This window comes from Octopus sinensis, linkage group LG9, assembly GCF_006345805.1.
Source record: "Octopus sinensis linkage group LG9, ASM634580v1, whole genome shotgun sequence".
Classification (NCBI taxonomy): Eukaryota; Metazoa; Mollusca; class Cephalopoda; order Octopoda; family Octopodidae; genus Octopus; species Octopus sinensis.
In genome coordinates this window covers 3,710,044-3,854,222 of record NC_043005.1, presented here as the reverse complement: position 1 = coordinate 3,854,222, position 144,179 = coordinate 3,710,044, and the positions used below count along the sequence as shown (strand labels likewise).

Genomic DNA, 144,179 nt, shown 5'->3' with positions numbered 1-144,179 from the left:
AGTTAATCTTCCTGCAGGAAACAGATATCAGTTGGAAGCTACAAACATAGTTTGGTGTTTGGAATAAATTTTGAACTACTAACACAGTCCAGTGAGGGTTATTCATGCTATAAATATAGATAGATAGATAGATAGATAGATAGATACACACATACATACATACAAATACAGAAAGAGAAAGAGAGAGATACACATGCCCATGTGTATGTGCATGTATATGTATATAATAACTATATAAGTGCATCTATTATATTGGCAGTGCCACATTAAAAGTGTTCATGCTGGTGGCATGTTAAAAGCACCCAATACACACTCTCGGAGTGGTTGGTGTTAGGAAGGGCACCCAGCCATGGAAACCAAACCAAATCAGACTGGAACATGGGGCAGCTCTCTGGCTCTAGTCAAACCGTCCAACCCATATCAGCATGTAAAACAGACGTTAAAGGATCGTGATTATGATCATGACAATATATATATATATATATATATATATATATATATATATATATATATATATTCTGTTTCCATCCATCAAATCTCTTCACAAGGCTTTGCCCAAGGTGCCATACAATGGAATTGAGCCCCGAACCAAGTGGTTGGTAAGCAAACTTCTTACCATAATATATGTGAGTACGTATATATATATATGAGTGTGTATATGTACATACACACACACACACACACACACATAAAATAATGAATTGGATTACAATTTTTACTGAGTATAGGCTGTTTCATGCATTTTCAAAATTGTGTAATGCACTCATTGGGCCATTCTGGGGCTCAAAAAGAAAACAAACAAACAAAAAAAAAATAAACTAAAAACCTTAGTCTTTTGTACAAGGAAGTGGTGACCCCCTGCTCCCCATGGCAATTATTAGATGATGCAGGAAACAGTTTGAATCCAATTAGAATTGTAATTTAACAGATGATTATATTACATAATTAAGCTCAACCAATCTGTTTTAGGGTGCTCTCATTCTGTGTAGATATAGCACGCTCATAACTGTTATCACAGATACACATACACATATATGTGTGTCTGTACACGCATACATAGATATATGCATATATCTATCTATCTATATATATATATATAATATATATATATATATATATATATATTATATATATATATATATATTATATATAATATAATATATATATAATATTTATATATATCATATTTATATATGCATATGCATACATATGTATATAAATACGTATGTATATAAATACGTATGTATATGTATAAATGTGTGTGTATATATATATATATATATATATATATATATATATATATATATATAATATATATATATACATACATGCATACATATTTATACATACGTGCATACACACATACATACATGTATATAGACATATATATTTATATTCATACATACACACACACACACACACACACACAAACAAAGGCATCTAGTTTTTATTCTCATTAATCTCTGCAGTCATCATCATCATTATCATCATCATCATCATCTTCACCATCACATTGATAACAATCGCTCCCACACCACCACCACCACCACACTCTTTCCAAAACATCTCCGCTCTCACAAACAGCAACCACACCTTGGGTACTTCTACAAGATCACTTGACTCGCTAAAAACAGCAGCCTTATATCTCCCTCAAATCATACTCATAAGAATAGGATAATGCAGTCTCCCTGGATACATTGTACTTAAAAACTGACTGGAAGGTCATAGTTGGGATTCCTTTGATCATATGGTTGCTCAATCAGGATTGGCCTGGGGTTAAATAGTTACAGCAATAACTGCTACCCCTACTATCAGTACCAACATCATCATAACTACCAACCTTGCCACCATCACCACACTACTACTACTACTACTACTACTACTACTACTACTACCACTACCACCACCACCACCTCTACTACTACTACTAATAATACTACTACTACGACTACTACTACTACTACTACTACTGCCGCCGCCGCCAACAACATCACCACAATTCCGCTAGTGTCAACACTGTAGTAACTACTTGTACCACCACCACCACCACCACCACTTCTGCTACTACTACTACTACTTCCAACACAACTACCACTCCCACTACTATCCCTACTACCACCTATACTGCTACTATCTCCACCACCACCACCACCCCACCGCCACCATTACTATCAATTCTTGACTCTCTGCCTACTCCAATCCTTCCCCCCCCCCAAAAAAAACACCCTCCCCTCTTCTTTTGCTAATGTTTCAAACCTTAGCACATCAGATAAACAGTTTCCTTATCTACCACAGACATGCGCTCACACCTCCTCCCCTCCTTTCCTATCATCTCATCTCTTTTTCAGACTCTTCTGCCTCGCTTTCCAGCTTGTCCTCCTCCCCCTCACATCTCATCTCTCATGTTCTCCCTTCCTCTTTCTACCTATCTTTCTACATGTCTATCTATTTACTCCATTCCCCCTCCCCACTGTCTCTCTATATATGTGTGTGTGTGTGTGTTGTCTGTATGTCTATATATATATATATATATATATATTATATATATATATATATATATCATATCAGGTAGATAGAGATATGCCTAGTGTTATCTATATACCTATACACACACACACAATCACTCGCACACATATTACCTACCTATCCATCTGTCTGTCTGTCTGTCTCTCTGTCCATCCTTCCATCCATCCATGTTACTGTCGGTCTGTCTGGCTGTCTGCCTGTCTTTACCTTCCACAGTTTTCTACTTCCCCTCCTCTTCTAAATCTCACCAATATTCTTCTCCTTTCATCTCAAGTGATTGTTTATATTTTCTAAATCTCCATTCATCTTGCACCATATTCTCTGTTGCTCCTTCACTCTTCTTCCTCTTTCCTTCTCTCTCTCTCTCTCTCTCTCTCTCTCTCTCTCTTCTCTGCATGCCCCCCTCCTCCACCCAACACAAGCGTATTCTTGTTTACATTCACACCCATTGTTTAAGTGTGAGCTACATATATATATATATATATATGTATGTATGTATGTATGTATGTATGTATACACACACATACACATATATGGAGAGAGAGAGAGAGAGAGAGAGGGAGGGAAAAACAGATACACATGCTTACATATGCATGTGTGTGGTTATATATGCATATGTACATGTGTGTATATATATACATACACACACACACACACACACACAAGCATATATGTATCATCATCATCATCATTTAGCGTCCGCTTTCCATGTTAGCATGGGTTGGACGGTTCAACTGGGGTCTGGGAAGCTAGAAGGCTGCACCAAGCCCAGTCTGATCTGGCAGTGTTTCTACGGCTGGATGCCCTTCCTAACGCCAACCACTCCGTGAGTGTAGTGGGTGCTTTTTACGTGCCACCGGCACAGGTGCCAGACGGGGCTGGCAAACGGCCACGGTCAGATGGTGCTTTTTACGTGCCACCAGCATGGGGGCCAGGCAAGGTTGGCAACAGCCGCAATCGGATGGTGCTTTTAATGTGCCACCAGCATGGGGGCCAGGCAAGGTTGGCAACGGCCACAATCGGATGGTGCTTTTAACGTGCCACCGGCACAGATGCCCGTCGGGGTGGTGCTGGCAACAGCCACGTTCGGATGGTTCTCTTACGTGCCACCGGCACTGGTATCACAGCTACAATTTCCATTGATGTTGATCGATTTTGATTTTGATTCTGATTCGCACTTGCCTCAACAGGTCTTCACAAGTAGAGTTTTGTGTCCCAAGAAGGAAAAGTATGCATAAGTGGACTAGCTACATCCCAGGTAGAGGCCATGGGTTATGGCCTCACTTGTCCTGCCGGGTCTTCTCACGCACAGCATACATCCATAGGTCTCGGTCTCTAGTCATTTCCTCAGCGAGACCTAAAGTTCAAAGGTCATGCTTCACCACCTCGCCCCAAGTTTTCCTGGGTCTGCCTCTTCCACAGGTTCCCTCAACCGCTAGGGTGTGGCACTTTTTCACACAACTATCCACATCCATTCTCGTCACATGACCATACCAGCGCAAACGTCTCTCTTGCACACCACAACTGATGCTTCTTAGGTCCAACTTTTCTCTCAAGGTACTTACACTCTGTCAAGTACTGACATTACACATCCATCAGAGCATACTGGCTTCATTTCTTGCGAGCTTACGCATATCCTCAGCAGTCATGGCCCATGTTTCATCACCATGTAGCATGGCTGTTCGTACACATGCGTCATGCAGTCTGCCTTTTACTCTCAGCGAGAGGCCTTTTGTCACCAGCGGGGGGTAAGAGCTCTCTGAACTTTGTCCAGGCTATTCTTACTCTAGCAGTTACACTTTCAGCACACCCGCCCCCGCTACTGACTTGGTCACCTATGTAACGGAAGCTATCAACCATTTCTAGTTTTTCTCCCTGGAATGTGTTTATTGCTCCTGAGCATCTGCCACATACAAAAACCATCTTCCTAGTTAGCCTTCCTTTGACATTGCTGCACCTCTTATGTGTCCATAGCTTACACTTGGTGCATCTTATAGAGTTTCTACCTACGCCTTTTCTACAGATCGAGTAGGGCCATCTACCTGAAGGCATTTGTGATTTGTCTACCTTCCTACTGATTACGACTTTGGTTTTAGCTAGGTTGACTCTAAGGCCCTTCGATTCTAATCCTTGCTTCCACACCTGAAACCTCTCCTCCAGTTCTGATAGTGACTCAGCAATTAGAGCAAGGTCATCAGCATATAGGAGCTCCCAGGGGCATCCTGTCTTGTATTCCTCCGTTATTGCCTGGAGGACTATGATAAATAGGAGGGGGCTGAGGACTGAATCTTGGTGGACCCCAACCTCTACCTGGAATTCTTCACTGTACTCATTGCCAACCCTCACCTTACTAGCAGTGTCCCTGTACATGGCTCGCACAGCTCTCACTAACCATTCATCTATCCCTAGTTTCTTCATTGACCACCAGATGAGGGATCGGGGGACCCTGTCGAAGGCTTTCTCCATGTCAACAAAAGCCAGGTTCAGGGGCTTATCTTTGGCTAGGTATTTCTCCTGCAGCTGCCTTACCAGGAATATAGCATCAGTGGTACTTTTCCCTGGCACGAACCCAAACTGCATCTCATCTAAACTAACTCTCTCTCTAATTAGTTGGCTTATGACCCTCTCTGTAACCTTCATCACCTGATCCAACAGCTTGATACCCCTGTAATTATTTGTATCTAGGGTGTCACCTTTACCTTTGTAGCAGTTGACTATTATGCTGCTACACCAGTCATTTGGAATGACTCCTTCGTGTATCACCTGGTTAACTATACAGGTGACTAGGCTATAGCCGATACTACCAGATATTTTGAGCATCTCTGCAGTGATTCCTGATGGGCCTGGGGCTTTACCTGTCTTCATGCTTCTAATTGCCTTAACTACCAAGGAACAGTCAACTCGGATAGCTGGTCCCTCTGCTGGGTCAACATTCGGCAGACTCTCTTTATCCCATTCATTTTCTTTATTCAGCAACCTTTCATAGTGGCATCTCCAAACCTCTCTCTTTGCATCCTCATTTAGCGCAAGTGAACCATCATCCATGCGAACACATTTCTCTCCTACCACATCATGATTCTCTCTCACACACTGTCTTGCAACACGAAATACCTCAAGTCTTTCATCTTCACGGCGAAGAACATTGGCAAATTTTTTCTTATCTGCTTCCCCTCTGGCTAAATACACCTGCCTCCTAGCTTCCCTTCTGGCAGTCTGATACACTTCCCTGCTACCACCGTTCTTCCAGTCCTTCCAAGCTTGTTTCTTTTGTCTAATAGCCCTGTCAACAATATTGTTCCACCATCATGTTATTTTGGGTCTTGAGGGGACTTTGCACGAACCACAGATCTGGTCAGTGGTTCTCAGCAGGTTGTCCCTTAGAGACCTCCAGTTGTCTTCTGTATGTATGTGTATATACAGAGGATGAATCTCTCCTAACTTTGTCATCCATTCATGTCAATATTAATTTACATTGGAAATTGTAGAATTGCATCCATCCACAATTTACTCCATGGCACTATTCTTCACCATAGGCCCAAAATCTAAACAGAAGCACAATCTCCAAAATCACTTGCAGTCTTCGTTCCAACCCTTTTTATTTCAACAGCAGATCTGTAGGTAGATTAAACTCAGCATAGCCTTAGAGGATGGATTAGTCCACAGATAGAGGGGTTTTCACTTCATGTCGTTAACAACATTTCCTCCTAAGAAGTGTTGAATGGTGTTTGGAAACTTTAAAAGCTTGGTGATGATTTTTCTAGGTGTGGCTGTGTGGTAAGAAGTTTGTTTGCCAACCACATGGTTCTAGGTTCAGTCCAACTGTGTGGTACTTTGGGCAAGTGTGTTGGGCAGACCAAAACTTTATTAGTGTATTTGTTAGGCGAAAACTGAAAGAAACCCCTCGTGTGTGTGTGTGTGTGTGTCCTTGTAACTTTGCAGTTCAGCAAAAGAGACTAATAAAATAAGTATCAGACTTTCAAAAAAAAAAGAAGTACTGGGGTTGATTTGCTCAACTAAAGACCCTTCAAGGTGGTGCCCCAGCATGGCCACAGTCCAGTGACTGAAACAAGTGAAAGATGAAAGAATTAAATTCCCAGAAAGCATCTGATTTCAGAAAAGCCCAGTTCCATCAACATTACAAGGGGATGCTGAAAAGTTCCCAGTTTTGGGATTAAAAAAAATCCAGGAGGATCGGTTAATTATGATTCTATTCAACACATTCCCCTCTCAGATTGGAGTGGTCCTTCAGTTTTTCTAATCCCTGAAAAAGAACTCAGAAGGATGGGCCTCCAGCCAGGCCTTTGTAGTGACGCCAGGTTTTAGATGCCATTTTGGGATATCCATCTGCGCATGTGCAATGTTTGGTGTCTTCCGGTAGGCCACCAGAAGTCCCCTGATGTGCATGAGCAGTAATCAGGAGCAGTTAGCCTTTCCCGCTATTCCAAGCCTCTTGACTCTTGGCAGTCGATGAATTAAGACGTGTCCCGACAAGGCTCCAAGTGAAGGGGCGAACCAGACTTGAAGGGCGAACCAAACTCTCCGCGGGTGGTGAAGACAGTTTTAACCATGGTGATTTAATCCCTACTCTGCTGCTTTTCCTAACCCAGGCATTCATGCTACCGATGACCAGCGATGAAGTATCTCCTTCTGTGAAATAATAAACCATTATTGTTATTTGTTCAGCGATTCGTGTTCCTGCTGTTTTATTCCTTTCTACAACATTGTAGGGAAAACGTATGAAGCACCCTACAAGTGCAGAGATCACACAGAGACAGATAACCCCAAATCCTACACCCTTTGCAGCAACCTTAAAGCCAGGAACTTTTCAGCACCCTCTTGTAAGTGTCATTGAGCATTATTAAATAAAATAATTATATATGTCAGTCAATTGATTAAAACCAGTAAAAACAAACCTGTGAACACTTAACATGTAAATCTGAAATTTCTGATGGCTCAACTGTCAGTTAAATTATGCATTCACTCTAACCGTATTAACATCACAAATATTTAACGTTTACTAAAAGTTGGTCAGGTCAAAATTCATTGAAATACATTGACAGCCTTTCAGAAATTTCAGATTTTTATATGTTTAAATGTCGGTTAATGAATTATTTTCGCAAGCTCAATGATTATACGTGCCAAAGACATGACACTCGAATATTCACATACGTTTGAGCACACAGACATACACCCGAGCATACAGATACACACACACACACATGCACCCGAGCATACAAAGATACATACACATACATACACACATACATGCACCCGAGCATACAGACACACACACACACACCCAAGCATACAAACATACATACACACACACATGCACCCGAGCATACAGACACACACACACACACACACACACACACACCCAAGCATACAAAGATACATACACATACATACACACGCACATGCACCCGAGCATACAGACACACACACACACACACACACCCAAGCATACAAACACACACACATACACACATTGAGGCACATACACAAACATATACAAATATACACACATACACAGTTACATAAATAAACATAGAAGCACATATGACCCCCTCCTCCCTCAAACACGCACACACTCAACCACACATAACAGACACATACACGCATACACTCACACTTGAGCATACAAACATACACACACACACCGGAACAATGTTGCAAATAATTCACAATGCAAAAACAACAACCACTGCCACCACCATCACCACCACCAACTTCACCACCACCACCACCACCATCACCACCACCACCATCACCACCACCACCACCAACAACAACTTCCAGCAGCAACAACTGCTAATTTTATTTAACTCATTAAAGATGCTGTGAAGATAGAATTGTGAATTGGTCATTAATTTCAACTTTGTGACTTTAGGGTGAACTTTCCCACGATTAGCGTTGTTGGGGTCTGGGAAACATTAGGGAAATTATTCACCATTCCAAAATACTTCAGCATATCCCGGCTCACTGCCCCCACCCCACCTTAACAGATCCTAATGTTGTTGTTGTTGTTGTTGTTGTTTAATACCAGGCTAGCCCCGATCGAGCAGACCTATGATCAAAGATGTTCCAGCTACGACCATCCTGTTTTAGTATTCTTTTAGATATAGGTGCAGGCAAGGCTGTGTGGTAAGAAGCTTACTTCCCAACCACATGGTTCTGGGTTCAATCCCACTGTTTATCACCTTGAGCAAGTGTCATCTACTATAGCCTCAGACCAACCAAAGCCTTGAGCATGGATTTGGTAGGTGGAAACTAAAAGAAGCTTGTTGTATGTATATATTACACTCTCGGAGTGGTTGGCATTAGGAAGGGCATCCAGCTGTAGAAACACTGCCAGATCAGATTGGAGCCTGGTACAGCCTTCTGACTTGCCAGCTCTCAGTCCAACTGTCCAACCCATGCCAGCATGGAAAGTGGACGTTAAATGATGATGATGATGATATATGTGTGTGTCTTTGTGTCTATGTTTGTCATTCACCACTGCTTGACAACTGGTGTTGGTTTGTTTATATTCCTGTAACTTAGGTGACTGGTAAATTCCACCACAGTATATTCCACCACTATGGTAAATTTCACCATAGGTGAAATTATCATCATCATCATCATCATCATCATCATCATCATTATGTGGGTTATGATATTATGAAAGTAAAAAAGAATGCATAAAAAATAATATTAATATGAATGAATACAAAAAAAAATAGGAGGGAGGAAAAATAATTAAGGAACAACCAGACGAAGAAACCGACGGGGAATACAAAGTTAACAGCTGAATGGGGATGAAGCAGGATGAGAAAGAGACTCATTGAAACTTGTTAAACAAAGCAAAAACTCAAAGAGAGATAAGAATGTTTTACAGTATTTACAAGACAGAAACAACTTCATTCAACAACAAGAAAAGGACCTATCAAATTATTGATGCATGACTGAAGAAGCCAGTTCAGGAATATCAAAATGAAAATCCTCTGCAATTTTGAAGAAGTGTTGCACACAATTTGTCTTAAGAAATTTTTTCAAAAACAAATCAAAACTTTCTTATCCTAACTCTGCTTCACAATGTCCTCACTGTTATAATAAAATGTGTGCTTAAATTTTGAAATTTTGTAGCAAGTCTTTTCATAAATTCTTGCTCAGTGTGAGCACATCGAAGCGATCCCATCTCAGTTCAAGTAGATTATAATGATTATTTTCTCTCTCTCTCTCTCTTCTTAAGACTTGAGAGACAGACAGATTAAATAACATAGGTATTGACCCACTGTCTAAAGAAACTGACCACGGTGATTATTAACAGGAGCAGCTTATATTGGAAGTCTGTCCATGAGTGGAATTTACCATGGTGGAATATACCATAGTGAAATTTACTTCTGGTGAAATTTACCTGGTGGAATTTACCTAGAACCATAACTTAGTAGTTCAGCAAAAGATACTGATAGAATAAGTGGCCACTTGGACTATGGTCATTCTGGCTTGAAGGCATTAGTTGAACAAATCATCCCCAGTACTTAAATTTTGTTTTAAGTTTAGTGCTGGTCTCCTTTGCTAAACCACTAAGTTACGGGGATGTAAACAAACCAACACCATATGTCTTTAGATAGACTCATTGAGGGTCTATTGCCCTTGATATTTAAGTGAATACTTGTGCAAGTAATATCTTGTGTTGCCCATACTTATATACTTTGGTATATAAGTCTGTTATTGACACTTGGATTTTGGCACTACTTTGGTCAAGCAATATCCATTATGTGGGCAGTTACTGGAGTCTATGGAAATACATTTAGGTTATCATTCATTTTCATTGGATTCAGAAAGTCTTTTCCTAATATGGTTTTCCAATGAGGTAAACTACTCATAACAAGGGTAGCTAACCTTTACAGTGCTTCTGTTGAATGTCCTCTCATCGTTGTGCAGCTGAGAAAATTCTTAAATACTAAGTGTAAGAATTCGCTAACTGCATTGTCTTTATATTTATACTGAATGTAAACATTGAAGTGCAGAAGTGAAATGGAGTCAGTTGTCACATCAATATGGTAGTGTTTGATCAAAACCAGATTAATTCAATATTTTCAACCAATCAAATCACTTGTTACCATTCACTTCTGAAATAATGTGATTGAAGTGAAAGTAATGTGGAAGACGGGATACAAAGTCAAAAAGAGAATTAATCTAAACTAATAACAGTGCTATCAACTGTAACGAGAAGATTAAGAGACAAACAAAAGCAAAAACAAACAAATCTGTGCCAAATGTTTGAAGATAAAAAATATGGGAATGTACGTATACTTATTGGAATGATAAATGTGTGTGTGTGTGATGTATGTGTGTGCATGTATGTGGATGATGTATATGTGTGATGTGTGTTTGTGCATGTGTATGTGTGTGTGTGTTTATCAAAAAACCTCTGATTTCATATTTCATTTATTTCAATGAGAAAAGAAACGACAAAGACACATGCTTCTCTTCTCATAATCGTATCCTCCACCCTGGCTAAAAAGACTTCTCATAATCGTATCCTCCACCCTGGCTGAAAAAGACCTTCACATCACAATAAGGAAATGGCTTCTAGTTTGCGATTATTTCACTCAGTTATTTTTATGGTTTTTAACGCTTCTGCACAATGCAGGATGACCCACATCTCTCTCTCTCTCTCTCTTCCTCTCTCTCTCTTTCTCTCTCTCCTCTCTCTCTTTCTCCTCTCTCTCTCTCTCTCTTTCTCTCTTTTTTCTCTCTCTTTCTCCCCCCTCTCTCGAAGGTTTATAAGTTCAGCTCAATCTATTCATGTACAGTTCAATTTTAAAAAGAAAAATTTATGAATACAAACAAGCACACACACACACACACACACATACACTCACACATGCATGCACACACACACACACACACACATACACACATACACATACACACACACTCACTCATACACACACACACTCACACACATATGCACACACAAATGCACAACATTCGGTCAACAAAAGAGTTTTGGAAGTGAACAGAGTTAGAAAAGCTTTTGTCAAAAGTTCTAGCTGCAAAGGAATTAGCAGCAAGAAAATAAAAGATCTTTTTTTTTACCACAAAATTGGGAAAAATGCTTGGAAATGAACAAAAGGGATCATGTTCCTCCTTCACAACCTACCCCCACCCACACATGCTTTCAATACCACATAAAAAAAGCACCTGTGTTGCAACCACATAAAAGGCGCACGTGCTGGTGTCACGTAAGAAGTACCCATGCAGGCGCCTCATAAAAAGCACGTGCCGGCACCACACAAAACGTGCCTCCGCCGACACCACATAAAAGCACCCAGTACACTTTGTAAAGGGTTTGATTGTTAAGAAGGGCATCCAGTGGTGGAAACCATGCCAAAACAGATGACCTGGTATCCAGTGCAGCTCTCTGGCTTGTCAGCTCCTGTGAAACCATCCAACCCATGCCAGCATGTTGTACGGAGGTTAACTGATGATGGTGATGGTGGTGTTAATGATGATGATGATGATGTTGATATTTTCTGCCAGAGATATGATAACAGAAACAATGTAAATATTTTGCGTTCCCTTATTGATGTGAATATGGCAAAGCATTGGTTTTTATCCCTTGTGTTTGAAGCCCATGCGGTCATCTGATGAGAACAGTTTCTTTCAAATGATGTAAAGGTTTTCATTAATCAATTAAAGGAATTGCTTGAAACGGCCGTAATGAATTGACACCTGTACGTCTTTGTAACTCATATCTTATTCACCTACCTTGGAATCTGCACTTTGGAAATTCTATAAAATATATGTTTTATATAAAGTACATGTGTGAACTACCGAGAGTGGATCTCTTCACTCAGCTGGGTTGCATTGTCTGCACACACGGCAGCAATATCAGGTGCAAACACCTGATATTCCACAAAGCCAGTGAACAGAAATGATGACATCGGTTTGATGAAAAGAGAGGAAGACAGTAAAAGAATGAAATAGAGAGTATAACTAAGAGGGACAGTTTTACAGTAATAAGTAATTGGTAATATGAATTTCATTTTTGAGATAATATGAAGTGGTTTTGCAATATGTGCCAACATGCTATCTTAAAGGTAGCATGTTAGTGCTAGCATGGTGTTGAAGAATTTATGTGAATTAAACAATAAGAATGCTCAGTACAGATGTAAAGAAAAGTGGGTGGGTGGGCGTGTGTGTGTTTGTGTCTGTTTGTCTGCCACCACCACTTGACAACTAGTGTTGATGTGTTTATGTCCCCCGTAGCTTAGCAGTTCAGCAAAAGGAACCTGGAACTTTGTGGTTGGGAAGAACACTTCTTACAGCACAGCCATGCTTGCACATAAATATATATGTATGTATATACATATATATATATTTACATACATACATAAATATATACATACATACACACACACACATATCTATATACATATATATGCGCACAAATAAATATATATTTATATACAATCAATAGAAGGGCAAACAATTCATGAGAAAAATAATTCTCAAAAAATTAATTTGCTAAGATATCATTAATTTTGTTATCATCTGGAATGACTATTCTAAAAAATGATAGCAGAATCAATAATATAGGCGATTGCAGACCCCAAAATAAGCATTAAATAGCTGAAGGATTAAAATTAATCAAAGGACATATTAAGCATGTCTACCTGCTAGAAATAACAACCAAAGCTCTTATTTAAATTGCCAAAATACATTGATGATAGCTACAGAAATCAACCAAAGGCAGATCAGGTTAATAAAATCTCCTAACGTACATTTAAATATTTGGACTCACGTGGACCAGTTTCTGCACTAAAAATATATATTTATATGTGTGGTGGGAGTGGGGGGATTATACATGTGTATATATACACAAATATACATAATATATGTATGTATATAGACCCACGCACGTACATGAAGAAATCAATATACTTCTCTATGCACATCAAGAGATTTCTCCTTAAGCGTGACCCACAGCATTCATTCTAAATCCATTCTACAATGGTTCCAACCTGATTGCCATTCGGAGTCACCTAATGGTGAAGAAGTTTAGTGCCATGACGTCATTTTGGAAGAAGTTTCCTTTGAAGTCTGTTCGCTCTTCAATGCCTGCCTCTTGGCAATAACTGAGTTATTGAGCAGCAAGTGGTGATGATGGTGATGATGGTGATGATGGTGATGGTAATGATAATGTTGGTGGTGGTGGTGGTGGTGGTGATATATACACACACTAATGCAGTGTATGTTTATTTCCGTGGGAACTTACACATAGATACATGCATACATAATATGCAAATATGAGCATCCATTCACATGTGCACACATACAGGCATTACACAACATTACTTACATACACAAATACACACGCGCATAAATAGACATACATTCGTACATGCATACACATATATGCATGCATGCATACACATACATAAATACATACACACATAGCTAAGTACATACATATATACAAAAATACATACACACACACATTTGTACACATTTATGTATAAATACATACTTACAGACAGACAGACTTACCTACATACAGACATACCTACTTACATACACACACACACACATTCATACACATATATGCATAAATACGTACATACAGACAGACAGACATCATCATACATACATACAGACAGACATACCTACATAATATATATATACACACATACCTACCTACCTACCTACATACATACATACATACAGACATCATCATACATACATACATCATCATGCATATATACATCATCATACATACATATGTACGTACGTACATACATACATACATACAGACATACATAGGAACCCTATATCTTTGTTGGAAACCAACTCCCTCCTCAGTGGAAGATTTATAATAATTAAAAAATAGAAGAGACCACACACTCACAGATAAACTGTAACCCTTATATCCATTTATATCCAAGCTATAATTTTTCCTTTGTTCCCATTATCATAGTTGGTACTGAACTATGTAACAGCAAATCTGCATAAAAACCTAGAAATCTGGGGTTTCTCCAAGAAAAACACAACAGACTGATTCACATTCGGCAAATACAATCAGTTACGATACAGAAGACAGTCTTTGTAAAACATTCCAGGGATTCTCCCTCTGGGGTTCCTGGTTTGAATGCAGGGCACACACTCACATGTACATATGGCCAGAAACAATCATCATCATCATCGTTTAACGTCCGTTCTCCATGCTAGCATGGGTTGGACGGTTCGACCGGGGATCTGGGAAGCCAGGAGGCTGCACCAGGCTCCAGTCTTATCTGGCAGTGTTTCTACAGCTGGATGCCCTTCCTAACACCAATAACGAAGCACGTATATTTGTCTTCTGATGTGACCCACTCCAGGAGCATATGTTTATCCACTGCATGCACACATAAACACAATACACACATATTTGCGTATACATTAACCATTCCAGGTACCCAAAAACCCAAAGAATTGTCTTGAGGTAAACAAAAGAACCTGGCCAATCTATTCATGACCAGCTTTGAATTCTAAAATGACAAAATCCCAAAGACACATACACACACACACACAACAGCATATATATGTACATACACATACAACTACATATACACACATGCTTACACATATATGCATAAATGCATACATTTGTACATACATACATACACCTGTCTGCATACTATCTACCTACATACATATATTCATCAATACATACTTTCATTCATGCATACATACATACATGCATACACACACACATACATACATAAGATACACATTTTGTACGAACTTTGAATATTGTTGGTAATATATCGGCTCTCTCTCTCTCTCTCTCTCTCTCTCTCTCTCTCTCTCTATTTTCCCTCTCTGTTTCTGTCTTTCTTTCTCAACCCCCTCCTCACCTCTTTTTTTTTCTGTTCTTCGAAGGGAGATAAATCTCCTTGCATTTACTTCCCTTGTTCAGTCTCTACCAATGATAGCATTGTCATATGATAATGCTGGTGATTGAGTTCAATTTCCGCCGAGGTCGACTTTGCCTTTCATCCTTTCGGGATCGATAAATTAAGTACCAGTTGCGTACTGGGATCGATCTAATCGACTGGTCGCTTGCCCAGAAATTTCGTGTCTTGTGCCTACAGTAGAAAAGAATATACTTTTACCAGTGTTAGAAGTATCAGGTAAAAATACACCTGTAATTAACTGTTAAACTTCACTCCTATCATTATTATTATTATTGATAACGTGTGTGTATATGCGCGCGCGCGCACTCACACACACACTTCATGATACAGTACAAGCCAAGATTCCAAATAAATTTAAATATTAGAAAGCCTAGCTGTGGCAGAATTATGAAAATGTAAGCATAGCTCTCCTATCTACACATGCTTATATATTTAACATTCTGAGTGTTTTTCTTGGTCACATCTTAAGCACAAGAGAATATTTTTCATATTCCTATTTCATCTACAGCTGTGATTTGTAATACTTAAATTTATTTAAACCTTACTGGTGTTTGCTGTGCATGCAATAAATATTGGTTAATTAATGATGTGCTATCAAAAGCACAAAAATACAAATTAAACTATCCACTACAGTGATAGTCTAATTTATGGTTGCTTTAAATAGGAGCAGAAGGTTCTATGTTATTGATTGCAAAAGAAAACTGTGAGGAGCTGTTAAGGAACTATAAAATAGTCTGCCATGAGACTCCCCCCCCCCCACTCTTTGTTTCTGCATAAGCATAGAAAGAATGTATTTACATTTTTTTTGTTTCTCTCACAGCTAGGCTTGCTAATATTTAAAAATATTCATTGCAAATATAATACAAATAATAGTGAAAGGGAGGAGTGAAGGGGAGGTAGTAAGTGAGTGAATCTATACGTGATGTATGCATTCATACATTTGAAGTTAAATATTTGTATGCATTCATACATTTGAAGTTAAATATTTCCATGCCTCAAGAATATTAGTCTATATGTAAATACACACACACACACACACAGCTTAGCCCCCCCGCCACAAAATAGTGAAAGTAAATTGTTCTTAAGAAAATGAAAGTATATTGCACTTGATGCCAGAAGTGATGACACTGACATCCTGTAATTTCCTGTTGTCTCATGGTTCTGGGTTCAGTCCCACTGCATGGCACCTTGGCCAAGTGTCTTCTACTATAGCCTCAGGCCGACCAAAGCCTTGTGAGTGGATTTGGTAGATGGAAACTGAAAGAGCACATCGTATATATCTATATATATACATACATACATATATGTATGTATGTATGTATGTGTGTGTCCCCCCCCCCAATATCGCTTGACAGCCGATGCTGGTGTGTTTATGTCCCCATATGTTAGCAGTTCAGCAAAACAGACCGATAAAATAAGTACTAGGCTTACAAAGAATAAATCCTGGGGTTGGTTTGTTTGAGTAAAAGCAGTGCTCCAACATGGCCACAGTCAAATGGCTGAAATGAATAAAAGAAAAAAAGAATAAAAGAAATGCCTCATAAGTCTAGAAGTATCTGAGACCCACGAAGGAAACCCACCCATTGAATATCAGCCAAAGGTTTTTCTAGGAAATTATGGTGTGTCACTGTTGTCACTTTCAGTTTCTATTGCAATGTACTTTCATTTTATAAAACCAATCAATTTATTTTTCCATGGTAACTGACGCACACACACACACACACACACACTCACACACAGCTTCTGGTTACAACTGAAAGTGAAAATACTGTTTTAATGTTCAGTTTTTTTTTTCTAAGCTTATTGGAACCGGTTTTTCTATGATTGATGCTTCTTGGAAGGTCCTGCCAATAATATTTCATTTTAGGAGGCACTTGCACATACACACACATGCATGCACGCACACACATTCATGCATGCACACACATTCATGCATGCACACACACACACACACACACACACAACATATATATATAGAGAGAGAGACATGTAGATAGACTGGTAAATAGAGAGAGAGACAGACAGACAGACAGATATTATCGGTTGCCCATAAGTCTCAACAGAGTTAACATGCAGCTTAGCATTGTAGAAAAAAGTAAAAGTAAATTGTTCCAAAAGATGGAAATAAATTATGATATAAACCAGAAATGAGACAGTGATATACCAAAATTTCATAAAAGATATCTGATATCAGATGTGTGGTTTTCCTCTGAGGGTCTTGGCAACCACATCTGTAATCATAGACTGGCCATATCTACTTTTATCTATTTGTCTACCTGTCTGTCTCTCTGTATATATATATACATATATATATATATATATATATATTATATATATATCATCATCATCATCATCATCACCATCATCATCATATATATATATATATGTATAGGTTATGAGAGGTAATGATGTCAAGAAGACCCAAAGGTATCAAGTAATGCTGAGTAAGTGCTATGGACAGACCATAGTTAAGCTCCAGGTGTGGTGATTATTTATGTGAATGAGGAGTCCAACGTTGGTCATATATCAGCATGTGTATATATAGAAAAACTAACAAAATGAGATAAAAATCCAAGGCTGTGAAAGATTTCAGAACATTTATAAATAGGTCTTACAGCTGTTTCTGGGATATTTTATATGTCCCTTCATCGGAGACGGTGTGGGAAAATGGTTAAGCAATAGATATTCTAGATATGAAATAGAGAGTGGAGGAATGAAAATAGATGTGGGATATGCAGGGATATTGTATCTTCAGTTCCATTATTTAGGCAGAATGGTATACATATAAGATTCCTGTAAGATTTTTCATTCCTCCACTTCACTCTCTGTTTCATATCTAGAATAACTATTGCTTAACCATTTTCTCACACCGTCTCTGATGAAGGGATATATAAAATATCCCGGAAACAGCTGTAAGACCTTCTATTTATAAATGTTCTGAAATCTTTCAGAGCCTTGGATTTTAATTCATTCTGTTAATTCTTATATATATATATCATCATATATATATATATATATATATATATATATATATATTATATATATATATATATATATATATATTGTGTGTGTGTGTGTGTGTGTGTGTGTGTTTGAATTACACAGTGCATATTCGGAGACATGTCTTTTAATAAACCAGAATGAGGAAGAAAGCCCATTCATTATTCATTATTCATTATTCATTCCTCAAAAGCATAAATGAGTGTCATTTTGAGTAATGACCAAGTTCAAAACAAGTCAAATGACTCATAGAAAAGGCGGGATTTTGAGTGTGGCTGTTTTTAAGTGTGGGAAATGATTTAACTGGGACAGTCTTCTCACATCACTCTTCACCGACTTTTGACCTTCTCCTCTAACTCCACCTCTTTTGTCTCTCCACTGACGTTCTCTCTCTCTCTCTCTCTCTTTCTCTCTTGCCCTAAATAAATGTGAATGCATACATACTCACACAAACACACATATATGTATACATGTACATTTTGTGTGTGTGTAATCATTGTTCCATGCTGGCATGAGATAGACACACACACACACACACACACACACACAGAGTTTTGGCACTGACAGAAGAAGCACCTCATGTGAGAGACTGCACAGCTTTCATCCTCTCTACTGGTCATCTCAGATAGGTTGATTCTTTTACTCTTTCCCTCTCACTTCTTCCATCCATTCTCTTAACAGTCAACAAAAGATGATCTGAACAACCTACAGAATGGATTACAGAATGGATTAGAGAATGGCAAATAATCTGTGTACAACAACTCAAAGAAATTTATAATCTTACTTCGTAATGATAAAAATAGAACCATTTCAGTTAATAATAATTTTCTCTTGTCATTTACTTTTTGCATAAAATCATGATGCAGGTCAGCTGATGCTGACCTGCATCAAAACATGTGTATATAATCGTTGTGGACATGGCCTGCCCACCTGTTGTGGTGTTCGATGCTGAAGGCCTCAATTCTGTTGACTTTAACCCTGTCAAGGACTTTTTTGACATAGTCCTCCCATTTGACGCTCATAATTAATCAGTGTTCATAATTAATCCAAGCCATTCAAGTTGGCAGATGTCCCAACAAGTGCACATGTCACAACCGTAGAGTAAAGTAGAAACAACTTCAGCCTGGTTCGCCGTGGGTGTATTTTGTAGTTTCAGGATCTTGTTTCCAAAAACACGATGAAAGAGTTTTCCAAAAGCGACACATGCAGCTTGGATCCTCTTTTAGTCATCTTTCCCGGAGTAGAGTTACACAGTATGGAGAGGATGGTTCCAAGGTATGAGAACTGGTTTACTTGTTCCAATGGTGTGTCAGAGATAGCAATGTTGAAATCTGGAAGGATTAAGTTTGGAGCAGGTTGTGCAAGTGTTTTGGTCTTCTAGATGTTGATTGTCAGGCCAAAGTGATCTCATGCATTTTTGAAGTAGTTGACCAACTCTTGCATTTTGGGGGGTGAATGAGCTGACAAAGCATCATCATCGGCAAACTGCAGTTGTGTGACACAAACGCCATTGGTTGGTCTTTGTGATTGAAGTCTAGAATGATTGTAGAGTCCATCATCAAAATGGTACTTGATCCTTCCACTGGGGTTGTTGGGTAGAATTTCATAGAGCCATGGCTACAATGTACAGGGAGAACAAAGCTGTGGTTAGTACATGTCCCTGCTTTAAGCTGTTGGTGATCAAGAAATCTGACATTTTGTTTTGATATGTTACCTGTGATGCTATGCTATTGTTGAGTACCCAGAGGAATGCCTGGAAGAGCGTTACAAAATGATCAGGGCAACTGAACCACTTCAGGATCATCCACATAGTTGGACCTTATACAATGTCATAAACCATCTTGAGATCATAGAAAACCAACAAAAGAGAATTTTGTTGTTCTTTGTACTCTTCCAGGAGCTGTTTTGCACAGAATTCAATGTCAACCGTTCCCCTGAAAGCTTGAAATTCATATTGAGATTCCAGCAACATTTTCTCCAAGATAACTAGAAGATGGTCAAGCAGTATTCTGACAAAGATTTTTCCTAAGATGTAGAGAGGAGACATGCCATGGTAGTTTTCACAATTGCTGCAGACTCCTTTCTTAAAGAGTGAACAATGAAGGCATTCTTTAGATTTGGGTCTCCCACATTTCTAAAACAAGGTTGAAAAGACTGACCACCATTTGTGATGAGTTCTAGAGGAATATTATCTGGACCAGGGAACATCCTTCATTTCATCTTTTTGACAGCATCTCTGAATTCATGGAAAGATGAGAGTTTTGGCATGCAAGATTAACGAGGATATTGAGGCACTGTTCTAAGAAAACTTTCCATTAGTTCAGGAAATTTGGGTTGTCAATGTTAGCATGGCAGGCAGTCTTCAAATTACATGTTGACTCTCATATTGAGCCATATCATTCTGTAGTACGTATTTAGGAATTCCTAAAGTTTCTGGAGTTTTATATCGTTGAAGCTCAACAGCCTTTTCTGTCCAGTAGTTATTTTGACATACCTGCTTGAGATCTTGAAAGCAAGTATTTCAAATTTGGAGGAGAAAGATTCGACACAACTGAGGAAGAGAAAATAGAGAGGGCTGTGAAGTTTCAATGATGTACAGACAACCCTTTAGAAATACAGGAATACATACATACAGTACACTTTCATCCAGTTTTTCTCTAAAACTAAATATAAAAACAGTATATATACATAAATACATATATATTATATATATACATACATATTATATATATATATATATCTGACTGATCTCTCTCTCTCTCTCTCTCTATATATATATATTATATATATATATAGATATATATATATATATATATATATATACATACACACACACACACACACATAAATTTAAGTTAAGGAGAAAATGGAAAAATCTTTATCAACAACAATTGACTACCATCGATTATTGTTTCTTTTTAGATATCATCTGAAAAAGGTAATTAAAATGCTTTAAAATGACAGATCTATCGGACTTTCAAAGAGGTCAAATTGTTGGTGCTTGTATGGCAGGTGCTAGCATAACGAAAACAGCTGAAATGTTTGAAGAAGTACTGTCTTAAAAGTAATGAGAGCCTTTGAGAAAGAGGGAAAAACCTCCTCGTCGAAACAAAACTCTGGAAGAAAACCAAAACTTTCGGATAGGGACCATTGGACTCTAATGCGAATTGTTAGAAATTAACACAAAAGTACAGCTTCTAAAATTACTGCAGAGCTTAATGACCACCTTGAGAACCCAGTTTCCGCAAAAACTGTTCGCCGGGAGTTGCACAAAACCAGATTTTGTGGGAGGGCTGCAATCAGAAAATTAGTACTTTCAAAAACAAATGTTACAAAGTGTTTTGACTGGAGTAAAAACCTACAGAATTGGTCCCTAGAGCAGTGGAAGAATGTTTTTTTCTCGGACGTGTCATCCTTTATCCTATTTTCGACCACTGGTCGAGAATACGTGTGGATACAGCCAAAAGAAGCATTTGACCCAGACTACCTTCTTCCAACTGTTAAACATGGAAGAGGATCTGTGATGATCGGGTGGGGGGGCTATATCTTGGAAATCCGCCGGCCCAATGGTTTCCCTTCATGACAGAGTTAATAGTCAAGACTATTTAAGCATTTTATCTGATCAAATTCGTTCTATGGTTGTGGAACTGTTTCCGGAGGGAAACGCAATCTTTCAGGATGGTAATGCACCAATTCACAAAGCTAAAGTTGTTACTGAATGGCACGTGGAACATTCTCTTGAAGTTGAACATCTTATCTGGCCAATACAGTCCCCAGATTTCAATGTTTATGGTGCATTTTAGAAAAACAAATAAGGAGCGATATCCTCCACCATCATCACTACAAGAACTGGAGACTAGCTGAAGAATGGATAAAAATTCCTTTGGAAACAAGTCAAACTTTGTACGAGTCCATACCTCATAGAATTCAAGCTGTAATTACTGCCGAAGGCAGTTCTACCACATATTAAAATAGATTTTAAGGTGTTTTCATTATTTTGTCCAACCTCGTGCCAGTGGCACGTAAAAAGCACCATGCGAGCATGGTTATTGCCAGCGTCGCCTTACTGGCACATGTGCTGGTGGCACGTGAAAGGAACATTTAAGTGTGGTCATTGCCAGTGCTGCTGGACTGGTTCCTGTGCAGGTGGCACATAAAAACCACCTTTGAGCATGGTTGTTGCCAGTAATGCCTAACTGGCCCTTGTGCTGGTGGTTTGTAAAAGCACCCACTACACTCTCGGAGTTGTTGGCATTAAGAAGGGTATCCAGCTGTAGAAAGTTTGCCAGATCAGATTGGAGCCCGATGCAGCCTTCTGCCTTGCCAGTCCCCAGTCAAACCGTCCAACCCATGCCAGCATGGAAAGCGGACGTTAAATGACGACGACGACGATGATGATGATATATACACACACACACGTATATACATATATATATACATATATATACTCTTTACTCTTTTACTTGTTTCAGTCATTTGACTGCGGCCATGCTGGAGCACCGCCTTTAGTCGAGCAAATCGACCCTGGGACTTATTTTTTGTAAGCCCAGAACTTATTTTATCGGTCTCTTTTGCCGAACCGCTAGGTGACGGGGACATAAACACACCAGCATCGGTTGTCAAGCAATGCTTGGGGGACAAACACAGACACACAAACATACACATACACATACATATACATATATATATATATACATATATACGACTGGCTTCTTTCAGTTTCCGTCTACCAAATCCACTCACAAGGCATTGGTCGGCCCGGGGATATAGCAGAAGACACTTGCCCAAGGTGCCACGCAGTGGGACTGAACCTGGAACTATGTGGTTGGTTAGCAAGCTACTTACCACACAGCCACTCCTACGCCTATATTTATATATGGTTCAAAATGTACAAAAAAAACAAAAAGACAGAGACAGGTGAGGGAAGAGTAAACAAAAAGGTATTTTAGTTTGATGCTCTGGAAAAACTGAAGACTGGATGTCCGTGTCCTCATCAATGGGAAGGAAATAGTCTGGTGTACACACACACAAAACTAGAATGCTGAGTTGATGGTCCAGGGGAGTTAACTCTGTTATTCCCGATTGTCTATTGAAACGTTAGAACGCACCTCTTCCACCTTCTTTCACAAAATTCTTGTTTTCTGTTTATTTATTTGTTTATTTGCCAACATTGACCGTTACTGGTTTCATTCGTTCAGAATTCTAGGGAAATCTGTGTTGCCATTGATAGGGAAAAGTGTAGGAATTTTAATGTAGACCAATACCTGAAGGTTATTTCTTTTGGATTGTATCTTGAAGGATAAAACAGACTAAATCACTCTGACTCGAAATTTGGACTCAGACTGTAAATACACCTATCAACAATAGGGGCCAGGGGAGTGGCTGTGTGGTAAGAAGCTTGCTTCCCAACCACATGGTTCCAGGTTCAGTCCCACTGCGTGGCACTTTGGGCAAGTGTCATAGCCTTGGGCCGACCAAAGCCTTCTGAGTGGATTTGGTAGACAAATACTCAAAGAAGCTTGTCGTATGTATATATATATATATATAAACGAGTGTAGAAAATATTTTTGTTATACACAAAGAGGAGAATATTGACAGGACTCCTTACCTGCAAAAAAGGGCAGTTAAAACCTAAACTACGAAAAATGAGAATTCATGAGGTATGCCAATTATAACACTAGAATGAATATAAAAAATGAATTAGTCAATATATGTATATATATATATATAATATATATATATATATATATATATATATACACATTTGTGTGTCGGTGTTTGTCTCCCACACACCCACCCACTCACCATCGCTTGACAACCAATGTTGGTGTGTAACTTAGCAGTTTGGGAAAAGAACCTGATAGAATAAGTACTAGATTTACAAAGAATAAATCCTGAGGTCAATTTGTTCAACTAAAGGGGGTGCTCCAACATGGCTGCAGTCGAGGTGGTGAAGCATGACCTTTGCATGTTGGGCCTCAGAGAGGCAATTACAAAAGACAGAGACCCCTGGGGGTGTGCTGTGACTGAGAAGACCTGGCAAATAAAGTGAGATCACAGCTGTAACCTACACCATGTGTCGCATAACCAGCCCACTCAAAAGTACCTTGGATCGTAGGGCGAGAGGCTGCGCTTGAGGAGACTTATTGAGTCAAGTCCAACAACATCAGCAATATCAAAATCAAATCAAATGGAAATTGTAGTTGTGAGCCCCGTGCTGGTAGCACATAAAAAGCACCATCCGAACGTGGCCGATGCCAGTGCCTCTTTGACTGGCTTCTGTGCTGGTAGCACATAAAAAGCACCATCCGAACGTGGCCGATGCCAGTGCCGCCTTGACTGGCTTCCATGCCAGTGGCACATAAAAAGCACCATCCGATCGTGGTCGATTCCAGCTCCTGTGCCTGTGGCACGTAAAAAGCACCCACAACACTCTCGGTGTGGTTGGCGTTAGGAAGGGCATCCAGCTGTAGAAACACTGCCAGATCAGATTGGGGCCTGGTACAGCCTCCTGGCTTCTCAGATCTCAGTTGAACTGTCCAGCCGATGCCAGCATGGAAAATGGACGTTAAACGGTGATGATGATGATATATATGTATGTATATATATATATATATATATATATATATATATATATATAAACTTACTTGGAAATGGATGTGTGGCATTCACTGAAATAATAATAATCTTCATCATCATCATCATCATCGTTTAACATTCGTTTTTCATGCTAGCATGGGTTGGATGGTTCGACCGAGGTCTGGAAAGCCAGGAGGCTGCACCAGTCTGATCTGGCAGTGTTTCTACAGCTTGATGCCCCTCCTAACGCCAACCACTCCATAAGTGTAGTGAGTGCCTTTTACGTCCCACTGACACAGGGGAGGCTGGCAACGGCCATGATCGGTTGGTGCTTTTTACATGTCACTGGCACAGACGCCAGTTAAGGCAGTACTGGTATTGGCCACGTTCAGATGGAGCTTTTTATGTGTCACTGGCACAGGTATCACAACTACAATTTCCATTTGATTTTTATTTTGATGTTGATGTACTTAACTCAAGCACAGCAGGTCACCCTATATATATATATATATATATATATATATATATAAAAGGTATTGGTAGAAACTCTATAAGGTGCACCAAGTGTAAGTCAGTGGCGGGGGTGGGTGTGCTGAAAGTGTAACTGCTAGAGTAAGAATAGCCTAGGCAAAGTTTAGAGAGCTCTTACCTCTGCTGGTGTCAAAAGGCCTCTCGCTTAGAGTAAAAGGCAGACTGTATGATGCATGTGTACGTACAGCCATGCTACATGGTAGTGAAACATGGGCTGTGACTGCTGAGGATATGCGTAAGCTCGCAAGAAATGAAGCCAGTATGCTCCGATGGATGTGTAATGTCAGTGTTCATAATCGACAGAGTGTAAGTACCTTGAGAGAAAAGTTGGACCTAAGAAACATCAGTTGTGGTGTGCAAGAGAGACGTTTGCGCTGGTATGGTCATGTGACGAGAATGGCTGAAGATAGTTGTGTGCAAAAGTGCCACACACTAGCAGTCGAGGGAACCTGTGGAAGAAGTAGACCCAGGAAAACCTGGGACGAGGTGGTGAAGCATGACCTTTGAACTTTAGGTCTCACCAAGGAAATGACTAGAGACCGAGACCTATGGAAGTATGCTGTGTGTGAGAAGACCCGGCAAGACTAGTGAGACCATAACTCGTGGCCTCTACCTGGTATGTAGCGAGTCGACTTATACATACCTTACCTTCTTGGGACACAAAACTCCACTTGTGAAGACCCGTTGAGGCAAGTGAAAATCAAAATCAAAATCAAACCAAATCAAATCAGATATCAGAAAGCAGAACCAAAATCGAAGTCGATCAACATCAATGGAAATTGCAGCTGTGATACCAGTGCCGGTGACAAGTAAGCGAACCATCCGATCGTGGCCGTTGACAGCGCCGCCCCGACTGGCCTCCGTGCCGGTGGCACGTAAAAAGCACCATCCGTCCGTGGCCGTTTGCCAGCTCCGTCTGGCACCTGTGCGGGTGGCACGTAAAAAGCACCCACTACACTCACGGAGTGGTTGATGCAGCCTTTTGGTGGCACAGACCCCAGTTGAACCGTCCAACCCATGCTAGCATGGAAAGCGGACGCTAAATGATGATGATGATGATGATGATGATATATATATATATATATCTATATATATATATATAGAGAGAGAGAGAGACAGAGATGATAGATATAGAGATAGATAGATAGATAGATAGATAGATAGATAGATAGATAGATAGATAGATAGATAGATAGATAGATAGATAGATAGATATGTACATATGCATATATGGGTACAGGGCGTCATCAACAGTAAACATGAAATACGAAAACAAAAGAGTTCAATATGCAAACAACGAGAGAAACAAATGGAAAAGTAACATAAAGAACGACCCTTCATCAGTTGTCGGCCGTTTATCTATTCCTCATTTCGAGCACTGAACGAGAATATGAGTCTTTGGATTTATGGAAGGTCAAAGTTGGATTTATGGAGGGTCAAAGTTGGGAACAAAATCAGGACAGTGGAGATATACAAGGAAACCGAACGAAAACAAACATCAAGGGTCGCTAGGCGAGAACGAGGGTCAAATAGCGAGAAAATCTTTCTTTTCCTTCAGGACTATCCTAACGACTGGACGTATTTTAGCTCTCTCTTCTATCTTTTCTCTGTTCAAATATTGAAATGCCGATCTATTTTATGCAGATTCGGAATCCCCGCAGTCGAAACGGTGGGTTTCTGTAGAAAAAAGACAAAACAAATAACCGAAACGGGGTGCAGTCCATGTCCTTTACCAGCTGACGGAGAATCCGCCTGGGGTTAAACTAGTAGTAACATTCATCTGGCACTTTGATGTGGTTACTCGCTTTGCTATTTAGTATACGTTACTACTCTATCTCTTCTCGAGATTTTATAACCAACTGCCAAAACTTCTTTCGGTATTCGGATCGAAAACACTGACTAACCATTTAAAAGGAAAAGCAAGAGTTTTTCCCCTTGAACTAGTTACCTGTCAAGAGTAGCTTCCCTTTATATTTTTCTCCTTATTTTTTTTCCAATTTCTGTATAATTTCGATTCTTAAACTTTGTGTGGAGGTTCTTCTCTTCGCTTCTGTCTTCTCCTCATCTCGTTTATATTTCTTTTTTCAAATCAGTAGATTCTCTCATTAAGTAGTTGTGAATTTTTAGTATTTTTTCTACGTTTTACTTTCCGTTCACTGTCAGGATTTCGCTTATGTGTACAAATATTCGGACAAGAATTGAACTCACAAACTTTCTCTGTGTCAGAGTGGATGAAAGTGTTAGAATTCTACTTGAAAAAGTGATTCGTAAATTCACTCCTCCATCAAATACGCAAACAGGAGCCTTATTGTTCGGCATACTTTTCCATTCACGTTTCAAGGGTTTTATAGAAATAACAAAACCCGGAGGAATGAAGGTTAAGCCCCCCTCAACGATATTTGAAGTCAGGCAAGGCATTTTGTCCGGGGATTCACCGAATTTGGCAATCCATTGCTTTCTGTGTTGGGATTAAAATATTTTCACTGTACCCACGCTTCTGCCCTAATCACTTACGGGCATACGTTCGTATGCATGTATTACGCACGTATGTATGTATGTGCACATGTATGTATACCTGTACCCCCCCCCCCCCACACACACATGGATCAAACTGCTTTGATTCATACATGTAACTCCCAATAAATTAGTTGAGTGCCCTTCTTTAGTTCGTCCACTCACACACATGTGTGTGTGTGTGTGCGTGTGCAGCATGTTCTCTGTCTTATCTCCTTACCTTCGTGGAGTTTTAGGTAAAATTATACTAATGTGTCCATCTGTTCTAATTTAATTAAATTCTATGTCTTTATGCAGCTGAGGATTGCTCTGCATTTAAATTGATGTAATGATTGCATTGTTCAATTAAATGGAGTTGCTTGAAACGACTGTACTGCATTATCTCTGGATATCCTTGTTGCTTATTTTGATTTTAATCACCTTATTTTGAAACTGTATGGATAATACCATACTAAATTCTGGTGCCTCAACTCAAGTACCATATTCATCTGAATCTAAATTTTTGCTGAACACATCTACCATATCTATATAAATGTACATAATAATAATGAAGGTGAAAAATCATTAATGATTTTTTACCAGGTGGTCAATGCAGAAATCAAAACCTCACAGGTAAATTTTACAACTATTTTATATTTCAATCACCTGAAGATTGACTGTAACCATAACTCGAATTATTACGAATTGGACAGCCATGAAACGATCGTAGTGTTTTACTCATTATCTTTTATTAAACTTTTAATAATTTTGATATATATTTATAATAATATAAATGAATTAATTTTATGTATTGGCTTAAGTTTTTCATTGTTTGATTTGCCTAATAGTGGTTTTATCTCTAATTTAATATAATATATGTATATTTTTATATATATATATAGTTGCAGTGGTAGACTGGCCAGGTTGCCAGCTTGCCCGATGGTAAGTGGGCCCCTGCGCCATTAGAATCCATATATGGGGGCCCATGTTAGTCTCTAAGGAGCCCATCCTCTCAAGTTTGAGAATTTTTAATTCACTCCTGGAAGAATGCATTAATTATTTCAGCCTGGCTGTGTTTGTAGACAGGTGAAAAGAATGCTTTTAATGAAGGAAAAAAAAAAAATAATAAATGATAGCATTGTAGTTGCAGGTGGGCCCCCTTAGTCTCCTGGCAACCAATATTTTAAGACCCAGTCTATGACTGTGTGTGTATATATATATGTATATATATATATATATATATATATATATATATATATATATATATATATATTATATATATATATATATATATATATATATATATATATACATATATATATGTTGCAACATACATATATGTTGCAACAGCAGCAACAACAAAATCAACCACAACTAGAGCAGCAGCAGCAGCAACAACAACAACAGCAGCAACAACAAAATCAACCACAACCAGAGCAGCAGCAACAACAACAGCAACAACAAAATCAACCACAACCAGAGCAGCAGCAGCAACAACAACAACACCAATTGACCAGTGCGGTTCTTGCAGAACTGCAACAATCGATCTGTGCTTTAAGAGGGGAAGTAGCAGGAATAAAAGCAACCATTCAGGTTGGACTCCACAATGAGGGGTCTTATCGGAATGCTCTGCTAAAGAACCTCCCTGTACCTGTACCTCTTGTCGCATTTAAGACCGCGGATTCTGCTACCCATGAAGTCATTGCCATTGGGGTGCCAGAAGACATGGCTGATCTTCAGGCATTTGCTGCCAACTCAGCCAAAGACCTAGGCTGCGTTCCCCCAATGGGTGCTATCCGCCTTGGACGACCTGGCCCAAAACCTAGGCTCATCAAGCTATCTTTTTCGGACCACACTGAGGCAACCTCTTACCATCTGGCCTCAGTTAAAGCTGGGCGTGAAAATCGGACCACCTTCCGAACACGCCCAGGCTTACCGTCCGAAGCTGCGTGTAGCGGCTTCCCTGAATAGGAACTCAGCTCTACAGGAAAGCTTCAGTCTTCGGGAAGATGGACAAATCTGGAGATTTGTCAAGACTGCTGAAACGTGGAAGAGAGATACCAGCTGGTCTGAGTGCTCTCTACCCACAATAACTAAAAAGACTACAGCAACTCAGGGAAACTAAGCCAGAACAACCTGCCATCCTCTACACACCATCATAAACTACGAGCAGGGTACAAATTGTTGTCCTTAAATGCTTGCAGTTTATGCAACAAAATACATTTGTTCAACGCCTACGTCAGAAGCATTGACCCTGACTTCATCACTGTCACGGAAACATGGGCGCATTCCTTACTCTGTGATGGGGTTTTCAACATTACGGGGTACAACCTCTTCCGTAAGGACCGCACTAACCGCCGTGGTGGTGGTGTGATGGTCTACGTTCGTTCAAATTTTTTGGTAATTCCTTGTGCCGATTTGAACGAATCACAAGAAGAAGTTTTTTTCTGTGACGTACGTATGACCATGTCAACACTCCTGCTTGGCGTTGTTTATCATCCCCCAAATTACCATCAGGACACACAGCTTTGCGATATCCTCCGAGCTGCTGCCAGGAAAACAGCCACTTATGTGTTTATTGCAGGCGATTTCAATCATCCTGAGATCGATTGGGAAACCTTCCATTGGCCACAGTGTGCAAACGATTTTGTTGAGCTTGTGCTGGACTCAAACTGGTCACAAGTAGTCACCTCTCCAACAAGAGGCGACAACACCTTGGACCTGCTCTTCACCACAACTCCTGAAGCGGTTATCAATTGCACTACGGAGGAACCTCTAGGTGACTCTGATCATGCTATGATCATCGCCAATCTGGCTCTTGCGGGCAACAAAAACCTGAACCATCTCAATCTGCTTCCTTCGATTGGAAGAGAGCAGATTGGAACCTGTACCACACTGAACTACAGCACCCAAACTGGCGTGAATTCTACAACTCTGGAGATGTGAATACTATACTCCAGAGTATCCTGGACTCAATATGGGCAGCATGTGCAGCATCAGTGCCACGTAAACAAAAAAAGAAGAACCGCCCCAAAAGGGCAATTTGGGAAACTTCAGCAGTCTGACTTGCCAGGAAGGAACGTCGGACTGCTGAACGGGAATACAAGTTGCATAAATCAGACACCAACAGGAAGAAGCGGAATAAATCCTCCAACCATCTCAAGCAAGTGACAAAAAAAGCAGTGCTTGAATTTGAACAGTGCATAGCAGCCAATCCTGACAGCAAGGTTTTCTGGAAATATGTGCATTCAAAGCAGAGACCTCACTCTCCAGTGGGCCCTCTTCGCAACCCTCACACAAACCAGATCACTGACGACCCCAAGGAATGCGCAGAACTCATTGCTGAGTGCTATGCAAACATATTCACTGTTGAAAGTCAAAATGTACCATCTTCACCATCACTAACAGCAAATTCCATAACAACTATGGAATTTACACCTGCAATGCTGCAACGTCACCTTCAAAATAAGTGCAACTATGCCTCCCCTGGTCTCGATGGAGTTACATACCTGCTTCTCAAACGTGGCAGGCACTTCCTTTTACACCAGCTTTCTATTTTCTTCCAGTACTGTCTCAACAATGGTGCTACTCCAGAGCAGTGGAAAACTGCCAGTGTCATTCCTCTGTTCAAAAAGGGCGACCGCACATCACCTGTCAACTATCGCCCAGTCAGTCTCACTAGCTGTATTGCAAAACTGATGGAATCGTGTGTCAGAGAAACACTCTGGAACTTCTGGAGCTCTCACAGTCTCATCCGACCCTCACAATATGGATTTGTCTCTAACTCCAGCTGCAGTGACCAGCTTGTCGAGTTCCTTGAGGACATTACTCAGATCACTGACAGTGGCTCATGGGTGGATGTTGTCTACCTTGACTTTGCTAAGGCTTTCAACTCTGTGCCACACAAAAGGCTTATGGTGAAACTCTCTGCAATGGGTGTGGGGGATGACCTTTTTAACTGGTTGAAATCCTTCATCCTCAGCCGAAAGGAGGTAGTCACAGTTCTAGGACAGCACTCTACACCATATGAGATGTCATCGGGTGTACCACAGGGATCTGTCCTTGGTCCCCTCTTGTTTGTGGCATACATTAATGACATAGATGCCAATTTAAAGAATGCCACAGTATTGAAATATGCAGACGAAATCAAGCTGTACCTTGAAATCAAGAGGACAGATCCTGATGTCTACAACTCTTTCCTGCATTCAGACCTAGACACAATGCAGCAATGGATCACAGACTGGCAACTGAAACTGGCTGTGGACAAGTGTACCACCATGCATTTTGGGAGAAAAAACCCTGCGTCCACATACTCCCTCCACAACACTGATATCAAGAAATCCTCTTGCGAGCGTGACCTAGGCATCACTGTCAGCAGTGATTTGCGTTGGACAAAGCATATCTCTAAAATTGTCAAGAAGGCCGAGGGTGTCTTGGCATCACTCAGCAAGACTTTTGTTAGCCGCTCTCCAGCCATCTATTTAAAACTGTATACAGCTATGGTACGACCACACTTGGAATTCGCATCATCAGTTTGGAACCCCTATCTTGCTCAGAACATTGACCTCCTGGAATCTGTCCAGAGACGTGCAACCAAACGCATACCCTCCATCAGACACCTACCATATTCTGAGCGCCTTGTTTCCCTGGGCATGGATTCACTGAAGCTCCGGCGTCTGGCGACGGACTTGGTAAACACCCACAAGGTTATCAACCACCTCACCAACAACAACACTGAACACCTTTTTGATCTCCATGTGTCTAACACACGTGGACATGCCTACAAAGTCAGAAAACAGCACAGCTCCCATGACTTTCGGAAACATTTTTTCACGCTCAGAGTTGCTGAAGCATGGAATAAACTGCCTGCGTCAGTTGTTGACTGCCATGACACTGCATCCTTTAAGGCCCTCATGCTTTCCGAAATCCACCGAAACTACACCTGATTATATATACACTTTAGATGAGTTGTAGTGCACCTGAGCACTGTACACAATTATTATTATTATTATTATTATATATTTGCCTACATAAGTGCTACTAGCAAATGTACTTAGGCATGTATATTCTGTGTGTAATACACACACACACACACACACATGATGGGCTTCTTCGCAGGTATTGTATATCAAATTCACTCCCAAGGGGTATCTTAACAACAACAACAACAAGCAAGTGGTTCAAGAACTTTATTGTGGACAAATAAAGAAAATATCAACATTTGTATCAAGACATCTTTCATGATATCAATTCTTAAAGTTTACATTTTCTTACAAAATTCAGACGATGCTGGCAGTTCATTTCCTTCTAATGGTTGTTGGTAATGATTGCCGTTGACATCATCATCATCATCATCATCATTGTAGCAGCAACAGCAGCTGTAGTAGTAGTAGTAGTAGTAGTAGTAGTAGTAGTAGTAGTAGTAGTAGTAGTAGTAGTAGTGGTGGTGGTGGTGGTGGTGGTGGTAGTAGTGTCAGTGGTAGTTGTCTTTTGTTCCTTACTAGAAACGTTGATATTGGTTTCCAATTTTGGTACAAGGCCAGCAATTTCAGGTAAGGGGCTAAATCAGTTACTTTGACCCCAAGCACTCATTTGGTACCTATTTTTATTGTCCCTGAAAGGAATGAAAAGCAAAGTCAACCTTGGTGACATTTGAACTCAGAACCTAAACTCAAAAGAAATGCCACAAAGCATTGACAATTCGGTACTTTTTGGTTATCTCAGCCCCATTAAAATATTGGGTTATTTCCCTGCATTTTATGACAAATATCAGTACTTTTGGTTATCTCCCTCAACTAAAGAAATTGTTTAACCCTTAGTAAAACAAAAAAACAGAAAAAAGAAAGAAGTGAAACCATGGAACCTTATACTGAATCTGATGATATTTTTATAAGAAATCATAGAAAACTGAAAAAATGAATAAAAAATGAAAATGGAAAAAATTTAAACATCTTATTGCATCTCTTACTCTTTTACTTGTTTTAGTCATTTGACTGCAGCCATGCTGGAGCACTGCCTTTAGTCGAGCAAATCGACCCCAGGACTTATTCTATGTAAGCCTAGTACTTATTCTATCAGTCTCTTTTGCTGAATCGCTAAGTTACGGAGATGTAAACACACCACCATCGGTTGTCAAGTGATGTTGGGGGGACAAACACAGACACGCAAACACACACACACATATATATATATGTATATCATCATCATCATCATCATCATTTGGCGTCCGCTTTCCATGCTAGCATGGGTTGGACGGATCAACTGGGGTCTGGGAAGCCAGAAGGCTGCACCAGGCCCAGTCTGATCAGGCAGTGTTTCTACAGCTAGATGCCCTTCCTAACGCCAACCACTCTGTGAGTGTAGTGGGTGCTTTTTACATGCCACCAGCACAGATACATATATATGACGGGCTTCTTTCAGTTTCCATCTACCAAATCTACTCACAAGGCTTTGGTCAGCTCGAGGCTATAGTAGAAGACACTTGCCCAAGATGCCATGCAGTGGGACTGAACCTGGAACCATGTGGTTAGTAAGCAAGCTACTTACCACACAGCCACTCCTGTGCCTAATAACATTTTTATAACAAATCATACCATTCCTATTGAGGAGGCCAAAAGTCAAAAATGTGTTGAAGTATTGAATGAAAAGGACCTAAACCCTTTTAATTTAATCTGTTTTTGCCACATTAACTTGATTTTTTAGTGGGGAGATAACCCTGTTTTTTAATGGCAATTTTTTAGCCAGCTTCCCTGCCCCGACTGGCCCCTGTGCCAGTGGCACATAAAAAGCATCATCCGAACATGGTCGGTGCCAGTGCCACCTGACTGGTTCCCATGCTGGTGGCACTTAAAAAGTACCCACTACACTCTCGGAGTGGTTGGCATTAGGAAGGGCATCCAGCCGTAGAAACATTGCCAGATCAGATTGGAGCCTGGTGAGGCCTCCTGGCTTGCCAGTCCCCAGTCAAACCGTCCAACCCATGCCGGCATGGAAAGCAGACATTAAACGATGATGGTGATGGTGATGGTGAGATAACCAAAAAGGACAGACAATTCTGCCAGCGCTGCTGCCTCTAGAAATGTTAATGTGAAGAAGTGACCCCTAGTGGTAGGGGTTGTAGACACGATTGGGACCATAGCAGTTGCGATGGTATCAGTCTCACTTGTAAAAATGGCATTGGCAGGAGGAGGAGGAGAACTGGCAGTGGAAATGGTAAAAGGGAGAGGTGGGGTAGGGGAGGTTTGTTCCTTTCCTTCAGTGGTTATAGTGGCAGCAGTGTAGATGGTAGTGGTAGTAGTAGTAGTAGTAGTAGTAGTAGCAGCAGCAGCAGCAGCAGCAGCAACAACAACAACAGCAGTATTATTATTATTATTATTTGGTAGTAACAGCAGCAGTAGCAGTAGCAGTAGTAGTAGTAGTAGTGGCAGCAGTAATAAGTTTCCATAGTTGTCATTGATTCTCTCCTGGTCGAAAAGCGGTCAGCATGAGTGTGAGGCTGTTGTTTGTGTGCTTCTGGCAACCTGTGTGACCCAGTACAACCTGTCCTATGGCCAGTTCATTAGGCACAAAACCAGCAACCCCCACCAGAGGTGGGGGCAGGGATTATTGGACAACCTGTGGGGGTGAAAACAAACAAAACTCCACAAAGGGCAGAGGAAGTGAGAAGAGTCAATGGCCATTGAAAAAAGGGAAGGACAAAAAGGGTGACTCCCTTTTATGGGGAGAGATCAATGGAATGAAAGGAAGTTACACAGGTGAGATGGGGACTCACCCGAATGGAGGTCCTGGGAGTCACGTTTTGGTATTCGGCAATCAGAAGGATGAACAGTTCAACCGAATCAAGCTTCGGAGTTAAGATTTGTGGGTGTTGGTTATACTGGGAATCCCAACTGGTTGGGGTTGGTTGTTCAACCATGTCGAAAGACATTGATGATAATGATGATGGTGGTGGTGGAATATAAGGGAAAATGCATTTACACACAAGTGTGTACATATTTGCCTCTCACTTCTTGATAACCAGTGTTGGTTTGTTTATAGTCATTGTAACTGAGCAGTTCAGCAAAAAGAGATAAACAGAATATATAGCCAATTTTCAAAATAAGTATCGGGGTCATTTTGCATCAAAGCAGTGCCCCAGTATGGCCACAGTCCAATGACTGACATCAGATAAAGAGTCGAAGAATAAGTTTTTTTGCTACTAAATGTTTGTTTTGTGTGTATGTGTGTGTGTTTTCTTTCGGCTGTCAGTCCCCCCTCCTCACCCCACATGAATCCAGTATCTACTTTACATAAGTTGAACGAAGTCATTAGAAACACTTACATCGTCCAAGGTTATTTAACATTGTTTGTAACAAGAATTGAACTTGTGACCTTTAGATAAGTAATACAACACTGTAACTAGTACTAAGCCAAAACTTCAATAATGGTACATTATTTTCATCTTCATCTTTCATGACCCAGTTTCAGTTGATTTTACTACTACCCACAAGGGGCGTGACCCAGTTTCAGTTGTTGGCTGCAGTTTTTCCACATATTTTAGAGACAAGAACATTCTGTTATAATATTTTGCCTCTTTAGAAATTCATTTGGTTCTTTTGTTATTACTCTCGTTTTGTTTTTGTTTTTCTTTTTATGCCAGCATGGGTTAGATGAATAGATTACTGAAGCATTATTTTACTGATAGATGCTCTTCTTGCCACTGACCCTTAACTGCTTCAAAAGTACAAACCCACAAACCCACCAGTGGGTTTGTACAAAGGAGAAGTCACAATAACACGACTCCTTGTAATTCAGTGGGTTTCAGAGAAGCACAAATGTAAACATACACAATTTTTCTCTCAGTCCATTGGTACTTTGTCATACATGGTACTTTGTCATGGTACTTTGTCCATTGGTACTTTGTCATACATGGTACTTTGTCATGGTACTTTGTCCATTGGTACTTTGTCATACATGGTACTTTGTCATGGTACTTTGTCCATTGGTACTTTGTCATACATGGTACTTTGTCATGGTACTTTGTCCATTGGTACTTTGTCATACATGGTACTTTGTCATGGTACTTTGTCCATTGGTACTTTGTCATACATGCACACTAACAATACACATCCATCAGAGCATATTTGATATATATACATATGGATGATGTATGTATATAGGTTTCTATATATGGATGATGTATCAGGCTGAGCAAAAAGCAAACAACGTTTTGAAACACGAAATTCATAACAATATATTTCAACAATGTGGAAATTTTATTCATCAAAGTAAAGACCATTACAATTAACACATTTTTGCCAACGAGTTACAAGTTTGTTTATTTCGGTAACATAAAAATCTGGAGTTCTGGAGCTGATGAACTCTTTGAACGCACTTTCAGCATCGGTTTCATTTTTGAACTCCTTCTGTCGCAGGAAACCATCAAGGTGCTTGAAAAAGTGGTAGTTGGTAGGAGAAAGGTCTGGGGAATAAGCTGGGTGGGGAAGAGCTTCGTAGCCAAATTCCTTCAACTTCTAGAGTGTCATTAGTGAAACGTGTGCTCGAGTATTGCTATGAAAAATGATTGATCTTCTTCTGTTGAGCGCTCTAGGGTGGAGAAGGCTCTACTTCAACGTATGCCAGCTTAATTTAATTCATCCTTAGTCGAAAGACAGCTGTTGTTAATGTCCTGTTATTTGTTTTTCTGTACCATTTCTCCATTTTTTTCCGTCCTTGTTTTCGTATACATTTGCTGCTTTCTTCCAAGGAATCTAGTGCTCTTAGCTTAGTTTTTCCTTGGGGATGGCCAGATTGGAGCAATCTCGAGTATGACCAGCCGAAATTGCAAAGATAATCTGGAACTCGACTGAGGAAAGAAAACTCTGAATGACCTGTCCTTGTTTTCTTTGTATTGTCTGTCTGGATTTTCATATTTTATACATACATACATATATGTGTGTGTGTGTGTGTATGTGTATGTATGTATGTATATATATATATATATATATATATATATATATATATATATATATATATATATATACAAAATAAGAAAATGGAGAAATACATCCAAATCAAAAATCAACTACCAGATAATACCCAATCACATACTTTGGTTTAATAAAGTATGTGATTGGGTATTATCTGGTAGTTGATATTTGATTTGGATGTATTTCTCCATTTTCTTATTTTGTATTATGAATTTGTGGTAAAACACTTTACCTTTGCCCATATAATATAGTAAATGAATTAATTGCATTGCAATTCTTAACATTTATGTATTAACTTTGTTGGGTACTTCACTAGCAGTATATTGGATATACGTTATCCCATAGAGGGTTGCATTTACAACCCCTATCTCAATTTGTACATATATATATATATCTTATAGTCGTGATTCATATTGAGCCCTTCTGGGTATTAGTGCGCGTCTACGATGAGTCTACGATTTTAAAAAAATTTACCATCATTTTTTTCCATTTTAATGCATTTTTTCGCTATTATATAAGGGAAGTAACTCTCTAAAAATGTCTACGATGAGTCAACGATTAAAAAAAAAATTTACCATCATTTTTTTTCCATTTTTAATACATTTTTTTGCTATTTTTTTGCTATTTTTTTGGCTATAACTCTCTAAAAATGCTTATATAGTTATTTCCCTTACAAACCCGAGCAACGCCGGGCAATACTGCTAGTATATATATATGTGTGTCCCTCTCTACCCAACATATGTCAAGTACTTATTTGAACTATGGGACCCCTTCCCCCGTTCCTATTATAGTACTATCACATGCACATATATGTGTGTGTGTGTGTATTTATATATCATTTAATATACACAGTGTTTACATATGAGCTGCTGATAATGTCATGCTATGGAAAGACAATAATTCAACTAGCACGCCGGGCGAGATGCTTAGCAGTATTTCATCTGTCTTTACGTTCTGAGTTCAAATTCCGCTGAGGTCGACTTTGCCTTTCATCCTTTGGGGGTCGATAAATTAAGTACCAGTTACGCACTGGGGTTGATGTAATCAACTTAATCACTATGTCTGTCCTTGTTTGTCCCCTCTGTGTTTAGCCCCTCGTGGGCAGTAAAGAAATAAGATTTATGTAACAGGCCTTGTGTCTCCAAGCAGTCCTTTAGGCCCAAATACTCATGGCCAGTCTATTTGAGACTGAACAATTGCTCTCAGACACAGACCATGTTATATAAGTCTGTTGAATTACTGAGTTTCTGTATATTAAATGATATTTATCTTTCACTGGATGGAGTACTTTTTTGCTGATCCTACCAATAACAGAACAGTAAACCACACACGCATGCATGTGTGCATGCGCACACACAGAGTTTGTTCAAAATAGCCTCCCTCAGCTTGACCCATGGCCAAGAGGTCTCCAGAACCTGGTGCCTGCGTTTCTCACTGTGTCCCTGAGAAGATCTTCAAACAACTCTTTGATCTTGGCTACCAGATTGGCCTTGGATGCTGCAGGCAGAGTGGTTGGTATCTTTGTCAACTGCACCTCACAGATAATAATCCATGGGATTATAATCGGGGAAATTAAGAAGCCAGAAGTTGGGGGCTGGTGAAGTCATAGGAATTCTCCAGCAACCACTTCTGACTCTTTCTGGCAGCCAAATCCTGCTGCCACACATATTGGTTGGCTTGATGTCACCTTCACTGGAGACACAACCCAAAAGCTATCACAGTTTGGGAGAACTTGGTTTGCATGATGCCCATGTCACATTTTACAACCTTTATAGAGTTTGCAGAGCATTGAGCAGCTGTCATCATGTCAGCACTTGGATATCCAGCATGAATGATTATGATACAAACAACTCATTTCCAATATTCAGAAGACTTCCAATCCTCCATGTCAGCTCACCTTTTCTCAACTATAACTGCAGTCTTTATGCTTGCCAATGCTGTGGACTGCTTATCAATAGACCAAGGCTGTTCCCGAAGAAAGAATACATAAAAAACATCAAATTTAGCTTGAACACCTTGTACAAACCTTACTGCAAGCCATGGACCAAATTTATGGATGAAGCAAAATTTCAGCTGGATGAAAGATGACATGGTAACAGAATGGTAGATTAGATAGAGTCACAAAAGGTAAAGGACAGAGTTGGAAATACAAGAAGAAAAGGGGAAGCAAGGAACAATATCAAGTTGCTAGAAGAGATGCTAGATGTGGTTTGGAGAAACACTGGAAATAAGAGGTTTGCAAATACTCTGTGATGCAAGGACCAGAGAGATAAGTTATACAGATTGCAAGGTAGAGGACAGGTGTGAATGGAACGATAGCAGTTGAGTTTCTGTCACTGAACTCAAGAAGAAAACAGCATGGAAAGGTTCCTAAAAGGAAGAGAGAGTGTCTTCCTTTCATGGACCCAACAGAAGGGCCAGTTATTGGAGATTACAACCATAAGACTAAAAGTGCAATTTAAGGTATGATAGTTAGCAAAACATTCTTTTCTACTCTAGGCACAAATCCCTAAATTTTGGGGTAGGGGGCAGTCGATTAGATCGACCCCAGTATGCAACTGGTACTTAATTTATCAACCCCAAAAGAATGAAAGGCAAAGTCGACTTTGGTGGAATTTGAACTCAGAATGTAAAGACAGATGAAATACTGCTAAGTATTTTGCCCCGTGTGCTAATGTTTCTGCCAGCTCACTGCCAAGTGGTAGGTTAAACATTGAGACCATCTGGGATAGTCATTCAGGTGCTAAAAATATCCTGCAATACAAGCATGAGTTCTATTTTGGTCAAAGTAGGACGTGCTATAGTTATTAGCATAATCAATCAAGTATTACAGAGGGGTGTCACACCTAATGGCTGGTGTAGTGGTGTCATCATTAACTATGACAAGGATGATCTAGAAAGGGGCCATCAAACTGGTGGATGTAACAGAAAGTATTATAATACAATAGATTAAGAAGAAAATGGAATTTAGCTTAATCCTTAATAATAAAGGTATATGAGGATTACTATGGATTAATTAAAATAATTGCTTGCTATGAAAGGAAATTGATATTAAAAACAAAAAAGATACTTAGAAAAACATAATGTTTATGGAATAATAAAATTTCTCGGGAAGGCATTTGATGACAAGAAATAGGGAAAGGAATTGTTTCTGACAGGACTAAGATGAAGGGACAAGAAAGAATAAATTACGAGAGAATATAAGTTAAAAGAATAAAGAAGGTCAGCATTTGAAAATTTAAGGGGTCTGTATGAAGATATATTTAAATCTGTTATTTATGTGGAAATGCACTGGTTTTGGAAAATAACAAAGAATTTAACGAGATAGCTTTGTCATTATTAAGCTGAGGTTTGGAACCTAAATTAACATGAAATTTTGATGGGAGGTTTTAATTTGAATCACTCTAAGCAGGAAGTTTGTATCTTAGAACCAAAAGGCAGTTTCCAGATGGTTGGTATCACTTTAAAACAAGAAGTTTGCCTCATGAGACCAGAGATTGTCTTAGATGCTTTGTCTCAAGCATTAAGCACTTTGCCCTTTTATTTCCATAGTTTTCTGTTGAAACACACTATTTTTGTTCCAGTTGATTTTGAATATAACTAAGAATTTAATAAAGCAAGTTTATCATTGTTAAGTTGGTGTTTGGAGTATAAATTAATACAAAATTTTGATGGCAGGTTTTAATTTAGATCTCTTTAAAGTTTGTATCAAAGAACCAGGCAGAGTTTCAGGCAGGTTGGTATCAAAAGGGTCAAAAATGTATTTTGTTCAGGTGTCCACTCAAAGATGTTGGTGATTTTTAAAATAAATTAATTTCTTTTACCCACAGAGTTTGTTGATCATTCAAACTGAAATTCAATTTAGCTGATGCACAATAATGACACATTTTAATTATATACACTTCAGTGCAGATGCAATGGCCCAGTGATTAGGGTAGAGGACTTGCAGTCATAGGATCACAATTTCAATTCCCAGGCCGGGTGTTGTGAGTGTTTATCGAGTGAAAACACCTAAAGTTCCACGAGGCTCCGGCAGGGGGTGGTGGAAAACCCTGCTGTATTCTTTCACCACAACTTTCTCTCACTCTTTTTACCTGTTTCTGTTGTACCTGTATTTCAAAGGGCCAGCCTTGACACACTCTGCGTCATGCTGAATTTCCTTGAGAACTACATTAAGGGTACACATGTCTGTGGAGTGCTCAGCCACTTGCACATTAATTTCACAAGCAGGCTGTTCCATTGATTGGATCAACTGGAACCCTCATCATTGTAACCAATGGAGTGCCATGGTAAAGAATTTGCTATCAATACTTACAATTCCTTATAGAACAACTTAAAATAGTTGAGCAGTATGTCACTGCTTACGTCATATAACTGGACAGAATGTTATTGCCACTTTTGTGACATTGGTAAAATTGGCTTCAAATTCTGACACAAGGCCAGCAACTTCAGGGGAGGGGTAAGCTAATTATGTTGATCCCAGAGTTCAGATGGTATTTATTCCATCAACCGCAAAAGGATGAAAATAAAAGCTGACCTAGGCAGATATTGAACTCAGAACATAAAGATGGACAAAATGTCCCTAAGAATTTTGTTCAGCTTGCTAACAATTCTGCCAGCTTGCTGCCTTAGACCCTTGTTAATATTGGTGACTCTTCAGACATGTTGACCAGAAGGAAAATATATTGGGTTGTCCGGAAAGTTTGTGCTTATTTTTAAAGGAAAGAAAAAGGTCAATAAATATTTGCCATTATCCAATCTTTACCAGGTGCTCATGAATGACGGATTTTGATAGGTTGAGGCTTTCTGCCAATTCTCGGGTTCTGCAATGTGGGTTATTCTCATTTAATGACTTGATTTGGTCATCATCTGTAGTGGATGGTCTGCCTGATCACTCTTTATCAATAAGGCTACAATCTCCAGCTTGGAACCTTGTGAACCACTTCCATACAGTTCTTTCGGATAAAGAAACATCGCCATAAACTGCGCATTTTTCTTTGGTTGCTTGTGAGGCATTTTTCCCTTTATGGAAAAAGAAAAGCATCAAGTGCCAAAAATGAACTTTCTTATCTTCCATTTTAAAGGGTTACAGAATTAACACAGGTTATAGGAACATAAACTAGCATGGAAAACAGACGTTAAGTGACGTAGTGTCTTATGGAAGCTGAAAAGCCTCACAAATTGTTACACAGGGTTTCATGTAACCAACATCATCTGGCAGAAGTTTCTTTTGTTCGCTTAATTTTACTTGAATACTTAGTATTCGTGTGTTGTTTTCCTTGCCTTGTTTTACACCTATGTACTCACATGTGTGTGAGTAGATTCCATCACATGCCAGGGGGAGAAACTAGAAGTAGTTGATAGCTTCCACTACCTAGGTGACCAAGTCTGTAGTGGGAGTGGATGCTCAGAGAGTGTTACCACTAGAATAAGAATAGCCTGGGAAAAGTTCAGAAAGCTTCTACTCCTACTGGTGACAAAGGGCCTCTCGCTCAGAGTGAAAGGTAGATTGTATGATGCATGTGTGTGAACTGCTATGCTTCATGGCTTTGAAACATGGGCCATGACTGTGGAGGACATGTGTAGGCTCGAAAGAAATGAAGCCAGCATGATCCGCTGGATGTGTAATGTCTGTACATACATGACAGAGTGTAAGTGCCGTGAGAGAAAAATTGGGCATAAGAAGCATCAGATGCAGCGTGCAGGAGAGATTTTTGCATTGGTATGGTGATGTACTATGGATGGATGAGGAGAGATGTGTGAAGAAGTGCCACTCCCAATCAGCGGAAGGAATCTGGGGTAGAGGGAGATCCAGGAAGACATGGGATAAGGCGGTCAAGCATGACCTTTGAACATTGGGCCTCACAGAGGCAATGTCAAGAGACCGAGACCTCTGGAGATATGCTGTGACTGAGAAGACCCGGCAAATAAAGTGAGATCACAGCTGTAACCTACACCAGTGTCACATAACCAGCCCACTCAAAAGTACCTTGGATCGTAGGGTGACCTGCTGTGCTTGAGGAGACTTATTGAGTCAAGTACATCAACATCAATATCAAATTCAAATCAAATTAAATTACAATCAAATGGAAATTGTAGTTGTGACCCCTGTACTGGTGGCACATAAAAAGCCCCATCTGATCATGGTCAATGCCAGCTCCTCTGGCCCCTGTGCCAGTGGCATGTAAAAAGCACCCACTACACTCTTGGAGTGGTTGACATTAGGATGGATGTCCCCTGCCAGATCAGATTGGGGCCTGGTGCAGCTTCCTGGCTTCCCAGACCCCAGTCAAACCATCCAACCCATTTCAGCATGGAAAACGGATGCTAAATGATGATGATCATCATCATGGACTCTCCCATCGTTTGACACTGTATGAGGTTTTGGCAATTTCTTTAAGGTGGCAAGCTGGCAGAAACGTTAGCATGCTGGGCGAAATGCTTAATGGTATTTCGTCATTTTGTCTGTCTTTAATGTTCTGAGTTCAAATTCTGCAGATGTCAATTTTGCCTTTCATCCTTTCAGGGTCAATAAAGTACCTGTTGTGTACTGAGGTCGATCTAATCGATTGCCCTCCTCCTCCCCAAAAATTTTGGACCTTGCGCCTAGAATAGAAAAGAATTTCTTGCTGAACAACCACACAGATGATTTGTTTATAGTGATCGAATGTTTGTCTTCACATAAGCTCACTCCCTCCATCAAATCAACATTACCTGCACAGGTACAATGGTTGCCGCATGTCAGCTGTTGAAATGATCACAGAGCAACATGAAATGAAGGTGTTTTGCTCAAGAACACAACACAATGCCTGGTCTGAGAATCGAACCCACAATCTCGCAATCACGAGTGCAACGCCCTAACAACTAAGCCATGTGCCTTCATGTATGTATAATAAAGATGGGATGGCCACATCTATAGCAGCTGACGTTGGCTGTTCAAGTGCGTATCATTAAATGGGAAAACAGTTAGTATGAATGACCAATCATAGCATTTTTGTGTATAAATATATTGTTTATTCTGTGTTCACCTTTTGAGGTGGAAGCATGTAGCATGATATAAAAACGTGTGTTTACATACAAAGAAAGTTTTGATTTTTGCTTTTGTTCTGTAAGACGTCACATGTAATATTTGTATTAACACTGTGTATAATGAGAACAGTCGTTTTGAGAATGTGTGTGTGACAAAATATCTTCGTTTATGAACCAGATATCTTGTGCTGAGGTGAATAGACATGTGAGTTGTACATGGGAGATTGCTTGTGGAGCTGCAGAGAAGACATGTGTCTTTGACCGAAGCCTGGCAGGAACTGAGAGTTTCTAATGTGTAGCTCAGAACAAGGCTAGTGTCTGAGAATGAGGCTACTGAACCAAAGCAAGGCTAGTGTATCAAAGTGAGGCTAGATATGCCTCATCGATATATTCGTCTGCTCTGCAGGTCGACTCACAGATTACTATGTAATATGTAGCTCTGCTACACATCTGAATAAATACAACCTGAACATAAGTATGCTAGAACAGGGCCAACCGATTTTTGCTTCCATTGACATGGTCTAAATTATTGTTTCTCAACATTTGGCAACCCACTTCTCCCTTTCATTGAACTGGCAAATGACTTCCTTCATGTTCTGCAAAAAAAAAAAAAAAAAAAAAGATTTCATTTAAACCTGTAGTTCTCAACAGGGGTCCACATAAGATTTTGTCATTTAAGTTCATTTGCAATAAACTGGTTATACTTCTACAATACACAAAACATTTTCACAATTTTTTTTCTACAATTCCTAATAATATTTCCTTACAAAAATATAAAAGGATTTTTTAAAACATCGCATAATTATGGGGGTCCAGTAGAGTAAAGTCGGAATAAAGGGACCCATAAACAAATATGGTCGACAACTTCTGATTTAAACAAGTTAATTACGTACAGTGATTTCTCATCATTATTTCCTTATATTATCCCATCCAACATGTGTCTCCTTTTCCATATTTCCATGGACAAATGCCATCAATGTTAGATATTTATAGAAATTAGAGGAGAAGGTGAGGACTTTTATAATGAAATTATGTTGGAACTTGACTCATCGTTAATTATGTTTCTATTCACAGATTACACAATATCCTTTCAATATTTTAACCTGGACAAAGGTAGCAAGATGGCGGAATCATTAGCATGCTGGGCAAAATGCCTAGTGGTGATTCATCCAGCTTTACTTTCTGACTTTAAATTCTGCCGGGGTCAACTTGACCTTTCATTCTTTGGGGATTAAGTACCAGTTGAACACTGGGAATCAATGTAATCAACTTAATCCTTCCCCCCAAATTGCTGGACTTGCGCCAAAATTTGAAACCAGTATTTTAATCCTTACAAAGGTCTTTTCTTTTTCTTTTTTTCTTCTTTTCGATGTATGTTTAAAACATGAGTATTTTATCTGGTTTAAATATTATATTTCAAAGCCCAGTCACGACCTCTCTGCCTTTACTCCAGTGCCCCACCCTGCCTCATACACTCAGACTGGGTCGTTATATTGGCTGTCTCCATGTGAGCTCATAACTTTCCCAAAACTGCACCACCACCCACGTTTAAACCCATTAAAGTATTGATCTATGGAGCATCTTTGTCAGGCTTTCCTAAGATCAATGACAACATCATGATTTATTAATATTTGACCTGGAACTAAAAATAGCATCATCATCATCATAATAATTATCATCAACATCGTCGTTGTCGTCATTGTTTTAACGTCCCCTTTTCCATGCTCACTTGGGTCAGGTAGAATTCCTTGTGGCAGAGTTTCTGTGGCCAGGTACTCTTCTTGTGACCCACTTTCACCTGTTTCTAAGTAAGGTAATATTTCCCTATGACCAGACATGTTTTTCACAGTTGATTGGAAATGAACAACACTGCTTGTGTGTTGGTGATGCTCGTTTACAACTATCATGCGACATGAAAAGAAGGAGACACACACAAAAGCACACAGAAACACTCACACAAGTGTGTGTGTGTGTGTGAATGTGTATCTACATGTATATATGTGGCTGTGTGGTAAGAAGTTTGCTTCCCAACCACATGGCTTCCGGGTTCAGTCCCACTTTGTGGCACCTTGGGCAAGTGTCTTCTACTGTAGCCTCAGGCCTCCCAAAACCTGTGAGTGGATTTGGTAGATGGAAACTGAAAGAAGCCCATCATATGTTTGTGTGTATCTTTGGCAGAATATATATATACACACTAGCAGCTAAGCCCGGTTTCATCCGGTCGGTTTGGATGATGTGGCTATAAAACCTGCTCTGTGTAAGCATTCGACTCGTTTGGGCACACTTATGTTGGAAAACAATTTTAGAATGACTTTTTTCTGTCAAAACGCTAAGAATAACTGACCAACAACAACAAAAAAAAACCAACCAAGATTCAACCAAATCAAAAAATAAATCCAAATACTAAGTGAACAAAGACGAACCCTCCCACTTCCATTGCATGCGCGCACACAAACACACACACATTCACATACACACACATATATTCACATAAAGTTGAAACGCTGTTTGATTTAATTTTTTCAGCATACAATTTAGGAAGAATTCACAAAAACAAAAGACAAAGACAGGTGGTGTTAATAACAAACAGATGTATTAATATAATGCTCAGGAAGTGAAAAAGTCTTTTACGTTTCGAGCCTAGGCTCTTCCACAGAAAGGGACACAGAAAGAAACAAGGAGAGAAAATAAAGAATGTGTAGTGGCTATATATATATATACACACACACACACACACACAAATATATATATATATATTTGTGTGTGTGTGTGTGTGTACGTGTGTGCATGCACATGCATGTGTATGTGTGAACATTTATGATGGGTTTCTTTCTGTTTGTGTCGATCAAATCCACTCACAAGGTTTTTCTCAGCCTAAGGCTATAGTAGAAGACATTTGTCCAAGGTGTCACGCAGTGGGACTGAACCCAGAAGCACGTGATTGGGAAGCAAACATTTTAACCATACAGCCAAGACAACAAATTTTATTTTATTCAACTTCTGCTCTCAAAAACACAAGACACCAATGAATTGAAAGGTGGGTCTGGCTGTGGTTTTGCACTAAGCTTCATTAATTCACTAAAATTGCTTGACAAAACAGTCATAGACCGATGTCATCTTTCTTTACTTAAATGGGGGAATGGAGGTCTGTTGTGAATTTGACATTCATTCGTGAAATTAAATCTGTCTCGGAGGAGGAGGGTATGGGATTACGAATGACCCAAAAAATGATCTAAGGTATTTAAAGTCAGACTCTGTGTGTGTGTGTGTGTGTGTGTGTGTGTGTGTGTGTGTGTGTGTGTGCGTGTGTATATGTGTACATACATAAGAGATAGATAGATATATACACAGAGAGAAGAGGGATGGGTAGATAAAGATCTACAGATATATACACATGATTATGAGGTGAAGAAATTTGGTTTACAACCATGTCGTGTGTGTGTGTGTGTACACATATATATATATATGAGAGAGCGAGAGAGTTAGAAAAATGAGGAGATAAGAGAAAGGAAGTTAGCAAAGGAGAATAGGAGAGAGGGAGAGTCAATGTCAACAGGACTCACCTGTTACAAATAAGAAAAAAAAGGTGAGAAAACAAAAATGTATTTTTGTCAGTCAAAGGCATATCAGCTGCTAAGAACAATTAAAGAAAGTTCTTTCCAATAAAATTACTTGTACTCTTAAGAAAGGCATGAATCTCACAACATTTCATAGTCCCGTTTGATAATATATATTGTGTAGGAAAAGTAAAATAAATAATAGAAAACAAAACTTTAATAAATTTCTGTCTCGGAAAAAAAGCTTATCACAGCAAAACAGCAAATACTCTCTTTAATCGGAATGTAACCGGCTGTAAGTAAATACCACAAAGCATTTTGTCCGATGCTCTAATGATTCTGTCAACTCACTGCCTTATTAGGATTTCTGATTTCAGTATAAAGCCAGCAATCTTAGAGAAGGGTTTGATTGATATCATTGACCCCGCCACTTTGACTGGTACTTTGTTTTATTGACCCCAGAGCGATGAGAGGTAAGGTTGACCTCAGCAAGACTTGAACTCAGTGACCAAAGACTTACAAAGTGCTTTTGGACTTCAAATAATGAGAAATATATTTAATCTTTAGAATTTAGATGGACCATATCTGGCCCAAATATTCTACTAGTTTTATGTTCAAACTGACCAGATCCAGTCTCTCACACATACCCTACACTGTCATTCTAAAAATAAACAATCGCATCATTGAAATCTCAAAGCTATGAGATAATCCAGGATTAACTTAAAACAATGCAAATAAATAAATATTATATTTGACAGAATAATTATGAATGCTAACAAGTTGATCGTGGAGGCACATGGCCTAGTGGTTAGAGCAGTGGACTCGTGGTTGAGGGATCATGGGATCGAATCTCAGCCCAGGCGATGTGTGTGTTTATGAGTGAAACACCTAAGCTCCACATGGCAAACTTCTGCTGACTCTTTCACCACAACTTCCTCTCACTCTCTCCTCCTGCATCTTGCAGCTCACCTGCAATGGACCAGCATCCCATCCAGGTGGGGAACCTATATGCCAATGAAACCAGGAAACCAGCCCTAATGAACCAGGCATGGCTCCTGAAGGAACAAACAACAGGTTGATCTCTGCATAATTTACTGGGGTGCTTTCTTCTCTTGTTTGTGAATTTAAGTGTTTACCGCTGACTCAACATTTTTTAGCCAATACAAAACTATTGGAAAAATACAGGTGTTGTGAATGCTTGATTTTATGAGGTATGAGATTCGTTTTGAAGTGCAGTTTTGTTCTTATATATGCCAACAGCTCTATAAAGAAGTACCCATCTCTCAAAATGGAAGGAACATGTGGAAGAGGGAGACCCAGGAAGACATGGGATGAGGTACTGAAGGATTGAAAGATGACCTCAGAATGCTGAGCCTTTCAAATAAGATGAAAAGGGACCAAGATACTTGATGCCTTGCTGCACTTGAGATGACCTGCCCTCCACAGCAGAATTAAGGCTGCATTCCCTGGTGAAGAGGATTGGTCTACAAGTGTCATGTGTCAGTGCCACATAAAAAGCACACATGTTGGTGCCACGTAAAAGCGGTTATGCTGGTGCCACATTAAAAGCACCCAGCACACACTGTAGAGTGGCTGGCATTAGGAATGGCATCCAACCATAGAAACCAAACTAAATCACACTGGAACCTGGTGCAGCTCTTCAGCTTGTCAGCTCTGGTCAAACTGTCCAACCCATACCAGCTTCAAAAGCAGACGTTAAAGGATGAAGATGATATATATATATATGTGTGGATGTATGTGCATATGTGTGTGCATGCGCATATTATGCTGTTATCTGTGTCTGGTAAAGTTCTTTGCAGTGTCCTGCTGAGTGGATGAAAGGAGATTGATGCTGTGCTGAGAGAGAAGCAGACAGGTCTTCGGAGTGGCAGATCTTTGTGCTGCAAAATATAATTAAGTAAAGATGAGAACCTTGCAGGCAACCACTAATTAATTTCATCAATCATTAGAAAGCATTTGACAGTGTTCACAAAGATAGATTCTGGAATGTCTTGAGAGTCTATCAGGCTCCAAGTATATGTGACGACATCTCTACATCTCTATGTAGGAACTCACAGTGTTGTGTAAGGACAAGCGGTGGAGTCACAATATGTTCAAAATTGCTGCTGGAGTCAGTAAGCTAGGGTTTCATCTTGTCCCCATTTCTGTTCCTGATAGCAACTGGCTTCATCATATGAAAATCAACAAACAGCACCAATTCTACAAATTATATGAGGACTGGAAAAACTGATGGATTTGGATTTCACAGATGATTTGGCATTACTAAGCTCTGACAGAGATATAATGCAGGCCATGACAGGTAGCTTTTGAGGGCAAAAGCAGGGTTGTAGATTAGCACTGAAAAAACCCAAAGCCATGCCAATTGGTGGAAGCCAAGTACAACGTGTCAATCTCAGACAAGATGAAATCAAGTACATCAATAAGTTTACATTTCTCAAAAGCCATATTTCCAATGAAGGTGATGCAGAATTTGAAGTCAAGACCAGGATAGGTAAAACAGAATCAGTTTTCTAAAGCCTTTATTTAATATGGAGACTGAAGAGAATCGGTAAGAAGATAAAGCTGCAACCACTCTCATGTGTTGTTTTATTAACAATTATCTACGTCTGTGAAATCTGGAAGAAGATCTTTTAAATGCTGGGAGTGTCCCATCAATGTTGCCTCCATTCAATCCTGGGCTTTTTTTTACAGAGTGAGAAACAAAGAGGTGATAAGAAGAGCTGGCATGGGAAGTTTTTGCAGGATGTGAAGACTAAACAGCAGTTTATTGGCTGTGTGCTTCAATTAGCACACAAAAGACATGCCATAAGGAGGATAAAGACCAAGGAAGATGTGGCGCAATAAAAAAGGAGAAAGGAAAAAACGCACTCAAAACCAGAGCTGAAAGGAGGGGGCCCTGCCACGTCGAAAACGGTAGAAGAGTAAGGGCCGAAACTGGACATGGTTCCTCCTGATGATGCCTTTAGCCACTGGATCCTATAAAGGAGCTGTTGAGGTAGTGAATCAAGAAACATGGTTGGAATTCCTCAGGATGACATGATGATGATGGGAATCAACCTGAGTGAAGCTAAGAGGAAAAGCAAGCAATTGAGAGGCTTATTGCCCACTGTGCTGACAGCAGTGGAGGACCTGAGAGCTAAGAGAAGAGATATACACATATGTATATATGTATATGTGTGTGTAAATGTGTATGTGTATATATATGTGTATGTGTGTGTATACAGATAGACAGACAGACAGACAGACATAGATATGCACACACATACTCATGTTTATGCCTATGCATGTCTTTCTGTAAGTATGCCTGAATGGTTGAAATGTTCAATTCATAACCATAAGGTCTTGAGTTCAAATCCGTTGTGTGGACCCTTGGCAAGATGTCTTCCACCAAAGCCTCAGATGGCCCTAAGTCCTTTGAGTGAAACAAGAGTGAAGCTATATGAAAACCTTCTGATGGATTATATCTGTAATTGAAAGGACCAGCCTTGTTGCATATCATCTCATGCTAATCCAGCCTAAGTCAGTGACTCTTGAACTTTGGGCATATTGATATCATAAGCAGTATTGAGGCCCGCTTCACATTTTTAAATGTGTAATTTAAGGCTTCAGGAAATCTTTATTAATGTCTAAGTATCTTGAAAAACGTGTTAGAACTAATCATAGTTTTGTTATGCACAATCCTGTTTGATATCAACCTCCCTGAGACTGCTCTTACTTCTATGATACAAACTTCTTGATTTAAAGTAATTAAATATAAAATCCATCAAAATTTAAAATTATTCCAAACATCCAACTAAATAATACAATATTCTTTTATTAAATTCTTCATAATTTCCAAAAGTGAGTGAAAGAAGGGCAGTGTATGTCACCAGAAATATGGTAACAAAAGGGGCTGGCAACATGTAAAAAGCACCTGTGTAGGCACCATGCAAAAATCCTCAGTGCTGGTGCCACATAAAGAGCATCGAGTACACTCTGTAAAGTGGTTGGCATTAGAAAGGGCATCCAGCCACAGAAACCATGTCAAAAACAGTTGACTGGGGCCTGATGCAGCCCTCCAGCATGCCAGCTCCTGTCAAACCATCCAACCCATGCCAGCATGGAAAACAGACGTTAAATGATGGTGATGACGCTTTTCTGTAAAATTTTGAACATTAAAACTAGTTTGTTGGTGTTTTATATATCTTTTCATACCAAGTACATCAGTGATATTTCATTTGATTGCCAATGGACCATCATCATCATCATCATCATCATTTAACGTCCGCTTTCCATGCTAGCATGGGTTGGATGATTTGACTGAGGACTGGCGAACCAGATGGCTTGCACCAGGCTCCAATCTGATCTGGCAGAGTTTCTACAGCTGGATGCCCTTCCTAACGCCAACCACTCCGAGAGTGTAGTGGGTGCTTTTACGTGCCACCGGCACAAGAACCAGTCATGCGGAACTGGTAACGGCCACGCTCAAATGGTGTTTTTTACATGCCACCTGCACAGAAGCCAGTCAAGCGGCACTGGCAATGACCTCGCTCGAATGTTTCTTCACGTGCCACCAGCACAAGTGCCAGTAAGGCGACACTGGTAACAATCACGTTCGAATGGTGCTTTTTACATGCCACCAACACGGAAGCCAGTTAGCTGCTCTGGCGACGATCACGCTCGGATGGTGCTCTTAGCGCTCCACAAGCACGGATGCCAGTCATCAAATTTGATTTCGATTTCACCTGCCTCAACAGGTCTTTGCAAGCAGAGTTTAGTGTCTAATGAAGGAAAGGTATGCATGTGGGCTGGCAACACCACTGGCATAGGCCACGGGTTATGGTCTCACTTGGCTTGCCGGGTCTTCTCAAGCACAGCATATTTCCAAAGGTCTCGGTCACTAGTCATTGCCTCCGTGAGGCCTAATGTTCGAAGGTCGTGCTTCACCACTTCATTAAAAGAAAAAAAAATTGAAAACCTCTGCATAAAGAATACACGTGTCTGTGATATACTTGACCACTCAGACTGAAATCTGATGAGAGATTTCATATACAACACCTGGAAAATTCATCATCGAAAACGACAATTTGTTTTTGTTTTTTTTCTAAAATTTTTCGGATCTTTTCCTTTTGAACGGCACTTTGTAACAATTTCTAGTTAACTAAACACTTTTAAACTTCGTATACTGGTAGAATGTGTTTATAAAACATCATTTTCTCTTGGCTTTATTGAGAAAATTCTATAGTTTGTAAGATATTTCCACTTTAAAATCAAGCATTTCAGCAATTTTAACCAATCGCTGGAGTCCATTTGGGGTGAAAACATTCCGTGCTGTATGAATATGTCCCTCGTTTAAGAAACAGATTGGGTTTATTTACATTTGCGAAGAAAAAAAGATACCCTTCCCCCACCCCTAATCCTAACCCTAAAACAGATTGAAATGCAATAGATCGATAGTAGGGTTATAATTATGGGTGACAATTTCATACAACACCGCTACAGAAAATGGGATTTTTTTCCTAGCGGTGTGAAATGAAAATGTCACCCATAATTATGGCCCTAGTATCGATCTATTGCATTTCAATCTATTTTAGATTTAGGGTTAGGGGTGGGGGAAGGGTATCTTTTTTCTTCACAAATGTAAATAAACCCAATCTGTTTCTTAAAATCTTACAAACTATAGAATTTTCTCAATAAAGCCAAGAGAAAATGATGTTTTATAAACACATTCTACCAGTATACGAAGTTTAAAAGTGTTTAGTTTACTAGAAATTGTGTTGAAAATTGCCGTTCAAAAGGAAAAGATCCAATTTTTCTCTACACACTTTTCTATCTCTTCTTTTAATGTCCATTGTTTCACCCGCTAAACTCCTTGCTTCGCCTTCAAAACTATCGTTATCCCCACCTCTTCAAAACGGGGCCCCAGCATGGCTGCAGTCCAATAACTTGAAACAAGTCAAAAGAATATAAGAATAACAGAACAGACGAAAAACGAACTGACGGCTGCAACCGTCGTCAGTCGGCGGCGTGAGTGGTACGCATGCGCAGTGACCTTGTGCTGACGTCGATGCATGATGTCTGCTAAGTTAGTAGCACTGCATTAGCTGGACGCCGTCACCAACCTCCTCACCGCTTCCCAAACAGGCTCCATTTCGGCTTTCCAGCTGGAATTTCTACACCACCGAGCTCTCCTCTCCCACCCACTATACATATATATCTATGTGTATAGCTAGATAGATATATATATACATACATACACACACGCATAGATACGTGACACACACGTCGGTACATGCTAACACACACACTTAGGCGCGCCAGCTCACCATGGTATAATCTTACCAACTTCACATGGATAATATAATATAGTGTATTTAATCTAACGTCCACCTACCATCAAACTCTTTTATAATCAACCAGCTGTCATCACCGCCCCCCTACTTCTCTCTAACACACCCTCTTTCCCTCTCCCATCAGCAACAGTAGCAGTTGTTAACGGGGTTGGCAAGGAGCACCTTGTCTCCTTATCTCTCTCTCTCTCTCTGTCCCCATACATCTTCTAACAACCAGCCCTTACCTGTCAATGTTATACACATACAGTCATCTATATTAGTCTCCCTACTTTGTAACAGACGCAATTGTCACTGCATTTGCACCGTTTTGCTTGTTATGGACGAACCATCATCATCCCCTTCGTCTGCTCCTTTTCTCTTCCCTGGTTATTTTTTTAAATAGCAAATTGGCCGTTTTTTTGTCGTGGTCCCTACCCAGTGGGAGAGCATCTTACATCTTTGCTGTCCTCACACGACATTTGCACTCCGGAAGAAATCTTGTCTGGATTCATAAGTTTCCCATTTGTTTCGGCTTACACACATTTGTAAGTATTAAATATTATTTTCAGCCTTTTTTCTGCATTCCTCGTGTTTAATCCTGTGATTTCATTGACGTTCATCTTTACAACTGTTGCTCTACACACTTGCATACCATATATATATTGTATGTGTGTGTTTATATACATACATACATGTATATATATAGTGTTTATGTATATATATATGTGTGTGTGTGTAGACATATTTATATATGCTTTATATATACATATATATGTGTGTGGACATATTTGTTTATATATGAGAATATATATAATCTATATAGCTGTGTGTATGTGTATGCATATATGTATATCTATATAACCTATGTATACACAGTGTATGTACATAGTATATATATATATATATATATATATATATTTTATTTTATTTGTTAGGGAATAAAAATTCCGGCATAACAGGGGTTCAAATCATTCTCAATGAATATATATATATATTTTTCTAATGGCATATATATATATATATATCGAGTATGTAATACTTTTACGAAGATAGTGTAATAAATCTGGCCACATAATCAATATTATTATTATTCTGTCGAAATGAACACAACTTTACGATTTCTTATCGAAATTATCAATAAAATAACTTCTAATGCTTGAGGAAACATTTCTTAATTATCAGACTTATATAAAAAGAAAATGAATTGAAATCATTTTGAAATATTGTTTACTCTAAAAGCATTTAAAATTTGGAGTAGTTCATTAGGGTTAAATTTGCGAATTTAATAATTAATAAAAGCTTTTAAAATGCTTTTAATTTTATGATAATATTCTATGATAAAAATATTATTAATATAAGTTGTCTTTTAAAAATAATTTTTAAAATGTATCAAATAAGATTTATTGTTAAAATATGATATTAGATATTTCAAAAGGAAACAGATTTACTGAGGAGAATGAAAAGAATTGTATTCGTAAAATATGAATTTTATTGTCAAAAAAAGATATCAACGTGAAAAAAAATCTAAAATAAATAAATAAAATGAAAGATTATTAGTTTATATTTACATAATTTTTTCCCTAAAAATCTTCAAATTAATTATACAAAAATATAAGGGCATAATTACACATTAGTGCCCCCGAGATTTTGTGAAAAATACATGCGTATGACTAAAATTTCGCAGAGACATTTTTCTGAGCGTGTCGGTTATGGTTATATTGATAACATTAAAGAAAAGAAAAAAACATTATGAGTTTCGAATCATTCTCACATCTCCCCACCTTTGTTTCTTCATAACTCTCTTGAAAATTTCTATTTTAAATGACATTCTGTAGAAATACGTTTACGAGAAGCTAGATTATGTAATGTTGATGTATCAAAACTAGATTTCTGGAAAAAGAGTGTAAAATGCTGAAATTACGGAAATTGGTGATAACATAATCTAGACGGGAGGATGGAAAACGATCTAAAGTTCCTCCTAAAAATTCGTATTTGTGGGTGGGGGTCTCAAAATTTCACTAGTGTAATTGTAATCTACGCCTTCGAAGACGTATCTCGGCAAAATTTCATTGAAAAATATACATATTTAAAAAAAAGTTACGGGGAAAGTCGGTGGGGCACCAATCTGTAGTTATGCCAGAATACGTATCGTCATACTGGTAAATCTGTCATTTAAGTTCAAATAAACCATCATTCTGTCGCTCCCCTTCCCCAGGTTTTGATGATGTGACCGTTATTACTTAATATATATCCCCTGTCTGGTTGCTGATTAAGAAGATGGACCCCCGGCATTAGTTACTTGTAACTGTTGTGTTTGTTGTTATCGTCAGTAAGATGTACTTTTAAGCGGTACCTGGGTGGTTATGTCACGGCGCTGGGTGTCTCTTTGCTAAGAACATCACTGCACGGGGACGGGATGCGAACCGTTGAGTATTCAATCAGGGAGTATAGCTACTCTGTGGTAGCGTGTGTGTGTGAAGATTAGCTTTTACCTCTAAGCAACATCTATTCTACATTCTTAGAAGAAACATTTTTATATATACTACGTAATACGCATATTGAGTCCCATTCGAATTATTGTTTCGCCAGCTCTCTACTGGGCACATGATCATCGTTTGTTCCTTTGTCCCCTCTTTTTCTAATTACCACTCTATACTCGTCTAACATTTCGTTCTGAAACAGGCATATACTGAGTTATATATATATATACATTTACCGAATAAACTGTGTAAATCAATTTGTGTGTATGTGTGTATATATATATACATACATATATATAGCAAGAGAGAGAGAGAGTGTGTATGTATGTATATATATACATATATATATATATAGCAATAGAGAGAGTGTGTGTATGTATATATATATACACATATATATAGCGAGAGAGAGAGTGTGTGTGTGTGTGTGTGTATAGCATTTAAAACATTGCAGAAAGGGAAAAAACAGCAAATATGTACCCGACATCTTTCTGCGTTTCATGCATGTAATTACATATACTAAATCCACCCCTAGGTTACCTAGCATGAGCTAAGGAAGGAGTGTCTTCGTGATTGCCCGACCGTCAAGAAATAGCTGTTATAAATCTCCCTTCAAATCACATCCTACCCTTATAAAAATATAAATTTTGTCCTATTGTCTCCGTGTTGGATAAATATATTGGGTTCCCCGTGCATAAGAAAAAAAAATGGTTTGCTCACGGCTAGATTGCTTTTAATCATAGGCCTGCTCGATCTACTTCGACCTGGGGTTAAATAACAATCACATAACCTGCATTATATGCTTTAACGACGACACCCTACCACCCCCTACATACATCGTAGCAAGTGGTTATTCACATTGAAGAGACATCGATTTCTACACAGTGTTTGTATTTTATTGCTGCCGGCCCTGGTCATCGACTCTATCGACACATTATTACGTATTAAACCTGGAAGGAGATCGTCTGAAATGGCAAATTGACCTCTCACACTCCATTCTGTTATTGTTGTTGTGTAGTGATAAAAGAGCAGCCTGAATGATTACCAATCTGTCTGGGGAAGAAGGCCAGTGGGTTAGTTAGCAAGTCCATAGTGTTTAAGGCAGAAGACGAGCGAATGAATGCATTGCAGTTAAAGTCAGCTGCCGACTCTCCCCAATCTACGGCACTGCTTTTATTCGCTTCTATTTCACCTTACTCTTCATATCAACAATCTCCAGTCATAGTGAACCTGTTTAGTTGGCTGGTTGAAAGCGTCTGCTAGCATTTTAAGGGCCCTACATGACATTTTCATTTGAAAATGTGAAAACTAAGTAACATTTTAAGGGCAGCTTGGCATTTTCTTTTCATGCCAAATGATTGGAATTCAGAGCACATCAGTGTGAAAATTTGGTTTGAATTGCAGAAAAGTAGTAGTTGGCTGCAGGGAATAACCAGAGGGGGGGGGGAGACGAGAGTGTGTGTGTGTGTGTGTTCTGAGATAGAAATCGTATGAAAGTATTTAGGAGAAGGTTTCCGTGAATGAATATGGTTTGGTATAACCTGTACAATGTTGTCACTCATGGTTTTTAGGTGTCTCTGTAGTTGTGAATAGACACAGACCCCTTCTTAACTCTCTCTCTCCCTTTGACTCAGCAGCATATATTGGATGTGACACCTGGAGAGAGAGAGAGAGAGAAATGCCTCAGCACCCAAATGGTATTCGTTACTCATTTTGAGCTGAATAGACTGAAGCTACATAAAATGAAGTGTCTTGCTGAAAGACACAATGCTCCGTCTGGTCTGGGAATTGAACTCATAACTTTATAATTACGAGCTGAACACCTAACCACAAGGCATGCATCTGGGTCATGGAATTAAAGCTGGAGTATGTTGGAGGCAAGGCAGGTCTTTGGAGGGGCCTGCAGTCACCAAACTTGAATTTGGTGGCTGCAGTGCCAGCATGGAATACTTTCAAGAAGTAATAAATGGTCACCTACAACCAGAGGATCAGCTCGAGAAGAAGGACAGAATCCTTTGTAGAGGCAGAGGACTAAAAGAGATCATATGACAAAACAGTGGCTCTGACTGCCCTTGATACAGGGGGATAATTAAACTAAGCTATGTTTACCCTTTAGCTGGTTTTTGTTTAAAATAATCACAAAATAAGTTGTTCTTTCTGCTTTAATCTGTGTCATAGATTTTGTTTCATTTATGGTTTTGTTATCTAAATACTGAAAATGTGGCATAGGCTAACAGTCATTACATTTTTTTTTTACAAGCTTTTAGTCTGTTCGCTTTCTCTCTCTCTTCATACACACACACACACGTGGCAATGTCAGATGTCAGACTGTGTGTAAGGAGGTTTTCAGATGCTCTAGATGGGAATAGTTAACTGTAAAGGGCACCCATTAAATTAAGTAGATGAACTTCTCAGATAACTTACCAAAACATAGTCAATAGTTTCTGTCACCAACCTGATCTAATTTATGTTATGAATGGTTTTAGTGAAGGCTTAGTTTCTTGTATAAGACAAGGGTGGAAATTTAAAGGGGTTCGTATTTACATTTGGAAACCAAGGGTTTTTTTTTTATCTCAGTGTACCAGCTGTATAAAGCATGTATAAAATTTGTTTTGCTAAATGGTAGTGAGCTGGCAGAAACCTTAGCATGCCAGGCGAAATGCGAAGCCATATTTCGTCTGCCGATACGTTCTGAGTTCAAATTCCGCCGAGGTCGACTTTGCCTTTCATCCTTTCGGGGTCGATTAAATAAGTACCAGTTACGCACTGGGGTCGATTTAATCGATTTAATCTGTTTGTCTGTCCTTGTTTGTCCTCTCTGTGTTTAGCCCCTTGTGGGTAGTAAAAAAAAAAAGGTAGTGAGACATGGGTAAAAGACTGTGGAAGATCAGATGTCGCAAGGAAATGAGTGTGGTTTAATGGATGTCTGCGTTCACAGCATTTGTTTTCATAATTGGTCTTTTGAGCGAAAAAGATGCCATGCCATGAGTCCAAGTGTAGAGTTTCATTATGATCAATATACATAAGTTGAGTCTTTCTAATAGAATATGGTGACCACTGGTGATGGTGCCATGTAAAAAAATACTGGTACAGGTACCACATAAGAAGCACCCAGTGCACGGTAAAGTGGTTGGTGCTAGGGAAAGCGTCCAGCCACAGAAGCCTTACCAAAACAGACAATCGGTACCTAATGCAGCTCTCAGGTTTGCCAGCTCCTGTCAAACCATCCAACCCATGCCAGCATGGAAGATGGATGTTAAATGATGATGATGATGTGAGAGTGTATCAGTTCTCACTCGTCCTTCTGAAGTTCAGAACAGGTGTGGCTGTGTGGTTAAGAAGTTTACTTCCCAACATCATGGTTTCAGGTTCAGTTTCGCTGCATGACACCTTCAACAAGTGTTTTTTACTATATCACCGGGCTGACCAAAGCCTCATGAGTAGATTTGGTAGATGGAGACTGGAAGAAGCCTGTCGTGTGGGTTGGTAGGTGTGTTAGTGCCTCCTTGTTTCATTTTCACGTGATAGTTGTAGATAACTGTCACCATCCTATGAAGAATGTTACCAATATTCCATGAGAACATGTCTAGCTATGAAAACAAGTGTGGGTTGACAAAAGGGTGTCAAACCCTAGAGAATTGCCATGACGAATTCCATCAAGCATGGAAAAGTGGGAGTTAAATGACAATAATGATGAGGATGCAAAATAAAACCAAGGCAAATAGAGCGTGTCAGGTTTGCTGTGAAAACTGCAAGATATTAAGACCCAAAAATCACTTCAAGATAAATATACTCTTTGGAAAATAAACTGTATTGGTCACTGATGGTCACACGTGTCCAACAAGCGGACAACCATCATACACACGCACGTGATGGGGGGGGGGTGTAATACTGACATGACTTCCATTTGCTAATGGTTTTTAAGTGCCTGTGTCAATGTGAGGAGGCAAAGGCACCACTTCAATGCTCTTGTCTTTAAACATCAACAAATCTAGGATGAGATGGCTGAAAGAACTGAGAGAGAGAGAGAAAGCTGAAGGGAGTGGGAGAGAGGGAGAGCTGAAGGGAGTAGGAAAGAGAGAGAGAGAGAGATGGAATTGTTCATTGTCACCAACAGGAAACTCTTAGGTCCTGGATAGAAGGATGTCCTTTATGAGAAACGTTACGTCTGTAGATTCATGATTCCTAAAGGAGATGTACTGAAGAAAATGCAACCTCCTTTTTCTGCCTTTAGCCGACCTTCTCCTACATGTCTGGTCTTGCTGAGAGCAATGATAAGGCAGTTGAATTCTCTGAGTTTCTGAACAAAGCTCTTCTCATCTTTGCTCCATTGTAGTTAACTATATCCATCCAAATTTGTACCTTTGAATTTCATGTTAGTGTTCCGACTGCAAGGTTTTCTAGTCCCTCTGGGTGCAGTTATTCAGAGCAGATAAGGTGAAGCAGGATGTTTCAGGTACCTTTCTTAGCTCCCTCTCATTGTAGAGTGGCTCCTAAAAAAGAAAAAGGCCTACCCATTCATAGATATTGTCAAAAAAACTCTCCTGCTTCTGTGCAAGAATTCATCAACTAAACTAAACTCATACCCTGTGTACTGTATATCAACTAGGAGCTTCCTCATTAAGAATCCTGCCCCCCCCCCCCACCAGCTGATTGTCAGTTCTTGCAACACACATAACAATGCAGATTGAGTTGGTTTAACATGTGAATGGTGCACCACATAATAAGATGCGCAGTCCTTGCTAAACCTTCAGTTGTCAATAATGACAAGATAATTCAAGATGAAAAGAATAACTACAGCCCTCTCCCACCTTGCCAACCACTGTGTGAGTTAATTTCATATTACCTGCCTTATCTACCATTAAGAACTTGGGGCAATAGGCAACCTTGCTGCCCTGTCAAGAGCATGAGGCTCCTGGTAGCATCACCAGAACAAACAAGCCTCTCCACTACATCCAGGTAGAAGTTCCGGTTTAAACGCCGGTACTTTATTGAGTACATTAGTATCAGGTCTTGTAACTGTAAAGATGTACTCTATATCAAGGCTGTCACATGAACTGATAACTGTTTACACTGTCCCTTGAACCAAAATTGCTGCTGAATTGGAATTAAACCTAGACAAAGGACATTAAGGAAGTGAACACTCCCAAAATTTACTGTAGCATCTGTGAAAAACATTACAAAAAGGATAAAATTTCAGCAAAGAGTTGAACAAAAATATGGCACTGAATACCTATTAATAATTGAAGAACCATTGTTGGTATGTTGAAAAGGGCCACCCCTTCAACATATGAACAAAGCATTGATATACAGACACAGAAACAACAAGACTGGTTTAATGACAAGGATCCCTAACACCTCAATGAAGAGAAGTAGACAGCCCACAGAGCCTCATACCCAACAAAAAGAGTAAAGCTTATCAGAAAAGCAAAATTCTGACACAGTAGATTAGTCATGTTCTAAAAGACTGATGATGAAAAGGGAGAGAGAACTAAAAAAGATATAAGAAAACCTACACCTCATGGTCATCAATGATGTCATCAGTTTCTTCAATGCTACAAAGGTCATCTACAACTTGTAAATGATTAGCTGGACACCAATTAAAAACAGAGACTTTACAAACCTCCTAAAAGCCAAGGAAAATCAATCACTGCAAGAAGGAACAGTTTGAGCAGCTCCAGGTTTGCTATCCTAATGTTGGCGAAGAAGCTATTTTACAACACATCTCATCTAGACTTACCAAAGAGGTGCACGGCAGAACCCACTCAACGTTTAAAAAAAGTCCACTTTGCTGTGAATGGCTTGAAGTACAATAAAACCTCAAGCATTGAAATCTTCCTAGGATAGAAAGATTTATTGGAATATTGCTTATGAACCACATGGTTCTGGGTTCAATCCCACTGCGTGGCACCTTGGGCAAGTGTCTTCTACAACCAAAGCCTTGTGAGTGGATTTGGTAGACAGAAACTGAAAGAAACCCATCGTATATATGTGTGTGTGTATATATATATAATATATATATATATACATTTTAAATGAGGGTGAGAAATTAGATATTAATTTGATTAACATCGATTTCACACCAGTGGTCTAGCATTAAAAAAAACTAAAGGTTCAGTAAAATTGTGTTTTATATATATATATATATATATATATATATAAGAGGGAAACCACTATGTGGACACCCATATGCTAGAAATAGATCCGCTACGGTCTCACCACTAAGAAATGTTCTCAAGAAAAATTTAGCAAAACAACTAAAATGTAATCGAGCAAGACAAAAGAAAAAGTAATAAAAATATGGATTATTCGTATACATGTTTCACTATCAATAAATTACGTAATTGTCCGTAGATCATCAAAGAATATATACCTGTGTTTGATATCCATCCATCCATCTATCTATATCGGCCGAAACTGCTATGACAATCTGGTACTTGACTGAAGATTGAAAGCCTGTTCTTGTTTTTTCCTCTCCTTTTTTTGTATTGTCTAACTGTCCAAATGTTTTGTTGTTGCCTGTTACATTCTTGTTCCAGTTTTTGTGTTGTTTATATATATATATATATACATCTCAAATACCATTTTTTTTCTTAGTTATGTCTAAACTATTGTGATCATCTCTCCTTGTCAATGTCCAGATGTTCTTGTTAACCTGTCATTCATACTTTAACCTTTCACCTAACTCTTTCTCCCCGTTATACTGTAGCCCCACTCAAAGTCCAACTTTGTATTGTGAGTTGTATGGCACCCTCACTAGTGTTGGTACCGTGAAAACAGCACCACCCAATACACTTAGTACAGTGGTTAGCCTTTAAGAAGGGCATCCAGACACACTTTTAGTGCCGATATGGGAGCACAATGCATCCCTTTCACCTCATCAGATCCTATCAATCTGTCCAACTCATGCCAGCATAGAAGATAGACATTAAAAGATGACAATGATATTTAGAGTTGAAATTTCTTGTATAATTTGTTGCTTTTAATAACAAAGGTTGAAGAAAGTTAATCTCTCTTCTGACAGGGATAATGTTTTTCTGATTTCAAATCCTACTGATTTTGGTTTTACATTTTACCCTACTCTTGCTGATAAAATATAAGTTTTCATAAAAGTAGACCTGTTTAAATTGACTGCAGCCCCACCTTGCAAAAATTGCTGTATTCTTTGTAAGAAATCAATATGTGTATATGTTTCAATAGATACTGTACTATATTTAGCCATAATAAATTACAAAAAACAAATAATAATAATAATAATAATAACAAAAAGAAGAAAAAAGCAGACAATCACATGAATAAAAACTGGATGAGTAGGTATCATGTGATGACAAGCTAAGAATTCCTGGACTGTTCTCGGCAAATATAACCAAAGATTTCTTAAGTTATGGTTTGTCCAGTATGATTCGTGTGTTTTACTTCTGAAATCAAAATCCAGCTTAGATTGAAATCCTGTTTAGGTTTAGTGACTGATACTAAAGTGTCTTATTTCCTTCAGATAAGCGTGTATTATATTTGCTTCCTTACCTTTGAGTAATTGAGTTCCAGGTCAGCTCTGATTGAGTACACACCTATGATAAAAGGTATTCAAACCTAGACCATTCCTTTCTTTTTTTTTTTTGTGGGTGTAGGTAGAATTACTTTGTTTAATGTGCTAATTTTTTTTAAGACTAAGAAAGGAGAATTCAGCTAGTGTTTCTACCATGTTGTACGACTGTTTATGGGTTCTCTTCATTAGCTCCATTGGTTTGAGATGTCCCTGGTTCATTTGCAACAAAATAAAATTGTTTAATGAATTGTCAGTTAGCTTGCTAGTTAGGCTCAATTGTCTCAAGGCAAAGAAAATGTGGTTGACTTCTTTGACTGACCAACAGTACGGTGATGGTAGTGTAATGTTCATTACTGAAGTAAATCTCCAAAACATTGGTATATGAGGGAAATTTGGTTGCTCTTTCTAGCAGGTAGAGTGAATATATAGAGGTTACCTCATGCATACTTGTGTGCATATGTGTGTTGTAATGCAAGCTTCATATGTGCACGATGTTAGTCAGCCAGATTATGCCATAAACTTTATATCATATTTTTTGTCTGTCATCTGTTGATGATGAGTGAGTCACCTGAAATATAAAGGATTAATAAATTCTTTTCACTTTATAAGAAACTCTCTGCTTTACATTATTTTATTTTTTCTTATATCACAATGCTTTACACAAGCTACAATGCTCTCCTTTATGAAAATATAATTAACTGTAATAAGAGAGATAAAACTGATCTGAAGATGTGTAACTCCCAAATTTATTGACTTAATAAACAATCTGGTAATTCATTTCTAGGTATTTCATTGGCCTATTACATTTCCTGTTTAGCAATTCATTGGCCTACATTTCATACTTACAATTTTATTGGCCAATATTACACTTGTGAAAGCAATTTCATTGGTTGATCGTATATTTCTTAGCAATTTCATTGGTTGATATTCTATAGTGGGGGTTGTATTGATTAATAAATTCTGCATCCTTGATCTCATCTTAGTTCCTGTAAGACTGTTCATAGGCGAAAAAATTATTTCTTCTCTCTTGTATTGAAGAACTTTTTGTCTTATATTTGCAGCAGGGGGGGGATGCTGTCTATGTTTTGTGGTAATGCCTTTCTGGCAAACCATTGCTATATCGATATCATATATCTTAATATCATAGATATAAATCAATATTAAAAGTACAATATCATGATTATATCTTGACATTGTACTTTCACTATCATCCATATCTATGATATTAACATGTGCAATATTTTGATTGATATTGGTTTCAAATTTTGGCACAAGGCCAGCAATTTCAAGGAAGAGGGTAAGTTGACAACATTGACCCCCGTTCTTTAAGAGATGAGGAATTATGCACATTATTTATATTATGTACATTTGACGGATATTTGTCCCCATCTTTTTTCGGGTATATCAGCCGAAACGTTTCGGCTGATGTACCCTCTTAGGCTTCATCAGGTGTCTTGGGGAAATTTCGAACCTGGGTTCTCATTCCTAAAGTATTTTTTGATGTTATTATTATATGCCCATGGGCATATGGCGCAGCAGTTAAGAGTGCAGGCTACTAACCCCAAGATTCCGAGTTTGATTCCAGGCAGTGACCTGAACAATAATAATAATATTAACATTGAAAAATATGTTAGGAATGAGAACCCAGGTTGGAAATTTCCCCCAAGACACCTGATGAAGGCTGGAAGGTATATCAGCCGAAACATTGTGTTAACAGCAAACAAGATGAAGACCAATATCCATCAAATGTAAATAATGTAAATAATTGACCCCTGTGTTCAACTTGTACTTATTTTATCAATCCCAAAAGGAAGAAAGGCAAAGTCGACCTTGGCAGAATTTGAACTCAGAACATAAAAATGGGTGAAATGCTGCTAAGCATGTTGCCCCAGCATGCTAATGGTTCCACCAGCTTGCTGCCTTATCATTGATATAGATTGATATTAAATGTACAAATATTATTGCTACACCTCAATATTGTATATCTTGAAAGTACACTGTTTATTACAATACCTTGATATTATATATGTTAATATCATAAGTATATATCATTATCATTATAATATCTATTTTTCCATGCTTGAATGGGCCAGTTTTTTTAGGAAGAGGAAATGTCTAGGCAGAGTGGATCCCCTGTCCCTTCACTTGAAATTAGGGCATGCATTAGGGTAGGTGGTAAAGCAAGTGAATGGTTTGATGTGAAGGTGGGGCTAAGACAAGGTTGTGTGATGTCTCCATGGCTGTTTATTTTACATGTGGATGGTATGGTGAGAGAGGTAAATGCTAGACCCCTTGGTAAGGGAGCCCAAATGGTGGGAGAAAATGGAGAGAAATGGCAGGTGAGTCAGTTGTTGTTTGCTGATGATGGGTTCGGAAGAGCAACTGAGGAGACTGGTGGTAGAGTCTGGAAGAGTGTGTGAGAGGAGGAAACTGAAAGTGAATGTAGCTAAGAGAAAGGTGATGAGATGTTCAAGTGATGGAATGGCTGGTAGGAATGAATGTGAGTGTAAATGGTGAGGTGTTAAGAGGAGGTGAGTGTTTTTAAGTATCTGGGATCACATGTGACAGTGGATGGGGGAGGGCTTGGCTGAGGAATTGGGATATAGAGTGAGGGAGGGGAGTAAGACACTTGGAGTTGTGCAAAGTATGATGAGAGATAAAAGGTTGAGTATGAAAGTGAATAGAGGGGTGCCTGAGGGCATGATTGTGCTGACAATGCTATATGGTGCAGAGCTGGGAGTAGGGCTGAGGGAAGTGGAAAAGAGCCAACTAGATGTGTTTGAGATGAGATGTCTGAAGGCTATGGTTGGTGTGACATGGATGGACAGGATGAGGAATGAGGTGTGTAACAATCAAAATGGATAACCGAATGTTGAGGTGGTTTATCCACATGGAGAGGATGGATGAGGAGTGGATGGTAAGGAGGCTGATGAAGGCAGAAGTGGTGGGCAGCAGAACCAGAGGCAGACCTCGGTTTGTATGGATGGATGGATGGAGCGAGGAAAGCTTTGGTGGTCAGAGGTGTTGGAGTGAGAGAGGCGAATGAGTTTATAAATGGTAGGAAAGCTTGGAGATTGTTTGTGGATGGATGAGTGAATTTTGATGTTGCTCAAAGGGGTATGGAACCAGCATGATGCAGCGGGGGTAAACCAGCTTATGCTGTTGGGGGTTGCATTCTATGCCTTGACCTGAGCATAGAATGAGGCTCACCTCTTTGAGCTGGGAAATGAATGGAATGCTTGGTGTGTGTCTTATTGTGGCCACCCACTCTTAAAAAATTGGGGAATAAGCCTGAGTATATAAAAAAAACAAAATCTATGAATGTATCAGAGGGCATATGTTCTAAGGCTGGATGCCCTTCCTGTCACCAACCCTCACCTGTTTCCAAACAAAGTTAAATTTCCTTTTGGCCAGACATGTTTTTCATGGAAGACTGGAATTGAACAACATTGTCTTGACATTACAAGATGGTTGTAAGAAAGCATCATCATTGTGCCAGCAAAGGGACACATGAACACACACACACACTCATATACACAGACTTGTTTCGGTCATTGGACTACAGCCATGCTGGGGCACTGTGTGTGTGTGTATGTAACTTGACTCTGTCGGTCATGAATGACCATGGGTGCACCTAAGAGGTTCCCCTCCAGGGTACAAGTCTGGGCAGAAAGTTGCCTCACTGACAAACACACAACCTAGGGTTGTTTTTATGGAAGACCAGGAGTTTCCCATGCATACCAGCCTCCCCCTCTCCACGCTACCGATGTTATCCAAGGGAATGGCAAAGGCCAATACAGCTTGGCGTCAGTGATGTCGCAACTCTTTTCTGCTGGACAAATATGAAATAAAGTGTCTTGCTCAAGAATACAACAACACACAGTCCAGGAATCAGTGAGCCATGCACCTTCACACACACACACACAGATGATGATGATGAGTTTCTTTTAATTTCTGTTCGCTCACAAGCCTTTGGTTGGCCCAGGACCATAGTTGAAGGCACTTGCCCAAAATACCATGCAGTGGGACTGAACCTGAAACCACATGGCTGGGAAGCAAATTTCTTACCCGCACAGGTATGCTAGTGCCTGTCAAAATTAAAATGACATGGCAGGTGTAAATGAATGTTGCCAACATGTGAGTGCTGTGCCTCATTTCCAGTCTTCTGTGAAAAACCTTCCCAGCTATGGAGAAGTATTGCCTTGCTTGGAAACAGGCGAGGGTTAGCAACAGGAAAGGCATCCGGCTACTGGAAATCTGCCTTAACAAATTATAATCATTGCTCTATTTCAATATTGTATATCAGGGTATCATAGATATGGACCAATATTGAAAGAGTGATTTTCTAGTTATTGATTTCTTTGGACTGGGCTCACAGCCAATTTTTGCAGGTGGTGGGGTGATGCAAAATTGATTCAATCTAATTCAGTTGCTGATTCAATCAACCCTAGTATAGTGGAACTAAGGTGAGGGAGCCATCGATTGCATTAAAACATCCTAGTCAGGAGACCTGCCATCAGCTGTTAGCAACATGCATTCATTACGTCTCAAGGAACATGCTAAACTGGACGGAACATTTCCTGATGATTCGCTCGGTGCTCTAATAAGAGCAGATTTCCTGTTCGTCTTTGCAGCCTTAGCAAAATGGATATCAGTGCAGCACTGGAATGGATTCAGTTTGTTACAACCAGATTGAATTGAAACAATTTCATTATGGTAGAATCGTCATCATAACCATCGTCATTTAATGTCCATTTCCCATGCTGGCATGGGTTGGATAGCTTGACAGGAACTGACATGGCCAGGGGGCCACACCATGTTTCATTGTCTCTATTTTGGCTTGGTTTCTACAACTGGATGCTCTTCTGGATGACCACTTTGCAGAGTGTACCAGGTGCTTTTTACATGGAACCTTGGTTTTAGAATCTCATTTCTGTTGTGGTGGGCAGGTCTTCTTGAGTACCTGTTAAAACACAAGCCTTGTAACAGTCGTTGTCTTCATCTCCATTTTCCCATGCTTGCAGAACTCATTGACATAGATTTTGTACAGCTGGATGCCCTTCCTGTCACCAACTCTCACAGGTTTCCAAGTAAAGCAATATTTCCCCATGGCTGGACATGTTTTCATGGCAGACTGGAGAAAAGGGACACTGCTTATATGACAGTGACATTTGTTTATAACTATCACGTGATGTCAAGACTAGGAGATCCCAAAACACACTCACACACGTGTTCTATAACACACATACATATGTGTGTGTGTGTGTTTCCTTACCTTGGCATTGTGTGATAGTTGTAAACGAGCATCACTGTTATACAAGCAGTGTCATTTGTTTCCTGTCTTCCATGAAAACATGTTTGGCCATGGAGAAATATTACCTTGCCTGGAAACAGATAATAGTTGTCAAGAGGAAGAGCATCCAGGCATAGAAAATCTGCTTCGAGGAAGTGGACATTAAAACAATAATCTTTTTACTGTTGAACATAAAAACAGATGCTTACACCCAGAGACACACACGTCTCTACTCCCACACCCTGAAAACACACATGTCCATATAATAGATTTTCATACATAAATACACCCCATTGATTTATTAATCGTATTATTGCAGTCAGTTGCTAAATATTTTGTATGATTTTACTCAGATATTTTCCAAGGTAAACTTTGCCACCACAATTATTTAGAAGGGTGTGTTTCAGTGTAGCACAGACACACATTTATGAAACAGTAATTTTAGGAAGACAAGCTATTTGTAATGTACTTAAAGTCGTAAGTGACTAATGTTTCGTCGTGTTAACACAAGCCAATAAGGGAGCCTATAGTGGTCGCTCGACCTGCTAGAAACAGCAGCCCAATCTCTTTCAAATCACACCCTAATGTCTTAAACAGGGAGTGACGTATTATGCAATGTTGTCCTCGATACTATGTTCGTGATGGTCATGACAGGAATATTTTGAACCTTTAGTCTGCCTGATTGGAGCCGATCAGTAAACTATTTAAAACTGTATACAGCTATGGTACGACCACACTTGGAATTCGCATCATCAGTTTGGAACCCCTATCTTGCACAGAACATTGATCTCCTGGAATCTGTCCAGAGACGTGCAACCAAACGCATACCCTCCATCAGACACCTACCATATTCTGAGCGCCTTGTTTCCCTGGGCATGGATTCACTGAAGCTCCGGCGTTTGGCGACGGACTTGGTAAACACCCACAAAGTTATCAACCACCTCACCAACAACAACACTGAACACCTTTTTGATCTCCATGTGTCTAACACACGTGGACATGCCTACAAAGTCAGAAAACAATACAGCTCCCATGACTTTCGGAAACATTTTTTCACGCTCAGAGTTGCTGAAGCATGGAATAAACTGCCTGCGTCAGTTGTTGACTGCCATGACACTGCATCTTTTAAGGCCCTCATGCTTTCCGAAATCCGCCGAAACTACACCTGATTATATATACACTTTAGATGAGTTGTAGTGCACCTGAGCACTTTACACAATTATTATTATTATTATTATTATTATTATTATTATTTAAACGACTAAAATTCAATCTCTGTTTACAGTTGCAGAAATTCGTAACTACCCACACTTGAACTAATATTACAACCACCACAACAACAATAACAACAGCATTATGACAAGTAGTTGAATATCAGCATGTTACCTGTCCAGGGAATATTGTTTGATTGCTGCATTTTTAATTAGATTTTTGCTTATAAATAACTGATTAATTAACCATTCCATATGTATTTCACACGTTCCATGTCATTTATAAACATACGACCATGACTGTGTGGTTAAGAATTTCACTTCCCAACTAAATGTCCTCCCTCGGGTTCATCCTCATTCTGCAGCCCCTTAGGCAAATGTGTTCTTCTAAAGCTCTAGGCCAGGCCTGGCCAACTCGAGTCACATTGTGGGCCACTTTAATTGCAGAAAGTTTTTTGAGGGTCGCTTGTATACTGACAGAATTGAAAGCATTTTGCTTTCTCATGCACCCACGTATATGATCTCTAACACACATACATATGTGTGTTCCCTTGCCTTAGCATTGTGTAATAGTTGTAAACGAGCATCACTGTTATACAAGCAGTGTCATTTGTTTCCAGTCTTCCATGAAAACCTGTTTGGCCATGGAGAAATATTACCTTGCCTGGAAACAGATAATAGTTGTCAAGGGGAAGAGCATCCAGAGAGCAGACATTAAAGCAATAATCTTTTTACTGTTGAACATAAAAACAGGTGCTTATACCCAGAGACACACATGTCTCTACTCCCACACCCTGAAAACACACATGTCCATATAATAGATATAATGAACGAATAATCGTTGATTCAACATGAAATATTATCGTTGCAGAAACAGTAGAATCTTTCTCTTTTACTTTTCATTACAATCTTTAATTTTTGATAAAAGTTTTAAAATGTTTGTTTAAATAAACCCATTTTAAGAAAGTATCAAGCAGGTTGCAAGATAAAAGTCTGTGGGCTGCATGTGGCCCGCAGGCCTCAGGTTGGCCAGTCCTGCTCTGGGCTGACTAAAACTTTGTGAGTGCATTTGGTAGGCAGAAACTGAAAGTAGACCATTATTTATATATATATATATATATATATATATATATATATATATATATATACACACACACTCTTCTTTACTACCCACAAGGGGATAAACATAGAGGGGACAAACAAGGACAGACAAACGGATTAAGTCGATTGCATCGACCCCAGTGCGTAACTGGTACTTAATTTTTCGACCCCAAAAGGATGAAAGGTAAAGTTGACCTCGGCGGAATTTGAACCCAGAACGTAATGGCAGACGAAATACGGCTACGCATTTCGCCCGCCGTGCTAACGTTTCTGCCAGCTCGCCGCCAATTATATATATATATATATAAAAATAAAAATAAAAATAAAAAATAAAGACACACTACACTTTGATCTTAGCCAAAAGGTGAAACAAATGGAAAAAAATAGAATTAATGATATTCTTCATTTAAAATCACTTTGGTTGTTTCAACAGATTCTTACACCTGTACTACATAGGTGAGATGTGCAATCATTTTCCAACATCAAAGGTGTAGAATGCACCTCCTCAAATGATTGCCAAAAGAAGTTCTTCATTGACAAGCCTTGCATGGCATTCTACAAGGTTTTTACCTGAATCTTTATATATATATATATATATATAATCAGGGTCATGCCACGCCTGGGTAGGCAAGGTAAGCTGTACCTACCCTGAATAAAAGTAGATCAATTACAACATTTTCCTTTTATGGCAAAATATGCACCTAATTCAATAAAATTATGAGGGTTACTCTGATTACTCTGCATAAAATGTAAAGTAATTTTTTTTTTGTAGATTAGGGGTAGACGTAATTCATCCCTGCCTTTCAATTTCAGTATTAAAACTACGTATAGTGCTGTTGTAGTACACATGCTGTGTACATTCCTAAAACAATGTTCTTTTTATGTACTATAAAGGAAAAAGTAATTCTGCCTTCGACTCAGTCATATGGCTGTGTTTCGCTTATTTTTTTTACGTGTTTTACTACATAAATATCACCAACTGCCTACACTGAGTAATTACTGATGGCACGTGCCTGGTATATATATATATATATATATATATATATATATATATATATATATATATATATATACATACATATATATATATATATATATATATATATATATATATATATATATATAGGTTAGTTAAAATATGTGTTTGTCACATATTTCAACTGACCTGAATTCTGCTCATACCTAAACACTGCAGCTATGCTCCATTAAAATATATATATATATATATATATATATATACACACACACTTATAGGATAAAATCAAATCAGTGTTTCCTGAACAGGTGTACAATGTACCTCACATCAGGTGTCAAAGTGGTTGCGAAGCAACACAAGATGAAGTGTTTTGCTCAAAAACACAATGCACCACCCTGTCCAGGAATTGAAACCGCAATCTTCTGATCATGAGTGCAACACCCTAACCACTAGGCCGTGCAACCTTGACTTATATACACATGCATACATATATATGCATGTGTGTGTATGTGTGTGTAATCATCATCATTGTTTAATGTCCTCTTCTTGATACTTCCATGGGTCAAACGGAATTTCTTGAGTTTCATTTTTTATGGCCGGTTGCCCTTCCTGTTGCTAACCCTCTCCTATTTCCAAGAAAGATGATATTTCCCCATGGCCACATAGCCTAGTCACGGGATGTTGCTAACATGATACAACTTGTATGATGGTGATACTCGTTTACAGTTATCATGTGATGTCAAAACAAGGGTGGGTACACACACACAATGGGCTTTTCTTCAATTTTTCCCCACAAAATACACTCACAAGTTTGGTCAGCCCAGGGTCATAGTAGAAGTCAGTTGCCAAAGTGCTGTACAGTGGGGCTGAACCCAAGACCACAGCTATGCTTGCACCTATGTTTCAATCCATGATTGCCTGTACATAAGTTGTGATGTACTGGCAGCGTTGTTGTTTTTACTGTCCACAAATCATCTGCTTCCTTTGTGTCTGTAAAGCTGCATGGAATGTGAGATCCCTTACTTGATAAATAGGTTAGCATTAGCAACAGGAAAGGCATCCAGCTATAAAGCAAAGCCTCAGTAACATATTCCTCTAACCCATGCTAGCAATGAAATGTGAACATAAAAACAAACATACAGGAGTGGCTGTGTGGTAAGAAGCTTGCTTTGTCAACCACATGGTTCCGGATTCAGTCCCGCTGTGTGGTACCTTGGGCAAGTGTCTTCTACTATAGTCTCAGGCTGACCAAAGCCTTGTGAGTGAATTTGGTAGATAGAAACTGAAAGAAGCCCGTTGTATGTATACATATATGTGTGTGTGTTTGTGTGCCTTTGTTTGTCCACCCACCATCACTTGACAACCGATGTTGGTGTGTTTACGTCCCCATAACTTAGCAGTTCAGCATAAGAGACCGATAGAATAAGTACTAGGCATACAAAGAATAAGTTCTGGGAGGTCGATTTGTTCGACTAAAGGCAGTGCTCCAGCATGGCCACAGTCAAACGACTGAAACAAATAAAAGGAAAATGCTATGAATCTTTGATATTTTATGAAACCCTATTCAAGTGGATCCCATTGGGATCATCACAGCACTCCCGTTTCTTACCCACAATGCACAAGAGTGTGTTCAGAAATCATCATCATCATTTAACATCCATTTTCCATGGGTTGGATGCTTCGACTGGTGTCTGGATGCCCTTCCTAACGCCAACCACTCTGAGAATGTAGTGGGTGCTTTTTTTACATGCCACCGGCACAGGGGCCAGAGGAGGCTGGCAACAACCACGATCGGTTGGTGATTTTTATGTGTCACCAGCACGGAAGCCTGTCAAAGTGGCGCTGGCATCGGCCAAGCTCGGACGGTGCCTTTTATGTGCCACCGGCACAGGTATCACAGCTACAATTTCCATTTGATTTTGATGTACTTGACTCAATAGGTCTCCTCAAGCACAGCAGGTCACCCTACGATCCAAGGTACTTTTGAATGGGTTGGGGCTGGTTATGCATTTAAATAACTTGCTATTAACCATTTTCTCTTTCGTTGCAGGTTTGCTGTGAGCAGCTTTATTTCTATTGCGTAGTTTTTGTGGATCATGCGGTGCATGAACCATGAGTGCCGGACCACTCACCGTAGAGATTATCTGTACCTGTATTCTTGCCTTGCTGCTTATTCATCGCTATGGTGATTGGAGGAAGCAGCATGTCCTGGTCACCTTGGCCACATTCGTTGCCTGGTATTTCTCTTTGATGATAATCTTCATCATCCCACTGGATGTTTCATCGGTGAGTCGGCAGCCTTTTATTTCATATTACCTCTCCTTGTTTTGTCTTTATTGTTAACAAACTTGACATTAAATTGTAATTATGTAGGTGCAGGCATGAATGTGTAGCAAGATGTTTGTTTGCTGACCGCATGGCTCTGGGTTCAGTCCCACTTCATGGTGCTTTGGGCAAGTGTCTTCTATAGCCCTGGGCTAACCAATACATTGTGAGTGCATTTGGAAGACAGAAACTGCAAGAATTCCATTGTGTGTGTGTGTGTGTTGGGCCTATATATACATATATATAAAGGATCTATCTATATATATATATATATTGGGTCATCCCATAAATAATGCATTTTTTTTTAATACTTCTTTTATTTTTCAAAATTAAGATAAAGTTCTTTTTTAATCTAAAATATGCTCTCTTTCATTTTCTACAATGCTTTTCCATCTATCTGGTAGACTTGCCAGGCCCCCTCTTCCAAAATTCACTTGTCTGTGACAAAAATACTCCTCCAGTACTGTTCTGACCTCATCTACAGAATTCATGTTTTTTCCGTCCAATTGATTTTGAAGACTGGGGAATAAATGATAGTCAGATACAGCAGCGTCCGGTGAATATGGTGGGTGGGCATAGTTTCCCATTCAGATTGCTCCAGCCTTTGGAATGTCATCCTCACTGTATATGGCTGAGCATTATCCTGATGGAAGAACACCTTTCATCTTGAAAGCAAAGATGGTCGTTTTTCTTCTAGCACTGGACTCAAGCTGATGAAGCTGCTCACAGTAGATCTCCTTTGTTATCGTTTGGTTTGGGTTTAAAAGTACAAAGTGGACTAAACCTTCCCAAGTCTAATCGCACACAGAGAGTGAATGTGTGCTCTTCTTTGCTGTCACATCTCACGAATGAACCTTTTTGGGGGACCAAATAGTGACTGGAGATGAGAAATGGGTTCTCTCTAAAAATGTCAAGTGACAAAGACAGTAGGGAAAGGAGAAACACCAGCACCCCAGGCTAGAGAAGGTCTTCACCCACATAAAGGTTATATGAAAGAGACTAGTAGAATACGTATCATGCTTAAAACATTTGACTAAAATTTCTTCAATGTGGTGCCCCAGCATGGCCACAGACTAAAACAAGTAAAAGATGGTATCTATGCATCATGATGATGCTTTGTTGCAGTCCATCCATGCCCATCTCAGCTTTTCTTCAGTCTCAGTAGTGTATCTAATTCTACTATTTTTCAGTATATCCTCTTTTTTAAGGTCATAGGTTGTGGTTTAACCCTTTTGATACAAGTCCACCTGAGAATGCTTCTGTTTTAAAGTGATCTAAATTAAAACCCTCAATCAAAATTTCATGTTAATTTATGTTCCAAACACCAGTTTTATTTTGGCACAAGGCCAGCAATTTTGAAGGGTGGGGCAGTCGATTACCTCAACTCAAATGATACTTATTTTGTGAATGGCAAAAGGATGAAAGGTAAAGTTAACCTCGGCAGATTCCACAAAGCATTTCATCTAGTGTGTTAATGATTTGGTGAGCTCACTGCCTTAATCCTTTCATTACCAACCTGGCTGTAACCAGCTCTGGCTCTGTAGTACAAATGTCTTGTTTTCAAAAGTTCTGAATTAAAATCCTCCACCAAACTTTAGTCACAATTTATGTTCCTAACACTAGCTTAATGATAACTAAATTATTTTACTCAATTCTTTGTTATATTTAAAATTAATTGAAAGAAACAGAGAGCATCTCAACAGAAATACGGTAACAAAAGGGTTAAGCACCAGTTTAGTGATGATGGTTATTTTACTAACTTTTCCATCGCTTTAAAGATTAATTGCAATGGCCGTCTAATAAGAAGTTTGCTTCCCAACCACATGGTTCTGGGTTCACTTCCACTGCAAGGCATCTTGGGCTAATATCTTTTTCTGTAGCCTTGGATTGTGAATTTGGTAAGCAGAAACTGAAAGAAGCCCATCGTGTATATGTGTGTTTTGTGTTTGTCGCCCTCCCCACCACTGCTTAACAACCATAGCTTAGCCATTCGGCTAAAGAGATCAAGAGGTCAAGTACCAGGCTTAAAAAAAGTACTGGTGTCGATTTGTTTGACTAAAATTCTTCAAGGCAGTGCCCCAGCATGGCCACAGTCTAATGACTGACGCATGTAGAATGTAAGAGGCAGAAGAAAGGGGATTTACTTCAACATAAATATGGTAACAAAAAGCTTAAGAGAAACTGAATTATTATTTTTGCAAGTTGAATAACCAGGTTATGTTGAAATCTGTGTCAGTCACGATGAAGCAGGTGTTCCAGCCATGACCGTCTCAGCTTTCCTTCAGATACAGTAGTGTACCTAGTTTTATATTACTCATTATGTCCTTTGTTTTTAAGATAGTAGGCTATGATTTAAGGGAGATTTGGCTACTATTTTTAGCAGGGTCAGTGATCACAAAAGGGCTACATTTAATGGCCTTCTCAATATTGCTTTCTCAGAACAATCTGTGTCTGGAAACTCTATCAGTCCACATTCTGTACCAGTGGTTCCCAACCTGTGGTCCATGGGCCCCTGGTAGTCCACAAAGGCAGTACTGGGGGGGGGGGGGTTCTGTGAACTAAATTCAAAATTTTACACACACACATAAGGATAAGCATATTAAAAGGGGGTCTGTAGGAAAACTCATTAAAATAAAATGGGTCCTTGGTAGTGAAAATGTTGGGAACCACTGCTCCATACCATCCTCCTTGCCTCCTGCAAACCCCTAACATGCAATAGCTTAAACCGAACATTCACTATGCCAACTTTGCCAGTTATATATAGATATTCCTGTCTTGACATTTCTAAAAACGATTCTAAGCATTCTTCGTCCCTCCTTGTGTTAAATAAATAAATGGAAAAATACAAAAATAGACAGATTCAGAACATTCTTAAGGAATACTGAATTCTGCTGAAATTTAACTTCGCCTACAAAGCATTTCCAGTGACTCACAATAAATGGTTTGTGAGTTATTGGTTATGCAACTTATTTAAAAAATTTTTTTCTCTCCTTTTAGTCAGGTGGGAAAACGATTAACCATGAAGTGTTACAAGATCTCTGTGAGTAGTGGAGAGAAAGAAGGCAAAAAACTAGAAACCTGGCCTTAATACTGCAAAAAGCACACAAGCTTTCAGATGAGAAGTGTTGAACCACATGACTGATTAAATTTATGAGGGGCTGCTGGAAAGTTCCTGGTTTTAAGGGTTTCCTGAAAGGCCTGGTTGGAGGCCCAACCTTCCAAATTCTTTTACAGGGCTTAGAAAAACTGATGGTCTTCTGCAATATGTGTGTGAATCTGAGAGGGGAATACGTTGAATAAAATCATGATTAACTGATCCTTCTGTATTTTCTTTAACCCAAAGCCAGGAACTTTTCAGCGCCCTCTTGTACCACCCATTGTGACATTAAAATAAAGAATAGCAATGTTTATGTATATAAGACGTGGCCTCCTGCCAACATTTACCATGTTGCTTAATTTGCCAATGAAGATCTTGTATATGTTTGTTCCATCTTGCTCAAAGTAGGAGCCAAATTTCTAAATTTAACCTTTTTTTTGTGTGTGTGTGTTACCATACATCTATTGAAACACACTGCTTTTGTTTCGAATAAATTAAGAAATGATGAAGAATTTAGTAAAATAACTTTGTCACCATTAAAGCTGATGTTTGGGACGTAAATGAACATGAAAGTTTGATGTAAGCTTTTAGTTTCAATCACTTTTATTTGGGAAATTTGTGTAGTAATAAAAAGGATTAAAATGCAGACCAGATATTTTAGGTCCTAAATCTTAAGACCCCATACAAACTAGAAATATTTGATGACCACCATTATAAATGTTAGAATATTTCTTCAGTGTCTGTTAGGCTTCTTCGGAGTTGTCTAAGGCTACGCTGTAACCTCAACCACAATCTGGTTGTAGTAGAGAAGATAAAAAGAGAGAGAAAGTAGTTTAATGTCAGGACATTGAATTAGTGACCGTTTTGGTTGTTTATTGAGATGAACGCTTGAAAGGAGGATAAAACACTGAGACTCCAGTAGAAAATGTACCATTCCCAAGGTTTTGAGTTCAATCCTATCATGTAGCATCTTTGGTAAGCCTTGTGAGTAGGTTTGGTAGATGTAAACAGAAAAGAAGTCCATTGTGTGTTGTCGATGGGTTTATGATTCTCTCTCCCATATAAGATCTTGCTATTTTCACTCTCTTGATCGTCTCCAAGATGAGGCAGTTGACATATATTCTCTGTGAGCCAAATATTACATTTTAGGTTTAAATTTTAATTCAAAGAAGAAAATGGTTTTTTTTTTAATTATGTAATTGATTTGTTCATCAATGAAAAACATGTCTGAAACAGCTGTAGTGTACCTCAACCCATTTGTGTTCTTGGTATGAAATTGTTATAAACAAACATTAGCATCACACAACCAGTGTCATTCATTTCCAATATCCCATGAAAAACCTGTCTGGCCATGGACTTGCTGCCCCTTGCAGTTTTCACCAGATAATCTCACCATCCAGTAAGTTATATAGAAACAGAATCCATTTCCTGGTTTGACACCACTGCTTGCCACCTTGGATACGTCTAGCAAAATCCATTCTGTTGCAAACATTCACACCAGGTTTCCAGTTTGAGGATAACTTTCTCTTCCTCTCCCACCATTCTTGGAATCCCTGCAACAGATCATGGCCTCTGCCTTCTGATTAAAATATAAAAGCTAACCTCATCCGATTCCACCAGCAGCCATCCTAATGTACAAAATCCATTCCTGTTGTCAAGAAAGATGGGAGCCCACAGGAAATTAATATCACAACTGAAAGATTGAACTTTAAACTTTGTTTTTACTTGTGAAGCCTAAAGGAAGGGACAAAGCTTGTGACCCTTGTAAGCCATCTGAGACCTGGTGGTATTGATTCCATTAATGTTCCATTTAAGCAGTTGCAGGTTCACACCCGTAAGAAAGACATGAGTAGGGAGGAGATTCCTGAGGGGATGATGTTTTGGAGGAGGAAGGATTGGGTAAAGTAGTTGGTGTGGGGAAAAAGGAGAAAGGTGGGGTTGGATGCACCAGTAGTGTTGGTAGGGGAAGTGATAAATGGGTTAACCCTTTCGTTACCGTATTTATTTTGAGATGCTCTGTCAGGTTTCTTTCAATTACTTTAAATATAAGAAAGAATTTAGCAAAATAACTTAGTTATCATTCAGCTGGTGTTAGGAACATAAATTGTGACTAAGGTTTGGTGGAGGATTTTAATTCAGAACTTAAGAAAACAAGACATTTGTACTGCAGAGCCAGAGCCGGTTTCATCTGGGTTGTTAACGAAAGGGTTAAATGATGGAGGCATGAGACCAGCCAACCCTGAGCAGCAGGAGCCATTATGATAGTGATAGTAAAGACAGAAAGAGAGGAGAAACTGTGTGTGTAGGCCAGAGGCTGGCATGTGCCTATTAGGGACGAGATTTCAAGAAGTTTGAACATCCCTCCTTTCGACAGGGTCCAGCATGTCAGTCTGTAATAGCCATTGCACCATTCCAGATGTGGGAGCAGTAGTCCCTTGTGGGCTTCACTTGAGCCTTGTTCACTGAAATATTTCTTGGCCCTAATGAGAAGAACTAGTATTTGGAAGTCAGTCCTAGTTATACTAAAGGATGCACTACCACCAAGAGACTTTCTCTGTTATAGCCAAATCCAGCATTTTGGACAACCGTAAAGGCTCGAGTTGGGGGACTGCTCATGTTTATAGGGGTGTGGTGTTTTTGTCTTGATATGAGTACAGCTTCAAAGTTTTATTTCTTTCTCTCACAAAGTTGATATGACCCCATTGGAGGATGCTCTCAAGGTTTCTGTTTATGGAAATCAAGGCATTAAAATCAAAGCCCTTATTACTGAGTTGGATATTCTGCATTATATTTGTCTATAATAATTTGAATAGTTTTTTCCCCCCCTTCTCTCCATAAATATCTATATTTGTATTGTGTTATTTCAGTTCTCACACTTTATGCTGTTTCGATTTTCTTTTAGACATTTTATCGCCAATGTTTACAAAATCAAAAATCAATCAGTACTACCACTGCTGCTTACCAAAATGTTTCTGTGACAACAGCAGCTGGCAACATCTCATCCACATCATTGCAATCAGGGACTGAGAAACTGACAACTACTGCAAGGAGAGTTACTCCTGAAGCTGTTGTAGGATGTGAGCCACCAGTTAGCCATGTACCTGACTATGTGCTACCTGCTCTCTGGCATGTTGTCTATTGGACATCCCAAGCTCTCACTTGGTAACAATTATTTTCTCTCTTTCTTATTATGCACCACCACTAATCCTAAGCACAACATATCCATTTATTAAAAATTAGTTACCACAGCTTTATTTCCTTGCTTTTCCACTGTGTCTTAACCACTGTCTTAGAAACTATGGAAACTTAGTCAAAAATTGTTATTTTAGCAAATTATTTAGTACTCTGTTCATGGTTCTGCTCTGTTTAACATGTTACATGGCTGACAACCTGTGGATTATTTACAAAAGAATTAATTACACACCCACAAGAACCAAAAAAGCACTGAAGTGCAATAGAAATATCTCCACAGCCATAGGTACATAACAACATCCTGTTTCAACCCATAAGTTGCACTCAGACATGGAACATCCCTAATTTAACTTTGTCAACTGTAAATGCTTATCTATTCACACAGCTTTGAATTAAGCCTGTATTATCTTGTAGCTTCAAGATTTCAGTGTGGTGAATGTTTATTTTTATACTGACTTGGTAGGGTATGTGCGAGAGGCAGGATATGGCTGGTTTAAATGTTAAAGGGTTAATATCAAACCTTAGTACAGTTTTTCCTTGATAGTTTTAGCCATACTTTGTGTATAAGTTGCTCACCAGTTTTTTTTTCATTTAAAGTCAACTATAAAGTAATATGACTTATACACAAGTCATCATCATCATCATCGTTTAGCGTCTGCTTTCCATGCCGGCATGGGTTGGACGGTTTGACTGGGGACTGGCAAGCTAGGAGGCCTCATCAGGCCCCAATCTGATCTGGCAATGTTTCTATGGCTGGATGCTCTTCCTAATGCCAACCACTCCGAGAGTGTAGTGGGTGCTTTTTATGTGCCACCGGCACAGGAGCCAGTCAGTGGGTATTGGCACCATCCATGTTCGGATGGTGCTTTTTACATGCCACTGGCACAGGGGCCAGTCGGGGTGGGGAGGCTGGCATTGACCATGTTTGGATGGTACTTTTTACGTGCCATCAGCATGGGGAGCCAGTCAAGCGGCACTGGCAACAACCCACACATTGGTGATTAGAATAATTAGTTGAGTAAAAACCATTAATGTATTGGTGCCATTTGTAAAGGAATAGAATTCCCTCACGCAATCCGTGCACAGCAACACAATTCTTTGAGATGTTTGTAATGTAAAATGCATTCAGATATTGATCACATTGATTGGAGAAGAAATTGCTTTGTTTTTATTTGTTGATCTTTACTTAACAACTAAAAACAATGGAAATATTAATATTCGGTTAATATTGAGTCAGGAATTTTTTCTAATTCTGTAAATGGAGAGTAAACATTGATTGTAGCACCACTTGTCCTCCATATATTTCCCCTGCAGATATTGTGTTGCAACTTTAAGCTTTTTCTTCTAAATTTTGATTTCAACAAAGCATAGGAGGGAGGTGTATCCTTAAATGCTTGGTGGTTTCAAGGAGGGGGGAACAGGGATAAGTTTGTAATGTTAGTGTGTTATAAAAGGGTGGTTGGTGGGCATGGGGGAGGAGTGATAGGCACATCTGTACAGGTTTTGTTTTCTTTGTCTCTTATTTTAATGTAAAATTATTAAAAACTATTATTTGGCCAAAATCATTTTAATAACAACAAATAAAAAAAATGTGATTAAGTAAATAAACAAAAACTGAATATATACCACTTATATATGCAAAATATAAACAATAAACTATAATATAGAAGACATGGTCAGGATTTTGTTGGCATTTCCTTACATGCAATAAAGGCAGTCACCACACCTACAGGGTTAGGTAAGGTAACACTCTGATTTGCGTGTGTGTGTGTGTACATTTAATTCTGTTGAATCCTAGCAAGAGGGGGCGTACTGAAGAAATATTACTAATAGAAAGGAAATGATAGTTGAAAATGTTTGAGAAGCTCTGCTTTAGGCTATTCACACCTGTTTGCCTGTAAAATACCTTGCTTTGAAGACGTTGAGATCTGTGGTGTAAATTCCAGGTTGATCCTGCCGTTGATGCAATCTTATTCCAATGCTGGTGACTTCAGTGTGGCAGGGAAATGTAAGTCGGCTTTGATAGAGAACGCCATCTACTACGGCACCTACTTGCTCATATTTGGAGTTTGCCTCATCTATGTTGCTGCACGCCCCAACCTACACATCGATGGGTGAGTACCTATTTTCATTATCTCGTCTTCCCAGCATTTTAACTTCTTTGTGATTCTACATTTCTAAAGTTTCTAACCTGGATTGCCATTATTCTTGTGTTGTGGAAGACTGAGTTGTCTTTTGTGTGTGTTTATGTTCCATTGGTAGTAAGTCGCAGTTTTCTTTAAAAAATCTAGCATGAATTGGATGTGCCTCACTCTGCCTCACTCTTTATCGTGTGAAGTACATACCAACAGAAAAACACTTTATTTTTGTGGTGGTCAGGATGGGATTTGTGGCTGGATGCCTTTTCTAATACCAACCACTTTACAGCATTGGCTATGGACATTTTTAACCCACTTCTGACATTAGAGAAGAGTGATTATGCAACAAGACTAACTGCTACCTCTAAACTGTTTTAGTTTTTATTCAGAGCTACTTCTGTGCAAAGTAAATTGCCTCCATGGGGCTTCTGGAACCCACGTTTCTTCTGTTTATTCCTTTTATGGCCTGCTGATTCATAACATGTCTCTAGTTTTTAAGGCATGAAGCAGGTGAGACACATTTTGATTTCCCCTTGGAAAGGGTGCCAGTCTTTCATAGAGGATTTTCCCTTTATCATAGCTTAAACTCAGTGCAGCAGATTACTTACAAATTCCACATTACTATCACTGTTCACAATTGGTGACTTATACTACCACGTTGCAGATAAGTGGTATCCCTCAGTGTATCTTTGTCACCGACACAGTAGTAATAGAAGACAAGCCCTCTTTCCACCTACCCAACACCTGTTGTTGGTCTTCAACTTGTCTTCTTCATTTTATCGTCCATTCTTTAAATGCTTTTGCATGGGTCAGATGGAATTTGTTGAGGCAGAATGCTCTTTGTGTCACCAACCCTCACCTGTTTCCAAACCAGGTAATATTCCCCATGTTTCAATGGAAGACTGGAAATGAAGGACTCTGCTTATATAACAGTCACACTTATTTACAACTGTCAAGCAATGTCAAGATAACAGACACACACACATGTTTGAACATACAGCAGACCACTTTCAGTGTCTGTCTACCAAATCCACTCACAAGGCTTTGATCAGTCAAAGTCTATAGAAGATACTTGCTCAACATGTCACACAGTAGGATTGATCTCGGAACCATATGATCGAGAAGTAAACTTCTTAACCACCCTGCCATTTCTGCACCCAAATACCATATTTAATGTAATTCTTTGAACTTAGATTGAACTCAAGTGCATTTAGTTCAGCTCAGTGCAATTAACATTGACCTTATCCACTACACCACATAAGAAAGGTGTGTGTCAGTTTTAAAGGTATTCAAATCCACTTCATTAATGCTAATACCTGTTGATACCAGGTCAGCCTTAACTGAGAAGAACTATGATAAAAACCATTCCAGACATGACCATTTGGTCCTGCTCTTAGGCATTACATATCTAGGGTTATATTATTCATTATTCAGTATGTCCCTTCTTTTCCAGAATGGTAGGGTATAGTTTGAGGGAGATTTGGTTTCTATTTCCAACATTTGAGAAACCACAAAGAGGTCCCTACAATGGTTTGCGTAATCATAGTTATATTGGACTGAAGCCCCTACTGGACGGGCTGTTTGTGTTTCCAGCTTGTGATGACTGTTTGACCCTTTTGGTTTGCCATGTTTGTCTACCACAGCTAATGAGAAACTTAACCAAGAGTGATACATAATCATATTTCACCTCCATAGATATTCTGCCATAAGTTCAGTATGGCCAAATGGTTAAGAAGTTCACTCTGCAACCAGTAGGTCCCAGGTTCAATGCATGGCATCTTGGGTAAATGTCATTCTCTATCACCTTGGGTCAACCAATCCCCCGTAAATGAAAGTGGGTTGACAGAAAGTATATAGAAGTCCATCAGATGGATTATACCATCAGTACAGCCTTGTTACATACAGGCACTGTGCTGTGCTATCTGAGAATTGCATTAAGGTTGTGTGTGTCTGTGGAATACTCAGCCACTTACACATTAATTCAAGAGCAGGTAATTCATTTGATTGGACAATTGAACATCAGTGATCCATCCCCAACGCCACAACCACCTTCCCCATCGCCACAACCATCTTCCCCATCGCCACAACCACCTTCCCCATCGCCACAACCATCTTCCCCATCGCCACAACCATCTTCCCCATCGCCACAACCACCTTCCCCATCGCCACAACCATCTTCCCCATCGCCACAACCATCTTCCCCATCGCCACAACCACCTTCCCCATCGCCACAACCATCTTCCCCATCGCCACAACCATCTTCCCCATCGCCACAACCACCTTCCCTATCACCACAACCATCTTCCCCATCGCCACAACCATCTTCCCCATCGCCACAACCACCTTCCCCATCGCCACAACCATCTTCCCCATCGCCACAACCACCTTCCCCATCGCCACAACCATCTTCCCCATCGCCACAACCATCTTCCCCATCGCCACAACCATCTTCCCCATCGCCACAACCACCTTCCCCATCGCCACAACCATCTTCCCCATCGCCACAACCATCTTCCCCATCGCCACAACCATCTTCCCCATCGCCACAACCATCTTCCCCATCGCCACAACCACCTTCCCCATCGCCACAACCATCTTCCCCATCGCCACAACCATCTTCCCCATCGCCACAACCACCTTCCCTATCACCATCGCCAACATCACAGATAAAAACTCTGTAGATAAAAATAGTTTTTGATGTTGTACAGTTTGAGAGACTTTATAATGGATTTCATTTATGTATTCTTATGAAACAAATGCTTTAACACATCAGTACTGTGCCAAAAACTAAACATACAGGTTTCAACTGGAGTGAACTAGATTTTCTCTGAAATTCTATCAAATTCTTTGCCCATTTCTGATATTTAAATCTTTAAATAACTTATTAAATGTATAAAATTTCCTTGCTTGTTTTCTGTTTACTCTGTGTGTGTGTGTGTGGTGTGTGTGTGTGTGTGTGTGTGTGTGTGTGTGTGTGTGTGTGTGTGTGTGTGCTGTTTTGTATCACAGCATTCATTACCAAGGTTTATTTTAATATTGTGTTAAAAATGTTATGTTAATGTTCAGGTGTGATATAGAATAATGTAGTAAATATTCTATCGTATAAGATAACCTTACCAAAAATATTCCACCAGACTTAAGGATTCTCTTTTAAATGGAGTGGAAAATATATCAAATTTCCCTCAACTTTTCCCTATTTATACATACATGCATGCACCATACTTGGTTCCATGAATCCCTCTCCGGTACCTCCTCCTTTCCATTACCATTATTCAAAATTGCTGCGACAGATAACATAATAAAATTCACAATTAAAGCCATTAATTTCACAATTTATTTAAATGACAATGAAATTTATTAATTTAACAAAATTGCCGAGTTTGTTCAGAGTCTGAGAGTCAAGGAAAAAATTTGGATTCCATAATTAACAACCAGAGGAACAACATTGTCTTGAAACAATACATCAAATCTGCCATGCATTGCACTTGTCCCCACCTCTGCATTCCATTGCATAGAACTCAAAGCCATGCAGTCTGCATAATTGCAAGCTGCACACACATCGCAAATACAATTACCAGCTGCACACAGATTGCACTTGCAGACCAGTTTAGACAATGGAACAAAATTGAGACAACCTGGAATATGTGAGGGTCATGGTTATTTGCTGAAAGAAACCAGTCCCTTGGTTATGTGTTAAATCACCCTCAATACCCTGTTATGTATATATAGAAACCCTCTCCCCAGATGCAAGAGTACAACAGCATGTCTAAGAACATTATTCCTCCCATTTGGCAGCAGTGTCAGTTTGCTGATTAGTGCCAAACAATGTGCAGAGCTGCAGACCTTCGTAAACAAGTGCTGAAAGAGAAACAGAAACAGCTGTTGTTCTGTTCCCAGATGGGACAACAGACCCAAACACGTCAAACTGTTGTCCTGCACTTTTGCTCATAACAAGCTACAGCCTATGAGATCACTCTGGAACTTTCATAGTACCAAGATTGTCACATATATGGAAATATGTGTACACACACACACACACACACACACAGGGGCAGCCTTTGATTTTTTTCTGCTCAAAAGGAATTTTCAAGCCAATATTTACAGGCTGGAAGAAATGTTAGCATGCCGGGTGAAATGCATAGTGGTATTTTGTCTGTCTTTATGAGTTCAAATTCCACTGAGGTCAACTTTGTCTTTCATCCTTTCAGGGTTGATAAATTAAGTACCAGTTGCATACTGGGGTTGATCTAATCGACTGGCCTCCTCCCCCAAATTTCGGGCCTTGTGCCTAGAGTAGAAAAGAATATTTACATGCTATTATCTACAGCGTTTATATGCTTCGAGATCCACTGTTCCAAAAAAGAATTATTTCATGTTCCCTCAAAAGTTTATGAGTTCTTATAAAGTCAACACACACACTTGACCATTGGTGATGTGTTACTGTAGGGCAGCCATGAGCAAACTCTGGCCTACACGACTGTCTAAATGGGATCCTTAATGAAAAATAGCCTTGAGATTTTTTTCTAGCAGTGCAGCTCACCTAATAACAATCCACATGTAGAGAGAGCCTTTGTGTCAATAGTTCTGAGCCAGGGTCCTTATGACCTTTGGGGGTCCCTTTAAGATTTTGTTGCTAAAATTTATCTGCAATAAACTGATTATATTTTTATAAAACATAAAATATTTTGATTTCTTTTAGACAATTCCTAATAATATTTAATTGTAAAAATATAATGGAATTTTTTTAACATTGAATCTATGAGGGTCCACTTGAATAAAATAGGAATCACAGGGATTTGCAAATAAGAAATGGGTGGGAAACACTGCTCTATGTGGTCACTTTCCCTACTGGAAATGACAGCCAAATCTTCCCCACATCATTCTCTGCCATTTCTAAAAAGGGAATGATACATCAGATAATGTAGCCCTAAATAGATGAGATGGTCATAGTTGGAATGCTTTTGTTGAAAAGTCTGCTCAGTTAGTCTGGGTCTAAACAATAGCAGCCGCCTTTAAATCAAAATGTTCAGTGTGACGCCCTCTGCCAGAGAGAGAGAGAGAGAGACATGGCATATTTGTAGTGTTGGGCTTGTGTGGCTGGCCTACAAGTCTAAATCAGCCACACACACACACATACTTAGAGTTATTAAGGATTCATTAGAATGAAGGCACATCAGCATGTAGGCTGCCATAAATGGCTAGGTACAATGACATAGACCTCAGTGTGGTAAACAACTTTGAAGACCTCAAGTGTTGGTAGGCTGCTCTGGATATGCAAGGATCAAATCTTGGGTTTCTCTGAGTCAATGTAAAAGATCTCACCTGTTTAAAACATAACCTTTATAAAATTTTACATGATGATGGTAGATTATATATTATGATGTAATCTTCTCAGAGTGTATATATATATATATAAAAATTAGAAATGGAAACCAAAACAATAAATTGAACAGTTCAATAATTTAATCATTAAATGGTAAATTCAATTCAATTTTATTATTTTATACAAGCAAATGACACATCTCATACATTATATATATATATATATATATATATATCTGTACCGGTGGCACGTAAAAAGCATAGTTGATGCCAACGCCACTGGCTCCCATGCTGCCTAACTGACTTCCATGCCAGTGGCACATAAAATGAACCCACTACACTCTCAGAGTGGTTGGCATTAGGAAGGGCATCCAGCTGTAGGAACCTTGTCAGATCAGACTGGAGCCTGGTGCAGCCTCCTGGCTTGCCAGTCCTCAGTCAACCCATCCAACCCATGCCAGCATGGAAAGCAGACGTTAAATGATGATGATATATATATATATATATATATATATGTATGTATTTGAATGTGAAACAGAAGCAGCACTTGTGTAATAATCATCATCAACTACATATGCTTAACATATATGAGTCATTTATTTGCTGGTAGGCTCCTCCTGTTGGTATGGTGGGGAATACCCTCTCAAAGCGCTAGGTATTAAAACACACACACGTGTGTGTCTTAAGTCTGCATGAGTCAAACTGAGCAAACAACAATGAGGATGTCACAGTTCAGTAAACTGCTGTTGCATTAAGTGTGCACCACCCCACGTCTGCACGATCTCGAATGTTTGCTCTCTTGCTTCCTGCTTCTGGAGGTAATCTTAGTTCATCAGCCCCAACTCCCTGGGACCACTTAATGAATGTAACAGTAATGTTGAACTGTATGTACCATCATCGTCGTCATTATTGTTTTAACGTCCACTTTCCCATGCTTGAAGGGATCTGGCGAAATTTGTTGAGGGTGGATTTTCTCTGGTTGGATGCCCTTCTTTTTGCCACCCCCTTACCTGTTTCCACGTAAGGTGACAAGACACAAGCACAAACTTCTCTCTCTCTCCATACGTGTGTGTGTGTGTACATGCACTACAAGCTTCTGCAGTTTGCATCTACCAAATCCACCCACAAAGCTTTTGTGAATCTGAGGCTGTAGCAGAAGACACCTGCCCAAGGTGCCACACAGTGGGACTGAACCCAAAACTATGTCAAGGCATGTGACTTAGTGGTTAGGGTATTCAGTTTACCACCGTGAGTTTGATCCCTGGCAACACATTGTGTCCTTGAGCAAGACACTTTACTTCACATTGCTGCAGTCCATTCAGCTGGCAAAAATGAGTTGCATCTGCAATTCAAAGGGCCGACTTTTTTTCACATTGTGCCACTCTGATTCTCCCTGAGAACTATATTAAGGGCATGCATGTCTGTGGAATGCTCAGCCACTTGCATGTTAATTTCATGAGTAGGCTGTTCCTTTGATTGGATCAGCAGCAATACTTGTTGTAACTGACACTGTGCCATAATGTAATTGAGAAGTAGATTTCTTAACTCCACAGTCAAGGCTCTGCCTCTCTCCTAGACATATATGATACATTATTTTAAAACTTCCAGAATTTGCTGCAATTTACAGTATTTCATTTCAATATTTTTTCACGTAATCTTTGAAGTCCTCTTACCATGGATTAATCAAAAGTTGTTCTGAATCATTAACATTTTGTCCCGGACTCGAAAATTTCCCCCATCCCTGACATAAGGACTCACACTTTGGCCTGTGTCGAAATTAAAGGCTTATTAACTTTCTCTTTGCCAACGTGCACCTACAGGTTCTTAATTACTCGCATTTTGTGTCACCCCCCCCCCCCCATTGTAAAAGCTCAGGGGCTCACCCTTTGGCCCGTGTCTATGTTAATCTGGCAGTTGAAGTCTGTAGTTGTGGTTGCATTAGAAATGAGGAGTTCAGGTCTTGATACAGTTTTGTTGTTAAATAGGTTGGCTTTTTTTTTTTTACTTTGTCTCGTCAGACACCACAATCAAGCTATTTCCTTTGTCTTATGTAATTTAATGAGTATTTATTCATACTTCCATTTCCTAGGTACATTACTACACACACACACACACACACACACACACAATAGTGTTTGCTGACTCCTAAATCCTCTGTTACCATTTAGGATAATGGACAGTGATGATACACACAGTTCTATTATTTGCAAAAAATTCCAAATTCATTGTTTAATATTTTGTCTGTTAAAATGTTATTGTTGAAGACAAAAGCAATTATTAGAAATATTGGGGAGAAGGATAAAAAGATTAAAAAAAAAGAAGCAAAATAAAAAAAGAAGGGATGAAACGAATGTTTTATTGTGTTTGTTGATGAGCTCGTTACCATTAATTCTAGCTGGAAATAATGACACCTCTTAGCAAAGGCGAAACCATTAGAAGGTTATAAATAAATATGGTGGCAGCTGGTTTCAAAGACCTGAATGGCTTTCTATTATTGTTTGTATTCTGTTGCATTAATTAGATTGATTAATCTGATCAAATTAGTTGTTTAATTATGATATTTTCACCTTTGCACCAACTTGTGATACTTCTGTTCATTCATTCGTTTTCAATGCAAGAGGCTAATGAATTCACATTCAAGCCCCTTTACACACATATTTCATATATGTATGTGCGTTACTACTTCACCCCACTGGTCTTATATATATATATATGTGTGTGTGTGTGTATGTATATATATATATATATATATACACACACATACATGCATACATACATACACACTGTAAACTCCCACACATTTAACCCTTTCGTTACCATATTTCTGTTGAGATGCTCTGTGTTTCTTTCAATTAATTTTGAATATAACAAAAAATTTAGTAAAATAACTTCGTTATCATTAAGTTAGTGTTAGGAACATAAATTGTGACTAAGGTTTGGTGGAGGATTTTAATTCAGAACTTATGAAAACAAGACATTTGTACTCAGAGCCAGAGATGGTTTCAGGTGGGTTGGTAACGAAAGAGTTAAAAGTTTCTATATTCTATACATGCTCAATCTCCTTTGCAAGTTGTTACACACACACACACACACACACAGAATGTATCTTTTATCCATGAGAAGAGGATTTCAGTGTTAATTATAAGCATTTCTAACAATTCTAACACGAAAGTACCAGTGTTTGATGTCATAATGGTGAAAGACCGAAAGTATTTAGAATTGGAAGATTATGCTCAAACGAACTAAGATGTTGGATTGATGTAGTAATAATAATACACTTGTTGTATACAGTGTTCTGCTGTACTAAGTCTCTTCAAAAAGACAGCAATGATAACCAAAAGTGAACAGTAAAAGAAACTGTAAAGAGGAAAAGGTGCCTAGACATGTCAGAATAGTGTTGGTGAATCTTAGGCCGAATGGAATGTTTGAACAAAACACTGTCCTGACGACTGATGTAGGTCACTGTCATTATTATATCAAATGTTCCGGTCTCTTACTTTGGTTTGGCAGTAGTCTAATGTTCTAGTTGGTTCTACTTTAATTGTCCATTCTGGCATGGTTTCTACAACTAGGTGCCCTTCCTAACAGCAACCATTTTATAGTGTGTCCTGGGTGGTGTTTTTCTTCATGGCACCAGCACTAGTGAGGTTGCCATGTAGCTTGCATGACTATGCACCCCTTTGACTGAATGTGACTACAGTAGAGAGGGAGGTGGCTGTGTGCCGGGAGACAAAGGGTTCAGGTATGAGGGAAGGAGCCAGAACAGAACAGGTTTCTTGCAGTAGAGGATGTGCGTGGTTACTTCTGTTATAGAAGAGGTGGTAGCTGTGGCCAGGGTGGAGCAGGCCAGGGATAGAAACAGTGATGATGGGGTGTCAGGGTAGACAATGATGAATAAAGCAAATAAAGGTACAAAAACTAGGAAACAAACACTAAAACACAGACTTAGGAGGTTTTCTTTCTGAATTTTGTTTTCTAATAAACTCTGTTTCATTTTGTTATATTTTTTTTACATTTCAGGGACAAAATCAAAGTCATTGGTGTAACTGCCAGCAACACTTGGGGTTTATTTCTTCTTGTGTTGCTGTTAGGCTATGGGCTGGTAGAAGTCCCACGCACTGTTTGGAACAGTTCTAAAAGAGGACACATGTTATCACGCACGCAATTCAAAATTGCAAAGTTGAGCACAGAAAAGTCTGAGGCCGAAGAAGCTCTTGAAGATGTTTTGGAAGTAAGTCAACCAAAATCTTTCTGGTTTGTCTCAGAAAGGACGTACACCTTCCCTGGGCCTGAATTCTATAGATTTTAAAAGTGGTATTGTGATGTCTGCCAAGCAAAATGCCTGGCAGCGTTTCGTCCATCTTTACATTCTGAGTTCAAATTCCGCTGAGGTCGACTTTGCCTTTAATCCTTTCAGGGTCGATGAAATCAGTACCAGTTAAATTCTGGGGTTGATGTGTTGTGTGAAAATTTGAAAACAATATTTTAAGTTATTTCTTAATATATAATGAATAATCCCTTTTTATGTGTGAGCCCGCTTTGAGCAGTTTTTTGCAAAATTGTTTGTTTTGTCAATTATTAACTTTTAGTTTCTTTATTTATTAACTGAAACTTACTTCCCACTGTGTGGCGCTTTGGTCAAGTGTCTTCCACTATAGCCCCAGGCCACCAACCAAGGCCTTATAAATGGATTTGGTGGACTGAAACCCCTTGTGTGCATGTGTGTGTGACCCTTGTGTTGACATCACATGATGTCATGATGTAAATGAGCATGATGTCCATTTCCTGTTTTCCATAAAAAAAAATCTGCCTGGTTCTGTAGAAATATTACTTTGCTTGGAAACAAGTGAAGGTTGGCAACAGGAAGGACATCCGGCCTTAGAGAATCTGCCTCAACAGATTCCACCCGACCCATGCAAGCATGACAAAAGTGGACGTTAAATGATGACGATGATGCTACCTTTCTGCATTGCATGAGTGATTATTTTCCATGGGATAGCATATATTAATTCAGTGAATCGTCATGTGCATGGAGAACAGTGAAAATCAATCCCATATCCATTCTTAATAGGCTCTGACAAATTCAAACATAAATGTGCCAATCATTGTCGGGTTTTGTCTGTGGAGAGCAGCCTCTCTTTCCAGACAACGTGTGTCCACAACACACTCGGTTCATTGAGGTAAGGAGAGTTTGAAACGCGGTCTGGTGCTTCAACCTGGTTTTGTCTCTTCAGCCAAAGCTGCATCTGGATCGATGAATCGAAACCAGAATTTTGGTTCTACTTTATAGAAATCAGCAACCAACGACTGTTCACAATTTGTGAATACAACAGATAAACTTTAAGCCATAGAAGTGGACATTATGAATATTTATTTCTTTATTGCCTACAGGGGGCTAAACATAGAGGGGACAAATAGAGGGTTTAAGTCAATGACGCTGACCCCAGTATGTAACTGGTACTTATTTAATCAACCCCGAAAGGATGAAAGCAAAGTCGACCTTGGTGGAGTTTGAACTCAGAATGTAACAACAGACAAAATACAGTTAAGCATTTCGCCCGGCGTGCTAACGGTTCTGCCAGCTCGCCGCCCTATGTGGACATTATGGATATTGTACATAGGCAGAAAATATCAAATTAACAGGAATCAGTTTGTGAGATTCTGTGGTATTCATGCCTTTTACGTAGATATAAGCATCATAAATGAAAGAGGAATAAAACCCAGAAACAACAGCTGGATCCCTAATTCTGCTTCAGTTGCTGCTCACATGAAAGGGTTTTAGTAATTGTGGATGTTAAAGGCAAAACATTTTCATGCTTTTGGATTTAACAAACTTGCCCCCCTGCATCCACTCAACCCCACCCACTTTCTACAGTTGTCACTTACTCTTCCCTGGGTATCCCTCCTCAACACCTGTTCATTATATTCACTCCCACACACATTCCTCATCTCTCTCTCTCTCTCTCTCTCTCTCTCTCTTATAATCCCCACCTGCCTTGTTCTCCTGTCTCACTCCCACTCCTTGATAACCAACATGAGCCACACGATGCAACAAGCACACTGTTTGCATCAATCCAAAACTTGATGAGAACCAGACTAGAAAAATGGTAAACCATCAGCCCCACGAGGGTGTTGTTACCATCTTCCTAACTTCACTAGTATCACATCAATGGCTGCATAAAATACGGGAGGTATTTCTGCTGCACCCTCCCCATTCACTATGAACTCCTCCTCATTTAACATCCCGGCTGGCTTGGTTTGAATGGTTGATGGGAGTTGTCCAGCTCCAGCTTGGTTTTTACAGGCGTGGATGCCCTTGCTAACCCCAGCCACTTTACCGGGGTGTACCGGGTACTTTTTTCATGTCACCGGCACTAATGAGGCTGCCAAGTAAATTGCTTGAATAGGAAGACAAAAGGAGGAGGAGTATTTGAGAAGTGGGGGAGGAGGGACAGGTGTTGATTGGAGGCTGAAATGTGATTGAGGGACAAGCCCCGGTGTCTTGCTATAGAGGAGATACAAGGCTACCCAACATTATATAAAACTGGGTAGAAGTAACTATTCTCTATCCTTTATAAATTGACATCATCAAGATGTGTGAGTATGCATAAATATATATAAGTGTGTATATATAAGTGACTGTGTTATCACAATGTTGTGTTTGTTGTAAATATTTCTCTGGTTTCAATTTGCAGGAAATCAAACGGGCTTCAGAGTCGATACGTTACAACCATTATCTCAGAAGACATGTGGACACAATCCTTTTGAAGGTAATTTTATTTCTTACTAAGGGATGCTTCTAATTTTTCGCCCCTCCCTCTCTCTCTCTCCCTTTAACCCTCCTCTTATCCCCTCCTCCATCACTAATCACCGTCTCTTTATTTCCTTGTCTATTATCTTCTTTCTCCCTTTGTGCCTCCCACTTCACCATCGCCACTCCCTCTTCCCTCTCCCAGTTGTCCCCTACAAACTTACCAAAACACCAATAACACAGCCCCCGATGTTTCCAACTCTTTCCAGTGTCCAGAAAACTTCCGAAAATCCATCCAGCGCAATGTTGATGATTATGAGGACTACGACAGCCCTATGGACTCTCCGACGGAACGTACTCTGGTTCGGCTGCACAAGAGGGTCATCCGAGCTTCCCAGATCTACCAGCGAACTCAGTGTCAATGGAACATGTTAATGGAGAAGGTGTTTGCCTTGGAAGATGTTGCAAATAATGAGTCGAACCCAGAACGCATTTTCAAACATTATTCCTCCAGTGTTTCTGTAACTGGTCTCTCAAAACACTTCTATAACCCTAAAGTCGGTGAGTGAAAATAGTTTTGACTTAAGTGTAGTGTGTGTGTGTGTGTGTGTGTATGCATATATATATAGATATATCATCATCATCATCATCAACATGCTTTTCATGCTAGCATGGGTTGCACGAGGTTCCAGTAGCCTGTTTTCTACATGGTTTCTACAGCTGGATGCCCTTCCTAATGCCAAGCATTTAACAGAGTGTACTGGATGCTTTTTATGTGGTACCATCACTGCTTTTTACATGGCATCTTCACCAATACACACACTCAATTTTAGCATTCACTTTTCCTTGCTCACATCAGTCAGAAGGAATTTGAGGTAAATTTTCTAAGGCTGGATGCCCTTCCTGTCACCAACACTCACCTGTTTCCTAGTAATATTTCCCCCATGGCCATACAAGGTTGGGAGTGAGCAACATTGCTTGGATGTGGATAGTGACACTGATTTACGACTCTTGTGCAATGTCAAGACAACGAGACACAAATATATGCACACACACATCCATTCACAAGGCTTTGGTTGGCCCAGGGCTATGGTAGAAAGCACTTGCCCAGAACGTGCTTTGCTGTAAGACTGAACTGAAAACCACATGGTTGGGACGTAGACTTCTCAACCCCACAGCCAACCGGTTGTCTGCTATTAAATACCACTCTAAATATGCAGAGTGCTTCTAATTTCTTCTTTCATTTTTGTGTGTGTGTGTGTGTGTGTGTGTGTGCACAATCACACGCATACATAAACATACTTAATGGTAAGCATTTTTCATTGAACTCAGACACACATATGTATATGTGTGTACCAATAGCTATTACACGCATCATACACAGTGGCTATTATATTCATTTTGTTTTAATTTATTACTGCATAATGTAGTATTAAATATCAAAGCCTCTCTCACGGCCACATGCCAGCCCTGCTCACTGTAAATATTCTGGTTACCATGGTTCCAACACAATTTCAATTGTTTCGCTTTCAACACACTTTCTCATGTCACTTGCCAAACAACTACAACTTTCTCTCTCTCTCTCTCTCTCTCTACACACACACACACATATACATAAAGAGATATAGACGTGTGTGTGTACACGTATATACTCATACATACATTTTTAAGTGTATACCTAAGTGCATGTGTGTATAAAAATATATCTATACACACACACACACATGTATGTATGTATATATATGGGTGTATGTGTGAGTGTTTCTTTACAGCTTCTGTTTAAGAAGGTCGCTACAAATATTGATGTGTTGTCTTGGCTATTGTCACTTCTGTCAATGAATTATCCACTCACTTTGCTCCTTCAACATTGAAATAAAGGGTCCCTTAACCGAAAAACAGAAAGAGCCCCTGGCAGTAAAACAAGGCCTTAATAATATATTCATCTCAGCAAATAGCAATCATGGTAAGCTGGTCATGCACAGACATAAAATCGTTCATTGATTAATGTCCATTTTCCATGCTGGCATGTGTTGGATGGTCACACAGTAACCAGTGACCCAGAAGGCCATGCCATGCTCCACTATCTGCTTTGATCTGGCTTCTACAGTTTGATGGTCTTCCTAATGCCAACCACTTCACAGTGTAATAGTAGTAGTAGTAGGGGACAATGCACCATAACAGTGTGTTGCTTTATTCACCTTTTGTTGGTGCTTCCCTACCACTCCTAGTGGAAGACACCTTTGCACCACTCAGGTGACAACCCTCCAACTCATGGATCTGCTTGGGTGGTCATTGCTGGTCAGAGTTTTGCAAGGTTGGAGTGCAAATCCTACCTCAACCTCTTTTAGTCACCTTTTACAACAATCAGAGAAAATGTTGGGTCTTTTCTTTGGCATGCTGGTCCCCACACAGCACAAGAGCTATGTGAAATGAAGGGTTTTGCTCAAGAACACTTCCAAGTGCCACACCCTAACCATCAGGCCACACTCCTTCCCAGAATACACAATATACTACTGGGTACTTTTTCCAAGGCACTAGCTGGTGTGAGGTCACCAAGCAACTTGCAAGACAAGACCCCCCCTCAACTGAATGGATTAGTGAGGAATATATATATATACATATATACACATATATATATACGTCGCCTTACTGGCACCTGTGCCGGTGGCATGTGTAAAAAGATTTGAGCGAGGTCATTGCCAGTACCGCCTGACTGACCCCGTGCCGTTGGCATGTAAAAAGCACACATTACACTCTCGGAGTGGTTGGCATTAGGAAGGGTATCCACTGTAGAAACTCTGCTAGATCAAGACTGGAGCCTGGTGCGGCCATCTGGTTCGCCAGCCCTCAGTCAAAATCGTCCAACCCATGCTGGCATGGAAGGCGGACGTTAAACAATGATGATAATGTTATATATATGTGTGTTTGTGTGTGTATATATCATCATCATCATCATCATTTAGCGTCCGCTTTCCATGCTAGCATGGGTTGGACGGGTCAACTGGAGGTCTGTGAAGCTGGAAGGCTTCGTCAGGCCCAGTCAGATCTGGCAGTGTTTCTATGGCTGGATGCCCTTCCTAACGCCAACCACTCCACGAGTGTAGTGGGTGTTTTTTACGTGCCACCTATATATATATATATATATATATATATATACAAAATAAGAAAATGGAGGAATAGATTCCTTACAATCATCAACTTACAGATAATACCAATTCATATAATTTATTAACTAATTAAATAGGAACTCTTTAGTGTAGTGGTCCCTAGTTGGTATGGGTGCATCCTTCATTGATGAATTGATCAGAATCTTCTCCATTTTACCAGCAGTATTCATCCTGTGGAATTGATGTACTATACTTGGATGCATTCACTTATACCATCAACACTTAAAGTATTGAGTAGATACTTCATGTTCATAAGTATTAGCAATACAAATTCCTCAGAAAATTAATACATGCACACACACACATATATATATATATATACACACACACATACACACATATATATATATACATAAGGATTACAGAACTCTTGTATTCTTATCCACACACCTGGCTGCCTACCATGGTAAATAAAAAGAACTTTTTTTAACTTATTGTTCTTCGATATGAAAAAATTCACATTCCGTCTCAATAAGGCAATGTTGTCCCTGAAAGTTGTTTTTTCATATTCACTACTGATTGCTTGAAGCTAACTTTCTTCCTACACCTTGATCCCTCGATTTTACATTTATATACTTATATATATATCAGCAAAATTTAGATTCAGATGAATATGGTACTTAAGTTAAAGGCACCAGAATCTTGTATGGTATTATCCATATAAATCAAATGAGATGATTATAATCAAAATAAGCAACAAGGATATTCAAGGTAGAGTGGTACAATTGTTTCATGCTACTTCATTTTATTAAACACTGTAAGTATTGCATCAGTTTTTAAACAATTGTACTACTCTACCTCAGATATACTTGTTGCTTATTTTGATTTATATATGCAGTATTTTGTTGTATAATTTTAACTATAATATTAATTTGTTTTGTTTGTTTTTTTTCTTCTTCTTTTCTAGAATGGTACTGGAAATGTCTGTTCCAGCCGTGGGTGATGAAAATAGTGGCCATCTGTCTTGCAGTGATGTCTTTCATGGTTGTTTGGTCAGAATGTTTGTTCTTTATAAAGAAACCTGTCTTGTCGTTGTTTGCCGTTTCCATAAATCTTGCCAACCAGAATCATGATTATGTCTACATTGAGGTCAGTACATTTTGATTATTTTTTTGTGGGGTGGGGGGGTCTCCTTTGCCATTCCTCCCCACCCTGATTCTCTTTTCAAATGACTATTATTAATTTTCACTCAATAATTCTTCTGACTTTCCCTTTGTAAAAATTCTAAAGTTTTTTGTTTTTTTCTTTTGAGGTTGGGATGTTTTATTAATTCTTAATTATTTTTGGACTCGATCAACTTTTATTTCAATCTTAACCCTTTTGTTACCATATTTATGTTGAAATATTTGCAATTAATTCTGAAGTTAATGAAGAATTTAATAAAATAATTTTGTTATTATTCATTATAAATGAATGTGAAATTTTGATGGAAAGTTTTTAATTTAGATTACAATAAAACAGGAATTTTATATCATGGAACCAGGGGTGGTGTCAGGTGGACTGGTATCAAAAGGGTTAAATTACACTCTGCCATCATTGGATGATGTAATCTGGGATTAAATAAAAAAAAAATGGGTGGCCATGGGTGAGATGTCTTTGAACATAGACCTATTTAACCCTTTTGTTACTTTGTTACCATATTTCATTAAAATGCACCTTCTTTGTCTCAAGGAATTTTTAAGATTATGAAGAATTTAGTGAAGTAACTTTGTCGTTATTAAAAGCTGGTGTTTGGAACTTAAAATGACATCAAATGGTGATGAAGGGTTTTAATTTAGATCAATTTAAAAGAGGAAGGTTGTATCATAGAACTAGAGTTAGTCTTTGGACTGTTGGCATCAATAGAGTTAATGACACTTGGCAATTAATTGTTTTAATATTCCAAAGAATTGAAATGAAGAGATTCATGCTGACCTTTGGAAGCCAGGTTGATTGCTCATGGAACCTGTTCTGGCTGTAAGTCAAAGTCCTAAATCAACATTGCCTGGCTTCTTTCTCTGCAGTTAAATACAAGATTCTCCTCCTTCAACTTCTCTATTTCTTGTGTTGACTTAATCATTTTTTTCTTCTCAGAATTATCAAAGCATGGAATAAATTACCAGTGTCAGCAGTCATTAGTTGTCAGCACTCTGTATTTCCCAAAATTCACCAAAAACTTCTGATATTTACGCATCTTTTCTTCTTTATGAATTTTCACTTTTCTCTCTTTTCCTGTTTCATTCTGCACACACTGTATTTTCCTTTTAACTATCATTGCTGTCTTCCTGTCCCCTCTTTTACCTTTTCCCAATCAGTTGTACTACACCTGATTACTATTTACAATCAGTTCATTAATATTTTTTAAAATAATAATTTTCTAATGATATTCTACTGTTGTTTTCTTGCTCAGAATTGTTGAAGCACGAAATAAACGACCCCAGATCAGGTGTTAATTGCCAGGGCACCACTTCCCAAAATTCACCAACATTACTCCCGTCTTCCTGCCTCTGCACTCCTTCTGTCTTTTTGTGTTTTATTCTGCATACTTCAGCTTTTATTACTGTTGTTCCCTACTTATATCTCTGCTTTCTGTCCCCTCTTTTACACTTTTAGAACAAGTTGTCCTACCCTATAAAAGATTATTATCTTTTCATAGTAGTCTAAACAAAACAGTCTCTTGTTGTCTTTCTAAAGTCTCATTCCATTCTTAAAGACAGCTGACCTAGATTTGCATTTTATATTAATATTAATAAACAGAAGAAAAATAAACTAAAGCAACCTTGGGGAAAGAAAGTTAAATGATTTTATTGTCGTTTAGTTTAGTAATTTGCTAATAAACGTCTCTTTCTTGATAATTTAATTTTGCTTTATAAACAATAAGGAATATTTTATACAATCAAACTCCGATTGCTCACATATTTGACCTTCCATTCTTGTGAAACAATATGTATTTTTCTGTCTTATTTTCCAGTGTTTTAATGTGTTTGCTTTTTTTCTCATTCTCTCTCTTCTGGAAATTCAGCAAAAATCTGTCTTTCAATCGCTCATTGTTTTTGTCCTCACTCTGATATTTGTTTTTAACACGTCGATTAATTTTGTTCCATGATATAAAATTCCTGTTTTATTGTAATCTAAATTAAAAACTTTCCATCAAAATTTCACATTCATTTATAATGAATAATAACAAAATTATTTTCTCTCTTTCAAAGGCCACAGCAGCATACGTTTCAATGGTGTATATTTTAGGTGTGGTACTCAGAAGACTATTTTAATTTTGTACACTGAGTTTTATTCAACTCAGCAAGCTTTCTGCAATATCAGTAGATGTATTATTCCCTGCTCACTGTTCATGCACATGACAACTGAATAGATATCATTGATAAGGCCCAAGGAAGCCAAAACACATCTAGCATCCTCATGAATGACTGCTGCTGAGGAAATGTTGGTCTTGCACTAATACACAGTGCTTCTAACACATGTGCAAGAAATTTTCTCTCAGACAAAAACCACAACATCGTGTTTTTCAATGGTGTATATACATTAGGTATGATACATAGGTAGCTATTTTAATTTAAGTTAAGTTAATTTTTTGGCTCAAAAAGCAAAAAGCAAGGCCATGTAGGGGGACATGGAGTTATGTACAGGGTGGTGTTCATGCAAAGAGTTCAGGCCATTTGTGGTCAAGGGAGACTTTGAACCGAGTGGTCGTCGGCATCTTCATCTCGTCTGGCAGCTTATTCCACGGATCCGCAACCTGGACGGAGAAAGCCCCTCTCCTTCGATTGAGATGAAATCGTCGCAGATAGAGCTTTTTGGAGTGACCCCGCAGCCGACGCTCTGGAGCAGGAGTGAAGAACAGTTCTTTTGAGAGGTTACACTTTCCGCTTATGATGTTGTGAGCGAGAAAGAGATCACCACGGCGGCGGCGTTTTTCTAGAGAATAAAGGTCGAGCGTCTTCAGCCTTTCTTCATAAGACAAATGCTTGAGACCAAGAACCATGCGGGTAGCCAGCTTCTGGACTCTTTCGAGATGCTGTATGTCTTTGAGGAGATAAGGAGAAGAGGCTTGAATCCCGTACTCCAATATGGGTCTCACCAGCGTGACATAGAGCGGTAGGAATATGGCTGCTCAAAAACAGAACTCCGCGTGCTTTGTCGGCAGCATGGACGCACTGGGCCGAAGGCGAAAAGGAGGAATCCACCAAGATACCCAGGTCCTTTACCTGATCGGTCCTCTCCAGCAGCAGACGACCCGGCTCGAAATCAAGTTGAGTTGCAGGAGGAGATTTAACAATGTTTCTGTTGTATACACTGAACATCTTATAATAATTTTAGTTTTTTCACATAGTAATATGGATTAAATGGTTTTATAGATACTTAGCCACTACAGGAATAATCTAGAAGTACCTCCTTAGGGTAACTCTATGATCATGCCAGTGAAAATATACCGTCATAACTAATTAACCTATCAAACATTCAATGTTAAACGACTGGATTTATTTCCTGTTTGACCAGACAGCAATTTTATTTGTATAACTTTCTAGTCAAGACTCACCTGTCTGTGTTGAACGAATGCGATTTGAGGAAGCTCTGGCTGCTACTTCTAGCGCAATAAAAGTAAATTCATTTCAATCTTTCAAAATTCACCTGGATCCATGTAACCAGGTAATGTTTGTTGCAAGGTTTGCAAATTACAACTCCTCACGAGCATATGGCGTACTGGTTAAGAGACCAGACTACTAACCCCAAGATTCCGAGTTCGATTCCAGGCAGTGACCTGAATAATAATAACATTGAAAAATATCTTAGGAATGAGATCCGAGGTTTGAAATTTCCCCAAGATACCTGGAGGTATATCAGCCAAAATGTTGTGTTAACAACAAACAAGATGAGGACAAATATCCGTCAAATGTAAATAATTCCTCATCTCTTTAATATAGAATTGTACAACTCCTCACTTCTCATGAAACACATTATTTCATCCCCTATTATTACAATCATAATATTTCAAACTGAAAATAATTACAAATCGGATTATTCTGAATTTCTCAGTCAATATGTTGTCATCGTACAACTCTCTCTCTCTCTCTCTGCAGTGTTTGTTTGTTTATGTTTGTCTTCTTCTTTTCCAGCTGACCTCCATCTTGACGATTGGCTTCCTGTGTTTCTGTGCTTACTACACTGTGTTTCAAATCCGCATCCTCAACTACTATTACATTGCTCCTCACCACCAAACCAACGAATACAGTTTGATCTTTACTGGAATGTAAGTCTTCTCAAATTCTTAACAAAACCAAAACCCCTCCCAAAATCTAAAGATTCCTTTTCTTATACACGAGTCTCTTCCAGCAATGAATGCATTTATAAACACAAAACATAGTCTAGTATTCTAGAAACCTGGATTCACTTACAAACTATAAAGCCATACTCTAATACCTGCTATGTTCTCGTGTTATCTTGAAACAGCATAACTGTTATTTAACTCTTTAGCAGTCAGTTGTAATGCTTTTTTATTCATATTGTCTTGAGTTAATCATGGATTATCTTGTAGCTTTGGGATTTTTATGTGATTACATACTTTTAGACTGACATTGTAGGATTGGTGTGAGAGGCCGGATCTGGCTAATTTGAGCATAAAACAATATTTTCACTGGATATGGTTGGTTTATATGCTAAAGGATTAACCACATGGTTTTTACTGTATTAAACATAATTCAAATTTTATCTTGTAATATTCCTCCCAACTCTGTATCTGTTTTAACAATGAACCATCATCACCACCATTCTAAGGTCTATTTTTCCATGTCTGCATGGATTAGATGTTGGGTGCCTGTCCTAAAACCAACCACTCTACAGTGCTGGATGCTGTTTTAAGTGGCACCAGCACTAGTGAGTTTACCATGTACCTCGCTGGACTAAAGAACTCCCTTAAATATGAAGGGGCATGGTAGAAAGGAAAGTGAGAGATAAAAATATAATAGAAGGGACAAGAACGGGTTTGTTGTTGTTATGGCTGCTTTGCATTACGTAAGGGTGGGGTACGTTATTGAGGTGGAGCTGGACACAGAGCTAAAGAGGGTGGAGACCAAGTGACAGGGTATGTGAAGGTAAAGAGGAGAGAGTGTAGGGATTGAAGATCAGGAAGGGTGGGTGGATAAGGGTTGAGGTTGGGGAGAGCTACAGATACTAAGGTCCAGAATCATTAAGGTTTTCTCGTGACCTCACAGCACAACTAAAAACAAAGTTTCCTCTTCATGGCTACAAATATACTTTGATCGATTGTTGGCCCTGTACAAAGCTCAAGTAAGGCCCACGTCGGAATATTGCTCACATATTTGTTTGAAACTATGTTGTACACAAACTCCCAAACCATTTCTGAAATTTGTTGATGAACACTCTTTCATTAAACCTGCTAAAACCACTGATTCACAGATGTATCAGTTCTCTCTCTCACATACATTACTCCCCCTAATACACTATATCACCTCTACTCTGTCTGACCCCTTAAACCTTACTCTAATGATTTCCTTTCTTTTCTGTGCAACTTCCCCCTCCCCTAACAGTTGATCAAATGAAACATTGATTTCACTAAGAGTCTAAGAGTTTCTGCCAATGCCATAGACTGTTCTTCTGGCAGAATGCTTCAGTTAAGAGCAAGTACCTCACGCCATCCTTTGAAGGCCCTTCTAAAACGGATGTGATTGAGGTTTGGTTTGAGTAACTGCAAGTCTGATTGACCTCCATAAAATATTTTGGTAAGGCACAGGAGTGGCTGTGTGGTAAGTAGATTGCTTACCAACCACATGGTCCTGGGTTCAGTCCCACTGCGTGGCACTTTGGGCAAATGTCTTCTACTATAGCCTTGGGCCAACCAAAGCCATGCGAGTGGATTTGGTAGACAGAAACTGAAAGAAGCCCATCGTATATGTATGTGTGTGTATGTTTGTGCATCTGTGTTTGTATCCCCAACATCACTTAACAACCGATGCTGGTGTGTTTACGTCCCCATAACTCAGCAGTTCAGCAAAAGAGACTGATAGAATAAGTACTAGGCTTACAAAGAATAAGTCCTGGGGTCGATTTGCTTGACTAAAGGTGGTGCTCCAGCATGGCCACAGACAAGTGACCAAAACCAGTAAAAGCATAAAAGAACGTTGTACTTCTATAACACTGAATGTATTTTCTTGTTCTTATTTTTATTTACTGTTGCTCTCACTTCTTTTCAGGATGCTCTGTCGATTAACACCTCCGTTGTGCCTCAATTTCCTTGGTTTGATCCATTTGGACAGCCATGTAACTCACGTCAATAATCTTGAGGAAACAGCTTACACAACTGTAAGAAATACTGCTTTATTTAATTATTTCTAACTACTTCACACATGCTGTTAGAACAGAAATAGTTTTGTGAACTTAACATCATTAATTTTACTTCCACATTTTTCATGCTGGCATGAGTTAGATGTCTCACCACCTGCTGCTCTCTCTTACAATCTGACACATATACGACAGAGAAAAACTTTATCAATCTCTGTTATATTTGTAAGAAAAGTGGCTGGGTGCAGGCATGGCTGTGTGGTTGAGAAGTTTACTCCCCAACCACATGGTTTCTGGTTCAATCCCAGTCATGAAACCTTGAACAAGTATTTTCTACTATAACCTTGGATTGACCAAAGCCTTGTGAGTAGATCTCCTTGACCGAAACTGAAGAAGCCCATTCTGTGTGTTTGTCATCATCATCCAGTGTTTTAAATCCAGGTTTTGCCTCCGCTAACAGGGGTGGCCAGATCTACTTCAGTGCCATAGCAACCACCCTCACGCCATCATGCCCAGTTTTGGGTATGCTCCTTTTTCAAACCAACCCACCCAATCTCTTCCTCGGTCTACCTCGCTTTTGTGCTCCATTTACCCCAAAGGCAGTCACCCTCCTCAGAACATTTACGCATATATATATATATGTGCCGGACGCACTTAAAAAGCACCCATTACATTCTCAGAGTTGTTGACATTAACTCATACTTTATATATATTGGCCCCCGAAAGGATGAACAGTTGACTTCAATGGGATTTGAACTCAAAACTAAAGAACCAAAACAAATATACTCTGAGACATTTATTTCAACACTAATAATTCTATAAAATTCACCACCATTATAATAATAATCCTTTCTACTATAGGCACAAAGCCTGAAAATTGTGGGAGGGGGCCAGTCGATTACATCAACCCCAGTGATCAACTGGTACTTAATTTATCAACCCTGAAAGGATGAAAGGCAAAGTCAACCGTGGCGAAATTTGAACTCGGAACCTAGCGACGGGCGAAATAGCGCTAAGTATTTCATCTGGCACTCTAACAATTCTGCCAGCTCACCCCCTTTATAATAATGATAATAAATGCCCTGATGCAGTACCAGGTGTTGGCTTCTGATGTCATGTACATTGTTTTGTCTTGGTATAAAAGATGGGTTACAGCAAATATTCTGTTCAATACCACAGTCAGTTGTTTGACCGTAACCAGTTGAGAGCATGTCCCTTAGTGGCTGACAATATGTGCATCTCTGATCACGAGCAGAAGTAATTGGGGAGCATCAAAGCCATGTGTTGAGAGGAATTTTGTGGTGTTTGAATAATTTACATCTGGAAACATGGGAGTTTCGTTCATCATCCTTAACAAACCTTATTCAGGGGCCTTTTGAGCGAGATGGGCTATTCAACCTGAAGGAAATTCTAACTGGGTCCCACCTGCAAGGTCATATGTTGTTTGTCTTGATGTGAGATCACCATGTTGCACACATATGGTTGTGGTGTACCCTTATCAGACAGGTAGTCCCAATGGGTGTCAGGCCTCATATATCTGTACCCGGCTCTCTCACTGATTACAAATGGAGATTCTTATCGCTAATCCTATATTTCTGTTTCGTCTCTTTCAGATTATGGGTCATATGGATGTGATTGCTATTGTGTCTGACGGTTTCAATATATATTTCCCCATTGCTATTGTTCTGCTCTGTATATGTACCTACTTCAGTTTAGGCAGTCGGATTCTTCACTTCCTTGGCTTTCAGCAGTTTGTTGGTGATGATGACATGACCCAGGAACTCATTGACGAAGGCAAGGAACTCGTTAGGAGAGGTGAGTTTGTTGATTAGCAAAAATATCCCTATAATACTGGAGATTTACAACAACAAAATGTAAAGGAATAATCTTTGTGCTCTTCCTCTCCTACTAAAAACTCTTTTTTGCTTTCACCACAGCTGGTATCATCTCACCCCATCTTTAATCCTATGTATCCAACAATAATTATTGTTTCAAATTTTGGCACAAGGCTAGTAATTCTAGGGGAAGGCATATGGCAATTACACCAACCCCAGTGTGTAACTGCTTTTCATCCTCTTTAGTACCAAAGTTGACCTTGGCAGAATTTGAACTCAGAACAAAATGCTAAGCATTTTGTCTGATACATAGATTCTGCCAGCTTGCTACCTTAATAATAATTTATCACTAACAAGCTGACAGAAACATTAGGAACGGGACAGGATGATACAATGTGCGATTACATGAAGGAGAATTGCAAAGAAGCAATAAATTTCAAATAATTTCCAAAAAGAGGGAAGCCTATAAGGGTTATGCATGGAAACCCCACAAAACCACAGTGACTGTGATTGCCAAGGCAAGTGCCTTCTCCCTATTGTCCTCATCTGATCTGTAAGCACAGACTCAGATCAGGTCTGCTGCTTTCGTCTGCCTTTCACTTTCCAAATGAAACCTGAAAAAAGTTAACGAGGGCTTGGCCAAAGAGAAAAGTATCTGGTCTTCAGCCCCTTTCAATCTTGTTCACAACACAGCCTATTTCATTAAAGCCACCAGATCGATTAGCATTGCCTGTCCTTCCCAGGCAAAGGAAAGTGGTGAGATGATCTTCACAATGGACTTGTCTAGTAGCTAGATTTGTTTTACATGTAACATTGTTTGACATAACTTCACAAGTTGTCAAACACTGGACAAATGCATCCAGGACAATTTCATCAGAGTCTGCATTGCACCTCAGATGGGCCTGGCTTAGAGATTAGCTGCATATGCAACTTTTGTTGGTTTTTTTTTTTATTTCTCAAGAGCCCAGGTGGAGGGTAAAGTTAGATGCAGCGGTGTAGGTCTGAGAGAGTTAATGACCTCAATAATTCATATGAAACTATCAATTTGTAGAATTATCTCACCTGCAGTAATATGAAAATATGTTGAAAAACTCAACAGAAAAATGGTTTTTAAAAAGTCACATGTTAACTGATTTAGAAAATTACTACTTTTAAATCTCACAACGTGAGATATTCAGTAATAGTACTTTGGAGTAAAGACTGTTTGCCAACATAACATGGCAGTCCTGGTTTAGGACGAATGTTGCTGTAATTTAACCACAGGAGACATCTCCAGCTGGCTATGTGACATGATCTGTGTCCTTGTTCGAAAAATATAAGGACATGTTAACTGATTATTTTGTCAGTATTTAACTGAGAAGTTCCTGTTTATATTTTATCCTACATTTTTTAGAAAAGAGACGTCGAGAAAGAAAAGCTGATGGAGAAGCCCGTCGGAAAATGTGGAATGACCAGTTTGGTGGCATTAAACCATCATCTTCCGAAAGTCCTCGCAGAGGTAAGGATTTCTTCCAAACACATTGTCAGAAATTATGAACAACACAATAATTAGATTTCTTGAGGGGGAGGGGCATGTTTCCTGAATTTTTGCCATCTTAACACATTTCTTAGATGTTTGTTGATTGGGAGTCCCATAACCTGGTTTTAGGGGGTCACCACTGTAGGGTTGGTCTTCAAAAACAGGTCAATTCTTTGCTAGACACCTTTGTGGATTTGAATGCCATACTCCTCATTAATAAAACACCTGTTGTTACTTACAGTGCTCCTGTATAGATGAGCCAACAAAAAAGTCCTTCAATTTATTTTAGAAATAGCAGCAGCCAAATCTCCCTCAAATTACATCCCAAAATCTTCAGCAAATAGACACACTGTTTAGTTTTGTCCTGAAAACCCCTAAACAGATGGGCTGGTCACAGTGTTTTTAATCATCAGTTTGCACCATCAAGTCTGACCCAGGGTTAAACAACAGAACCAGTAGAACTGAATCCTTTGGGCGCATGACCATGCTGTTTAGTGGATGTGATTTCGTTTGACTATAAAAGACAAATAAATGTGGACAGCCACAGCTGAAAATACAAAACCGTTTCTGCCACTTAGTGAGGCACAGAAAACAGAAACCATGTGACTGCCTACTTTTGCATCTTGCAGAAATATTGAAAGGAAACTGCACCAGCTAAAGCTTGGCTTACAGGTTGAAAGGGGACATTGTTGGGAGTAAAGTAGGGATCCTTGACCCTTTAGTCAGATTCACCCTAGACAGGAGGATATTTACACACCTTGTGTGTCTGTATTACACTAGACAAGTGATGTAGATACTTGTACCTTAATCACATTTATGGATTTTGTTTTTTCATATACGAATGAATTTATGTATACTCACTTTTTGTGGGTGTAAAATCATCCTTTATAAATATATATATAAAGGTATGTACCAGTAAAATAGTGGATTAGTAAATGAGATTATAAAAATAAGCACTGGTTGGTTTGTTGAATGAAGGCCTTGAAAACAGTACCCCAGCATGGCCAGAGTCCAGTGACTAAAACTATGAATAATTCCTCACAATCTGCTTCTCTGCAAACCTATCTCTAAAAAATTTCATTAAAGTGCATTTTTCTGAAAGTTGTAAGACACACCTCTTCACTCTCTTAAAGAGATTAATAAAGTGTGGCTGAAGAAATCAGTGAGTCAACACATACATCAGCCATTACTATAGATTTTGTTTTTTTCCGCCTCTTCAATTTTTGTTTAGGTAAAATCCCTCGGAGTCCAGATGAAAACGATCGAACTGAACTTCTGCGCCAAGCTGATCCAGTCGATTATACGGGAGATACAGCTACTGACAATTTAGAAGATTATATCAACATTAGCCATCACAACACAACTGCTGCCACGGGTTACCAGCAGTCGCAACCTCCACCTAGATACAGCTCAGTAACAAGAACGGGCCACAAACCGCCCAGAGGAATCTTTGATGATGTATAGGAGTTGACAGACTTTTACTTTTTCAATGTGCTTTCGTATTTATATATGTATGTATATATATCTATATCTCTCTCTCTCTTTCCTCGAAGATATTATGACAATGTATTGTCTGGGGTCAAAGAAAATGGGTGAAACAACTTGATATGGTTGTTTCAAGTGGGAACAAGAGAAAAAAAAAAAGGGGTCTAATATTTTGAATTATATATTTAACTAAGCCATTAATAATTTCAGAACCAATTGTATATAGAATGAAGCTTTGCAGTGTCTGGCATTTCCTTTTTTGTTTCCTCTTGAAATTAAACCCCCGTTAGTTTCTGTAGTCAACTGTACATATCATTTCAGTCCTTTACAGGTTAGCAGCCAACCCTAACACTTTTTAATCGAGTTTTCTGATTGAAAAAATTGTTAGATTTTTCGTATGAAGATAAATTTTTTTTTTAAATCAACATTCCAGTAAAAAGGAAAAGAAAAAAAAATGGACGTTTTGTCCATGTTTTTGAAAATAAAACATTCCAAGAATTTTTAGATTAAGCATTTAGTAATGTCTTTCTCTTTCTTCACTCAACTTTCAAATTTGATTGGATTTTAAAAAATTACATTCTGCAATATTTAACCTTTATCCAATGTTGCTCAATGACATTTCACAGAAGAATAAACTTTTTGAATTTTGAGTAGGAATGCCAGGTGTCTGTTGTGTTACCAACAGAAATAAGGTTGGTGATAAAAGAGGGGTATTTATATTAGTCTTTCTAGTAACCAGGTCTTGTAATATGGAAGAATTCTTAAGTGGGGTGGGAAGGTATTTCATTGCTCAATCTCACTGCAACTGTGGACATCAAAACTGAAATTCATTTATTTTCCCTCATTTAGTAATAATTTAATATTTTAATAGAAATAAAAAATTTAAAAAATTTTTTTCGTTAACAAAGAACTTTTGGTGTTTTTAATTTTCCTTTAACCCAACCTGAAGAAATTCTATTTAACTGTCAAAAGAAACACCAAAAGTGGTTCTATGAAAGAATTTATGCCAAAAATAGCCTCAAGTGAATTTTGAAACATTTACCCTTTAGTTTGGATCTAAAAATTAATCTCTAATTTGAAGACTTTGAAATATTTTTGAAGAAATTTACATTTCACCATTAGCCCTTTTGATACCAATCAATGCGAGACAGTCCCTGTCAAAGTGATCTAAATAGGAATTTGCCATTAAAATTCCAGGTTAATTTATGTGCAGAATCCGTTGGAAATTAAATTTGTCATCAAGAGAAACTTGCTTCGCTGCATAAATTTCTAATATTCAACTGGATGAGGGGAGGCAACTCATACATGTAAGAGCCGGGACAGTCCTCTTAAGTAGGATGATGTCTGCGATCAGTTTAAGGAATGTGAAGTTTCAAAAAGCTATAAAGTGGTCAATTTATGTTGAATGCTGGCAATCAGGGTTCGTATTTCCCTAAACGAAACTATTTCAGATGTTGTTCACAGTAAAACAAAACTCAATCCATGGATTGGCGCGTGTGTGTGTTACGAAACCAAATATAAATACCAGAAAACTGCCACGGAACCAGAAATACCGTAAAAAAAAAAGAAACTGGATCAAGAAATGTTTCATTCAGCAAAACCAGACGCGAGGAGGGAAAGAGAAAGAAAGAACTTTTGCAAATTTTTATCATTAAAGGTTTTGAAAAAATTCCCAGCTTCTCTTTTATTTGACTTGGAGCATATACAAGGCAGTTGTATGTCCATGATTGCAAAACAAAATGTCAAATTCTTTGTCCAATGAATTGTCTTTTGAGGTCTTCTTCTGTTTTGTTGTTTATTCTTTTGTAATCTCATCTCCGCTGCCATCACCACATTCGTCAGAATCCTCATCCCCAGACACATCTTGGTTCTGTTCTTCCAGGCGTTCCAAATGTTTGGCCAGCTCAAGTTCATCAGTATCGGACACAACTTTCGGCTGCAATTAACAAAGAAGTTCTTAAGGCTCGAAACAGACACAAGCTAACGTATCGACAGACAGGTTCAAATCCTGGCACTTCCTAACAAGGGCCCGTGATATCGTTAAAGAGACTAATCAAGTCAGAAAATGCTCATAATTCAGTTAATTATTGAAAATATTCTGAAATGATTTACACAGGCTCAGACATATCTGCTGAAGCAATCTGCCTCTCAACAATCTGGTTTCTAAGGCAGTCATTACTATGCAGCACCTTGGGCAAGTATCTTCTACCATAATCCCAGGTCGACCAGAGCCTCATGGAAACAGAACTCTTTTATAAATATATATATATACACATATATCATCATCATCGTCGTTTAACGTCTGCTTTCCATGCTGGCATGGGTTGGCAAGCCAGGAGGCTGCACCAGGCTCCAATCTGACCTGGCAAAGTTTCTACAGCTGGATGACCTTCCTAATGCCAACCATTCCGAGAGTGTAGCGGGTGCTTTTTACGTGCCACCGGCACGGGAGCCAGTCAGGTGGCACTGGCCTCACTCGAATGGTGCTTTTTACATGCCACTGGCATGGGAGCCAGTCAGGTGGTGCTGGCATCGACCATGCTCCTCCCTCAATATTTCTGTATGTATATAATAGAGTTTACTGTTCCATTACAGGTAAGGTCGGCCATCCAGTGAGAGATAAAATTTAATATACATAGTATTTAAATATGAGCTACTGATAGTTTCAGGCAATGGAAACACAATAATTCTAAAGACTTATATAACAGGCCTTATGTCTCCAAGCAATCCTTCGGGGTCAGAACCATGTGCGTTTGGGTCCGAAGGATTGTTTCAGGTCACAAGCTATGTCGTACAAAGTTTTGCCAAATCACTGCAGTTCCATGGCATGGAACTATTAGCTCTTATTTAAATATTGTCTTGTCAGTTATTTGACTGTGGCCAAGCTGGGGTACCCTTTTGAAGCTGAACAAATCAACCCTGACGTTCTTTGTTTTTTTTTAGCCTGGTATGTATTCTATCAGTCACCTTTGCCAAACAGCTAGGTCATGGTACAGACTCAAAGACACGGATACATATATACACACGCACACAGGCTTCTTTCAGTTTCTGTCTACCAAATAAGGTTTTGATTGGAACAAGGCTATAGTAGAGTACACTTGCTCAAGGTGCCATGTGGTTGGGAAGCAAGCTTCTTACCACACCTGTATATTAAATGATATACATACATATACCTGTGTACACCTGCTATGCCAGCATGCACTTAATGAGTAGCCAACACCAAGTTGTTTCTCACTGGCGCTCATACATGTCGTTTGACTTGGTTTCTGAAGTTGGATGCTTGTTCTGACACCAACCACTTTACAGTGTGCCTTTAGGTGGCACCAACTGTAGAGAGATGGGTAAATTGTCAACAAGACAGAACTAGATGAGCTTTGCAAGTCTAGTCTTTCTCTTCCCAGGAGAGAAAGTGATTACCGCAGAGAGGCCAGAATGGTTGGGTGAAAGGAGTAAAACGGGAGAGAGAGGAGAAGACATGAATTTTAGTAGGGAAAAAACAACTAGATCTGTTTTATATGAAGAACAACTTTAACCCTTTCAACCCACAGGTATGCTTTAGCAGGCAGGATTTTGTTAGAGAATGGTCCGAGGATTGTGTTTACAGTTGAAAATAAGGAGGTATAAGCACAAAACCATGTTGCTGCCCCATTTTTGTGTCTTCCAGGTGAATAAGTCAAATGAAATCATACCTGTTAAAATATATTCTCAGATGCAAAGGATTAAATTTCCCATTATCATTCTGTTGTGTCCCCCTGGTGGTGGTTAGTTATTGTAAGGGAGATAATCATTTCTAGATTCATCAAAGCAAGAATAACGATTGGACTTTAACATCAGAGCAACGAAGAAGAAGCACAGAAAATACGGATTTAGTTGTTTTTCGTTTGTTTTGTTTTCCTGTCATGTTGCTTCCTCATTAACAAAGATCTTAAAAATTTCTCCTCCTCCGATATGTCAACTCATCCACACAAAACGTTTTACGAAATTAAACATTTCTTACAGAAGGAAAACAATTAGTTTGGAAGACTTTCATAGAATGTCTTCTGTCTGTTGTTTGTTTTACCCCCTCATAACAACAGAACCAGGAGCCCAAGCCCAGGGCCAACTCCTTACCTTCAGTCCCAGCAGATCATCAAAGTGGCACAACATATTAACCAATAGGCAAAGTGAGCCATGTAGTCAGTTGTAGCTTCTGATCCAGAAACACAATACCTTCACTTCACCAATTCTACGCAAATCTAAAGCAATAGAAACTTCAAACTTACAGCCATTTGCATGTTAAACATCCCTCCCATATTCTCGATGGCCTGTTTCACAACATTGGTAGCATTCGTGAGAGCACGCAGGCCATCAGCCTTCTCTAGAGTTTGGGTGGTCATTACATAGAGGGGAGGAGCAATTAAGTTGATCTAAAAAGAAAGAAAGTCAGAAAAACAAATTAATTTCGAATACCAAAAGACAAAAACTGAAAAATCAAATCAAATTTAAGTTTGTTGAATTTTTATATATCATCATCATCATCACCATCCATCATTTTGAATCTGGATTTTGTCCCCGTTAACAGAGGTGGCCGGATCTACCTCAATACCATAGCAACCACCCTCACACCATCTTGTCCGGTTTGGGGCGTCCTCCCTTCTCAAGCCAACCCTCCCAATCTCCTCCTCCTTCACACTTTCCTCGGTCTACTTTCGCTCTCCATTTACCTCAAACTCTAGCATCCTCTTCAGAACAGGCTCCTCATTTCCTCCTCAACACATGCACACATCACTGCACTCCAGCTGCTCCACTGGTCCCTCCAACCCCAGCATCCCCATCAAGTCCTCCCTCTTTCCACAGCATCATTTCCCCCATCAACAGACAAGTCTTCACTGAAGATTGGAAACAAAAGATATTGCTTGCATTTTGGAACCTGTTTATAATTATAATTATGCAAAATCAAAGCAAGGGACATGCATATGCAGGCACAGACACACAAAGAACCTCTTCCAGTTTCCACCTACCAAATCCCCTCACAAGGTTTTAAACTGTTTGGTCACAAGAATTAGAACTTGAAACCTTTCCACAACTCAATTCCACCAGAGAGAAGTTGGCGGGGGAAAGAAAATGGCTTACTTTGATTGGCATTTCTTCTGTTGATAGTTCCAGGCCTTTATTGAGGGCTGCTTTTACAGCATCAACTCCTTCGTATTTGTAGCAGGCAACTTCAATATCTAAATAAATATTGGAAGAGAGATTAATCAGGAAATCGGAGCAAATACAAAATTAGAGAAACAACAGAATTAAGATGTGTCGAGGCCAAGTCCAGCCTTGTCAGTTTATTGAATGCTAGGAGTTGATAGAACTGCAGGAGTAAAAACAAAAGGAAAGCAAAGTACAGTTCTATATTGAGGAGATGAGGAATTATGTATATTATTTACATTTGAAGGATATTTGTCCTCATCTTGTTTGTCGCTAACACATTTCAGCTGATATACCCTCCAGCCTTCATCAAGTGTCTTGGGGAAATTTCACTCCATAATTGCCCACAGGCATATGGTGTAGTGGTTAAGAGCACATGCTACTAACTCCAAGATTCAGAGTTCGATTCCAGGTAGCAATCTTAACAGCAACAATATCAAAAACTACCTTAGGAATGAGGACCTAGGTTCAAAATTTCCCCAAGACACCTGATGAAGGCTGGAGAGTATATCAGCCGAAATGTTGTATTAACAATCGAATGTAACCAATGTAAAAACAAAGCAAAACACTACCAGCTCGTATTTTCACAGCTTGGGGTGTCAACCGGCGCTGGATATTTTCAATAAGGACTCTTTTGGTTTCGTCTTCAATGTCACATTCATCCAAAATACTAGGGGTTCTGCAACAACAAAAGTTTCAAATACACTTTTTTTTACTTGTTTAACCATTGTTTATCAAAATAGAAAAACTAAGACCTTTTGTAAGAACTACAAAGTGGGGGGGGGGCCTAAAAGTAATAGAATAAACAGAAGAATTCAGATCTGACCAACATTTCTAAAGGAATGGAACCCTCAATGACCATTTCCTACAAACACTCAACATGTGACAGCAGCCAAAGTTTCCTCAAATTTGTTTTTAAAACAAAATAGGCAAAATGGAGCAATAATATCAGAGTCCGAGAACTATTCTCAGAAAAAAGGTGGTGTGGCTGCAGCTTTGTACCCTTTCAGACAAACACCACCAAAGAAGAAGCCTCTACACGAATGCTTCAACTGCTAGAAATAGTAACCAAGTGATTTCTCCTTATTCTGGTTTTCAATTTTCATTCTGTTTATTAATTGATAGGTTTTGTAAAAGTTTGTCAAGCAAATCATTTGGCTCCTCTGCCATTGCCACCCATCACACTGTGTAAAGGGGTTGGTATTGAGGGTGTCCAGCCATAGGAACCCATGCCACAGCAGACACTGGAGCAGGGTGCAGCTCTCAGAGCACATTGGGTCTTGTGCAAAAGGGTGCCAGCATGGGAGACAGAAGATGTTAAATGAGAATGATGGGGCAACGGAGAGAAAAGAAATGAAAGGTTCATTTGAAGAATGTTGTTGATTCTAGAAATCATGATTGAGAAGAAAACAGGGACAGAATGTGCAGGTGAGAGAGAGGGAGAGAGTGCTAGAGAAAGGGAGTATGTGAGAGAGAGAGAGTGTGTGTGTGTGTGTGTGTGTGTGTAAGAGAGAGGGAGAGCGTCTGTAAGAGGAAGGCAGTGTGTATGTGAGAGAGGGGGAGTGTGTGTGTGAGAATGTGAGGAAGCTGGCACTCGGTTGGTAACAAGGATGAGAGAAGCAGATGATCCGATCAACAGAACAACCTGATTGTAAAACTAACGTGCAAGTGGCTGAGCACTCCACAGACATGTGTACCTTTAACATATTTCTCGGAGACATTCAGCATGACACAATGTAACAAAGCTGGCCCCTTTGAAATCTAGGCTCGACCCCTTTTTGCCAGCTGAGTGGACTGGAGGAATGTGAAATAAAGTGTCTTGCTCAAGGACACAACACACCACTGGAAATTGGTGAACGATGGACGAAATAGCCGGACCACTAAACCATGCAGCTCCACTAAGGAAACCAGTGTATATAGAAAGCGTGGTCTTTGGTGGTGGAGGATGACATCACCAAATGGCCAGAGGAGGAAAGCCAATATGGACTGGAAAGGAAAAATGAGCAAACAGATTAATCCTGCCAGACACTGGTTTGGTTCTATGATATAAACTTAATATTTCAAGTCTGTAAAGGGAACTGGTTGCTTCTTTACACTTTTGGGGTGCAACTTGGGTGCAACACAATTTCCTTTCTTTTTGTTTCTAGAAACTACCAGTCAGGAACGAAACGCAAGTTTAAAAATATATACAATTCTTTATTCTCTTGGTTCAACAATGACACACGATGGTATGCTGGTATCCACCTAGTTCAACGCAGCAAGGCTGAATTCTAACGTTTGTAAGCTTCTTACAACAATTCAGCAGCAACAGAACAGGTTAAATCCTAAGCGTCTGGGACAGGAGAATAGGCTGATCACAGGATTCAAAATATACGTCTTTCTCTTCTATCGCCGTGTCTCAAGTCCCCGAACGCTATTAAGGAACGCTATGGAATTTATTCTTCAGTCTCTAGCGCATGTGCATGAGGGAACCTCCTTATGCTCCTCCAGAAGGTTCCAGAAAGCTCCAACCCCGCACACGCACACTGAAGAATGACGTTGCATGTGCGCACACTGGAATATGACGTCACTACAAGTCTCTTGATACTAGAAATCTGTTAACATATTCTGAATTTGTTTCAATTAATTTTAAAAATAAAGAAGAACTTAGTAAAATATCTTGGTTGTTATTTGGTGTTTGGAACAAAAATCAATATGAAATTTTAATGAGAAGTCTTAATTTAATTCATTAGCATTTAAGCCAGCCATATTCAGCTTAAATATTCCATCTGTTTTATGTTCAAACCAGCCAGGTCCGGCCTCTCACACCTACCTTACAATGACATTCTAAAAATAAACAATCTCATCATTGAAATCTCAAAGATATAAGATGGTGAAAAAGGAAGCATTATATTTGACAGAAGCATCGGAATGGCAAAGGGTTAAATCACTCCAAAACAAGGAAGCTTGTTATCATCGGACCAGAAGTAGACTTAGGCAGGTTGATGTCAAGATGGGTGAGAGGGTTTATCAAGCAAGATCCTGTGATCATTTTATAAGAAATGTTGACAAAAATGTAAGATAAGTGAAAAGCTAACTTACGTGACAGCATGCTTAAAGACATCGTATGAGGCTCCAGGCTTGTTTAGCTTTTCATCAAAGTACCAAGCAGTCTTTTGGTAGAGCTCAACTAACTGTTCGTCATTTGTGTAGCCTAAAATTTCTCCAACATGTCTCAAAATACTGTTAACCTACAATCAGAACAACAAACAGGCTCAGACAAAGATTGATCTAGTAATGCTGTTGTTATTCAAAACAGATCAGAATTAAAAGATGACCCAGGAGCTTTTCAACAAACTTTGTCAAGACACTTTCAGTTTCAAGGGTCATATCTCCTGGCGTATCACTTCCTTCTCCTCTGACAGATGGAGGAACGGGCATATGGCGTAGTGATTAAGAGAGCAGACTACTAACCCCAAGATTCTGAGTTCGATTCCAGGCAATGACCTGAATAATAATAACATCAAAAAATACCTTAGGAATGAGAACCCAGGTTTGAAATTACCCCAAGACACCTGATGAAGGCTGGAGGGTATATCAGCCGAAATGTTGTGTTAACAACAAACAAGATGAGGACAAATATCCGTCAAATGTAAATAATGTAAACAGATAGATCTATGATACAGTGCAACCTCTACCCAGTTTGTACCCTGAGGGACCACCCTAACACTCATCACCACTATTTTTTTTCTTACCAACTCCAGTTCAACCGTTTCATTTCTCTCTTCTAAAATATGAGTAGCCATATATCTTCTCTACAGCAAGAAACCCGTTCTGCTCTGGCCCCTTTCTCTTATACTTTATCCCCATATCCTAGTGTAAAGCTGCTCCTTTGGAGTTTGGAGTTTTGCAAGCTGATGGTGACACAAAAAAGTACCCAGTCAACTCTGTAAAGTGGTTGGCATTAGGAAGGACACCAAGCCATAGAAACCAAGACAAAACAGACATTAGGGATTAGCCCTGCAACTCATCAATTCATATTGAACTGTCCAACCAATGCCAGTATGGAATAATATGGATGTTAAACGATTTTATATATATATATATATATGTATATATGTTGAGGGCCTTGTTCTTATTGCTGAATCACTATTAGAAATAGGGTCAGGGTTAGAAACAGAGAAGAAATTTCAGATGTGAAATCAAAGGGCCTTAGAGTTAATTTAGCAAAACCCAAAGTCTTTGTACATAGGAAAAGAAACAGATCACAAATCCCTTCAGGGAAATAGCCCTGCTCAATATGTAGGTAGAAACTCCATAAGGTGTACCCGGTGCAAGCTATGGACACACAAAAAGTGCAGCAGATGTGGAGGTACAGTAAACGATAAAGAATAGACTCTGTTCAATGCCCCGGGGGATACTTTGAAGTAGTAGATAACTACTGTTACCTAGGTGACTAAGTCAGCAGTGGAGGAGGATACTCTGAGAGTGGAGTTGCTAGAATAAGAAGAGGCTGGGTAAAGTTTAGAGAGTTTCTACCTTTGTTGATAAGAAAAGGCCTCTCCCTCAGAGTGAAAGGCAGATTGTACGATGCCTGTGTGCGAACAGCCATGCTACATCACAGAGAAAGATGGGCTGTGATTGCAGAGGACATGAAATAAAGCTAGCATGCTCTGCTGAATGTGCAGTGTCAATGGGCATGTCGGACAGAGCGTAAGTGTCCTAAGAGAAAAACTGGGCATAAGAGGCATCAGCTGTAGAGTGCAGGAGAGATGACTGTGCTGGTGCACGTGATGCATGTGGACAAGAACAGCTGCGTAAAGAAGTGCTGAAGTCTAAATGTGGAGAGAAGCTGTGGAAGAGAGAAACCCAGGAAGACATGGGACGAAATGGCAAAATATAATCTTTGGTGGTTGAGTATCATGGAGATGATGACAAGTGACCAACACTTTTTGGCAATTTGTTGTGCTTGAGAAGATAGGTGAAACTCAGTAAGATTGTAATCCCAGCCAGTGCTGGTGACACACGGAAAGCACTCATGCTGAAGTTGTGTAAAAGGCACCCAGTATACACTGTAGAGTATACATTAGGAAGGGCACCCAGCTGTAGAAACCAGGCCAAGACAGACTGGGGCCTGGTACAGCTCTCTGGCTTACACCAGCTCCAGTCAAACCACCCATACTAGAATGGAAAACGGATGCTAAATGATGAGGATGGCAAAAAATGAGCCTGTGATGCTTACAGTCTTAGCTTTAGCATATTTCTCTTCACATTTTTCTACTTCTTCGGGGGAAACTCTTCTTTTAGACAAATCAATGTAACCTGAAATTAAAGTAGAAACATTTAGGGGCAACAGTGAAGCTTTTCAAATTACTTTAAATGTTGCTATTCATGCCTGTACAACAACAAAAAACACACAAAAAAACGTCCCCTAAAATTTTAAAAAGAGATATGTTGCTTTATGTAGGCGCAAGTATGATGCGACAGAATTCAACGGGTGTGGTCAACTCTAAAATGTATTCAATCTGGATTTACCCAGGGCTAAATAATAACAATAACTGCATATTTCCTCTCAAATCTTTGGCCAAATATCAAAGCTGCAGGAGTAAATTTAGCAAAACATTCCTCCAACATTTTCAGGGTTGAGAGAGTAAATACTACTTAGGAGTGTTAGCAAACAGAAAACTTTCCAAATGGAATTGGTGTCTATTTTCATGGTAAACTGAGGGGGGGGGGCAATACTATGCCAGATGTGGTGCATGACAATAAAGAATTCATCCACATGACAGGATTCCTTCAGTTTCTGTCTACCAAATCCATCCATAAGGATTTGATCACTTCAGGACTATAGTCCTGAAGACACTTGACGCAAGGTGCCACCCAGTGGACCTGAACCTGAGACTGCATAATTAGGAAGCAAAGTTTCTAACCGCACAACCACACCCACAAAAGGGGATTGGTATTTCAATCAAAACCTTCCATCATAATTTCATGGAAGAAATCTTTAAGACTGTTGCAAACAAAAGCCAGATAAAAGTGATTTCACGAAATCCATTCAAATTCTTGACTACTTTTAAACTGAAATGAGTTGAAAGACTGAGGCAGTGGAATCATTGGAAACGTGAACTGACCTCAGTAAATATGGATGAAAGCCACAAATGCTCAGTGTTAAGACAACACCAACTGAGCAGTCGTCACATGAAGCAGTTGGCAATCTATAAACAAACCAACAACAAAACAACAAGATTAAACTCAAACAACCTTTGAGATGGAGACAGAAGGCGTAGAAGAAGTTCATGAACTGTGGAATCAATAAGACATTGTCATCATCATCATCATCAGACTAAGTAAGCCTTCTACTGTGAACACATCCAAGACAACCCAGTTTGGATGAGCCTTTTGTTTACAAAGCTTTCACAATACATGTGAGGAGGCTATGTCAAGAATGCAGCACGTGCTTTTACAGTTGGTAAAAAAGCATAGGACATTACCTGTATGGACAGCATGCCATTTAGGGGTCAGGGAACACATGTGAAAGAAGGAGGGAAACACACACACACACACACACGACAGGTTACTTCAATTTCTGTCATGGTCATAGAATAGAATGTCAAGCAACAATGTTCACACAGTAGGATTGAAACCCTAACCCCATGGTTCCTTGGCAAACTTCTTGACCTCAGAACCACATCTGCACCTACAAATGTAGAGTCTGACTTCTACTGGGTCCTTCCTTTTCACTTCAGTTTTAATTCTTTCTATTTCATTAAAAAAGGGGGTTGCCTTTAACTTTGCTTTTTAATAATGTAATTACTGGTAATTTGAGAAAATAACTCTTTCGAAACGAATCGGAAACCAGCCTTGGATATTATCATACAACTTCCTTGTTTTAAAGCGATCTCACTTAAATCCTCCCATCAAAATTTCCTGTTAATTTCAATTCCAACCACCAGCTTAATTAATAAGTCACTTGCATAAAGTCTTCATTATTTTTGAAACTAATTGAAACAGAGGAGATGCATTTCGATGGAAATATGGTTACGAAAAGGCTAAACAATTTAGCTAATTGCTTTAAACTGGGGGAGTTTTATTACTGTGAAGGAAAACGGTCTGTTTCCAAAGACTAGTAAATGTAGTTCATATGAAAGACATTCCAACACAATAATAGATTTTGGTGTTGACCGAGCAACTAGTTTGTTTGTGGTTTTTACTTCCTTGTTCCACTAAGATTACAGGTTTTTATTTGTTACTATAGCAACAACAGTCTTTTATATCTGTATTTTGTACAACATGAAAGACCTGTGTTTGATGATAAGAAACTTATGCCTACCTTGACATTACCTTCAATATAATCTTCATAAACACAACAAACCTACCTCAAGTCCTGTCCAACAACTGGCTACAATTTCTGACTTCTTGTTAAAACAAAAAAAATTGTTTCAACAAAAATGTTCTCTATAGCTGGAAAAGCATTCAAATAGACTGCAGCAAGCAGAGTTTAAGCCTTTGGCATTTAAACCAGCCATTTCTGACCTAAATATTTTGTACAAACTGGCTAAATCTGACCTATCACACCAACTCTACAATGTCATTCTAAAAATAACAATCCTTTCATCAAAATTCTGAAGCTACAAGATAATGCATGATTAATTCAAAACAATTTGAATAAATAAGCATTGCATTTGACAGAGTAATCTGCTAAAGGATTAATGTTTCTTGCTTAATATGGACAAAGGTCAATAGATCATCATCTTAACTTCAAAGCCTGGTAACGATGCCACATAAAAAGCACTGGTGATGGTGCCACACACACACACACACAAAAACACTGGTGACAGTGCCATGTAAAAAACACTGGTGTGAGTGTCATGTTTAAAAGCAGTGGGGCTGATGCTACATAAAAATCCCCCAGTATATTCTGTAATGTGGTTGGCATTAGGAAGAGCATCCAGCTGTAGAAACTATGGCGAAACAGACAGAACCCTCAGGCTCATCTGTTCTTCTCAAACCATCAAACCAATGAAAAGGGGACATTAAATGATGATGATGTTAATTAACAGGTCTACCTATATTCTGAAATAAAATAAGCATGTGTGTGGTGTGTGTGGTGTGTGTGGTGTGTGTGTGTGTGTGGTGTGTGTGTGTGTGGTGTGTCTAAGATGTCTGTGTGAATGCATGTGTGGTTGAATTTAATCCACTACACGTGTGTGTGTGTGTGAAAATAAGTGGGTGGTTTTACTAACTTCAAGAGTACTGCTGGCTATATAAGTCCATTCAGAAAATGGATATAAACGGTATATGCATGACATGCACACACCAATATGATTTACACACATAAACATAACTTCAGAATATAAACAGACCCGTTGGTCATCCCACATCAATTTTGATGTCGGTAACATATTTTTATTTTAAATCAAACTTCATTCAAATGACAATACTGACTTCAAATTTTGCCACAAGGCAATTTCGGGGAAGGTACTAAGTTAGTTACATGGATCCCAGTATTTTACTGGTATTTACTTTATCAACCCCAAAAGGATGAAAGGCAAAGTTGATCTCAGCACGTGAAGACAGACGAAATGGTGCCAAGCATTTCGCCCAGCATGCTAACAATTCGGTCATCTCACTGCCTTGAAATGAAACTTAGTATTAAAAATTATTTTATATTCAAAATTGTTCTCTATGTACGTATGTGTGTTTGTGTTTCTGTCACCTTGTCTTGATGTGATAATTGTAAGCGAGTGTCACTGTCATATAAGCAGTGTCGTTCACTTCCACTTTTCATTGAAAATGTGTGCAACCAAGAGCAATTATTACCTTGTTTGAAAACAGGTGAGGGTCAGCAACAGGAAGGGCATCCAGCCATAGAAAATCTGCCTCGACAAATTCCGCCTGATCCATGCAAGCATGGAAAAGTGGACTTTAAAATGATGAGTGAGTGAGTGAGTGCATGTTTTATTGTCTGGACGTTGTGTGAGAGATATGATGTGCCATCATCATGCAAGCAGTTGTTCTTGTTTCCAACATTCTGTGAAAACGTATCTGGGTATGGAGGGGAAATATTACCGTGCTTGAAAACAGGTGAGGGTTGATGACAGGAAAGGCATCCAGCTGCAGAAACCAACCAATGCAAACATAAAAACGAGGGGGAAGGTCTATACTACCTACCTTTGTTTTTGTCAACTCGAATAACAACAACACATTCACTTCGGCCAACACGGATAAGTTTATTAATTGATCGGATACGTCGTCGGGATAATTCACTGAGCAGGATCATTCCTTCAATGTCATTATATTCTAATAAATGTACATAGGCCCCCATTTCAGCAATGGAACGCACGTTCACCATTACCACATCATCCACTTCAGGATATTTTTGCTTATAATACCGGCACAGCAATCCCATTTTGCTACTCAACTGGAAACAAGAAGTTAGAAAAAAAAAGGATTATTAACAATGGTGAATCGAAGATTTATCAATAAAATAACAAGGACTGTGAAAAGAAAGAAAAGAAAGGAAACTATATATCTCAAGAATATGGTGATTGAAAATGAAAAAAATCTTCATGTGGTGTGTGTGTGTGTGCTAGGAATTGTCTTTCTATAAAGACATCTTTCATACTACAAAAGCTGAATAGCAACAGAGAGTAGTTTGCAGAGAAGTGTAGTCGCAGGAACCGATTCCTTGTTACCTAAACTCAAAACATTAAAGGATAATAAAGAATATCAAAATGATATCAGTTCAACACTTTTAATAATAATAATCCTTTCTACTAAAGGCACAAAGCCTGAAATTTTGGTGGAGGGGGACTAATCGATTACATCGACCCCAGTGTGTAACTGGTACTTATTTCATCAACCTCCGAAAGGATGAATGGCAAAGTCGACCTTGGTGGAATTTGAACTCAGAACATAAAGCTGGATTAAATGTCACTAAGTATTTTGTCCAGCACAATAAGAATTCTACCAGCTCACTGTCTAAATAATAATAATAATGATAATACAGGCAGTGACATGAATAATAATAATGATGATAACATCGAAAAATACCTTAAGAATGAGAACCCAGGCAGGTTTGAAATTTCCCCAAGACACCTGATGAAGGCTGGAGGGTATATCAGCCAAAATGTTGTGTTAACAACAAACAAGATGAGGACAAATATCCATCAAATGTAAATAATAATAATAATAATAAAACTGAACAGATGTTGTATAAGTCTAAGGCTGACCTATTCACAGACAAAGAAATTTGGCAAGTGGAAACTATGAGAAACATTTGTGCGTTTGTATCACCATTTTTAGGACCACTTTTCCTTGCTGGCATGGGTTAGACAGGAATGGGTTGGGGGGGCGATGTTTAAATGTTTTACAGCTTAGATATCCTCCACGATACTCTTTTTAGTCCCTCGTTTACAACACAGTACATCTATTTTAAAGACCAAAATATAATGATATATATATATATAAACAAATGTTTGTATATACATTTAATGCACATATATATCAGATATACTGGCTAAAGATTGTAAACATCAGTGGGAAAACCAGTATGTTGAGTAAAAAATACCTTGTGGTATTTAATCTGTCCAAGTGGCAATAACATTCGCTAGTCCCTCTTACTATAAAAAACAGAGTGACGCAGGAATTGGTGCATTGGGAACCGACCAAATGCTGTTGCAGTTCATAAAATGAAGGTGCAATATAATGCAATATGGGAAGCTCTTGCTCTTTGACAAAGACACTTTCCAGTCAGTGCAGCAATGGGGTTCATCTCCAATATGTATTCTTAACACAAACCCATGAAGAGCTTCATGTCTTCTAATGGTGTCTAGCCATTTAGCAGGAGATTTTGATTCTTTTCAAGCAACATGGCCTCGATATACATTTATCTACTGCTTGATCAGTGTACATGTTGTAGAACCCAAAATATGGATAGGGGTGCAGGCATGGCTGTGTGGTAAGAAGTTCCCTTCCCAACCATACGGTTCTCGGTTCAGTCCCACTGCAAGGCACCTTGGCCAAGTGTACTACTACTACAGCCTTGGGCCAACCAAAGCCTTGTGAATGGATTTGGTAAGCAGAAACTGAAAGAAGCCAGTTGGGGGGGGGGGGTCGAACTACTGCTTGACAACTAATGTTGGGGTTTTTTTTTGCACTTAGCAGTTCAGCAAAAGAGATCAACAGAATAAGTACCAGGCTTTAAAAGAAAAAGTATTGGTGTCAATTCACCTGATTAAAATTCTTCAAGGAAGTGCCCCAGTATGGCCACAGTCAAAGACAAGATAAAAATAAGAGGCTCTGTGGTTACAGTGCACCTATCCATGGTCGGTAAAATAAATACCACTGAAGAGTTCAAATCTTACTGTTGCTATCCAGCCGTGTCCCAAGACCCACTAAGCTCCTCCACTTGCTTCAAAATGTGAGGTGAATTGTTCGTAGCAAAAAGGACACCCAACTGTGTAAACGTTTGCAGCAGAAGAAAGAAGCAAATACTTAAATGTCTAAGATTACAAGAAACCCATTCCATCATCAAAGCTGACCAGGGGTTAAATAACCTTTTCTACTCTAGGCACAACACCCAAAATTTTGGGGGAAGGGGCCAGTCAATTAAATTGACCCCAGTATGCAACTGGTACTTAATTTATTGACCCCGAAAGGAAGAAAAGCAAAGTCGACCTTGGTGGAATTTGAATTCAGAATGTAAAGACAGACGAAATACTCGTCCCGTGTGCGAACGTTTCTAACAATTAAGGAAATTGTTGAAACCTCATGCATTGTCTAATGATGGGAGAGTCGATGACCAAGGGCTAAATAAGACTCAAACACTTCCACAAGTGTTGGCATTTAAACGGTGAATTTACAAGCAACCTATCATATCAACACAAGCATGTGTCTTGCTATGCTGGGGATGACACATGAGCTAGAGAGAGAGAGGGAGAGGCGGGGAGGGATTTAAGAACATTGCTTTGCAGCCACATGGTTTCAGGTTCAGTCCCACTGCATGGCACCTTCGGCAAGCATCCTACAATGCCATTTGAAAATAACCTCAAGCTACGAGATAATGCATGATTAATTCAAAACAATTTGAATAAATAAGCATTACATTTGACTGAGTAATCTACGTATAAAAGGGTTAAAGATGACCTGGAGCTAAACAATACCCCCCCCCTGTACCCTTGCTGCCTCCTCCTCCTCCTCCTTTTGTCCCCTCTCCCCTGTATTTCATCATTTACACTAAACCCTAAACACTGTCCAACCCATCTTACTGTGTTTCTCTAAAACTCCTTTATTGTCCATTTTCTTTAATTATTGATTTAAAATTTTGGCACAAGGCCAGCAATTTCGAGGAGGAGAGAAGTTGATTACATCAACACCAGCACGAAACTGGTACTTATTTTATCAAGCCTGAAAGGACGAACAGCAAAGTCCACCTCGCCAGAATTTGAACTCAGAATGCAAGGCTAGCCAATGCCCTATGAGTAAATTTGCCAGACAGAAGCTGCACGGAAGCTTATCTCATACACATAGGTGTGTGTGTGTGCATTTGCCAAGCTTGACAGCTGGTGTTGGTTTGTTTATGTCCCCATAATTTAACAGTTTGGCAAAAGAGACCAATAAAATAAGCACCAGATTTAAAATAAGTACTGAGGTCCATTTGTTTGATTAAACCCTTCATGGTAATGCCCCAGCATGGCCACAGTTCAACGCCTGAAACAAGATAATATATATATAAATTATACACATACCCAAGTAATCTGATAGTATTAGGGGAGGGGAGAAGCCTATGATAATCAATATTGATTTGTTAATTTCAAGGTTTCTTTCCACAAAATTTTTTTTTTTCCTACTTTAGGCACAAGGCCTGAAATATTGGGGGGGGGGGCAGTTGATTAGATTGACCCGTAGCACACAACTGGTACTTAATTTATCAACCCCAAAAGGATTAAAGGCAAACTTGACCTCAGCAGAATTTGAACTCCGAACATAACGACAGACGAAATACCCCTGAGCACTTTGCCAACATTTCTGCCAGCTCACTACTTTCACATGCTAAGAATTCTTTTCTATTCTAGGCACAAAGCTCAAAATCTTTGAGGAGGCGGAAAGTCGATTAGATTGACCCCAGTACACAACTGGTATTTAATTTATTGACCCCGAAAGGGGTCAATAAAAGGCAAAGTCGACCTTGGTGGAATATGAACTCAGAGTGTAGGAGAGTCAGACATAATATCGCTAAGCATTTCGCCTGGCATGCTCACGATTCAGCCACCTTGTTTTCACTAAAATATTGATTTCTTTCTGCAGACACAACACTATTGTGAATTCAAAGAGAAAAGACAGAATATAATATGGAGAATGTTGAAGCTATCCTCAGTGTTATCCCAACAGAAATACACAACAGTTGGTAATCTTGCCTCAGATAACAGGCTACCAACTCCCCCTCTGCTATCGTACATCACTTGTCTTGCCACAGAAATTTAGATTCCAGTCAGGAACAAAGAAAAGGTAATTTGAACGATGCTGAACACACCTGAGGCCACTGCTACGTCTGAATTACAAAGCCTCTCATCTTAATCCCTTTCACTGCCCTATTTCTCTTGGAATATACTATCTTTTTTTTCAATTCATTTTGAAAATAACAAAGAGGTTAGTCACATTATGAAGCTGGTGTTTAGAAAGTAAAATAGCAGGAAATTTTAGTGGGAGGTTTTTAATTTAAAACACTTTAAAACAAAGAATTGGTATCATAGAACAAGGGTTGGGATCAAAAAAGATTAAAGAGTTCATAATTTAACATGATTATTTCCAAGGCAGAATCGTTAGCACACCGGCTGAAATGCTGAGCAGTATTTCGTCATCCTTCATATTCTGAGTTCAAATTCTGCTGAGGTCAATTTTGCCTTTCATTCTTTTGGGGGTCAATAAGATAAGTACCAGTTAAGCACTGGGGTGGATATAATCTACTTACCCCTTCCCCTGAACTTGCTGGCCTTGTGCCAAAATTTGATACCAATATAACACCATTATTTTATATAAGAACTTTCTGTGAAGTTCTGGTCCAAAACAAGCAGAATGAAAAAGCTACTTTAATAAATTCTTCATTACTTTCAAAATAAATTGTTACTCATGTATTTATTTTACAAGAAAAATGGTCAAGAGTTAATATAAAACGAAGAAAAAAAACAGAGCAAATTGGCAGAAAAATCTCCAATTGTGAAAGAAGTACAATTTAATCAATCATCATCTTAATGACTATTTTTCTGTGCTTGCTTGGGTCAAACGAGAATAGTTTTTCTATGTCCTTCCTAATGCCAACCTCCTGCTGGTTTCCAAACGAAACAGACCACAAAGAAGCCTGGACTGCAAACAACAATGTTTGCTTGGGAGGCCACCAGCAAACACATGCAAAGAGGAGGAAAATACTAACTCACATAAACATGGTCACTCATATGCACACACACACACACACACAAGCACGCATATATGTGTGTGTGTGTGTGTGTGTGTTTCTTTCAGTTTTTAATGGATCCACTCAAGGCTTTCATCAACACAGGGTTATAGAAGACATGCTCAAAGTGCTACCGCACAGTGATATTCAACCTGAAACTATATGGGAAGTGAACTTCTTAATCACAGCCATGTTTGTATCTACAGCAGACATCTGCCCAAGGTGGAATGCAGTGGGATTGAACCTGAGGCCACAAGAGTGGTAAGCAAACTTCTTATCCTCACAGCCATGCCTGTGCTTTCCAATCCATGACAAGAGCATCTGGCACACTAATTATTCATTTTTATTATACACATACCAGCAGCAAATAAACAGCATGAACCTGAGGATGTGTGCGGAGAGGATGGGGTACAGGGGGGGGGAGAGAGGAGTGTTTAGAAGTGTCAAGAGGAGAGCTTGAAATGAAGAACAAGCGACCAAGTTGCCAGTTTGTGTGGACGGATGTTAAGAGCAACATAAGTAGAGGCTTACGTAAATTACCAAAAATAGACAGTCAATAACATGATGGTCAAAACCATCTCTCTCTCTCTCAGAAGCTACAATATTTGAAGTGATTATATTTAATTAATAGTTCACATAACCAGAACAAAGCACCTACCACACACACACACACACACACCATACTGATAGCTTAATATACTGTCAACAACACTATAATCACCAGTTGACCCTTTATCTTCTTACTCCCCCTCTCCACCTCCGCCTCCGCAGTTTCTCCTCCATTTTCTAAACCCTGCTGACTCCCTGCCGCTCCCAGTGAAACACAACACCTTTAGTCAAAAACCTGATCTGTTAACCCTTCTGCATTCAAACCAGCACATCTGACCCAAATATTCTGCTATGCATTTCATGTTCAAACTGGCCAGATCCAGCCTCTCACACCTATCCTACAATGCCATTTGAAAATAACCTCAAGCTACAAGATAATGCATGATTAATTCAGAACAATTTGAAATAAATAAGCATTACATTTGACTGAGTAATCTACGTGCAAAAGGGTTAAAGATGACCTGGAGCTAAACAATAACCTCCCCCCTGTACCCTTGCTGCCTCCTCCTCCTTTGTTCCCTCTCCCCTGTATTTCATCATTTACACTAAACCCTAAACACTGTCCAACCCATCTTACTGTTTTTCTGAAACTCCTTTATTGTCCATTTTCTCCAATTATTGGTTTAAAATTTCGGCACAAGGCCGGCAATTTCGAGGAGGAGAGAAGTTGATTACATCAACCCCAGCACGAAACTGGTACTTATTTTATCAAGCCTGAAAGGACGAACGGCAAAGTCCACCTCGCCAGAATTTGAACTCAGAATGCAGAGATTGGTGAAATGCCTTGTGAACATTTTGCCCAGTATGCTGACGATTCGGTCAGCTTGCCACCTCATTTTCTCCCGTTATTCATCAGCAGTAATTTAAACTGGATATATAATTTCACTCATTAACCCCATCAAGTTGTTTCTGTATTTCTATCAAAGAGAGCAACATTCTCTCCTCCTCCTCCACCTCCTCCTCAAACAGACCAATTAAAAATGAAACTGCATACGATGACCTTCTCAACTACATTTAATAGACAGACACTTCTATACGAGGTCTGATTAAAAACTACCAGGAGTGGTGCTTTAAAAACAAAACTGCAACACATTCCAATTTGGCATTTAACCTCCTTTCAAGTAGTCCCCCTCCTTCTCAAGCCACACACTTTATCCAGCATTGTTTCCATTGAGGAAAGCTTTCCTGGGACTCCTTTTTGAGAATAGCAAGCAACAACCTCGTTGGATTTTCTTGGATTTCCTCAAAGTTTTGAAATGTTGCTCCTTACAATTGGGATTTGAATTTTGCCTTGGTTTCAGGGTCATAGTCACAGACCCAGGAGTCATCGCCTGTTATGAATGTTTTCAAAAAGCTTTCATCTTCCTCAACACAATTTCTTTTTGAGACAACCACACTCTACACAAGGTTCCTAGTTTGAGGACCAAATGCCAGGACTAGCAGTACCAGCACTGCTCTTCATAACACTGCTTTGTGTTATTCAACACTGTACATTGATACGCGATATTATCCCTGGATGAACAACACAGTTAATTAGGCTTTCCAAGATATATCTGCATTAAGTATAATACACAGATGGCTATTTTAAACTAATACTACTTCTACAGTTCTATATTTAAGAGATGAGGAATTATTTACATCGTGTTTGTTGTTAACATGTTTTGGCTGATATACCCTCCAGCCTTCATCAAGTGTCTTGAGGAAATTTCGAACCTGGGTTCTCATTCCTAAGGTATTTTTCGATGTTACTATTATTATTATTACTCAGGTCACTGCCTGGAATCAAACTCGGGATCTTGGGGTTAGTAACCTGCACTCTTAACCACTAAGCTATATGCCTGTGGGCAATTATGGAGTGAATTTTAGGGCTTATAAATCTAATATTTTCCTATCCTTCCTTAATACTGGTTCCCATATGCTACTCATATCTGCACTTGGGTCTACTTAGGAGGTTGTTGTGTCCTAGCATATGTGCTGCTTCTTTTAGTTTCCGTATTTTCCAGTGGTGTTCTCTGTCTATTTTTTTAACTTCATCCTACAGGGGGAGGTGGTCTCCAGTTTTCCATACATGATCAGCTATACCCGATTTATCAATATCTCCACGTGTCACAGCTTTGCGATGTTCATCTACCCTTATTTTGAGGGGACAGCATGTTTCACCCTTGTATAACCTACCACAGCTGCATGGGATGGAATACAAGCAGTTCTTGGTCATATTCTCTTCTATTGATGGTTTTACTCGAAGGAGATATTTGCGAAGTGTTGTATTACTCTTGAATACCGTCCTGATGTCATATGGGCCGCATATCTTTTGTCACTTTTCAGAGAGAAATAATACTACTTCTGTTGCACATAAAGTTTTATTCAGTCGACCAGCTAACTGCAACATTAGTGCTTTTTCAATCACTGTTTTCCTATATCAGTGACAACAGATTCTGTTTTAGCATGCAGTTTCTAATGGGCACATGCTGCTGACAAAGCCAAAAGAGGCAGAAATGCACATGTAGCCATACCACTGCCAAAGGAGTTTCTTCTGCTACTGATAATATTTCAATGTTATTTAATACAGTACATCTATAAGCAGAACCTCAGGATAAATACTTCAGTTAATATGGCTTTCCAAGATGTATCTGCACGAAGCATGATGGGCTTCTTCCAGTTTCTTATTTCTTTATTGCCCAAAAGGGGCCAAACAAGGACAAAGAGATTAAGTCGATTACATCGACCCCAGTTCATAACTGGTACTTAATTTATCGACCCCAAAAGGATGAAAGGCAAAGTCGACCTCGGTGGAATTTAAACTCAGAACATAACTGCAGACGAAAAACCGCTAAGCATTTTGCCCGGTGTTCTAACGTTTCTGCCAACCAAATGCACTCACAAGGTTTTGGTCAGCCTGGGCCATAGTAGAAGACACTTGCCAAAGGTGCAGTGCAGTGGGATTGAACCCATAAGTGGTTCTTTTACGAAACTTTTGATAATGAAGTACATCAGTACACTAGCATATGTTTATATTTACACAAGCAGTCATTGTGCAGGTGATGACGAATTATAGAAGTACATTGAAATATTTTTGTTTGGTGCTCAGTACTTCAAAGGATTGGTTTAATTACATCCTTCAATAATCACCATCATCATCATTGTTTTAGCATCCACTTTTCACTGCCTCCAGTGTTCAGACAGAATTTGTTGAAGAAGATTTTCTACAGCTGGACATCTTTCCTGTTTCCAAGTAAGGTAATGTCCCCATTTGACCAGACATGCTTTCAACAGAGGATCAGAAATGAAGGACACTCACTTGCATGGCAGTGACTCAATTTGCAACAACAACAACCACCCAATGTCAAGGCAAAGAAACATTAACACACTCGCATACACAACCAGTTTCTTTCGGTTCACATCTATCAAATTCACTCACGAGGTTTTGGCTGGCCCACAACTATAATAGAAGGCACTAACCTTAAGTCCCACACAGTGGAAATAAACCTGAAATCATGGAACTGGGAAGCAACCTTCTTACCACACCAACTATACCTGCACCCATACACATACATACAGTTCAAAACAGTTTGAATAAAAGAAAAAAAAAACATACTGAGAACCAAGTATATCACATTGTGATTGTGAAAATAATGAAGAAGAGTACAAGAATGTGAAAGCAATTTCAAACAGACTGAAGCTTTAGAAAAGGTGTGTGTGTGTGTGTGTGTGTGTAAAAGGTGGTTGTGTGGTTAAGTAGTAGCTTCCCAACCATATGACTTCAGGTTCAGTCCCATTGCAAAGCAATTTGGACAAGTGTCTTTGACTATAGCCTTGTGCAGACCAAAACCTTGAGTGGATCTGGTAAATGGAAATTGTGTTGAAGCCCATCATATATGTGTGTACCCTAGACTTGACACCACATGATGGTTGTAAACAAGCATCACCATCATACAAGTGCTGCTGTGAAAAACATACGTTGCCTGGAAAGAGGTGAGGGTTAACAGAAAATCTACCTCAACAATCCTATCTGACCTGTCCAAATATGGAAACACGAATGCTAAAACAATGTATATATTTCAAAATTATCATTCAATGACCATTTTCCATGCAGGCAAGGGTTGGATGGTTTAACAGGGGCTGGCAAGGATCCACACAACGCTTCATTGTCTGTTTTGGCAGGGTTTCTACAGCTGGAAGCTCTTTTTAATGCCAACCACTTTACAGAGTGGCACTGGGTGCTTTTTACGTGGCACCAGTACCACTGCTTTTTATTTATATATACATTATTTGTGTGTGTGTGTGCGTGCGTATATTATATATATATATATATATATACACACTGTTGTCATAGAGTTTGTTGAAGACCAAGCGTGACAAGTGTTCAACAATTTCCTTGGCAACCCTGTTCTTCATGCTTTCATGTTCAGTTTGCTGTGCAACACCTGGAATAACTTTGTCTTTGTAGAGTAGGAGAAACAGGTGAGAGTGTGCAAACACTTGGGGCATCCAGTTGTAGGAAATATGCCTCAACAAATTTCATCTAAAACACTGCTCCCTCACCACTTTTCTTTACCCATTGACCTCTTTGGTTCCTATTTTACCGTGACCCGACTTTTCGTCCGATGTCACTTTGTCCACATCTTTTAGTCCAATGATTCCCCCCCCCCTAATGACTTTTTGTCCAATTTTAAATAAACTTTTTAGAAAACAAGGTGAACATCGAAATCAAATGATCATTGAGAATCTTATTGATGTGAAATCATCAGACCAAAACACGTGGACAAAAAGACATTTGACAAAGTGACACCAGATGAAAAGACACAGCTCCCCATTTTACTCGGACTGACCCCCCACTCCCACCCCATAGCCAGTCGATGCTCAAAAAATTCCTATCATATCATTATAATCAAATATTAGGAATTGTATAAAAATTGATAAAATATTTTGTGGAATTAACTCTTTAACTAGTTTCAGCTTCAAAGCTGTGGCCATGCTGGGGCACAACAGATTTATTGCAGATAAATTTTAATGACAAGACCTTATATGGATGCCTAGGGTCATGTGGACACTGGTTGAAAACCACTGATTTAACATATGAAAGCATGGGAAAATGGGCTTTAAATGATGATGATGATGATGATGACGACATATCTTTGTGTGTTTTGTTTTGTAATGTAAACAAAATTTGATGTAAACAATTGTGTAGTCATCTTAGATTTATCAAATGTGGTTATAGTGAATATGAGAGAGAGTTAAATACCAGCATTAATCTCTAATACATAAGTCAGAGATAATCTTGTTGTAGACTGATTATCATAAATATGATAGGAAGGAAAACAGGTATTATCCACCACCAAGTGATGGAGCCAAGCTGAGCTGAGGATGCACACGGAACAACAACAACAACAGCCAAAGAATGTCTTTTTATCTTTCGCTTGTTTCAGTCATTAGACTGGCCATGCTGGGGCACTGTCTTGAATTTTTTTTAGTAGACTAAATCAACCTTAGTACTTTTTCTTAAAGCCGGACATTTATTCTATCATTCTTTTTTTGCTGAACTGCTAAGTTACGCAGACATAAACACCCCAATACTGGTTGTCAAGCAGTAATGGGAGCCAAACAGACACACAAAGGGCTTCTTTCAGTTTCCATCTACCAAATCCACTTACAAAGCTTTGGTTGGCCTGATGCTATAGTAGAAGACACTTGCCCAAGGTTCCACACAGTGAGACTGAACCCAGGTCCATGTATTTAGGAAGCAAACTTCTTACCACACAGCCACACCTGCACCTATGCATTCAGGAAGAAAAACAAAAACCAAATGCATTGAATGTTTCCATGGCAACATGTCTAGGAGTAGCAGTAGTTGCTAATTATGTAAATTTCAAGTGTAGTAGTCACTAATTAGATCAATTTTCAAAGTGTTAACTTTAAAAATGAATATCTTTTTTTTTCTCTCAAAGCAGATATGGCAGAGTACTTGAGACATTTGCTTTGCAGCCACATGGTTTCAAGTTTAATCCCACAGTGTAGCACACGGGACAAGTATTTTCTACTATAACCCCAGGCTAAGCAACACCTTGAGTGGATTTGATAGATGAAAACAAAAAAGACCAGTGTGTGTACTTGTTTTGATCAAGTCAGTCTTTTGCCTGAGGTCATCAGGCAAGTCATGATGAACACAGGTGAAATTCCAGAGTAGCACTCACTTCACCTTCAAAGCTGTACAGAAGAAGAGATCCTTTACTTGAAACACAGTCAAAATCGTCCAACCCATGCTAGCATGGAAAGCAGACGTTAAACGATGATGTGCCGGTGGCACGTGAAAAACAACATTCCTGCGTGGTGGTTGCCAGTGCTACTGGACTGGCTCCTATGGAGGTAGCACGTAGAAAACACCTTTTGAGCGTGGTCGTTGCCCGAACTGCCTGACTGGCCCTTATGCCAGTGGAATGTATAAGCACCCATTAGACTCTTTGAGTGGTTGGCGTTAGGAAGGGCATCCAGCTGTAGAAACTTTGCCAAATCAGATTGGGCCTCAGTCAAACCATCCAACCCATGCCAGCATGGAAGCCGGACGTCAAACGACGACGATGAAGATGATGACCACTCTCAGAAATGCATACATGCAAAATCCTTTAAAAATATGCTTTCTAAAGAGAATTATGAGACAACAAAGTTGGGAGGATGCGGGTAGAACAATCCGAAACTCAGTTAAAAAAAAAAAAAAAAATCAATTAAATTTTTTCTTATATTATCAACACAACAGTAATCTATATCGTTGAAAATGTATTTCTGCAAAATTTCATTTTTCAGAAAGTTATGAGGGAACAAAGTCATGGATCATTAATCTGAAATTATGCCTATAAATACAGGTGCATAACAATAGTTCTAAGTGGGATGACATTTTCATCATTAAAAAAAAAAAACTGAAGCAACAGCATTTCAGATTTTACAAAGATTTTCAGGATTTCCAACCATTTGTCTAAGAACATTTTCTTAACACACCATATTCAAATGGTGATGAGTTACATCAAAAATGGACATGCTTTTTTTTTTGTTTTTAACTTGTTATATCATACGGTAAGAAGCTTGCTCCCCAACCAAATGGATTTGGGTTCAGTCCCACTGCATAGCTCCAGGCCAACTTGTGAGTGGATTTGGTAAAAGGAAACTGTGTTGAAGCCTATCATGTGTGTGACCTTTGCGTTTATATCCACCACTGCTTAACAACTGGTGTTGGTTTGTTTATGTCTCAACCATATGGTTTCAGGTTTAGTCCCTTTGCATGGCACTTTAGGGGCAAGTGTTCTCTATTACAGCCCTGGGCTTTGTGAATGGATTTGATAGGCAGAAACTGAAAAGAATCCCATCATGTCTCTCACTATATATATATTCTGTGGGTGTGTTTTTGTGCTACGTTTGTCACCCACCATCTCTTGATATCTGGTGTTGGTTTATGCCCTCATAACTTACACGGTTTAGGCAAAAAAAAACCCCAAAAAAACTTAGTGGTTCAGCAAGTACTGAGCTGGACTCATTTGACTATAAACCCTCTAAGGTGGTGCCTCAACATAGCAGCAGCCCAATGGCTGAAACAAGATAAAAGATACACAATCTCATGGTTCCACGGCTCCCATGCCAGTGGCACGTAAAAAGCACCAACCAAACGTGGCTGATGCCAGTACCCCCACACTAGCTCTTGTGACGGTGGCATGTAAAAAGTACCATCCAAACGCGATCGATGCCAGGCCCGCCTGACTGGCTCTCATGCTGGTAGCACGTAAAAAGCACCCACTACGCTCCTGGAGTGGTTGGCGTTAGGAAAGGCATCCAGTTGTAGAAACATTGCCAAATCAAATTGGAGCCTGGTGCTGCTGCTGGCTCCCCAGCCCTCAGTCAGACCGTCCAACCCATGACAGCATGGAAAACAGACGTTAAACGATGATGATGAAACTTAATGTGGAATTGCCCCAAGCCTTCAGTAGATAGAAACTATAAATATGAGTGGATAAACATAATTTCGTTGGCATTTGAAGAATTATAAATATATTTTGTTTGCAATTAAAGTTTCATCTTTACGAAAATTCAAACCTCCACATTTCTAGTTTTCAGAAACAACAATACAAAGGCCTTTCATCATTGAATCAACATCACTTTACAATGGAGTCAGCTTTAATTAGTTTTGTAAAATAAATGCCATATGCTGTTGTTTAACCGCATGTCAACTGAGGAGACCTGCAATCAAAGGTGTTCCAGCTGTCATTACTATTGTTTTGTTTTTTTGCCCAATGTATCTAAGAGTGCATTACCCAACGAGCCATTCCCTTTTAAAGAGGTGTGATTTTGAGAAAGACCTGGTTGCTAATTCTAGCTCGTTGACTGACCGTAGAGCTTTGAAACGTCAAAGGTTTTAAATAAATTCGAGAAAATGTAAAAATTAGGAATAACAGTAGGGATTAATGTTCATCGTAATAATACAACTGGGAAATCATCGAAGCTACTTCGAAATAACGAAAACTGGCAGAAACAAGAGAGAAGGATCTTTCTAGAAACAGCGAAAGTACTATTATTACATTGGTAAGTTTACAGGAACTGGTAGGAAACAAAATAAAGATTTTGTTCAGTTTTGGTTGTTGATTGAAATGAATGACCTCAGGGTACAAACTGAAGGGATTAGAGAGAAACGAGAGGCGAGGATCACCTAATTTACAAATAATCATCAGTGACTACTAAACCAAATTTATTACTGTTTTATGGTCTATTTCAGAAATATAAAACATCACAATTAGGAATTTTAGTCGACTTTCAGGGATTCCACACACAGTGTAAATACTTTATGAGCCAATGAAGGAATCTGTGATTATTAAGACTAATTTAACTGACTTAATTACTCTTCCACAGTATGTTTTATGAAATCAAAACATCCAGACTTCTCAATTTTTATAGACATTCAGGGATTCCTGCGTGTTTACGTGCTTCTTTCCGTTTTGTACTGGAAGTGGGTGTTTATGAACAGATTCAATTCACCCCTAGTAAAACCAAAAACAGTCCATGAACACGGGACTTTGATTTCTCCAGTGGAAACTGCAGACAAATATCACAAATACCAGAATGGTATTTTCTTGTTTATAAACATTAAATGCAAAAGAAAAAAAGGAGGGGTGGCTGCTAACTCTGAACGTCTGCTTTGGAAGGATGCCTTTTCACTTCAGTTGCATCCATTGCAATTTATTTGGGGGTGGAAAATAGAAACGTGGCGAACACCTGGGCCATTTCCTATCACCAATATTAGAAATTCTTCGCCGGAAAGACAAAAAAAATAATAATAATTAATTTCGCTTATCTCATAAATTGCAGTCCGTTCGCTAGGGATATTTATAATCTATTTTGACCAAAAACACAAGGAAATCTTAGACATATCGAACAGAAAGAATTGCAATAAAAGTGGAATCGAATCGAAATGGCTTCAACAAGGAATATTATGAGAGTTGCAGACTCTCGGTTCTTGTACAATATTTTACGGTGCGTGAACTGAGAGGGAAATAATAGCAGGAATTGACCAAGAATCCGACTTTAATCAATTATTTCGTCGTATTTCAACTGAAATTTAAAGCAATTAATGAATATGTGAAAAGCAGATGGGAATTTAACCGAATTAAATCTTTTCATCTGTTGAAATTTATAAACAAATGCAGTTATTTCTAAATACATTTTATCGTCAATAATTAGTAATTAGAAGTAATTAGAAGAATACAAATTAAGTTTCTTGTCGATTGTTGCGTAGTTGTGAAGAAAAGATTTAATAATTTGATCTGAAAAGGGTGGAAACAAAATAACAGACTAGCCTGAAAGATATTGCCTCTGCTCATTAAAATGCGTAGAAAACAGAGTTGAAAAGACAAGATTTTATTGTGGAAAACCGAAGAAATTGGAGAAGAAACGAAAGGAATTCGTGAAGAGACGATTCCACGTTGCTTTCACATTGGACCGGCATGGGAGGGTTTTACGGGTAGAAATTGGAAGAAAGACGCATGAAAATGATACTTACTTCAGTTGAAGCTCAAAGGAAACGAAGGGAATGGAATTTAGCGTGGAAATTTGTAAGAGAGATAAAATAAACGGTGGTTGAAGCTGAGAAATTATAATTCATCCGGCAAAGTTTGATCGAGAGATAATGGCGGCGCCGCTTTGAAGATTGAGAGGAGAGCTCCAACGAAGGGCAGGTAACTCTAGTGAAACCCATTTGAAAATGTTGGAGAATCGATATTATGTCAGAGGCTGATGAAATAGTTTCAATGCATTTCGCTTTCGTCTCTCTGAACTAATATTGAAAGAAGTAAAGCGCATGCCTCACCAGGCTGCTCTGAGTCCATACAACTCGCAATAAAGTTTTTTAACTAAAACTTTCGATCTTTTCACTTTGACCGACAGATTTTAAAAATAATTTCTATGTAACTAAAAAATTTTAAACTTCGTTAAACAACAAATATCTTACAAACTACAGAATTTTCTCAAGAAAGCCAAGAGAAAAAGATGTTTTATAAACACATTCTACCAGTATACGAAGTTTAAAATTTTTTAGTTACATAGAAATTATTTTAAAAATCAACCGGTCAAAGTGAAAAGATCCAAAACTTTTTAATATATTTATATACATACATATATATAAGACAATTACAAAAAATATGGAGATCAGTACATCTGCTTATTCTTTATTCCCACTGTCAAATATACAACATACTTGGTTTTAATTAGTCTGACGTATGTTTCTGCTGCATATAAAAACTAGCAATTGCGTTTGCATCCAGTCACTTTCGACTGGTTGGCCATCTATGCAACTTTAATCTTCGTGGCTAAACACCAGTTGTTTAAGAGTCGACAGAAACAAACTTTAAGATGTTTGAAGGTCTGCAAGAGGACTTTCAAATATTTCCATAGAAGGAACCTATGTAAACAGAAGGGACCAACATGCAAATAGGAGGTGCCTGAATTTACATAGTAATCTGGTTTGACGTTCAAGTAGTAATCAGAATTTTCCATGAGTAAAACTACTTTTTAAAATTCTTGCAACACATATAGAACAGCAAAACTGCATATAATCTAAAACTTGATTTATGCCTAGAAAATTTCGATTTAGACTCAAAAATAAGTTCTTCATAACTTATATATTTAATTACATCTCATTTAATAGCCAGTAGTTCTACATAATATCTGACGATCACTAATTAATAATCCACTTAAGGCTAGGGTTTTAGCCCATCCAAAGTACCTTGGATTTCAGAACGACCTGCTGTGCCTACCATGGATTGTAGGGTGACCTGCTATGCTTGAGGAGACCTATTGAGTCAAGTACAACAACATCAAAACAAATGTCCAATGGAAATTGTAGTTGTGATACCAGTGCCGGTGGCACGTAAAAAGCACCATCCGAACGTGGCCAATGCCAGCGCCGCCTTGACTGGCTTCTGTACTGGTGGCACGTAAAAAGCACCAACCGATCGTGGCCACTGCCAGCTTCCCCTGGCACGTAAAAAGCAGCCACTACACTCACGGAGTGGTTGGTGTTAGGAAGGGTATCCAGCTGTAGAAACACTGCCAGATCAGACTGGAGCCTGATGCAGCCTCCTGGCTTCCCAGACCCCGGTTGAAGCATCCAACCCATACCAGCATGGAAAACGGACATTAAACGATGATGATGATGTTGATGATGATTTTGACCAAATTAAAGGTCTAGTATTCTCATTTCAGGTCAGGGTGTGGTCAATCTTATAGCAGTCTTTTGGCCATATCAGGTTTCCATATCTCTCCCTCACATTCTTTCCACTCAAAAACTATAATAATCTAGCAGAATGGTGCTAGCCAAGCCTACATACATTTAGTTCATTTCAGTGAATAGAGTTGCACAGACTAAAAACCAGTCAAAAGTAGCTAGATGCAAAAGCAATTGCTAGTTTCTGATACAGCAGAAACGTACGTTGGACAAATTTAAACCAAATACACAATATGTGGGACTGTGGGAATAAAGCAATATGCAGATGTACTAATCCCCATATTCATTTTAATTGTCTTAGATATACACTTGGCAAAATATTTGTAATCTGGGGAAACAATCCCAGGATTCACCCATCATAAGAATTATAGTAGGATTGCTCACCGGAATTAATCTTGGATGTTCTTTTCAACTGTGCTAATCCAGAATGGATTATAACTAAGGGATCACACAATACCTGCCTGGATACTTTATCCCTATCTATTCATCACACAGACACACACACACACATGC

General features: G+C 39.1%; 2 protein-coding genes across 2 annotated transcripts; one reads left to right on the top strand and one right to left on the bottom strand.

Moving 5' to 3' along the window:
- Positions 1 to 43,389: 43,389 nt before the first annotated feature.
- Positions 43,390 to 112,576, top strand: LOC115215512 (G-protein coupled receptor-associated protein LMBRD2). Its single transcript, XM_029784684.2, has 14 exons — positions 43,390 to 43,400; positions 55,410 to 55,507; positions 75,620 to 75,855; positions 81,894 to 82,153; positions 84,130 to 84,297; positions 93,664 to 93,874; positions 96,339 to 96,413; positions 96,664 to 96,955; positions 100,469 to 100,650; positions 104,673 to 104,806; positions 106,767 to 106,875; positions 108,468 to 108,669; positions 110,083 to 110,187; positions 111,440 to 112,576. Exons 3-14 carry the CDS (start codon positions 75,682 to 75,684, stop codon positions 111,670 to 111,672), a joined length of 2,145 nt encoding a protein of 714 aa, XP_029640544.1. The 5' UTR covers positions 43,390 to 43,400; positions 55,410 to 55,507; positions 75,620 to 75,681; the 3' UTR covers positions 111,673 to 112,576.
- A 702-nt stretch (positions 112,577 to 113,278) lies between these two features.
- On the bottom strand, positions 113,279 to 142,103 carry LOC115215513 (eukaryotic translation initiation factor 2 subunit 1). The gene is made up of 8 exons (XM_029784685.2): positions 141,945 to 142,103; positions 126,022 to 126,271; positions 122,093 to 122,172; positions 119,953 to 120,101; positions 117,444 to 117,550; positions 116,806 to 116,903; positions 115,956 to 116,099; positions 113,279 to 113,629 (listed from the first exon to the last, which is right to left on the bottom strand). The coding sequence occupies exons 2-8, from the start codon at positions 126,257 to 126,259 to the stop codon at positions 113,489 to 113,491; spliced, it is 957 nt and encodes a 318-aa protein (XP_029640545.1). The 5' UTR covers positions 126,260 to 126,271; positions 141,945 to 142,103; the 3' UTR covers positions 113,279 to 113,488.
- Positions 142,104 to 144,179: the final 2,076 nt, after the last annotated feature.

Excerpts from the sequence above, each read along its gene's own strand:
- LOC115215512 (XM_029784684.2), top strand. The coding sequence starts at position 75,682 with ATGAGTGCCGGACCACTCACCGTAGAGATTATCTGTACCTGTATTCTT. Across the intron at positions 106,876-108,467 it reads AGGAAACAGCTTACACAACT|ATTATGGGTCATATGGATGT; the intron begins GTAAGAAATACT and ends CGTCTCTTTCAG. Across the intron at positions 108,670-110,082 it reads CAAGGAACTCGTTAGGAGAG|AAAAGAGACGTCGAGAAAGA; the intron begins GTGAGTTTGTTG and ends TACATTTTTTAG.
- LOC115215513 (XM_029784685.2), bottom strand. The coding sequence starts at position 126,259 with ATGGGATTGCTGTGCCGGTATTATAAGCAAAAATATCCTGAAGTGGAT. Across the intron at positions 120,102-122,092 it reads AATATGCTAAAGCTAAGACT|GTTAACAGTATTTTGAGACA; the intron begins GTAAGCATCACA and ends TTCTGATTGTAG. Across the intron at positions 113,630-115,955 it reads TGTTTAACATGCAAATGGCT|CCGAAAGTTGTGTCCGATAC; the intron begins GTAAGTTTGAAG and ends TGTTAATTGCAG.